The sequence below is a fragment of the Chenopodium album genome, chromosome 15 (assembly GCF_948465745.1).
Source record: "Chenopodium album chromosome 15, dcCheAlbu1.1, whole genome shotgun sequence".
Classification (NCBI taxonomy): domain Eukaryota; kingdom Viridiplantae; phylum Streptophyta; class Magnoliopsida; order Caryophyllales; family Amaranthaceae; genus Chenopodium; species Chenopodium album.
In genome coordinates, this window is record NC_137848.1 from 52,149,584 (window position 1) to 52,293,762 (window position 144,179).

Sequence of the window (144,179 nt, forward strand, 5' to 3'; positions counted from 1 at the left end):
ATATATAAATGATAGAGAATAAGATGATACTTTCTTCTTTTTTTCGTGTGTTTCATCTATTAGCAAAAATCCTTATTTATTACCTCCAAAATCAATGTAATTTCTTTAAAAAACAAATTTGAAAAAATAAATAAATAGTAATAAATCAGTTTCTAACGTGGGCATGATATGAGCCAGCAATGTCATGAGGCCGGTGCCCTTGTTTGAAGTTGACTATTATAATCATATTCTATGATTATTTATGATTCTATCAAGATATAAGCTAGCTATGATGAGCTACTCCCTCCGTTTTTAAATACTTGCTTTATTTCTACACTTTGTATTATTCATTTCTCATAGTTTGACTAATTTTTGTGATTTATACATAAGAAAAAATATAGTCTTGTGGGTACTTGTTGGAATCATATCAATGAATAGATTATTAATTTTCAATTGTTATAATTTATACTTATTAATAACCAAATATATTATTGATCAAAAATTAGCATCGGCATACGTGCCTAGGAAAAATAGAGCGAGTATTTAAAAACGGAGGGAGTAGTAATAATGGTTAAAACTCATGAGTACAGTTTTGAATTTTAAACCCATACGTCAAACCATTTAGATACAAGTAATAAAGTTAAAATTCGAGGGCGAAAGGGGATCATATGCTCAAGTTATTTATCAGAGAGAAAGAGATCAGATGGAGAGAGAGAGAGAGAGAGAGTACATGTGTGTGTGAAGGTGAAGGGTTTTTCTCATATATACACTGCTTCATTCACTAGTCCACTTATTATATAACCTAAAAGTAGAGATTGAATAAGGATCTAAAGATCTACTAATACCTTTTGACAAAACAAGGATCATCATATCACTAATCTACCACTTTCCTAAAATCTCTTTCTATAGGAAACAACTATAATAAATAAACTATATTACCGTTACCAAATACGTGTTTGGTTAGAAGATTTAGGTAAGGTAATGGTTTCCACCTATTCGAGTCGCTATAATAAATAAGCTATTATTGTTACCAAATACATAGGGAGTATAAAAGGCATCTTTACATGAAACTAAAGTAAAATAAGCACAATATTTTGGAACACCAAAAAAAAAAAAAAAATAAATAAATAATAACAAAAAAAGCGCTAGTGTGTGCAAAACCTAGTAGGGTCATTGAAGATGCTGACAAAACTGAAATCCTTGCAACACGGTTTATTGTTGCAAGATAGGCCTATTCCTGCGCATTCCGATGCAGCCACACCGGTGCCGAACACCATGACAAGTATGGCAATGGCCAGCAATAGCACAACTACATCAACAACATATTTCTTTGTATTCATCATCTTCCTTGTTAAAAAAAAAAAAAAAAAAAAAAAAAAAAGTTTTTGTTTGTTTTGTTTTGTTTTGTTTTGTGTTTGTGCTCTTTAATTAGTTCATATTTTAGTTATCTTTTATAATTAAACTTCAAAGTTGATGACCCTACTAAATGTTATGACGTTTCTGTTAATTAATAGCCACCAACTTTAATCTAATACGAATATCTATTAAATAAACTTATTTTAGAGTTTGATAATTAAAGAGAGGTAAAGAATGAGAATGACTTCTAACCATTGTATCTGTTGTAGTTAAAGGAAGTTATATACGTAATATATAGAATTTTGTTTTCATTGTAAGAAAAAAAGTATAAAAAGAGAGAAAATAGGGAAATATAAGGAGAAGTTTGATACTTAAGAAAAGGGAAATTCTCAATGGTGACCCTCAACTTTTGCTACGCATCAATGGTGACCTCTTTTTTTTTTTATTATACAAAATGACCCTAATCAAAAAATTTATCTCACTTATGACATTAATGAGTGTTATTTATTTTTAAAAAAACTAACTATGGTTAATTTTAAAAAAAAAAAGCTAAAAAGAAAAACCACCAACCCAGCCACCACCTCCACCTTCATCCCCAAGCCAGCAACATCTCTACCCACCGAACCCAAACAACAACCACCCCAAACCACCGAACTATCGCCTCCACCCTTTCCTCCACCAAAATACCCAAACCACCGATCCTCACAATCTCTCTCCTCTATCTCTAACCTTCGATTCTCGCAGCCATAGGCCGTGGGGTTGGTTTTTTGGTCGAGGAGGGGTGGTTGGTTTAGGGTTTGAGGTTTCGATTCAGGGCGGGGATCGGAGAAGGCATAAGGTAAAGAGAGATAGGGTAAAGGAGAGGGCAGAGAAGAAAGAGAGAGAGGGAGGATCGGTGGTCTGGGGTGGTCGTGGCTTGGGTTCAGCGATCAGGGGGTGGTTGGGGTTCTAAGTTCGGCGATTTGGGAGTGGTCGGGGTGTCGTGGTTTTGTGTTCGGTGATTTGGGGTGGTCGTGGTCGTGGTTTGGGTTCGGTGGTTTGGGGGTGGTCATGGTTTGGGGCAGTATGAGGGTGGTCGGGGTAGTCTTGCCGGGAAGGGAGATGGTGGCCGGCTGGTTGGGGCGGCTGGTTTTTGGTGGTTGGGTGAATTATTTTAGTTTTTTTTTTTAAAGTTTTTTTTTAATATAAATCTAACATAGTTAATTTTAATTAACTATTTAATAAAATAAGGTTATGAGTGAGATAAAAATCTTAACTAAGGTCATTTTGTATATTTAATTTTCAAGAGGATCACCATATGTGCGTAGCAGAAGTTGGGGGTCACCGTTGAAAATTTTCCTTAACAAAAATATATGATGCCTTCATTCACTAGTCCACTTAATAATCTAAAGATCCGCTAATACCTTTTGACAAAATTCATCAACTAGTTACATAATCAAGGATCATCATATCACTAATCTACCACTTCAACTTTAATTTATAAACCATTATCATTTCATATCCATTCTGTTTCTAATGTTCGTACCAAACGTTACCTAAATTATTTCCATATATGGAGTACAAGAAAAAACAGTCATATTGTGATATCTTGTTGAATCATTGTCTCGAGTTAATCGTATCAAGAAAATTAAGCATTTCTTTAATATCGCAACATATAGAATCCACCTCTTTCTCTATGTAACCCTTCCCTTTTTATTGTATTTTCCTTCATGTATTGTCTTTTAAGTCTTTCTTTTCACTTTTTAGGCTCTAGGGAGAATTATTGTGTTACTGTCATTTCAACGTTCACTTGTAATTCTTCACTAATACTATATAAAGCTCTATAGGGAGCGAATGGTTATTGAATCTAAGCTCCCTACCCCTTTGCCTTGCTTTAAGACTTGTGTTGTTGTTTAAGCCTTTATAGATATTGTGCTTGCCTTGTCTTGAAGCATCCCCCACCAAACTAAGAAACCTTCAAGAGACGCCTTTCCTCGTCGGTTCCGCTTGTGCCCGCTTTGAAGCATCGGCCGTCACAAGCCCTAATAACGGATAAAATGGCTTACATTCCCTACGGAAATTTTAAAAAATCATTGGAATAGAGGAAATAATTTTGATCATTTATTCTTAACACAACTAATTGATCATTTCTTTTTTTCTGTGGTGACTGGTGACGTGTTATTCATTATTTTTCTTATCCTTTAAGTGTTTTGTCTATAGATCATGTCCCTGTAGAAACTATAAAGAGAGAGATAAGAGATAAATATTTTTATCAATCTGATTATATTCAATTAGAAATTGAAAATACTAAGCCATATAAATAGACTTACATAATGCCACTAACAAACTATAAAATAGCAACTAACAAATTAAGTGGGTAAACATGGTCCCACGTTTTACACCACTAACTCAACAACTTAATAAAATCAACATAGCATTTTATTACTAATTGAAACTAATCGATATTCAACAATTCTTATCCTAAAATATAGGAAATACTTTGAATCAATCCAACATTTCCCCTTGATTCAAAGTCAAATACAATCCACTAAATTAAACTTTGTTACTGACTTTAACATTTCATATTGCAATGGACTTCAACTTGAATTTGACATATTTTGATCTCAACACGAATACTTAACCACACACTCGACTATGGAAGAACTTGCAATCTTCCTCTTCTAATTTCATAACATCTTTGCTAGACATTTTAATTTGTGATGCACATCTCATCACCTACACATAATTTGTTGATGCACATTATCACCAATACAATATCATCGGAGCATTTCTCTCCGCACAGCCAAACCTTGACATTTTTTTTATTGGCACTTCTCATCAATTTCTCGATCTTGTTGATGCACGTTATCATCAAACTTACATTCAATGGAGAACATTTCTCCATAAACTCTCTTTGACATTGTCCTTCAATTGACCATGCCACCTTTGCATCATACCAAAAATCTTTGGTATTATCTTGAAAACTGTCTCTGCGTTGATTACGACTTCCGCACTCGTAAAGATTATACGATCTTTACCTAAAAACAATTTTTCGCCTTCTTTTTTACTGGATTAAATCCCTTTTCATGGGCTAAAAGGGAACCCAACAACACAACAAACCAACCATTACATCCATGGTTAAACACAAATACGCTCACTTAAAAAAATTTCACTCATTTTTTTTAATTGCTGACAAACAATGAAATCAAGTTGCGTTGCTTGTTTTCATACTTAATTTTTTTTTTATTTAACACTCTCTTCTCTCTCTTTCTCTCTCTCTCTTTTTTTCATCTCTCTCATTCCCAGATCTAACCTGAAGCTCTGATACCATGTAGAAACTATAACGAGAGAGATATGAGATAAATATATTTATCAATCTGATTATATTCAATAAGAAATTGAAAATATTAAGCCATATAAATAGACTTACATAATGCCACTAACAAACTATAAAATAGCAACTAACAAATTAAGTGGGTAAACATGGTCCCACATTTTACACCACTAACTCAACAACTTAATAAATCAACATAGCATTCTACTATTAATTGGAACAAATCAATATTCAACAATCCTTATCCTAAAATATAGGAAATACTTTGAATCAATCCAACATTTATATAATCTCCAAATTAATGTCGTACATTACGTATATCTTTATTTAATAAAAATTAGTAAATAATGTCAACACATCTTCAAAAATTATAATTAGTGTCTAATTAATTAACTACGTGGGCGTGATCAGAGCTAGCAATATATATCATGAGCTGAGGTTGGCGTTGCCCTTCGTCTTTGAAGTTGCCTCTAATCATATTCAATGATTACTTAATTATTAATATAAAATACAATAAAAATTCAAGACTTTGCTATGAGGGTTATAGAATTAAGTGACTCCGTAATAAATAGTTCGTTATTTCATGGTTAAAGCACATAATTGATTTTCATACTATATAAATAAATAAATGATTAATAAATAAATAAATAAAATAAATAAATAAATTAAAAAAAAACCAGTGTTCCTGTTTTGGTTTACAAAAACTAGGTTGTAAACTCAATAAATGAAAAAATAAAGGCACACTTTGTTTGAATCAAACTAACACATGATAGAGATTATGATAGAGTACAAAACATATTCATGGATCTCAACCTTCAGATTAAACTTTTGGTTGAATTTCAAAATCGATTTATATACTCAATCATATCTCTAACAGATCACTATACTGGTAGTCTCATTTCAGGAGTACTACGTACATACACACGACCATGTACTCCTAAACTTTTTCTCAAAAAAAAAAAAATGTACTCCTAAACTCACTCGGATTATTTCTATTCTTTCTACTTTTGACTTAAGCAAACTCGATCATCAAAATCAACTTACGCTTTGTTTGGATAGCAAATAAGGATGGAAAAGATGAGAAGGAAAATAGGAGGAAGGGGAGGGGAAAGAAAGGGAGGGGGAGGTGAACTCCATTTTTCCTCCAAATCTCTCCTATTTTGGAGGGATTATGCTTATTAAAGAAAGAGGGAAAATGGATCCCTCCCTCTCCTTTCCCTTCCTTCCCTCAGTTTTTTACCCAAACAAGAAAGTGTGTTCCCCTTCCTTTCCCTTCCCTTCTTTTCCTTCCATTTTCTTCTATCCAAACAAAGTGTTAGGGATGCACAGAGATGAATTACACGGATCTATAGGCAGGTACCCCAATCCTCTTTGTCACACGAATAATCGGGGCAATAGGGAAAATCGGTACCTGATAGAGTATAAAACATATTCTTGGGCTTCAACCACGAGCTTAAGCTTTTGGTTGAGATGGTCCTCTAACATGGTATCAGAGCCAGCGTGACACAAAGGTCACGGGTTCGAATCTCATTCGCTCCTCCTTTAAAGTGGAATTAATTCGCATCAGGTATGGGTGGGCCTGTGTTGCATCCACATTTCAAGCCCAAAGGGCCTTTCATGTGAGGGGGAGTGATAGAGTATAAAACATATTTTTGGGCCTCAACCATGAGTTTAAGCTTTTGGTTGAGATGATCTTCTTACAATACCACAAGCCTCCCCGGCTCCTTGGCACGGTGCATCATCGCTTATACCTAAGCCTAAGTGCGTAAGCAACTGCCTTTTATCGGAATACAGGGCAGCCGCGTTAGTTGATACAACCATGATTATAATGCAGGCAACGATGAACAGGAGGGCCTCATTATTTTTCTTCATCTTCATCATATGTTAGCAATATTGCGGGTGATTTATTTTTATTTTTTTAGGAAATATTGTGGGTGATATAATTACTTGGATTTAATCTATTTATATAAGATTTTAAATTACGTAGAATTACAAAAGTATCCTTTATTAAATTAAACTAATAAAAGTCAACGCACCTATCACCCTTGTTCAACATGGAGATGAATTGGCAACGTCATGAGGTGCACTTCTATGAAGTTGGGTCTAATCACGTTGCGATTATATTTTATATGTACTGTTTAATTAACCAGGGTTTTTTTATTGCCCCGTTGAATGCGAGGGCTATAAATATATACTCCTTCGGCTCTTTTTTTATTAAAAAAAAATTAACATAAATCTTTTCTGAAAGTTCTCCTATTAGTCTTTCTAATTATCAATAAATCCCGCTTCACTGTACATTATCATACTTATATAAATCAGAAAAAACTAAGTTAAAATTAAGAAGAATTTGGAAAATAGCGTTAAAAGTAAAAAAGTGTTGGCTAAAAAAGTACTGATCAAGAAGTGTAACACGTGGACTTTAACATTTATAAAGGCACAATTTTGACTGTAAATATTTCTCATTATCTATGTGGAAAAGTTATAAAAAGTGGAGTAATATATTGAAAATAAATATATCAAGAATCAAGATGAATCTACCCAACTCCATCTGAATATATTTATGGTAAATTACAAATATATAATTGTTTTTTAAAAGGATTATAAGACATAAATGGTTGTGTTAGAGCAACTACAATGGTTGGCTAATTTATTTAATAGCTTGGCATGCCACATCATCTTTTTAAGCTACAACAATTCAAGCTATTTATTGCTCCAATGGTTAAACTAGTTGTAAATTAATTTATTTTTAAATTAATAATATTTTTTATCTAACAAATATTTGCCAAGCTAATTAGCTCTACAAAGCTAATTTTCTTGCCAAACCTAATCATCAAGATGTGCAACAATGGGGTGTAGTTACTAGCTTAAGATTTTTAATATTTTATTTTATTTTATTTTATTGACGGGAAAAAAATAAAATATTTTGACTTATATGAACAAATGAATACTCTGAAAAAATTTAGAACACGAAAATCGACTCCTTTTCTTTATTGATAACGAAAAGAAACAACACCACTTACAACGTACAATTTGCGTACAATAATGATAGTAGTAGTACCCTTCTAAATGACCGGGAAAGGTCTCATTATATATTTATTAGAGTACTAAGCTACTTGATCTCCCATTTACTAGGAGTAGTAAATTTATTTAGACATACAAATTTAATAAAACAGACAACAATGAAATTTGTACGCAGATCGATCAAATAGGTACAAGGAACTTGTAGATCGATCGAATTGGTACGTACTTATCTAGTTAAGTACGAAGCATTAAATTGATGTGAATTGGCATATACCCGAAAATGTGCCGCTGCAACTAAGGCCAGGGCAACATTGATTAAAAAGATTACAAGACTGGCCAGGTGATGGGCACGGCTCGCAAAAACCCGAAAACCAACCACTGCAACTTAATAGGTTTCCACAACACGACTTGTAGAGTTTTGCACAATCCTGACCAACATCTTGGCACGTAGCGGCCACTTCATGAGTGGCCGCCATCAGAATGATTGCAACAATAAGAAGCGGGAGAACATAAACCTGTCTCTTTGCCATTATCAATTTTATCTTATAGTCTATGTTGCTTAGCTAAATATACACTCTTAAATTTCTTTTTTTTGATAGATGTGTTCCAATCTATTTATTCACGGCCTTTTTATAGCCTTAAGATTAAGATTCCTTGTTAATTATATAATCAAAGTCCACTTTTCCACATGATATCCTACATTTTGGGGATGGAAAATGTTTCATTTAATTGAAACAAGATAACAATAATTATTTATATTTAAAAAGATTTTCAAATTCTATTTAATTTATTAAGTCCTAAATGAATATTCCGGCTACTTATAAGTTTTCCTTGGCAAACAGTATGCAATTCCGATGCAAAATTATTTGATTACCTGCATCATGACTTATATAATCAAATTAAAGCACAATATTTTGCATGTTTATTAATTTCATACATATATACGGAGTATTTGAAAATACTAGCAAGAATGAACTCCGATAAGGAAAACATAAGAAGCTAATCCACAACTCTAATTTCATACATTAATATCAATGTAAAATTTATTATGAGTACAACGTACAAAAGATAATTAAATATATTTAGATTTTGTCGATGGGAATTACTAATTATCCCTTTCTAGTGAGGGATATGGTAACGTTAATGAACACATTGTTTTCCAAGGCCATTGCATTTTGAATGAGCTCCTTGTATCTCTTGAAAATCTCTTCAATGATGGCTTCGCCGAAATGACTTGTGAGTAAGGGCTCAACCACAGATCTCATGCACTTATAAAAGTCGTAATGATCGGAATCCTTTGAAGAATACTTATAGCATTCGTTTGCTTCCCAACTAACATCACAAACATGAACTTGATCGAAACTAAAAGATCCTTCTTTCTCAACCAAATTGCTCAACTCTGCTGCTGATGGAGGGTATTGAGGGATGTTGTATGTAATTAACTTCTCTTCGTCTATTAAACCCTGCAAACATACGTACATTGTATAATTTTTTATCGAATAGTTCTAAATTCTTTGATTCGTAAGGAAGATTATCGTAGGCTTTAATTTGTCACATGACTTAACGTTAATTAATCGATCTATTGGTTATTATGTAGAAGTACATATACATTTGTTCATGTTAATTGTACACAATGCAACAAATTGCACTCCACCTTAGTCATTTTTCTAATGAATCTAATCAAAATTTAATCTTTACTTACAATTATCTCTATTATTTGGATAGAAAATTTAATTATGCTTGATAATCTTACTCTATACAAAGTAATTCTTGTTACAAGTGAATCACGTACCATTTACATTTATAATTTCATGCATCTATATATTTTAAATAATTCTATTATAGCATCATATATATAATTTCAATCAATCATTATTTTTTTTGTGCAATAATCACTTCTAATATATATGAGAGTATTTGCATTTTTATATATATACTTAAATTCGCTTATACACAATTACACGTAATTTTATTGCCATCACATTTAAAATATTATATCTTATATTATCAATTACTAGCATCATATATCAACTAATACGTTTATCATGTAAGGGAAAAAATAAAGAAAAGGTGTGTTATGAACACGTACCTCAAACACCATACTATTGAGAGCTGTAGCAAGAAGGTCATACATGTAGCATGATTCCTTGCTATATAGTTCTTCGGTTTTTCTTCCCAACATTGTTAGCACCATCATCCCTCCTACTATTACTTCTTCGGAACGATGCCTTAAAAACGTTGTAAAATCATTTTCAAATTGATCAGAGTAAGCTTTAACCACATTAGAGGGACTAGTCTTTGATATGTAAACATTTCCCTTGTTGTTCTCTATCCCTTTTGGTATCTGTTTCAAAATCATCAAACACCAAATAAAAACTTTGTCGGGCCAAATTGATTAAAATCCAAACTATCAACATCGTACACGTAACTAATTGATCTAGTTGGATTTGAATGCCTTGATTTCTATGGACTGAATATAGATCGACAACGCAATAAGAATGACATTAGACATGACTATGACAGTATGACCTTTTTTTTTTTTTTTTTTTTTTTTTTGACACGTTTTTTTATTTGTAATTATGATAAAACTTAGTCATATATATGTGTAGGATTTTGTTAAAATCGCCTTACTATATTTTTATAATATCAACATTTTATAATTTTTATTTGTTGTTAGTTATTATAGATATTCGTTGTTAAACTTGTGCTATGACAAAGTTAATAAAAGAAGCATGTCAACTAAAAAAGAATAGAGAAAGTATTTATCAAGGCATGATTGAATTGAACTAATACTTAATCGACCTAAAAGTAAGAGTGTGATTGAACATTGTGTATGACTTTTCTTTGAATTATAATAATGAGTTAACTTAATCTAAATGACCTGATTTCATTATGATATTTTCCGAATTATATTGAATTCAAATTTACAACAATTATTTTATGTTATATATGCTTTAAGAAATACAACCATATGTGACTTGAAATTAAAATTTCCATCTCATTATTAACATCATATTACAATTGGGAAGACTTTTCAATGGATAAAATAAAAATATAGCCATTGTAATTGTTTTCAATCTTGACCCTTCAAATTTTATGGATCAATCTAATCTGTCTATATATGTAGTTGTTTAATTTGAAATAAAAATATAGCAAAAAAAATGTTTGTTTTTCTTACTAAAAAATATATGGACAAAATTAAAGTGGTTAAAGCAATAATACAAGTGAAAAAAAAAAAAAGATAGATAGATAGAGACATCACCTTAGACAACCAATGGACACTATAGGAGGAGTGGACAAAATGCAGGTGGTTTGAAGGAAAAAGTCTACCATAGAAAGAGCCAGGTACACCACTCACAAAACAATGTCCAAATTCATCTCCCATTTTGTTCTTAAGCTTATCTTCAAAATTTCCCAATGACCTAAAGATTGTGTTAAAATCATTTCCTGGAAGATCATTCAAGTAGACTTGATACTCTTGAGGCTTGCTTCCGAGCTTTCGACGTGCCTTTTCGACGGTGTCTATAAGCTCGGTGATCAAACTCAAGGTATTCAGCTCGGCGGAGGAACAACCTAAGCCAGCTATGCACATTGTTTTTGGGAGATTCTTGCAATATGACTTCCTTATAGCTTGTTCTTTCAATGGTTTTGTTAATGTTAATACCTGCTTCTGCTGTATCAAAATTCAAATTCTTTATTAGTGAGCATTACCCCGGAAAATATGCTGGTTTGTCATCTCTAAAAACACATCTATACTTTATATTATATATTAAAAAGTGTTTCCAAAACAGAATATGTGTCACGTGTTACTTTTTAAAATGTTTTACTATCAAACAAGTATTAAGTTACAGGTCTTGTCATTATAGCTAACTATTCATTTATTGTGTTTTACTATCAAACAAAAATATAGTTAACTTGATAAGATAATAGTGCTTACATATATCTTTCACTCGAATATAATTAGTAACTAAACAAATATGAACTAGTATCTCTGAGCATTGTCTGCATCATACACTAGTTTTAGAATTTCAGTTAAAAACTTGAACTTGGCTAAAAAAAACTCAAAAGTTTATTTTGCCTGACTAGTCCAACAGACCAACTTTATGTTATGAATTCGGTCATGGAATTTAATGCTTAGGCATGGCCCAGCGACCCAGCCTTATTTTTCACCACATCTGTGAGGGGTGAGCATGGGACGGGTACTCGTACCGTTAGTACTAACGGTTCGGGTACCCGATAACCAAAATTCCTAAAAATAATATCCATAACCCGAACTGATAAGTTCGGGTATCTGGATTTTCAGATCGGTTATCAGGTACCCAATAAGATATCCAATAATGATAATTAAACTTAATTATGTAGTTATTATGATATAATTTACCACTAATTAACAACAATATCATATGATTTTGACCAAATTATTAATAATATTACTAATCATTGATATTATTAAGTAATTATGAAGTAAAGTAAGAGTTTAGATTTTTAAAAAAAATAGATTTAAGTAGGGAAATAAAGCAAAAAAATATTTATCGGATCGGACGGGTAACCATTAATTTTAAAATGATACCCAATATCATACCCGATAACAAATAATCAGAACGGGTACCCGAACCTTTATGGTTATCGGATCGGGTACCCTAATTTTCGGAATGGTTACGGATCGATTTTTTGGGTTTTTGATTTTTCGGGTAGTTTTGCTCAGCGCTATCTATGACAATTCAAAGAGAATTTTAACTTGCTTGGCTATTAGCACTTTAGCAGTGTATAGTCGTGAGGAAGTCTTTGAACCTCACCGTGTGAAATTTGTGAACCTCACACAACACAAAAATATGTAATTTTATGGTACTCATTTTTTTTTTTTTTTTTTTTTGAAATTGTTATAATTGTCATCTTTGAAATGATTATCATTATACTAATTTTTATTGCTTAATCATTACCATTGTAGGTTAATCATTAAAGACTACGGGTGCGTTCTATTAACCTAATTTGTACTTATCTGAACTTATCTGATCTTATCTAAACTTATTAGCTCTTATTAAAACTTATTTTAGTTATAAATTGAAATTGGGTAGCCCTGATTAACCCTTATCACAACTTATCTGAACTTATTAACCCTTATCTGAACTTATTTTTCCTGAAATAAGTGAAAATAAGGTGAAAAGAACAAGGTCTTATACTAGAAATTTAGAAGCTTGTAAAATACTTTGAATGTAAATGTATAATTATTTCGTGACATAACAATCACGTAGCCAGAAACTCCGTATGATACTATGTAAAGATTTAAAAATGCCTTTATGATCAGACATGCAACAAAAAGACTAGCTAACTACCTGAATGTACGACGTTTTTGCGTAGCTGGTATCATTAGTACCCTCGTTCATGCGAAAGACTTGCTTCAACTCAGTTGCCATAACCATTTTCTCTTTCTCTCCTCTTTTCCTTCCTTACTCTTACGTGACACTATGCCTCTTTTTAACGTGTTATAACCTTTGAATGAGCTATGCGAAAAAAAAAATGTGCTATAACCTTGTAAATGTGACCATTATTTATAGTAAAGGTTCTTCATTTTTTTTAGCCTTGGGACATAACTATTCAGTACCACAAAAAAAATTAATAAGATATGACAATATTTATTTGTGTTCCCATTTACAATAAGTAGATCATTTCTTATCATATATATGATATATGATAAAAGCTTATTCGAAATTTTACTTATGTTGATTTGCGATACATTTATAGTGAGGGTAATAGACTAGCAAACTAAGTTGCTTCTTTGGACTATTTTATGCAAGCACACCAAGATATCAATACATTCATAGATATATCGTAAATTTTTTATTTTTATTTTTTCCGACAAATTACGGCATATATAGTCTTAAGAGAAGACTATTCTAACTTCTTATTTACCTTTCCATTAAAGAAAAATGAGCATACAATTGTATGCGGTTTACTAATAACATGTACTTCGTATATACTAGCAACATTTAAGAGTAAAATTAATACTAGTAAATATTAAGATGAAATACTTCCTATGTTCTCTTATACTTGCAATACATGGTATTTGGGCACGTTTTTTGGGAGTTGATTAGAATAGGTAAGCAAGTAATGACTTTTTTTTTATTAATATAATTCTAACACCAAGTTAAGAATAGAGAAGGGTTAGATACAATGTATATAATTATTTTGATTAATTTGTTTATTTACATCACCTAATCTCTTCCTCAAATATATGTCATGAAGGTGTTTCGCGCAAATAAAAGAAAACTTGGGAAATACAAATTACATACAAAACAAAATGGAGTAACTCTCGAAAATAATTTCAGGATAGTTTTCCTCAAACCCCCATTGGGAACCACATGGTGTCCGGAACCCGCAACTAGCTTATATTAGGGTGCATATATCGCCCTTGAACTTCAACCCCGAGCCCATGTTGGGTCGTTTGTATGAGGCAAATAGATTCATATACAATCTAATAATAGAGCTGATCATAAGTAAGGCAAGGTTAATTAATTTGTTGGAACAAAATAGGGCCATATATTTTTTTTTTTTTTGAAAGAAAATAGGGCCATATAAGTTAGCGTGTCATAATGGTTTTAATTAATTTTGATTAATTGGTCCATTAAATCATTAATCCTTTTTTTTTTTTTGAAGAAATTAAATCATTAATCTTATCAAACTAACTTATTAAATAACGTGTTAAACAAGTGTATTTATATCTATTAAATACTCTCACCGTCCCTAAAAGTTCGATCCTTTTGGCCTAATTTTAGTCCTAAAATGATCAACCCATTTGCATTAAAATACCCACCAAATTACAATAATATTTGTGCAAAATTAGCTTCCCCATATAAAATTTTGTTTTTTCATATATTTTTAATACTTTCTCTCTCTACTTTTTAAGAAACCCCATGTAAATTTATCTTTCCAATATACTTTTATTTCCTTTTATTTAACTTTCTTAATACCCATGAAATCAACCCAAAAGGGTCGTTCTTTTCGAGACAGGGGGAGTATATAATAAAGTAAATTTAAAGAGGACATATTTATGTTGTATACACAGTGTATACAAGATGAGCTAAGAAAAAACTAAAGAAGAGGAAATTGACGTGCACAATTTGTAAAATCTAACCAATCCATTTTGTGTGTGGCTGACCACACTGTGTAGCCACTTATAGAAGAACAAATTAACCCCTATAACACTAATCAATTAACCTCTGTAATACTCACCTAGTAACCCCTATAACACTAAAGAAGTAAACCCTTTAACATTGGACAAAGCAGTGGCTGATCTTGGACAAAAAAATTAGGAGGGCCAATGTGAAAACTAACAAGTAAAAAGCTCAAGGATAACATCAATTAATACTAGTAATAACAATAACAACAACAATAAGGAGAACTAGGTAACGCAAAATAAAATAGGAATCGTTTGTAAAATGACCACGGAAGATGTTGAAAAATAGACCTCTTAAGTATCACCACATGTAAGTGTCCCGTATTGGTTTAAGAAGAGAGAGTTAATCACTTTATAAGCCTAATAAGGGGCTACATACTCCTCCTATAGCCATATGATTTTGGAATGAAACGTCCTTTGGACTTGTGAAGTCGACTCTATCTCTTGATTTACAATTGCGGCCCATACCCATATTTAACAGATAATTTCATCATTGTGACATATATAGTGGACATACTGGAGTACAATGCAACTAATTTAACCAAGGTCAGTACGTGCTTAATAATGCAACTAATTTAACTATTTGAGTAATCGTGTGAGAGAAGAAGAAAAAGTAGGAGAGGGGGAAAAACACGAGAGTGATAGTGTGAGAAAAGAAGAAAAAAATGACAGGTTCGAAAAGAAAGACGTTCCCATTGTATTGATATAGTTCGAAAAGAATGAGCTTCCTGCTTATTTGTTTATTAATGGATTCGAAAAGATTGACGTTCTCAACAGGGGGAATAAAAGAATATTAAAGCGAGAGTTCGTTTATGAAGAGTGATTAACTGCTTGATGATGACCTAATGCAAAAATTTATTTTATTGTCTAAGTTGATCGTTTAGATCTACAAGCTCCAGTTTGAGGGATGGTATTGAGATATAAATATATATTGTGATATGATATATTATGAGAATATTATCATATGAAATATTATTTTGAAAAGATATATGTGATCTACTGTGATAGATTTAGGAGAATTAAGATATTTAGGTATCATGCATTCTTAATAATGCAACTAATTTTAACCAAGTTCAATGTTTCCATTATTTGTATTTGCATGGTATCCAATGAACATCTTTGACTATAAATATTTTTGACTGTGTATAAGTGAAAATTACACAAAGTTGATATTTTTATAATTAATAAGGGGAATCTAATAAGATCCACCATACTAGTTTATGTCTATTATTGAATAAATCATAATATATAGTCAAAGTTATTTTATTTTGATCAAATAAATGTAAATGAGTTGAACTTTTAAAAACGGAGATAATATTTTTTTTTCCCTTATATATATATATATATATATATATATATATATAAACAATAGGAGATATAAAGTACGTCCAATAACATTAGAATTAATGCAATAACATGCATGTTGACCATAAAGTACGTGCAATAAGATGCATGTTGACCATGTCCCTTTTTATTAAAATTAATGTAGCAACCAAGTCATTTACTACGTATTAGCATGACAAACAAAAGAATTCCTCAGTTTGTAGGAATTTTAGGTATACGTACATAGTCATCACCTTTGTCCGCCCCTTCTTGTCAAGGATATAGTAACATTAGTTACGACAGTCTTCTCTTTGGCCAATAAGGCAAGAACAATTTCTTTAAATCTTCGGAATACCTCGTCGATGATTGCTTCCCCAAAATGGCTACTAATTAAGGTTTCAGCCACGGCTCTCATGCATGATGCTTGTAAATTCATAGCATCATCGCGATTTATATTGTCAATTGAGCAACCTATCTTATGATCATCATTCGAATCCCAACTAATCACTTTGAAAGTATAAGCTTCATTGAGAGCAAAAGATCCTTCCTTAGTCACCAAATACTCGAGTTCCGAGGGTGATGGTGTATAAATGGGGATGTTGAATGTGTTTAGCTTCTCTTCTTCTACGTAACCCTGCACAATATGTACATACACCCATCCTCCGTAATTACTAAATGTTATCGAGCTAACGATAACACTGCACATTTGTACTCATATGCATGTAAATAAAATTTAGGACTTTTTGTTAAAAATTACTTAATAAAGTCCAAATTTTGTATGAAACTACCTAATAAAAGGTAAAATGTTGTAAGAAAATACCTAACAAAATGTTAATTGTTGTAAAATACTACTTCCGCCAGAAATCCACCAATAACCCACCTCAAAACACCTCCAAAACCACCGCTTTCACCCCAAAACCAACACAACCTACTTGAAGTTGCCTTCACCAAGCCGAAACCACCCTCCAATCTCAAAACCACCACCTCTAACCCCAAAAATCAACATCCCGAATCACAAAATTAAACTACCCTCACCAACTTGGAATATCTTCTAACCACCCCAAAAATAACCTTACCACCTTGAAAAGCAACCTCTATGGTGGTTTTGGGGGTGTTTTTAGGTAGGTCAACGCCTTAACATTAGATTAACGGTGGAAATTCGGCCAAAGGTAGTACCTTACAACATTTTACCTTTTATAAGGTAGTTTCTTACAACATTTTTTTTATTAGGTGGTTTCTCACAAATTTTAGGTTGTATTAGGTAGTTTCTGATAAAAAAACCTTAAAATTTATTGCATGTTACAGTGAATAATTAAGCTACCTACAATAACACGTACTAATAGTTTTTTTTTTTTTTTATGTACTAAGGAGGACCCTGACCAGACCTCAAGCATCATGATTTTTTTGGTCCAGTATTTGCAGGCCAGTCACTTGGGAGTAGAGGGGATGGTAAGAGAATTCTTACCGCCAAATATCCTCACTTGGTAGGATTAATTCGAACCCCAAACCTCTAGAATCTAAGGTGAGAGTCTTATTAAGTGAGTCAACATTTTGTTGGTAACACGTGCAGACATACTAATAGTTATAATGTGTCTTTTGGACAATGTATCGTTATATATAATAATATACTACGTACTAACATAAGTTTTTTTTTTTTTTTTTTTTTTTTTTTTTTTTTTTTTTTTTTTTTTTTTTTTTAATTGGAAAGGTGAACAACACCTTGACAGGGGAGAATAAGGGAAATCCTCCCATGGTGAATTTGATGAGAATCGTATCCAGGTCTCTCACCTGGAATTTGAGAGACTTGGCCAACTGTGCCAAGCCTCCTTCTCACGAACTAATATATGTTAGAATACTATAGATGTACATCATCCACAATACATTTATATCTATCAATGCATGTGATATACCTCAGAAACCATATCATTTAGAACCTTAGCAAGATACTCCCACATGTAAGCAGAGTCCTTGCTATAACATGGGTCGTTGTTTTGTCTTCCTAATAAGGTTAGCACCATTTTTCCTCCAGCTACCACTTCCTTGGAACGACAACGTAGGAACATCGAAAAGTCCTTCGTAAATTGGTCATAGTAACTACTAATCACTTTTGCAGGGCTTGTTTTTGACATGTAAATGTTTCTCTTATTCTCTTCTATCCCTTCCGGTACCTGCAAATGACATCGAAGTTTGAGGCTGTAAATACAAGTATAGCAATCCAATCAAACAGTACACTTCTTTCTTCCCTTAGACATTGTGCATCATCTAATATGGCTTTGAAGGGGAGCACTTGATCCTCATTTTGCAAAAGATAATGAAATTCAAGGCTAATGTAATACGAAGTATATGTACTTTGTATTCTAATAGTTTTTGTTCTCCCATTTTTAAAAGTTGACTTCCTAAAAGACAAAACCAAACAATAGAAATTCTAGCTAGATAATTAGTAAGTTCTTAAGAAAATTAGACAAATTATATATTATTATTATTATGTTCTCTAAAGGTTTAAACAGAAAATGTTAATCATGATGATAAACGTACACTAAATAAATCAACAAAAAAATCCCACTTAATATGTCATTTTTGTAAATAAATTAATATTTACGGGTTTCACAATAAAGGAAAGTTGTTGATTTATTTACAAAAATGTCAATAGATAAACTTTATTTGTTTATCAGTGATAATAAACTTGTATTTTCCCAAGTCGGGTGGGGGGTGTGGGGTTGAATTTGTTGGCCTATATTACACGAAAACACTTGGGTGCACATTGCAGCACCAAGTTAAGCGAGGCCGAATGAAACCAAATTTATAATCATCTTTTCTTTTCTTTTTTTTTTTTAAACAAGTTTTATAATTATCTAGTGTATACTTCGTATATGATTGCACCAACTTTAACTTACTTATTATGCACAATAGTACATCACTACTATAGATTTCATACAACATAAATCAAAAGAATTTATAATAATAATATGTTATCGGTAATAAGTTGTTAAAAAAGACAAATCATGACCTGAGATAGCCAGTGAAGGCTAGTGGAGGAGTGCACAAAATGCAAGCTATTGGTAGGAAAAAGTCTACCATAGAAAGAGCCAGGAACACCATTAACAAAGCAATGTCCATAACCATCTCCCATTTCTTGCTTAAGCTTATCCTTAAAACTTGTTACCGACCTAAACACAGTGTTGTAGTCATTCCCTGGAAGATCATTCAAGCAAATATGGTACTCTTGAGGGCCGCCATGTCCGAGTTCTCGACGAGCCTTATCAACGGTTTCTATGAGCCCATAGACCACGCCGCTCAAGCAGTTTTGCTCGGAAGAAGAACATCCCAAGTCTGCTATGCATAAGGTTGTTGGATGTTCCATGCAATAGAACTCCCTTATGACATTTTCTCTCTTGGATTTTGACATTGATAGTATCTGCCTCTGCAAAAAGAAAAAACAAAAAAAAAAAATAAATAAATTTTGACATTGAAGGGTATTTTAATGCAAATAAGATGAACATTTTGAACTAAAATTCGGCTAAATAGGTTTTTTTTTTTTGGACAAAGGGAGTAATTAATATAAAATAATCACGGATACAAATAAAATGAGATTGAGGGAGTACTAGAATAGAGTACATAATAATAATAATAATGAGACGAAGGACAAAGGGAATAGTAAGTAAAAATAATGTCAAAGAAATTACCGCCGTGTAAGCGGTTCTTGAATAACTGTGTTCAGCAGTCCCTTCCTTCATGCAAAGCACTTGCACTATCTCAGTTTCCCTCACCATTTTCTTTGCCTCGATCTTTTTAATGTATGTGGTTAAACACGTACGTACCTTTACAAATGCAATGAATTAGCCTTGGAAATGAAGTCTATTTATAGTTGCCTTGGCTTGAGGATGGTTTTGCTTTTACTCCCTCCGTGTTTTAATAAGTGTTACATTTATCAAATTTGGCCGTGTTTTAATAAGTGTTACACTTTTTTATTTTGGCAAAAAGCTACATTATAATATTTTATCTCTCTCCTCTCATGGTCTCCACCCTAACCCACTACTACTTTTTTTTATTATATCTTTCCTCTCACATTCATTACTTTTCAATAAACTATTAACTCCATTATCTTATTTTTTACAATTTTTTAATACTCCAACTACTTACCTCTTATTTTATTTAAGTCAATATTTTTCAATACTTACCTCTTATTTTATTTAAGTCAATTAAATTGCCTAAAACTATGTGCCGGTCAAACTGTAATACTTAAAAAAAACACGGAGGTAGTAGTTATATACGGAGTAATACTCCCTCCATCTCAATTTTATTTTTTTTGAAAGAAACTCCCTTCATCTCATAATACAATATCTCTTTGAGTTTTTACGTAAAAATTAAGAAAGTTGTAAATTCTTTAAAACTAATGATTAAAAATACATATGTGCATGTGGGGTTAGGGAGAAATATAGAGAAAGAAAAAATAGTTGGAAATTATAAAAGAGATAAATAAAGAAAGTGTTGGAAATTGATGTTAAAAGTACAAAAAAATTAAAGAAAAGGAAAAAATATAACTCATTAAAAAGTGGGTAATAATTATAAAAACTACTCCCTCCATCCCTATTTGATAGTCACTTATTCCATTTTTTGTGCCCCAAAATGTTAGTCACATTTGTTTTTTTCAAGTACCATTAATATTATTTTTAACAAAATTCTCTCCAATTTACAAAAATATTTGTGTAAATTTAACTTTTCCATGTAAATTTTGCTTTCCCATGTAATTTAATTACTTTCTCTCTCCACTTTTTTGCATACCCAATGTAAATTTACTTTTTCAATGTACTTTTGCTACTTCTTATTCATGTTTATTAATTTCCGTGAAAATTGCCCAAAAGTGACTATCAAATAGAGACGGATGGAGTATAACTTTTAAATAAAAGGAAATATTATATTTTGGTTAAAAAAAATTTAAAAAAAAAAAGGTATTATATTAGGAGACAGAGGGAGCACATTGCTCAAGTTGTTATTTTAAATATGTTGCATATACGTATCTAATTTAGATACGCGTGTTTGAATTTTGTTTTTCTTCTTACTTACAGAGTATTCGATATTGATCTTGAAAGTGTCGATTGTTGAAAAAAGAATTTTAAAGATGACTTATTTGGAGTATCTTTTCCAGTAATGTGTCTCTCAAAACCTCGAAGTTAAGGTTGCTAAGCTATTTTGTATCAATATTTAAATTGTCTTATAAACGGCGCACACAAAAAAAAAAAAAAAAAAAAAAAAAAAAAAAAAAAAAAAAAAAAGGTACAATTAAACAGTCATTTTATACAACTTAACTATACTGTTTTTGCGAAAATAAAATGATACAAAGTAGGTAAGATGGGAGGAAATACAAGTTAATCTACTAGACCAACAAAAATTGTCAATGATAAGGGCATTTTAGGTTTTTTTTTTCTTTCATTTAGTATAGGACAATTTGGTAAAAGCGTAAGCATGATTAGGCAATATTGCCAAATCTTTATTGCCATTTTTCAGATGAATGACAAACTTACCACCATAAACACTAAGCCTCATGCCCTAACACAGCGACCACAATCATCACCACTATGACACCCCTGTTGTTGGCAATCACCAGCGAAAAGGCATCGATGGTGAGGACCATAAGAGTCCTTTTTTATTTTTTTAATTTATTTTATAAATGGATTGGATGACTATTTTCAAAATTTTCCAACAGAAATTGATGCTCCAAGAGTAGCATTAATGGAGGAGGATAGCACCCCTACCCTTCAGGGTTAATCATGTCCTTAATTTCACCTTTTTAATATAGGGATTTCGTTTAATTTGGCTGCCATGATGTCATCGGTAGAAGATGATGATTTCGGTGCATCGTCGGCATACGATGTCGGTGGAAAGAGGAGGTGATACAGATGGTGTCGACATTGTGGAATTGGTGGTGTCTGTGGAAGGAATTGGGAGGTGTCGGTGGAAGGAAGGTTGAAGCTTTAATGGAATATTAATGTCTAATTTGATGACTAAGCAGTGGCTAAGCATAGATTGACCAAATTTGTTGTTCTCATAGATCAACTGGGGCAGCCTCGGTAATTAAGATGGTATGACTTATATAAATGTATAGTAATACATGTTGGTCCCAACTTCTAAGTTCAAGCAATCAAGCCTTTGTATTTAAGGATTTTACGGTTGTCAAACCAACTTGAAAGATTTACTCAATCAAAGGCCTCCCAAATGATCCTTTCAATAATGAATGGCTGCCATTATGGTGTACATAACAAATTATTATTAAATGACATGTATCTTATATAGTTCATCATTCATATTGTTAGAGGACCAACTCAACCAAAAGCTTAAGCTGATGGTTGAGGCCCAGGAATATGTTTTATACTCTATCACTCCCCCTCACATGAAAGGCCCTTTGGGCTTGAAATATGGATGCAACACAGGCCCACCCATACCTGGTGCGAATTAATTCCACTTTAAAGGAGGGGTGGATGAGATTCGAACCCGTGACCTTTGTGTCACGCTGGCTCTGATACCATGTTAGAGACCAACTCAACCAAAAGCTTAAATTGATGGTTGAGGCCCAGGAATATGTTTTATACTCTATCACATATCAATATAAATTTAGTACTACCTCCGATTTTTTTTAGTTGTAACTTTGGAATATTTTATGTCTCACAACCTTCACTTACAATAACCTCTAGTAAAAAATAAAACTAAAAAGGACGAAAATAAATCCAAAAGATAAAATCACATTCAATTGATTGTTCAAAGCGGACAACACATCTTGGGTGTAGTAAAACTGCATATAAATATGTAGAGTTATGTAGTTTAATTTCACCAAAGCTACAACCCTAGCTTGTACCTTCATAATGATCACAATAGTAAGCTACTAACTCCCATTATTTAAAAATTGCCAGCAAGAACCTATTTAATTTTACACCGTACCATTGTGGATGCCTATACCTCTCGAGGTGTCGAGGATATCATTTAATTAGAACCACAAACATTTTTGTTGATAAGTGCTACATAATAAGTAGTGTCCCTTCTCAACTTGTTGAGTGATTAATTTATCATCATCAAATACACCAAAGAGTCATGTATGGCGGCCATATAACCGTAAAAACTTATGCAATAATTGTCAAAAAAATTAACCATGCTTTAATGTTGATTGGACTGCAAAACATAGACTAGGTGCGTACGCATTAGGTTAATTACAAGTGATATAATCTTGTCCCATAAGCCATACGATTATTCACTTCATACAAAGTCAACTAATGTTATGAATATAGCATTAAAGTGATACAGTTATCTCAAGACTCACAAGGCTCGCAAATTATAATAATAATGAATCTTCGAATTAAAGCGAATTAAAGAAATTACACGAATATTAAAAGGATATATCCCAACTCTCGCAAGAATTGAGAATTTCTTGTCAATTGCAGTTAACAAGATACACAAAAGTCGTAGTTTTGTATTTGGGTTAACTCCCTAAACCCATGAATACAAAAGTTCATCAAACAATACTTTTTTTTTTTTTAAATCATTAACTCTATTCAAAAATCATTATTGATATGCATCTACCCATATTTAAAGGGTGAAAATCGTATAAAATTAAGATAGAAAACTAATAATCATATCATAAAATAAGATAGAAAACTAAGAACCGTAATGCAAATTTTAAGGGTAACAATACATGATAGGGTATATCAATCGCTCTTAGCTTGTTGTTTTTTAAAAGAAAAAATTGAAATTAATAATCCCACATTTAACTCATCTTCTGAAAATAATCCCACTTTTGCGTATTCTAAATAATCCCACCTTTATACCTTATATTCTCAAAATGGGTCTTTTTACCTTTAACTTGTTTTACAGGTTTGATTTTTTTTTTTGGGAAATTCTACATAGTAACCCCAGGTGTTCACTTTTCCACACTATACCCCTTCCTTTTAAAAGTTCCACGATGTAACCTCAAGGTCTATTTATTGATTAAGCTGTAACCTTGTCGTTAACCCTCCGTTATATGTTGCCGTTAGTGGGGCCCACTTTACACCTATTTAATTTTTTTCTCTCGATTTTTGTGCTACAATAATGTTTCGTTAAAGGTTTTAGGGGTCATTTTATTTCTTATGGGTCCAAATTGAGCTCAGATTTTACAAAAAAATAACGTAAAAACCCCGTTTTGTGAATTCTTAGTATATGTAAACAGTGAATAATTAAAGTAGGATTGTAAAAAGCCGTACTTTTTCAGAGCTTTAACCAATTTCGCAAACCAACAACGGGGAGCTTGTTTCAAGTCATATAACGACTTTCACAAATGGCACACCAGAGTAGGATCAGAACTTTCAAAATCGGGAGGTAATTTCATGTATATTTTTTCTTGAAGGTCACCATGCAGAAAGACATTGTGAACATCCATCTGATGGAATTCCCAATTTTTACAAGCTGCAATTGCAAGGAATGCTTGAACTGTGGTCATTTTTGCAACTGGAGCAAACGTTTCACCATAATCAATACCTTCATGCAGATGATTCCCAAAAACAACTAAACGAAACTTGAGGCATTCTATATCACCATTAGACAAAAACTTCGTCTTGTACACCCATTGACTCCCTAGAGCCTTTTTAACGGGTGGAAGACGCTCAAGAGTCCAAGTCCCATTGTCTTCTGGAGCTTGTATTTCCCCCTTCATAGATCGACGCCAACCTCCATTCTTCATAGCTTCTTTGAATAATTTTGGGTCGTTTCAGATTGGATAATAATTATTAATTAATGACTTTAATTGAATTGTCTAATTAATGTTTAGGGTCTAGTACATAAATCGGAGTAACTTCCCACTTTGTTATACTGTATTATATTGGTATTATCTTTAATAATGTTATTTGATCATGAATTTATTATTATGCTTGATAATGATTTGTATATGCATAGTCTATTACTCCGTAATTGTAATAGATGCGAGAAAGATCAACGAAGAACAAACAATTAAGAACACAGAGATTAACTTTACATGACTCGCTAACTATGATTTAACCACTCGTTCACGTGCAATTCAGCTGGAGGAAGTTTTATTGATCTTGATAAGAGACCCTCGTGCTGGGTCATTAACGGGGTAAACACATTCAAGGCATATTCTATTAAAATCTCTTGTTATGATCGTGTTCGTGAATTAGAAACTATAAATAATTATGTTCGAGCTCCAGTAGTTTATATTGATTGTCTCAACTTATTTAGACCCCTAATAAGAAAATGGAGTTTGTTTGTGCTCTTATGGAGGCTATGTTTGATGTTTAGTTGCTAAATCAACGCTGCTACACCTTTTGGTAACTCCTCTATCATCAATTTTCTTTACATAGTAACTTTTTAATGTTTGAATTTAGGAATGGTGATTATTGCGGTGTTGGAGTTTAGAGTGAATAATTTTGATGAATGATTTTGATCATTTTAGAAATGTAACTAATTGATTATTGCTTAATCAATTAGTTACATTTCTAAAATGATTACTGCTGCTCTTGTCTCGTGAAGTAATTTTGGTGTAATTTTGATTTTCAAAAGGCAATTGATCGAATGATTACTGCTGCTCGTCTCTTGAAGTAATTAAGAGTGTATAATTTTGATTAGATAGTAATGATTAATTGGGTTTTGTTGGAAAGAATTTAAGTCCATAATTTTGATTTTGAGATGGCGTGTAAATACGTTTGTTCCCATAATTGTTTGTGCCCTTAATTGATTAAATGTTATACATAGCCCTTAGGGCTACATATAGCATTATCCTTTAATCACTACTATAAAAAAAGGGTTTAGTGAACAGTTTATAATAGGCTTTATAGAATGCTTTAGGACTGTTCTTCTGGTAAGCGATGTGTAAAGTATAGAAAACGGGTTAATTAGGCGTTTTATATACTAACAAATTTGTAGGAGTAGCTTATTTGTTTAGGTAGAAAAATTCAATAACCTACGCATGTATATATAGGCTGCTGAAAAGGTGGTTCGATGTACTTTGCTATACTGTATAAAGCGGGAAAATTTGGGGGAAAGGGGGGAATTAAGCCATTAAAGGGTCATGTGACCCTCACGTGACATGGTCAACACCGGAAAATAAAAGTCAAATGTGTTATTCCGGTGGGAGGTAATCAATTACAACATTTTATACTTTATAAGGTAGTTAATTACAACATTTTGTTTTTAGGGTAGTTTTTCGCAAAATTCGAAGTTTAAAAGTTAGTTTTTCACAAAAAAATCCTTAAATATATTTAGATTTTCTTGTTGGGAATTACTAATTATCCCTTTCTAGAGAGGGATGTGGTAACGTTGATGAACACATTGTTTTCTATGGCCATTGCATTTTGAATGAGCTCCTTGTATCTCTTGAAAATCTCTTCAATGATGGTTTCGCCGAAATGACTTGTGAGTAAGAGCTCAACCACAGATCTCATGCACTTATAAAAGTCATAATGATCGGAATCCTTTGATGAGTATTCATTTGCTTCCCAATTAACTTCACAAACATGAGCTTGGTCGAAACTAAAAGATCCTTCTTTCTCCACCAAATTGCTCAGCTCTGCTGCTGATGGAGGGTATTGAGGGATGTTGAATGTGTTTAACTTCTCTTCGTCGATAAAACCCTGCAAACATACGTTCATTGCATCAATTTTTTCTATCGAATAGCTCTAAATTAAATTCTTTGATTCGTTAGGAAGTGTCACATAACTTAACGTCAATTAATCGATCTATGTTATTGTGACAACAAATTGCTCCTTAGTCCTTTTTGTAATGCATCTAATCAATAATATTTACTCCTTATCTTTTACTTACTATTACCTCTAATTTGATCGAGAAAATTTTATGCTTGATAATCTCTAGCTATGCATTAGTATATATTACAAATGAATCACGTACCATTCACATTTTTACTTTTCATGCATCAATATAATTTAAAGAATTCGATTATATATATATACTAGTTCCGTTAAATGTTATGTGCAACTTTGGAATATTTTATTTTTCACAATAATACCCTAAAGTTATACATAACATTTAATGAAGGTAGTATATAATATCAATCAATTATTATCTTTTACGTGCAATAATCACTTCTAATATACTCGTATATGAGAGGATTTTGCAATTTTTTTCCCTTAAACTCGCTTACTTACTAAACGCTAGCGTTACAATTGAATCGCTAGTATATAGCTACACTTTATTGTCTAACTCATATTTAAAAGTAACATTCTACCGTATACTTCTTACATCAAATATTAGCATTATATAACAACGTAACTAATACGTTTATTATGCTAGGAAAAAAAAGGTGTATTATGAGTACCTCAAACACCATACTATTGAGAGCTGTAGCAAGAAGGTCATGCATGTAGCATGATTCCTTGCTATATCATTCATCAGTGTTCCTATCATTGTTAGTACCATCATCCCTCCTGCTACAACTTCTTCAGGTCGAGGCTTAAAAACGTTGTTAAATCATTTTCAAATTGATCAGAGTAAGCTTTAAGCACATTAGGGGGGCTAGTTCTTGATATGTAAACATCTCCCTTGTTGTTCTCATCTCATGTTTACTGATGACCTCATTCTCTTTGGAGAGGCATCCCAGCAAACCCTTACCTCTGTCATCAACACCCTTGACCAATTCTTCTCCCTGTCTGGCCAAAAAATGAATCCCTCAAAAAGCAAACTATACTTCTCCAAGAATGCAACCCAACCTATCATTGACCTCTTCTCCTCCTAGCTCAATGTCCCCCCCCCCAGCTCTAACTTGGGTACCTATTTAGGTTTCCCCCTATCTGACAAAAGACCTACAAAATCACAAGTCAACTATATTGCCAGGAATATGACTGCAAAACTTGCATCTTGGAAGGCAAAAACCTTATCCAAAGCTAGTAGGGCTATGCTCATTCAATCAACCTTAGCTAGCATTCCCATGTATGCTATGCAAGCTATCCACCTTCCTTTCGGTCTGCAAAAAACTTGACCAAATCTGTAACAATTTCTTTTGGGGGTCAGTTGATGATAAGAAAAAAAGCTCATATGATAGGATGAGATAACATCTGTACTCCTAAAACCATGGGGGGATTGGGCTTCAGGCTCTCTAAGCTACAAAACAAAGTGCAACTTGCAAAACTTTGCTGGAAAATGTGCTACTCAAACTCTTTAGCTGCTACCATCATAAAATCCAAATATTGTTCTAGATCAACCCTCAATTCCTTCAAATATGGGTCTCATATTTGGAAGGGGATGGAGAAGGGCTGGGAAATCTTCCAAAAATTCACAAAATGGTCAATTGGGAATGGTGAGCATTGTTTACTTTGGGACCAGGACTGGACTAGACATGGCCCTCTCAGAACCATTATACAGGACCCTCTCTTGCAAGGAGAGGAAGATAGAACTGTTAGCTCCATCATTACAAATGGCAGCTGGGACTTCCACAGCCTAAACATCACCCTTGCCCCTCATATTCAAGCCATTATCAAGGCTACTCCTGTCATTAGTCAAGGAGAAGACTCTCCCTACTGCTCTCTTTCACAGGGCAACTTCTTTGATGCTAAGGTAGCATACCACTCCCTCTGGCAATCCACTAGACCCATTAAAAACCCCCTCACCCCTTGGAATACAGTTTGGAACCTCTCCACCCAACCACACATAAAACTTTTCCTTTGGCAGACATTGTGGGATAGGTTACCTACGTGTCACAACCTGTTCATCAAACAGATTATCCCATCACAATTCTACTGTTTTTGTCCTGGTATTGTTGAGAATGGACTCCATGTCCTAAGAGAATGCCCAAGAGCCAGAGAAATCTGGGACATGGCTAACCCTCCCACTTCTTTTGACCAACCAGATCTTCAGACTTGGATCATTTATAACCTGAAGCAAAGCTCTGACCACTTCACCACCATTCCTTGGAACTTCTCCTTCTCTATCATTCTTCATAGAATTTGGCTGAGAAGAAATGACTGGGTTTTTAACAAAAAATCCAAACACCTGTAATACTGGTGGCCTGCCACCCTTAACTACATCAAACAGGCCCACCTGTTTCTACCAACCTCTCACCCTTCTCACCAAACCCAACATACTTCCCAACTGGGGAACTTGGACCTCCCAGTTGCACATCTCATTATCTCAATTGATGCATCCTTCACTGACACTTCCCTTTCCACAGCTTTGGCTTGTATCTGTAGGAACCAATCAGGAATTTGGGTACAGGGAATTATGGGCCATTGCCTTGCTCCAAACTCATATGTAGCTGAACTATATGCCATACTTGCTGCTTTACATTGGGCCAAGGATAACTCCTGGTCAAATTTCTGCATTTTATCTGAGTGCCAAAGGGTAATAACTAGCATCTGTGACACAAACTCTCCTCCTGATGAGCGATATTCATTGACTACTTGGTGCAGGGACCTAATGCAACTTTCAAAGAGCAACAAAGTGGTGAAAGTTCCAAGGCTTCTAGTGAAGGAAGCAGACTGCCACGCCAGGAAAGCCAAGTTGAATCTAACTCCTACCCAGCCTAGATGGAGGAGCCAAGGAAGCTGGATTTCAGAATTCTTTTGTTGTAACCCCCCCTAATCCTAGTAGTCCTATATTAGAGGAAAACTTTAGCTCTTTTGGCCAGAGATGGCAAAATAATTTGGGTGTTGTGTCACCACCGAATGTAATCTATGACTGACTAGTATTGTTGTAATCTTTTGCGTCCTCTGATGAAGGGGTTTACTAATTAAATTCTGATCCTTTTAACCAAAAAAAAAAAAAACACCAAATTAAACTTTGTCGGATCATATTGATAAAACTCCAAACTTTCAACATCATACACATGACTAGCTAAGCTAGTTTAATTTAATTGATCCAGTTGGATTTGAACGTCGTGATTCTATTGATATGATTAAACATAGACGTACTATACGATAACATTGACATTATTAGACACGACTATGATGGTATACGTTATTATTATTATTATTAATCTATGTTTTGTTTCCTACAAAAAAAAAAAAAAAAAAAAAAAAAAAAAAAAAAAAACGACTATGATGGTACAACTTTTTTTTTTTTAGTTGACATGTGTTGAATTTTGACACTATCTATAAACTCAAATTATTTGACTAGATTTTACGAATTATAGTTATGATAAAATATAGTTATGCATGAGAATTGTCTCACTCTATATTTTGTTAATATCAACATTTTGTAGTTGTATTTATTGATAATTATAGTTGTATTTATTGATAATTATAAATATTAATTGTTAAACTTGTACGTGGACATACGTGAGTAAAGAAGCATGTCAACTAAAACTGAATAAAGAAAGTATATCAAGGCATGATCGAATCGAACTAATACATACTTAACCTAAGAGTGTATGATTAAATATTGCGTATGACTTTTTAAAATTATAACAAGTTAACTTAATCTAAACGACCTGTTTTCATTATGAGACTTTCCGTACGTATTCAAATTCAACAATCATTCTATGTTATCCCATTAAGAAATAAAACCATAAATGTGACTTGAAAATTTCCATTTTATATTATCATCATTATACAATTATCTTAGGCACATATCATTATTGTGTGTAAGAAAGTGATTATACAAAGGAATGGACAAGGGTTTTTTACCCTTTCTTTTTATTTTGGAAAAAAGAAAATACAATACATATATATATGGACAAAATTAAAGTTTTTTTTATTTATTTATTTATTTTTAGTGACATCACCTGAGACAACCAATGGAGACTATATGAGGAGTGGACAAAATGAAGGTGGTTTGATGGAAAAAAGTCTAACATAGAAAGAGTCAGGTACACCACCCACAAAACAATGTCCAAATTCATCATCTCCCATTTTTTGCTTTAGCTTTTTTTCAAATTTTCCCCATGACTTAAAGATTGTGTTGAAATCATTCCCTGGAAGATCATTCAAGTAGACCTGATACTCTTGGGGCTCGTTCCCGAGCTTTCGACGGTGTCTATAAGCTCGGTGATCAAACTCAAGGTATTCAGCCCGGCGGAGGAACAACCCAAGTCAGCTATGCACATTGTTTTTGGGAGATTCTTGCAATATGACTTCCTTATAGCTTGTTCTTTCAATGGTTTTGTTAATGTTAATACCTGCTTCTGTTGCATCAAAATTCAAATTCATGATTAGGACTCCATTACCACGAAAATGTGATATCCCTAAAAACGCATTTTTAGTTCAAAACTTGAGTCTCAATCAAAAACCTTAATTAAAAGCATTTTTGGTCCGACAAGGCGACAAGTCTAACATTATTTACTCCTATATGTTATGGACTTGGTCATGGAATTTTATGCTTAGGCTTGGCCCGACCTTATTTTTTATCACCTCAATGAAAATTCAAAGATAATTATAACTTGCTTCGCCATTAGAACTCACTGTGTGAAATTTGTAAATCTCACGTGGTACCAAAAATAAATGTAATTTTTGTACCATGATATATTTGGTTCGTAGTTGTTTGGTACTGTGTCAAATTCTCGCCCTACTCGTATAGTCGTTCTCAATCTATCCAGCCAAAATAAACAAACTGTCTTGACTCTATTTTTCAAAGAAACCAAAAATAAAATTGTTGTATTAATTTTAGGTGCCATTTAAGCTATGTAGAGTACTTCTCTTCTTTGTTCTTTTTTAATTGTAGTAAGCGTTCTGAACTTTACGTGTATCAACACAAATTTTATGCCATCAATATCTTAAATATTTTTGTAAAAAAATATAAAATAATTTTTTTCTACCGAAAATAAAAAATGATTTGAAGCTATTTATTAAGTCAAATTTTATAAAATCACACCTAATTATTTTTTTCCTAATATACAAATTACAAAGGATAGTCAAAAGAATGTAGGTAAACAATGTAAAATCCCAAATATGTTGCAATATAAAAAATAAAAAAGGTGGAAGCATGTTGTAAGCAAAATTAAAATTAAATTACCATTGTAGAAGATTACATCTGAAAAATAAGGTGTAGCTTGAATCTTTACTATGACGCATAATTAATTATTTGTATAATATACAACTTATTAATCATTTAATTGTGTCAAAAAAAAAAATCATTTAATTAAGATACTAAGATAATGGATACAAAGCTTGATACTAAGATAATGGATACAAAGCTTTTTATGTATCATTATGCATGATCAAGGTCTTAATCCTTACTCTATTTTTTGTTTATATGCAAACTTTAAATTTTTCTTTGTTCAAAAGCTTTGATTTACTTTTTTTATTTATCAATACTAAATGCCATTTGCATGACATGTTGTAGGATTAATTAGTCACAATGTATATTTTATAGTACAACTTTTTAAAATTTTACTAATAGGCAATTTATGAAATTAATTTAAAGCATGGTCAAACACATGCATGTATCAGCTTGCGTGAAACTATTAGAGCTTGTTCACTTCAACTTAATTTCAGTCCAGTTCAGTTCAGTTATGCTCCAATCAGTTTAGCTTAGTTCAGTTCAATTCAATTCAGCTCCTAATTTCCTTCTCTCATAAAATATTCAGTTCAGTTCAGTTCAACTCCTAATTTCCTTCTCTCATAAAATATTCAGTTCAGTTCAACTCACTTCAATAAATGTAAACAGGCTCTTAGTGCCACTAAAAAAATTGACGAGAGACTAAATAACAATGAATTTACTTTTAAGTTTTGCTTTGAAATGCATACATAATTGCGTATTAGGTGTAACCCTCTCGATTGTGATGAAGTTTAATATTAAACCACTATAATTTAATACTTTAATCGTAACCTCGTAGGAGGACAACTACAAGTAAACCCCACATGCATCAAATTTACGTGTTTATGATTCAAATGATGAATTTTTTAGGGCAGTCATTCGTCATCCTCAAAATGACTATCAGTATACTAATTTTTTATTAGTTGATTTTTTATTTAATTTTTATGTCAAAATTAATTATAATTTTTTTTTCTTCTTATTTTTTATATTTTCATAATAAATTTATAGATTATATTTTAATTTCAATTATAATAAAAACTGAAATTAATTAGGAAAATTATTTTAAAAAATTAATTAAATAATTAATATTGACATTAAAAAATAAATTAAAATCAACTAATAAAGAATTAGTATAATGGTAGTTATTTTGAGAATGACTATCATAGGATCATCTTTCAAATGAAGGATTATCTTGTAAAATACTTTGTATGTAAAGTACAAGATGTAAATGTATAATTATTTCGTGACATACAATGACTTTACCAGGAATTCCATATGATACTATGTAATTATGTAATGATTTTAAAACGTGCTTATAATAGAACACGCTGTCACGTGCTGACTTATTTCCCCAAGTCCCCTTGCACGCGGTCCACTAGTCGACAGCACCCGTTAGTCTCCTAGTCAGGACTCCCCTTGTTTTGCTAGGCTAAGTGTGCTACGAATTTGGCTAAGTAGGATATTTAAGATGTTCACAAGAGATTTCCAAAGTATGCTTTGATTGCTTGAGAGAAAATGTAAGTGTGTTGGCTTGTGTTGGCTGATTTGTACAAATGAATGGGATGGCCTATTTATAGGCATCCAAGCTAACCCCTAAGTATCTAGAGAGTTCCTAACCTCCTCAAATGGAGGGTTCTAGACCACTACTCTCTACACTACTCTAGGATGTTCCCACCTCCAAAGGAACATAGATACAAGGAGGTTTCTACACCCTTCCTTAGCTAGAATGTCCAAGACCACCCTAGAACATTCTAGAACACTACAACTCTTATGTACATACAAGAAGACCCTAGAAACTTCTACTATGTACATGAAGACCCTTGAATATTCTAGAGACATCCCCTCTAGAATATTCCCTCTAAAGATTACTCTAGACAATCCCGGAACCTTCTAGAAGCTTCTCACGTATTCCGGGCTGCCCGCTGCCCAAACTCATACTTCGGGACCTCCGTTTGGAAAACCGTCACCTCCATGGTCTTCCTTGGCCCAAAATATGGTGGACCCCAAAATTTGAGCCCATTTGGAGCCCATTAGCCCGTCCAAATGGCCCATTATTGTGTTACTGTCAAGTGGGTGTTCACTAGGATTTTAAGCAAGGTACTATATAAAGCTCTATAGGGGGAGGTGCTTAGCTGAGCACCAAGGCAAGCCCCCTAGCCCCGATTGTTGCCTTGCTGCCTAGTGAGCCTCTTGACGCCCATCCTTGGTGTGGGAGACGACCCGTGACATTCTCCCCCACCCAATTTCTTGCCGACCTCGGCAAGATCGATCCTTGGAGTATGTGCCCGCGTCCCGGTCTAGCGCACCACTCGTCCCATTGATGCTTCCGCGCAACGCTGCTACATCCCTCCTTTGGACTCCACACTTGAGCCCCTCGTCCCATGCTTGAGACGCACCATGGTGCCTCACCCTTGGCACCGAGTTTCCGACCTTTCGTCGGACCGACCCTTGACGCTTACGGCCCAGCGCCCACCATGCCTTCATGGAAGCGAGCCTCGCTCCAGCTTCCTTGCCCCTTGCAAGCTTGATCTCGTGCTTGCACCCGTTGTGTGTGATGGTCATCACATCACGATCCAAATTGACGGGCGCGACACTATGCATGAACTCCATGCCTAGCACCATGTCCTCGTCATCCATGTCGACTACCAAGAAGTCGACCTTTCCCTTCCACTTCCCTAAGCGGATAGGGACTTTCCACGCTCTCCCATGCACCGGCGTGGCCTCGGCGTTGGTGGTCTTTAACTCGCCATCTGTCTTGGTGAACCTTATGCCTAGGTCCTTGGCTTCCTTCAAGCTCACAAGATTGTGTGATGCACCCGTGTCCAAGAGCATCCTAGCATAACCCCCGTTCACCTCACCATTGACAAATAAGAAGTCTCCTTGCTGCTTCGTGCTTGCCTCTTCATTTGTCGAGTGTGCCTCTCCCATGGGCACTTCTTCCTCGACTACCCCTGTATTTAGGAGTCGCATACGGGCTAGTGTAGCCTCCTTCGGTGCGGACTCCTCCCCAAAGTTGGCGATGACGGCACTCAATTTTTGTCGCTGTGGGCAAGTGCGAGCCATGTGCGGCCCTCCGCACAACCAACAAGAGAATGGCTTGCGAGACTTACCTTCCTCATTGCGACTATCCCCCTTGGACTGGGCCTTGTCCTTGCCATATGCGCCGTGCTTGACCCTTGATTGGAGTGATGCCTCCTCCCCCTCATGGTCGCTCTCCTCGACCGTCTTGCCCCTGTCGCGCCTCGACCCACTCGAAACTTCGACCAAGGACTCCGCCACAGCAATGCCTTCCGCAAGAGTCTTGACCCCACGTCTCCTTAACTCCTGCTCGGCCCACCTTTGTAAGCCATCCATGAAAAAGATAAGGCGAGTCTTCTCCTCCATGTCGGGGATCTCGAGCATGAGTGACGAGTATGCACTGATGTAGTCCCGAATCGACCCCGTTTGCCTCAGACCACGTAGCTTCTTCATAGCTAGCTCCTCGGCATTCTCCGGGTAGAATTGCCTCTTCAAGTCCTTCTTGAACTCGTCCCACGTTGCAATCGAACACAGCCCCTTCTTGATGTCCTCTTGTCGCCTTCTCCACCAAAGGATAGCATCGTCCGATAAATACATTGTGGCGGTGCAAATTTTGGAAGCATCGTCCTCCATATGCATGGCCTCAAAGTATCTCTCGACACTCCATAAGAAGTTGTCAAGAGCCTTGGGGTCACGCTTCCCCTCGAATCTTGGCGGCTCCGGAACCTTCACCCTTGGTCCCGACCCTTGTATGGCGCACCCGGCCACTGCCGCCCTACATAGAGCCACGTCGCCCTTGAGTGACTCTACTTGCTCCTTCATTGCTTGGAGCTGCCCCTGAAGGGTTTCTTGGAGTTTGGCCAACTCTCCCTTAAAGGCGTTGGCCACTTGCGAGACAAGCTCATGGGCCGCCTCCTTGGCTCCCGATGCCGCTGCCTCGGCCCCTACCTCCAAGACTTGGATGCGGCTATCGATCCCATCGATACCACGCACCAGATCCTTGGCAAGATTCTTCACCGTCTCGACGTCTTGACCCATTGTCGAGGTGATCCCCTTCATCCCCTCGACGTCGTCGGAGATAGCCCCAATGCTACCCTCCAACTTAGCAATACGACTATCCAACTTCGCAGTCGATTGCTTCTTCTTCTTTGTCGACTCATCGACAACCCCTGATTGACCAACACCCGACGCCATAGCACTTCGTCCACACAACAGCTAGCACCCAATGCAACAGACCGCCCCCACGATCGACGTTGCTCTGATACCACTTGTCACGTGCTGACTTATTTCCCCAAGTCCCCTTGCATGCGGTCCACTAGTCGACAGCACCCGTTAGTCTCCTAGTCAGGACTCCCCTTGTTTTGCTAGGCTAAGTGTGCTACGAATTTAGCTAAGTAGGATATTTAAGATGTTCACAAGAGATTTCCAAAGTATGCTTTGATTGCTTGAGAGAAAATGTAAGTGTGTTGGCTTGTGTTGGCTGATTTGTACAAATGAATGGGATGGCCTATTTATAGGCATCCAAGCTAACCCCTAAGTATCTAGAGAGTTCCTAACCTCCTCAAATGGAGGGTTCTAGACCACTACTCTCTACACTACTCTAGGATGTTCCCACCTCCAAAGGAACATAGATACAAGGAGGTTTCTACACCCTTCCTTAGCTAGAATGTCCAAGACCACCCTAGAACATTCTAGAACACTACAACTCTTATGTACATACAAGAAGACCCTAGAAACTTCTACTATGTACATGAAGACCCTTGAATATTCTAGAGACATCCCCTCTAGAATATTCCCTCAAAAGATTACTCTAGACAATCCCGGAACCTTCTAGAAGCTTCTCACGTATTCCGGGCTGCCCGCTGCCCAAACTCATACTTCGGGACCTCCGTTTGGAAAACCGTCACCTCCATGGTCTTCCTTGGCCCAAAATATGGTGGACCCCAAAATTTGAGCCCATTTGGAGCCCATTAGCCCGTCCAAATGGCCCATTATTGTGTTACTGTCAAGTGGGTGTTCACTAGGATTTTAAGCAAGGTACTATATAAAGCTCTATAGGGGGAGGTGCTTAGCTGAGCACCAAGGCAAGCCCCCTAGCCCCGATTGTTGCCTTGCTGCCTAGTGAGCCTCTTGACGCCCATCCTTGGTGTGGGAGACGACCCGTGACAACGCGCATAGATATGATAAAAAAAACATGATAAAATAAAACTAGCTAACTACCTGAATGTACGACATTTTTGCGTAGCTGGTATCATTAGTACCCTCGTTCATGCGAAATACTTGCTTCAACTCAGTTGCCATAACCATTCTCGCTCTCTTTCTCTTCTCTTTTTCTTCCTTACACTTAACTCTTAAGTGATTATATTAGTTGCTTTTTAAAGTGCCAAGAACTTTCACAAAACCTCTAAATGAGCTATACAAAAAATCATGTGCTATAACCTTGTAAATGTGATCATTATTTATAGTAAAGGTTCATTATTTTAGCCTTGGGACATAACTATTCAGTACCACACAAAAACAAAAACAAAAAAAAAAAAGATATGACGATGTTATTTGTGCTCCCATTTACCACATAATTTAGATCATTTATTATCATATGATAAAAGTTTTGTAGTTTTGTGCATGTGTGTGAAAAATTAAATTTTTTGTTGTTGGGAACGTCGTACTTATCTGAAAAATAAAACCAGGAATGTTTTAATACTTTTTAACAATTAAAACATGGCAACAGTATTCTTCAAAAAAAAAAAAAAAACATGGTAACAGTATAACAAGAGCTGTTAATTCGGGTAAACGGGTCGGGTTTGGGTTGGGTCAACTCGGGTCGGGTCAATTCGGATTAATGTTGTAACCTATGCGGGTCGGGTTCGGTCATGCTTGAGTCGGGTCACATCAAGTCATACATCTTATTGGGTTTGGGTCGGGTTACATTTGGGTCGGGTGAACAATAGGTCGGGTTTAATTTGGGTTTTCACGGGTTAAAACGGGTTAGGGTAATTCTCGAGTTCGAGTCGGGTTCGATTCAAGTCAATAATTTGCAGGTTAGAATCAAGTCGGGTCATTCTCGGGTTTGAGTCGAGTTCGGTTCAAGTCAATAATTTGCGTGTTATAATCAGGTCGGGTTATATTCAAGTCGGGTCATTCTTGGGTTCAAGTCGGGTTCGGTTCAAGTCGGGTTCGGTTCAAGTCAATAATTTGCAGGTTATAATCAAGTTGGGTCATTTCCAAGTCTGGTCATTCTCGGGTTCAAGTCGGGTTATGTTCAAGTCAATAATTTGCGGGTTACAATCAGGTCGGGTCATTTTCAAGTCGGGTCATATTCGGGTTCAACTAATTATAAATAGATAATTATCTTTTTTATCAAGCTAATTATTTCCTTTGACTATAATATATATGGCAACATACTAGGGAACTATAGTCTATAATTTAGGAAGATAATTATCTTCTTTGACCATACAACAAATATATACTATATTTAACTCTTAAATTTGGGGATGATGCTCCTTTCTTTTGCTGGCCTGGACCGACTTGGTCTCTCTGGACAAAATGCATTGATCAACAATAATAAGGTGGTCTAAATTGAATTTAAGGTGATTTGAAATCGGGTCAGGAACAATTTGGGTTGAATTTAAGTCGGGTCAATAACAAGTCGTGCTGATTTTGAGTTTGGTTAGTAACAAATCGGGTTGAATTTTTGGGTCGGGTTAGTAATAGGTCGGGTAAAATTTGGGTCAGGTCAATAACAAGTCGGGTTGAATTTGGGTCGGGTCAATAACAAGTCAGGTTGATTTCGGGTCGAGTTTATAACAGGTCGGGTTATGAACGGGTCGGGTTGAATTCAGGTCGGATTAGTAACAAGTCGGGTTAAATTCAGGTTTTGATGTGTTAAAATGGGTTTGGGTCAATTTCGATTCAAGTCGGGTTCGGTTCAGGTCAATAATTTACGGGTTATATTCGGGTCGGGTCTTCTCCAAGTCGGTTCATGTTCGGGTTCGGGTCTTACATACTCGGGTCTTGGGTTGGTTTCAGGTCGGGTTTGGGTCGCCATTTTTTCGGGTTCAGATGGGTCGGTTAATAATCGAGTTCGGGTCGGTATTTCGGATCGAGTCAGATTTTGACAGCTCTAAGTATAACAATCATTGTATTGTATGTAATTATTGAGGAGAGACACCAACTAAGAATAGGAAATTTAATGAAGGGTCGATACATGAGCGTACAATTGTACGCGGTTCACTATTAACATGTACTTTGTATATACTCCTTATTAGCAACATTTAACTATTTAAGAGTAAAATTAATAAATCTTTAGATAGAGTACGTACTTCTTCTGTTTTCTTATACTTGCAATATAATACATATGGTATTTGAGCAAGCTGTCAAAAGCTAACATGACACGACAACCTGATACGAACCTGACACGAAATAAACGAGTTTGATTCAAGAATTCTCAACCCGTTTAATAAACCGGGTCGACACGAACTCGACACAAAATTAAACGGGTTAGGTTTGAGTCAAAATTTTCTATCCGAAACCGACACGCATAACCCGATTACATAAATGGGTTGAACGACATCGTGTTAACTCGACACGCTTAACCAGTTTATTAAGTAATACAAAAAAATGATATTTTTTAATTCTAAACTTTTAGTTTTGTAAAAAAACACTGACGTCGTTCATAAATGTTGTTAAATTTTGGCGGTTTAATTTGGCGGAAAAATGAAAAATTTTAACTTTTCAACATTTGGAGGATTCTAGATACCTAGGCTTAGTGTCTTACCTTACATCTATTTAAGAGTTTCACCTATCTTCAGTTCATCAAATTCAAGCTATCTAGCTTCCACGGTTGTCATTTAAAGATTGAATTGGGACAATATAATTCTTATGTATGTTTTTGTTGTTAAAACCACTAGCTTTAAACTTTTGTAGTTGTTAAAACTAACTTTAAATTCTTGAATCTTTAATGGTGTATGTCTTTTTAATTTTTTGGTTGAATATTAATTAGTTTATTATTTAGTTATATGGGTAAAAGGTTACTCGGGCAACTCGTTTAATAAACGGGTTAGGTTTCGATCAAGGGTTTTCAACCCGTTTAATAAACGGGTTAGATTTGGGTCAAGGATTTTTCATCCCGTTTAACATTAACACTAACACGAATCCAACACGACACGACCCGTTTGACAGCCCTACCATTGGGCACTTTTTTTGGGAGTTGATTAGAATATGAAAGCAAGTGATGAATTTTTTATCAATATAATTCTAACACCAAACTGAATAGAGAAGGGTTAGGTACAATATTAATTATTTTTTGATTAATTTGTCCATTTACATTACCTAATCTCTTCCTCAAAGTGTATGCCATGAAGGTGTATCACAAATAGAAGAAAACTTAGGAAATACAAATTACATACAAAACAAAATTAAGATGGAGTAACTCTCGAAAATAATTTCAGGATACTTGTCCTCGAACCCCCATTGGAAACCACATTGTTCCCCGAACCTGCAACTAGCCCTTGAACTTCAACCCCGAGCCCATAATGGGTCGTTTGTATGAGGCAAATAGATTCAAGATACAATCTAATAGTAGAGCCGATCATAAGTAAGACAAGGTTAATTAATTAGTTGGAACAAAATAGGACCATATAAGTTTGCGTGTCATAATGGATTTAACTAATTTTTATTAATTGGTCCATCAAATCATTAATCTTTTCAAACTAATTAGTTAAATAAAGTGTTACACAAGTGTATATATATGTATCTATTAAAAATATAATAAAATAAATATAAAGAGGACATATTTATGTTGTATACGTAGTGTATATAAGATGAGACAAGATAAACTAAAGAAGAGGAAATTGACGTGCACATATACAAACAAACAAGTGATGAAAAGCTCAAGGATAACATCAAATAATACTAGTAATAACAATAACAACAACAATAAAGAGGAACTAGGTAACGCAAAATAAAATAGACCACGGAAGATCTCGTATAGCATAGCACGTTCATATAATGATACAATGTACCATGTAATAAGTATGTTACAAATGGTTCTTCAATCCTTCATGCTTTTCCTTTTGGGCGTAACATCCCAGTTAAAAAATATCGGTGGTCCGTCATCCTTCGAGACTCGAAAATTCAGCTTCATTGACGGCCACCATATCACAATAATGGCAACGGTAAGAAGGAGAACCTCAACAAATTTCTTTGTCTTCATCGTTGTATTTTTTCTGCTATAATAAGAAAATGACTTTTTTCTTTTAATTAATCGGAGCTCCTATACTATGGCTTGGTTTCCTTTTTATAACCCTACAAAATGCCAATATCCTATGCCCATTATTGTGACATAGTGGAGTACCATGCGTTCTTAATAATGCAACTAATTTAACCATTTGCATTACATTTATATTTTTTTTTCCTTGTATTTATAGGTAATTATAAGAAGAAAAAAAAAAATAGGGGATATAAATAACGTGCAATAACATGTTCACCACATCCTTTTTATTATATTAATGCAACAACCAAGTCAAATATTCAAAAGCACGAGTAAAAGAGCTCCTAAAAGTACACATATAACTATATAAGTCATTAACCTCGTCCCCTTCTTGTCAAGGAAATAGTAACATTAGTTACAATAGTCTCTTCTTTGGCCAATAAAGCAAGAACGCTTTTTCTATATCTTCGGAAAACCTCGTCAATAATTGCTTCCCCAAAATGACTACTGATTAAGGTTTCAGCCACGGCTCTCATACATGATGCTTGTAAATTCATAGTATCATCGCGACTTGTACTGTCAATCTTATGATCATCATTCGAATCCCAACTAACCACTTTGAAGGTATGAACGTCATTCAGAGCAAAAGATCCTTCCTTAGCCACTAGATACTCGAGTTCTGAGGGTGATGGTGTATAAATTGGAATGTTGAACGTGTTTAGTTTCTCTTCTTCTATGTAACCCTGGACAATATATATGTTATGTAAAATTAAAGGTGTCAAAAGCTAATCTGACCGACCCAACCCGATAAAAACCCGATTTAGATTTCAACTCGCATAGATATAATAATTTAGCATGACTCGAATTTAAAATCGACCCACCCTGACTCAATCGACCCAAACATCTGAATTGACACCTCTACGTAAAATTAATTGCATGATACCGATGAATAATTAAGCTACTATTACACGTACAAATAATTATATATCCTAATTAATTAATAATTGGTTAATATTTAAAAAAGAAGGGTGTAGATGTATATACCTCATAAACCATATCGCTGAGAACCTTAGCAAGATGGTCCCACATGTAAGCAGATTCCTTGCTATAACATGGATCATTGTTCTGTCTTCCTAATAAAGTTAGAACCATTTTTCCTCCAACTACCACTTCCTTGGAACGACAATGCAAGAACATCGAAAAGTCTTTTGTAAATTGGTCATAGTAACTATTAATCACTTTTGCAGGGCTTGTTTTTGACATGTAAATGTTTCTCTTATTCTCTTCTATCCCTTCCGGTACCTACAAATGATCAAACTTTCACGCCGTAAGTACAAGTGTAGCAATCAAATCAACACAAATCGAACACTTCCTTCATCTCTTAAAGGTTTTTTTTTTTTTTTAATCCAATATTGGGTGCATCCAATAACATATCAATATAAATACTTTCAAAGGAATTATGTTTGATAGAGTATATAAACCAATCATAAATTTCAACTAAGGGTTCAAATCTCATCCATCCTCCTTTTAAGTGGCCTAGAATTTCTTTCGTGCTGAGTATAATAGGCCCAAGCTGTATCCAAATTTTAAGCCAATTCAAACAAGCTCTCATGTTAAGGGGCGTATGTGGTAAATTATATAAATTGATTTTATAAGATCAGACTTCAACCATTAGCTTTAGTTTTGGGTTGAATTGTTCCTTTAACAATGTTTTGTACGTTCCTTCCCCCGCTCCCACCCCACCCCACCCCCCCCCCCCCCCACCCCCCCCAAAAAAAAAAAAAAAAAAAATTGACAAACTATTTAAAAAAGGATAAATCACCTGAGATAGCCAGTGAAGGCTAGTAGAAGAGTGCACAAAATGCAAGCTATTGGTAGGAAAAAGTCTACCATAGAAAGAGCCAGGAACACCATTAACAAAGCAATGTCCATAATCATCTCCCATTTCTTGCTTAAGCTTATCCTTAAAACTTGTTACCGACCTAAACACAGTGTTGTAGTCATTCCCTGGAAGATCATTCAAGCAAATATGGTACTCTTGAGGGCCGCCATGTCCGAGTTCTCGACGAGCCTTATCAACGGTTTCTATGAGCCCATAGACCACGCCGCTCAAGCAGTTTTGCTCGGAAGAAGAACATCCCAAGTCTGCTATGCATAAGGTTGTTGGATGTTCCATGCAATAGAACTCCCTTATGACATTTTCTCTCTTGGATTTTGACATTGATAGTATCTGCCTCTGCAAAAAGAAAAAACAAAAAAAATAAATAAATAAATAAAATAAATAAATAAATAAATACTATCACTAATTAGTAATTAGTGATACTTGGTAAAATTAAATGTACTAATATTATCATATGAACTAGAAATATGATGTGCGAGTATAACTCGGGCATTATTAGCCAAAATATTATTCAATGTGTTACAATCTTTGCATATGGAATAATAATTAAGACAGTGTGACAGTAAGATTATGCGGGTTCAAATATCATTCACCCTTCTCTTTGAAATGAAAATTAGTGTTGGGTATAATATGAGAAGACCTATATTGCAATCTCATTTCTAGTCCAAGCGCTCTGATGTGAAGGGTCGTGATAGAATATACAAAGTAAAATTTTGAGATTCAACCATTGGTTTAAGTTTTAGGTTGAGTTATAATTTTACTCACCAAATGATTGATGTAATAATGTTTTTCATTCATAAAATTCAATGACAATGGACCATTATTTAAAAAAAAAATAAAAAAAAAAATAAATTAATGTCATTTTACTTTATTCCAAAAATCCGAATTATAACAGATAATAATCGAATAATGGGGCAAGTAAAATGAGAATAATGAACGAGAATAGTAAGTACAAATAATGTAACATTATTCCTATCAAGATTATTTCAAAGAAATTACCGCCGTTAACGCGGTGTTCGAATAACTGTGTCCATCAATCCCCTCTTTCATGCGAAGCACCTGCATTATCTCAGCTTCCCTCACCATCCTCACGCTCTAGATCTTTTTAATGTTTATATTTCGTAGTTTTCTCGAGGATTTATATAGTTGCATTGAGGTATGTTTATCCTTTTTAGTCTATATATAAATATTCAATTTTTTTGTAATAAAAAAAATATCACTTCACCTTTTTTTTTTCCTTACCAATAATAAAGATAGTCAATTTGAATTGTTGTCAAATTAAACCAACTTGAAAGTTTACTTAATCAAATTTATTCAAACGTTGCTCCAATAATAATGATCCAATTCAATTTTGGACTACACGGAGTACGAAATACATGATAATTATAGTTATGTAACGAGTATGTATGGTGTATGACTGTACGATTGTATAATATCAATATTAAACTTAATTATTTCCCCAAAAAAAACATTAAACTTAATTCAATTAGATTGATTAAATAATGTATTCGATCCAAAAAATGGCATACATATGAGAGGTTGTTATATACACTTGGGTGTACGGTACACCCAAAGAAATTTGTTTGCTCATTTGACGATAAAATAAGCAATAATCATCGTCTCATCGAAATAAGCAGATAAAACCCTTAATTACACCGTACACCCGAATGTATATAACAATTTCTACATACATATAGGCCAAGGCCTATATAACTAGAAACAAAAAGACATGTTTTTGACAAGTACTTACATAATTAGTCTCCCTTCTCACCCTCTTGAGTGATTAATTCATCATAATCAAATACACAAAAGAGTCATTTACGGCGGCTAGTTAACCGTTGAAACTTCAGCAATAATGATTGTCAAAATATATGACCTTGTGCTTTATGTTTCATTAGATAACAAACATATAACAATCATGTCTCATAAGCTCTAAACAATGAAAATTTAGTAAAGTGAACATAATTTAATGGGGCAGAAAATTAACAAAAGGGACGAAGCTAAAGGAGTACAATTTTATTCTATGTACGGTTTTACAATAGTATTTCATTATTCGTTTATTAGAAACTGTACAAACAAAATCATTAAAAATAAAAAAATTAAAAAAAAGTACAATAAATATTGTAATTTACCATAAAATGAATATTAATGCCTAAATTTATAGTACAATTAATTAATGTGAGATGGAAGGAGATAACAAAAAAAAAATGAAATAATAATACTTTTTGATAATATCCTACTCCCTCCAAAGAACGACCCATTTGGCCTAATTTTAGTCCCAAAAATAATGACCCATTTGTTTTTCCCAACATCTATTAAAAACACTAAATTACCAATATATTCTCAAATATTTTTGTCATGTAGCTCCTTCTCCCTATTTTACCCTTGTATTTTTTCAGACCTTTGTGCCATCTCTCTAAGTATTAATTGCAAATTATTGTTGACTTGTGTTTTCCCATACATTTGTACTTGCAAATTAAGTTTCTTAATACCCGCGAAATCAACCCAAATGGGTCGTTCTTTCGGAGACGGAGGGAGTATATAGTATTTTATATTATTATGTAACATTTCTTATTCTTTACCACTATAATTTTTAATTTTATTTAAATTATTATTATTTGACAACATTCCCTAAATATAAGACCAAAACTTTTCCCTCAAATATAGTACTCCCTGCGTTTTTTTATAAACTAGAGTTGGGATTTTCCATTATTCAATATCATCATTGACTTAATTTTTTTTACCAATATATAATATATAAATATGATCATATAATTGTTGTTGGATTTGTCATAATGTCTACTTTTATAAAATAATTTTTTCACATCTTTTACTAACTTCTAATTAAAGATATATTTGGTCAACGTTGTGGCTCGGCAAATGTGCAAAATCCAACTCTAACTTATAAAAAAACTGAGGGAGTAGCAAACTAAAAAAAAAACAACAATTTTTTTGGCGGGAAAATTTTTTATAAGGTGATAACACATGTAATTAGAGAAAATTATGAGGGTTACTTTACTATATAAGTATAGATATGAGTATAACAATTGAATTCTAATAAATTCCATTAAAACGAATCAAACAAGATTCAACACAATTATGTTATATTTTACTCCGCATATGTTAAGAGTTTTGAAACGAAGGGGATAGCATAACTATGTTATATTTTACTCTGTCCACTTTTTTTTTTTCTTTCAATTTTTTTTAAGGCCAAAGTGATGCAAAACGGAGTTATGCGATAGCGAATGCTTTCACTTTATGATGAAACAAGATTCCTTCATTGGCTTTCGACTGATTAAAGAAAAACAATACATGGTATCCTACTGAGGAAGTAGAAATGGAGAAATAATGTCATGTATTTGTTGGTACATAACATGACAATTTGTAAATATTTTAAAAATTAACATTGGTATCACTGAGATGTGAAATATATCATTGTTATTACAATAGTACTGTAAATAGTTAAAATTACACTAAAGATTTTTACAATGATATACTTTTGAAGCTAATATATGTACCACTAAGTTGTGAAATTATGCCATTGAAATGTAATGGTATAATAGTAGTTGTAATAGTATTAAAATGACTATAGTGATACATAACTTTCCTCCCTTTAAAATGTCTCGTATCCTACTATCCTATCATACTGTTACAGCTGATGATAGCATTCATTGGGCTTAGAGAAAGAACTCTGCAATTCAAGTTTCCGCCGCAATCACTTCATGCGCTAGGATCTTCATGCACCCATTCATATCAAGGGATGACTGCTATTACACAGACACAGACTCTATCGTTCTTGTCAATCCTCTTCCAGATAACATAAAATCTTCCCATGTCTTAGGGTTGTTTAAATTAGAAGATAAAATCAAAGAAGGATTCTTTTTGGCGCTAAAAGCATATGGCTATATTTCAGAAGAAGACACAGATGTAATTAAGTTCAAAGAAGCTGCTAAACACCTGGTCGATCTTCCATATGGTTCAGAGAACAGCTCGCTAACCCTTCTCGTAGGATGCAAGTCAACATAAAATAACAATTCATGGTTGATTGGGACAGCCTGACTATTTATGTATACAATACTAAGTACAATATAAACTAGATTATTACAATGTATAAGTCTTATAAAATACTTATAAACAAGAATTTTACCTGTACAATGTAGGGCAGCGATGGATAACATCAATGTCGTGACGTGGTAGCAACAGGGCAGTGGCAGGACAAGAACAGTGCAAGACCAGGGCAGCAGCAGTACAGCGACATGACACGAACAGAACAAGATAATCAACAGTTTAGCTAAGCAACCATTTAAAGGGGAAACACTAATAAAAATTAACCAAAATAAGCTGGGGTGTAACCTTTGCAAGGGGCTGTAAAACAAACTAACACAGCCACGAGCGAATCAAATACAGTAGATAAGAGCATCCTTAAAACATTTGTATAAAATTCAGAATCATTGTTACCCGATTTGAGATTCGGTACAGGTTTTGCAACCTAATTTGTTAATTTTGAACATCCTTGACACAATTGTATAAATTTCATAAAAATATTTAATGTAATTTTTGTAGTTTGCACTTTGCAGTCAGCAGGGTGATTGGTGAATCTGTACAGAATCTAAATCCTACAAAAGATAACATAACTAAGACCCCCAAACTTAAAAGACTTCAGCAAGATGGGTGAATAAAGCTTAGTACAATCCAAAAATGCACTTTCAGATAACATCCTTCAACACAAATAGTTGATTTTCATGCAAAATGAGCCCTAAATTTCATGATCAAGAGCAAAACAACAAAACTTCACACACTATTACTCGGACTCTTCATCATACCTCAAGTACCTGTGTTGGACCCTCGACACTAGGACATGTGTATGACACTTGGACACTTATCTTAGTTCAAAATCACAGAATTTTTTCACAAAATGCCGAGTTAGACATTTAGACATGGGGTATCCAACAAGTCCGAGTAACTTAATTTCACAACACAAATTACCAAAAAATAAAAATAAAAAACGCCAATTAAGAATCAGCCTGCACTAAATAACTTGCACCTGCATTCATCCATTCGAACACACCTGCACTCGATCCCTCACAGTTGGCAGAGTCACACAAGACACACCAGTAATAGATCACTCACACAGGCACGAGATTACCTATGCTACTAGTTATAACACTTCTCATCAACTGATCAACACGCAATACACAGTATTTACTTCCAATATTTGGAAATTAAAAACCAGTTAAGAAAAAAGCTCACTACTAAAAATCTACAAAGCTAGCATTCAAAGAATGATCAATGTGACGTTTCAAAACCATGACAAACTTATTTTCATTTTGATAAATGACAATTATAGCAGCAAGCATAGATTCTTTCTGCAATTTGGCAGACAAAACTCGAAGAGCAGCTAATTAAGCCTACAACTGAACACATGTCAGAGCCAAAACATCAAAACACTTTGTTATGAAAGACTATCAAAGATGGAAACAGAAAATTACATAAAGAAGTCTGTTCTATTCTACAGACGCTCATTTTATTGCATACCAAATAACAACATGACCCTATATAAGATCATGGATACCAGCTGAATCTCAAGAGAGTAAACATAGAAATTTGGTACAGAAGGCAAAGTAGTTCAAACTTCAAAGACCGACACTAAACGCAATAGATGCATATGTCCCAAATGCGCTAAACAATCATACCCAAGCATATAAATTTTATACGTCTTTTACCTGCAATTTTAAACAATCAGTAATAGCACAACTAAACAAATCATATATTTCCAAGAATTCCATCTAAAAATTCATCACCAAGAACAAAGAAAGTGCGAGCAAGAGCCACATCTTAAAGTTCAAAGCCTTCAATGACTAGACCTTGACCTAAGAATATATACCACTATGGAGTGCAAATATGTTCAACTTTAACAATCAATGGGAACCAGAAATTGAACATTCGGAAGTTGAAACAAAGAAAATTACACTCGTCTAAGAGGACTTTTAAGTGTTTAGTGTGAGTGAAACAAGTCAAACAATAATACATATGCCATTAGGGTTCCAAAATTGAGGAATCATTTGGATTGGATTCATTAGCAGCATTAGTGCATTACAGGAAATCAGTCAATTCCTAGTTTTCATTGATTGTTACAAGCATCATTATAATCACAACTTGTTACATTACAAGACAAGATTTTTTAAACTTTTTGCCTGAATCACTCATTTCATATTCATCCTTAATATCAGTGTCATATATCTTTTATACCAGCAACTGAAAAGAGCTTCCTAGTTCATATATTCATAATTATGAAGCACTAATGCTTAATTTAAGAGTTCCATCCTACAAAAGACTTAACAGGGAATATGAACTACCAAAACCAATATGTCTGCGGATTAAAACCACAATGACTCCTCCATGAATCGTTAGTTGTAGATTGTATTTTCAGTACAAGCAATCCTATTTATAATAGAATTTAAAAAAAAAAAATTAAAAAAAAAAAAAAAATGCACACACAGATATACATACAGATCTGTTATTAGTGTAACAAATAATTAGTGGTTTGTACTCACATATACATTTAATTGCCTAACTTAACTTTTGACTTTTATCTAAGAATATAATAATCCCTCTTTAAAGTCAAATTTATATGCTTAAATAATATAACTAAATAATTAAGTATTCAGGTAGGAACCTAAATGACCAAACATAGAATGACCAGCAAAACCACATGATTTGATGCTCATATGATCGGACAATCACAGGCAATACATTCTATTTGAATATCCATATCCGTGTCTCATAGCAAAGGGTTCAAGAATGAAAATTGGTTTACTTTGTTTGGAAGAATAATTCATTAAATTGGACTCATAAATTTGAAGAATTAATGTTTTCTTGTTTCACCACATTACTTCTACCAGCAAGTTTTTCCCACTAGAACAAAAGGTTCTGATAAACTGGACAAAACTTGTCATCCGCACACTTATGCATTCAAACACAGCAATCATACAAGTCCCAACACAATACAAAACTACAGATAACCAACATCAAACTACCGATATACATAGCAAATTCTTCCGGCATATACAAAACCTATTGTTCGGTCCTTGTGGAAAACTATTCTCATTGAAGAAATAATATAAAGAGAAACAAATTTGTGCCTTGTAATTTGCAATAAATGAAAAAATAACACAAGGTAGTCATATTGCACTAAAGCAAAAGAAACTCCAGAGATAAAATTAGTTACAGTAGGGAAATGTTAATCACAAAGAACTGTGCTGAGACTCAAGGGAATTAAAGAGTGACAAAATTTCATCAATTTCTTTAAGTGATTGTTGGGTTGGTTTTAGTTAATAAGCCCAATTAACTGTTATAGACTGGATTCTACTGATTTAATTAAGCACAATTAATATTAATTTAAGGCTGAAAGCTTGAACATTTGATTGATTAAAGGTTGGATTACATAAGGATAGCCATAACTTGAGGTTATGAATCTCTCAGTAGCTTGAGGCTACAAATCTCCTAGCAACTTGAGGTTGCAACTCTCCAATTTTTCCTCACTAATTTCTGCCTACCCCCTAACTTACACATAGTAACTTACTTATACTAATGGTCAAGGTTCACCTTAAAGCTTACATGTGACTACTTAGCATAAATCGAAAAACAATAACATAAAAGAGGCAGATTGCCTTTCTTTCCTTCCCTTCTTCTTAATTAATTTTGTCTTCTACTTAATTGGAGTCTAGAGGCCTTGAAATGCTCCCTGCTTCTGCTACCCTTTGCTGTTGCTTGTTGACTTTCCTTCTAGCATAGACCCGAGTAGGTTGTGGCTGACCCGGATTACCAAATTACCCTTCTAAAGCTAGTTTATTACATTAACCAGGTAGATTAATTATGGTGTTGCCGAGGTCTTTTTATGCTCTTGATGATCATCAGTAGTTGCTTCACCATGTTTGGACTTGAATTGGGTATGATTTCTCATTTTTAACTGTTGATTACGATTTCTTATTCACAAACTATACGTCATTACAGTATTTTATTTTTGGGGAAGAGAAGTTTGCTTTATTTTTATTTTACTTTTTACATTGCAACTTCATGGGGAAGAACAAGTCACATGATCCACCATGCCCACACGTGATCCATCCGTCGACAACTCGGTTTAGGCCATGACTCTCTAGGTTTCCCTAACCAATTTCTGCCTACCCATTTATACTAAGGACTATTAATCCTAATAAACTAATATTACTAGAATACCTATACTACCCCTCCAGGTTAGTCTATTACATACCATACCAGAACAACTATAATATACAGCAAACCAAGAGAAGATTACTTAGTAGAGTAGTTGCTTTAAAATGAGAAATTATACTTCCAATGAGAAATTAGTTAGTGGGGCTGTTAATTGACGGTGGAGGATGAATATTATGTTTGCATTTATTGTTGGTAGGCGGTGGTTTATAGACGATTCAAGATAGGTCTTTGACTCTTAGTTCTTCCCTAACAAGTCTGATTTTACAAGAAATCAGAAATTATACTTCCATGTTCATACTCTAATTTTTTGAATTAAACATTAAGTCATTTACTGCTTACATTTTCTTCTTCAACTCTGATTTCCCCGTTGTTGACTTGTTGTCTTCATTAATCTGACGCCTCCTTTTACCCAAATCATATTGTCCCATTCTGAAATTTGTGCTATGATTTACTGAAACTATGTTGCAAGAATAAAGTCACTGTATTGGAGGGGTGATTTTCAAACTTAGAGGCATACGAAGGAGACAGACTATGATGGTTGAAATCAGAAATCAGAATAGAGTTTTTCAAACCCTTGTTAGTTGTTAGTCATTAACAATCGGCTGTGATATGCCGTGAACTCCAACTGGAGCTCCGTGTTCTGACGTGGCTGACCAGTCAGGCAATGTGTCCTAGTCAGTAGGTGGAATTTACAATGGCATCCTCAACTTAGTAGGGTAAAATATCAATAGTGACCCTAGATTAACAAGTTACAGCAATCAAGAAGATTAACTTGGATTTACCGCTACATTTCATTATTCATTCACAAGTTTCTTGAAAATAGAGTTGTTATGTCTTATTCAACCATAGACCAAGATTATTTAGTAGGACCTTGCCATGAAATGTGGATATCATGTTGGGTTCACTACTCACTAACACCATTCCCACTCATTTCTAACTTAGTCAATTATTAGTTTGTTGGTCAGTGGTCACTAACACCATTTCTGCTTATTTTTTTTGGGACCTATCTTGAGGGTTTGCTGGCATGCTGCTATATGAAAGAAGGTTATGAAGCGTGATTTTGATGTTCAAACAAACACCACTCTCCTACCCTCACTTCCTCCATTTCCCTTTTTTTTCTTTTCTTTCCACTATTCTTCCATTACTATCCTAGCCTTTCTAAATCTACTTTTAGCAGCTATAAATACTGTTTTTATTATAAACCGTAACATGTATCACAGGCTTCAAAGAAATTGAGGATTGTCCCACTATAAATTGACATAAACAACATAAGAACACAAACGGATTAGCAATTACCTATTTAGCAGCTCCAAAAAGTGGACAGAAAGGCCTTCAACTTTTCAACCAAAACTATTATCTCAGTACCACCCCAAGAATAGCTCTTTGTGTGATGGAAACCCTTCACCAGTACCAATCCAATTATAGGAACTCATACTTAGCTTATAACACATTTTTCTGAGCATTTCTAAAATATACCATGGTAAAATAAGGTCAAAGTTACTTCCTAAAAGCGTGTTTCACAGATATCTGCAGCTGTAAAATAGCAGCAATCCGCTCCACTACTCGCATTAAAGTCGAACCAAGTCCTCCTCCACTAGTGACTGCAGGTCATAAGATGCCCAAGATACCTACAATGGTAAAAATCCCTTACATTTAAATACATATAAATGAAAGCTAAGGAGGCACCAAGGCAATAAGAACTAATGAAAAAATTCATTACCCCTTAGTTGTTATGTGTTGTTACATGTCCCAAATTCTGATTGTTTCAGTCAGGTGAGGGGAGTTGCAAGTATAGAGTTATATCTTTCAATGAGAATTTGTAATCAACTCATATGTTGGGCCAAGCAAGCCATCAATCCGCTTCCAATACCAAAGGAGACATCAAATTTATAATTTTGTAAGATTCGGTGGTTGCAATTCACATGGACCATAATAGCAATTCAAATTTGTAATTTTTAAATGATTCTTCAATTCTAATACCAAATTCAATCCCTATTATGGTATGATTCCTAGTATGAACTTCATATCAAGGTCTAATTTGATAACTTATGAATTTCCAAATTAATCACAAGGTACTTGTGCCAAATTCAAACTAAATCTCTGTTATAATCTGGATTCTTAAGAGTTCATTTCAACAACTATAATGTACCTTCAAATGATAAACAAACAACCATGACAAATCCAAATCAGCAATTCAGTACCCAAAATCACGGACTTAACTAATCAAACACTAACAAAATTACAGATTATTTTAAAAAAAAAAATTACAGAAAATGATGAACACACTAACCTTGTACCAAAAAAACAGTTCACCAAAACCTGGCTTCACGAGTTCGAATCGACCAATGCCACCAATTTCAATCCGATTCATTCTATTTCGCCACCAGATTCAATCTTTTCTGTTACCGTCTTACCGGGATATAATTTTCCCAACTTAACAGTCAAATTCCTTAAATTAACCTTGACAATCTCTTTGGGGTATTTTTGTAATTACATGTGACTCACGCATGTCTCCCTCCTTTTGCTTTTAAATAGGTTAGATCCCGTGTCATGCACAGTGATCTATAATTATATACTTCTTACGGTTATTGAATATTGATTGAGAAGTATTATAAATTTATAATTATAAATTAGTTGAGGAATAATAAAAGCATGTGATATGTTGATTTGATATTTGCAATTTTTAATTGTAGTTTCTAATACACAACTAAAACAAAAGTAGGCAAAAAAATTTAGAAAGATTTGTGAAATCTTTTTATTTTAAATATAATACTGTAATTACTACGTGTTAATATGAAAAATATGTATAAAAAAATAATAAGTATTGTCTTTGTAAATAATTTGTTTCCTTAATTAATACGATGGAGTTTTTTTTTTTTTTTGAAAAAAAAATATATAATTAAGAACACACCACAAGATGACATGTGTCATTATTGGCGTGTTTTTTTAGTATAGACTACATAGATGAGGTCATGAGGCCAGTTCTTACAAAAAATATGCTCATCTATTTGCAATGTAGTTGTAAATGATTTTAAAACTTATTTTAAATCATTTTTTTTTTTTTCTAATTTATAGATAGTAGCATTTGTAGCAAGTACTTGTGGCCATTGCAGAAGTCGTGAATATAGAAGGGGAAAGGTCTTTAGGATCCAGGAATCTAATACCACACAGAGAATGGAGAAAATATATTGAGGGAAGTTGTTAGCAGCATAGTATATGATATTGGCAATTATAGTAATTCTAGGAAGTTTTTTTTTTTTTTTTTTTTTTTTTTTGACAAAGAGAACTTAATATATACATGAATTAGTTACGAAAGAATATATACAAAGCTAAAGTTTACTAGCTAACTATGAAATATATTAACAAAACAATTAATTGTTATAGATGATGATTGACCATGAATTAGTCGATCTTTATCGAGAGGTTGTGATTATAGACTTGAAATCAGAGAAATTTATAATGACATCATATTTTATTCCAGCGGAAAAATTTTTCTTGTAATGTTGCCACGTGGACAATATTAACATAAGCGATTGCTACTTTAATGTTATTTGCACGACGTCGCCTTCTAATACTTGTATCCCCCCATTGAATAATACTAGAATACCGTAGAAAATGACGTAGAAATAAATTAAACTTGGGTGTATTACCGCCACGTGAAAACGTTAGGTTAACTCAAACCAACGAAATCAGTAGCGGAACCAAAGCCAACTATTTTTTTTTAAGTTAAAACTTAACAAAAGTTGTTGAGTACAAACTTATAGTGAAACTTCAAAAGAAACCCTAAACTAGGTGATTAATCTCGAACTCCCGATGCAACATATAGGCTCCACCTGAAATCATGACAGCTTAATTACCATAATTGGTAAACAGAGCGAACTAATAACAAAAAATAAATAGGTATTAGCAAAAATGCTAAGTACATAAACAAACTAGACACATAAATACATTTTATTTAGTTAAACTTGCTTTGAAAACAATTGACTTGAATTAACCACGTTTTACAAACTTTCCATAAAACTATGAAAGTATCCATATTTAAATGGATATCAAATTAGTAATTATTTGCGAGAATATATTTCAATATAAATGAAAGTATTTAATCCAATTCCTCTATACTAAGTGTGCACACCCCAAACTAGTATCTTTATGTAGAAAGGCTATACTTGAGAAAAGGCTATAGATCATACAAAGTTCATACCTTACTTACTAATCTCGTGTAAAGGGAATAAAATCACATAAATGTCTTTAATAAGAAGACTTAAATAAATTCCAAAAAAAAACTTTCCCTATATAAACCTTCCAAATATACAATTTCCATACTAATAACCTTTCTAAATATAGATTTCCATAAATAAGTTTCTATATACCTTCATAAACATCTTTTAAATAAATAATCAAGATCCAAACTTCAATTATAAATCAACAAACTTTTATAATTCAAACATCATTCAAAACCCTTAAACATATTTACATGTCAAATTCATATTATTAAAGGATCTAGCTACATGTACCTTGACCTCCAAGAATTATTATCCTATCAAATACAATCACAAACGATCTCCTAAACAAATATTATAATTATGTTTGAAATAAACTTTAAAAATTAAAACTTTATAAAGTTATAACTTAGAAAACAAACATATATTCTAGAAAACTAACCATAGAAGAATCAAAGGAATAAGATTAAAAAAGATGAATTCGCATTAGAAAAAATAGGTAGAAATTGTCGAGGCTATAACTCCTTAAATATAACTCTGAATTGACTGATATTTGTACCTAACCTTAATTTTTTTTTTTTTTTTTTTTTTTTTTTTTTTTTTTTGAGAGGAATAGCTTTTTGTGAAACAATAAAATGGTAAAAAATAATCAAAAGTGCCCGGAAAATGACTTTAAATGTAACACCTCGATTTACTAACTAATAATAAATTTGAATTAAAGGAAAAATAAACAACCTTTAATAAAACTGCGAAAACATACCCTTAAATTAGAGGTATTATTACCGCCACCCTTGACAACATATTAAGTGTTAATGCTTAAAATAGTTATAGCTCAATAGACCAAGTGAGCTTCTTTTTTCTTTTCTTTTTTTTTTTTAGTCAGCTATTTATAATTATTGGTTTTTTTTTTTTTTTTGTTTAATTTAAAATTGACAACCCTTGAAAGTTGCAATATTTATGTGAAATCAATGGTTGTACAGTATTATTTAAAAAGAACCCTGTCAAAAAAAAAATATTTAAAAAGAACAGCTAAAGAATTAAAGATAATACGGAGTACTCCCTCCGTTTCACAATGATATTCCTGTTTAAAATCTTTGACTTTTAAAAAAGAAAAGAGAATCTTCTAAATTTCTCTAAATCTATAAGAACAAACATAGTCATGTGAGATCTAGTTTGATTAGTCTTGGTGAGTAGATTATTAATATCTAACTTTTATAATTTTTACTAATATAAAATTAAAGATATTTGTGATCAAAGATGGATAAAAACTTGAATCGATTTACATAAACAGGAACATATTTATGAGCATTATTTTTTGCAACTTTTCCTATTTAAAACAGGTTTACTCTGAATCCTTATAAGACCCCTTGTCCCGTTTATTTATTTGGCAGATCATATACCTTTCTCTCAGTTCTCCATTGAAAGCGCACTCAAAGCTCTCCATTGAAAGCGCACTCAAAGCTCTCCATTGAAGCGCAGTTCACATTCTCTGTTGATTCGCACGGCGCCTTCTAATACTTGTATCCCCCATTGAAGCTGCTTCTGATGTAAGTTGTTTGTTTTTGTTATCATCATATCAATTTCACAATATAGGGTTTTTCTTTAATCTAATCGAATTTAATTGTCAGTGCATCAAGTGTAGAGTTCGAAAATCTCAACTCTTGTTTCTAAATTCTAAGATTTTGAAACATCATAACCAAAAGAAAAGAAATTTATGAGCCTAATTTGATTATTGAATCAAATATCCCTAAAATTATGTATTTTTCTAGATAATTGGATTAGATTTGGTTGCTAATTCATTGCACAACCCTTTAATGTTAGGATTGAACTATGAATTGATCGAATTTGGTTGTTTATGTGTTGCAGAAAGCTTTCAATGATTGTACGGAGCCTCTCCTGCCCTGTCTCAGGCTCAGGGAAGGGCCTGAATTCCATCGCAATAGTAGCCAGGGCAACACGAGTGCATAAAGCCACAAGAATCCCCAACTGATGGGCACCATCTACACTCACTAGCCCTGGGGTCGAGTTCAGTTTGCGTGCAAACGGTTCCTTCACAACACTCTCTTCCCTTGCGCCAGCAATTAACATTAGGTCCTAAACAATTTAGAACACCCCCTACATCTCGGGATGCAACAACATCCTGAAGCATAATATTTGAAATTGGGAGTGAATGCTATCGCGGTCAGCTGCATTCGTAATCACCACCATCCCCACAATGATGATAAGGATAAACACCAAATTACAACTTCTAACACAATCCTTCATTTCCATCATTTTTGTGCTACTTTATTTTGATTTAATTTACTAGTTTGTAGATTATTGATGATTTAAAAAGAAGTGTGCGTCCCTTTTTATAGCCATATAATAACCATATTCACATAGTTTTACGTATGAATGCACCACCTAAAAGTATATGCAATTATGCATGCCTTTTCAGAGACTAATGACAATAATTTAATTTGCATTCACATGCATTATTTAGAAACCACAAATTTACCTGTCACAATTTGTGCATTCGTGTTTCACGTGTTTTGGTTTCAGTAACTAGTGACAGTGAGAACAATAATTTTATGACAATTTTACTGATATACTCCGTACTGTACTAGCTGAAGTTAATCTAATTATGCTTTCGTTAATCTAACTTCACTAAATTAATTTATCAACACCTTTTACATGACACTAATTGTAAGTCCATTTGGAGAACAAGGATGTTGATTAATCTTGTCTATTCAAGTTAAATTATATATATGTTTTTTACGGGGTTTAAGTTAAATTATATAATAGTACATATTTTAGTTGCTATTATTATTATTATTAATATTATATATCTATATGCTTTTTGGTTTTTTAAAAAAAATCTATTTGCTTTTTTCATACTTTTCATAGTCATCAATATCTTTAATTTTATATTATGTGTGAATATAGTTTTTCTCATTAATTTGTCTTAATTGATGATCAAATTTTAATTAGATGTCGTTAACCGAACGAGACATTTCAATAATTAAGTAGGTACATACAAAAACGAAAGGAACGTCATCTTAATTTTTCAAATATGATCAACATTTCTATTTTAAAGATAACTTGAATAAGGTCAAGACGATTAATAAATTATACTCCGCACTATATATTATTGTGTGACATTTTATTGTGATTTAGGTTTATATAGAACGAGTTTTATATTTGGAGACACATGTACACTTTAATCTATTAAAATATATAGATAAGAAAAAGAAAAAGAAAAAAAAATGTAGGCTAGTAATTATCACAAATTCACAAGATCAATAATATGCTTATTAGGTGATTTTTTTCATTGTTGGTTTATAGTTTTTTCTATATATAGTACTTGAGTTTCATAATTGATGCATAAAGCGAGCGTACGTAATGTATTGAATGCTTGCTTTGTCGTATGACTCGTAACTATTTGAAGAACTGTACATGCAATAAATCAATTATGTCCTATCTGCTGCTTTATATGGTAAATACTAAATACCATACGTTTAAATTAATGACTTTTTTGTACTTAAACTTAATTTGATGGTCATATATATTGATATTCTTATAGAAAATTAAACACTATCGAACTAAATCAAACACATTTTCACCTAGTGTAATCTTGCGTGATTGTTTTGTACGATTTGATGTACAATTTCTATTAACAACATGAACTTTATTTTGTACAATTTTGTTTTGTACGATTTGATGTACAATTTCTATTAACAACATGAACTTTATTTTGTACAAGTAATAATTGTACATACGTGATGTAAATTTTCTTGTAGATGTAGATGGTTATTATTCCAAAATGTAACTTGTCTTACTACATGTGTTCATAAATTTTTTGATAACCTAGTAGTATGAAGAAATAGATCGAGAAACCATTGTTCATTCTTGAAAGACATTAATTTCTTTCTCGACCACTTTTACTCCCTCTGATCTCTTTTACTATGTTTTTTTTTTTTTTTTTTTTTTTTTTTTCATTTTGACTTTTCTTGTCTTACAAAAAGATTTTATATGAAAAAATAAAAGGATCAAAGGGAGTCGTATGGTACTATGATGTGTGTATGTACCACAATGTCGTTTTGTGTTTGATCTAATTTTAGCAAAATAATTACTGCATGGCCTCTTGCGTTGTTACATGCTAAAAATAGCATTATACGTATATCATGATATGTTGTTTAGAATTTTGATCTCGATTCACTAGTTCAACTCTTCGACGTTACAACTATTTGCCAACCTAAAATATGCTTAACATTATCTAATCCTTTCATATTTCATACTCATCTAGCCAACTCAGTGTCTTGAATCATTAATACATCATCTATTACTTTGAAATCATCTATAAGTAATATTGTAATAACTCCATTATTTTTCAAGTTTTCAGCATCAAAACAATTAAATTGTTTGTGTTACTTAGGCTTATTTTATTGAAGCAAGCTTTGATGTCCAAGTTAAATTATTGCAAAATGGCCTCTAGAAGCACAACCTCAATCGCTCTCTTTCTTATATTGAACCTTGTTTTGTTTAGTTTTGCTTTCGCTACAGATGTGGCCCAATCTCTTAACTCTTGCCCCTCGGATGCCCTTGAGTTGAATGTGTGCGCAGATGTACTTGATATTGTTCACCTTCGCATTGGATCTTCTAAGAGGGATTCATGTTGTAGCATTGTGGGTAACCTAATTAGCCTTAATGCTTCTACTTGCCTTTGCACCACGGTTCATGCCAACGTCTTAGGTCTTGTTAACCTTGACCTCAATGTTGCTCTCAATGCTCTTATCAACTTTTGTGGTAGCGAGCTCCCTAATGGCTTCCATTGCCCTCCACTTCAGACGTAGATTACTCGTTCTTCTTAAATACTACATTAATACTTCGTATTTGTATTGTTATCCTTATTTTTTAGGAAAACATGTGAAAGGAACCATTTCCATACATGTTAACATGTATAGTCGTACACTCATACTTTCAATTAAGCTTTATAGGTCTTTTTGTTTTTGTCGTAAAATAACATCACATAGCTAAATTTTACGAGCATAATTGTTGGATCTACGAAGTAGTGAGTTAGCGATCACTTTTAATTAATAAATTACGCCCTCATTTTCACACATTATTTCACACATTATTGATCATTTATTATGATTTATACATCTGGAAAAAATAATTCAAGTTTAACCTCATTATATTATACGTAGTATTTTTATTTATATATATCTAAAGATGTTAATTGGTAAAGTTTTGAGTTAGGAAGCATGAGACTATTTATGTAATTATGTAGCAAACAGCAATACATACGTAGAATTTATAAAATAGAGGAACAGGAAATATTATCATAAAATAATTTAGAGAAAATAGAATTTCACTGAGAATCTGAGTTAATAAGCAAGCAATTATATATTCGTGGACAATGAAAAACAACTGGGCTTGTTTTTTGGCTTTAGGAATGGATTTTACTTTTTGAAATGTGTTGCATCTGAAAAGCCCAATATGGCCCAACATAAATTTGAGCAAAATTTTAACCGAATGTTTGGCCGTCCTCTCCTTATTGGCTCATCATAGACCACATTTTAATTTCGACCATATCACTGCTAAACTCGTAAGAGGTTAAGGTTATGTTTAATTCATCTTATTTCGGTTTAATATACTAATATACTACTTTGAGTTTGATTTACTTTATGCTAAGTAATAGAGCTATTTTGTCTTGAATTTATTTATGTGTATGAAATTATGTGGTAAAAAATTGCTTTGAACCTTTCATAAATATTATATTTTGTTGAAAATAAGTGAAAACAAGTTGAATCAAACAAGGCTAGTAATCAACCAATTATGTACCTTAGGTGCTCTCTTTTTCCTTGTTTATTATGAATTTATGAGTATATAAGTATTCATAGCTTAGCCCATAGAATCATATATGAAGCCTAATAGTTTTATGAATTGATTTAGGCTTTAATCTCTTTTACAAGTACCCTATAAAATAAATATGTCTAGATAAGATAAATTCAAACACTATCTCACGAGTGTGCATATGAAGATAGACATTCTTTTCATAAATTTAGCCATATTAATAGGTATTTTAGAATTATGTGAAGAAAATAACAAGGCGTTTTTAAAACGATCAACATACCATATTATAAGAGTGTTTGGTGATCCCTCCGTCCTAGAATATTTGGGATGTTGGACTTTTATTATCATAGTTTTTTTTTATTAATATAATAAAAACATATTTTATCATAAATTATGTCGTTAGACAAATATTAAATAAAGTTTCATAATATAATTTTTAAAATAATTTTAATTAATATTTAATTATATAAATAAAGTCAAAATAGTACATTGGCATGTGTGCAATATTGACTGTATTAGAAATTTTGGGATGGAGGGAATACTTTTTTTTTTTTTTTTTTTTTTTCGGTATGGAGAGTATCTGTTAGTAAAAAAACACTATTCCGTAAAAAGTTGCTCGAAATATTATTACCAACACTAATTGTTAAGCACTCAAACATCAATTATCTATTTTTACAACTAATAATTAATTAACATTTAATCTCACCACATCTACGATTACTCTCATAACTATGTTTTTTGCCTAAAGAAGCCCTATATGCACAAGTAACCAAAATAAATTTGGCCGACATCAAGGATTATTAATTCATAGGAGGCTTCCAAACAATTTGGTCCTACATGCTTTGTAGGAGATCACGTTTAAGTGAGTAGTGAGTCATTCATATTTCCTTCTTGGGAAGAAGATCGACATAAATATAGATCTTTTTTACAATAATTAATTTAAAGTCATTTTATAGTCTACAAATTGCACTACTAGATATTTTTATTAGGAAGAAGACATATAAAAATGTATGACATGGTCCCTAAAAATGAACCTTTACCCTTAAAATTATTTGAAACTTGTGCATTTTTATCAAACACACATACATATTAGCTATATATATTCCTTACAAAAATATAAATATTTTAAATATTTTTCGGTTCATTTAAGTTGTCGGGTTTTCAGTTTTAGCTGTATTCGATCACTTACTCCATTTGTTATTTACATTACTGGTAAAACATAATCACATCTCGTAAGTTTTCATAGGCAAAAGCTAATGAGTGCTCTGGGGTGTTAGATTAGAGAACTAAAAGTGAAAATATTAAAGTAAAATAGTAAACTTAATTATACCGATCAACGTGTAATTTTGATATGCATTCTAATTTCGAGTAATTTTTTTTTTAAAGAATTTTAATATTTACCTTCGTTTTTTTCGTTTTGACGTATTCCTTTTTAGGAAGTTTATTTTTAGTTGACACGAACGTTTTTTTAATAAGTTTTTTCTCTTAAATTTACTAGTATACCTCACTTATTTTATCATTCTATCTCATCCTTTTTAATATATGTGCCTAAATTAAACGTGTCAACTACGAGTAATTAAAAACGGAGAAATTACTATTTTAAATAATAATATAGTTATTAATTAGATCTTGCTAACGAGCTTCCCGATGCGTTAGATAAAGAATAATTATATTGGTTGAAATAGTATTAAGTTAGAAATGCATGACAAAATCACGCGTCATTTAGTGTAGTTAATGTTAATTTTACTATAATATTTTCACTTTTAATTCTCTTATCTAACGCCCCGAGGACACTCATTAGCTTTTGCCTTATTAATTATCTAACACTCAAACACTTATTAACAAAATTCATTTTCATAATATCAACTTTTTAAAATTAGAAATACGAACATTAATTTTTAAATTTCGTATTAGCACGTGTATACATGTACGTGTCAACTAAAATGGAACGAGGAATCAGGGATAAATCATACAAATATTATGTGATCTTGAGATTTGCTCTTCTCCGTCTTCCTTACGTCGTCGTCTTCTTCATCATCATTTTGTTGATATTAATAATAATTCAGTGATTTAAACTTCTCGTTTCTTCTGCTCACTCACTTACTCACTCACTCGGTCATTCACTCACTCACTCGGTCACTCACTCGGTCACTCACTCGGTCAGTGACTCAGTAATGGAGGTTGTAGGAGTGACACAATGTCTTCGTCATAGTAATTGTTTCCAAATTAATCAGCAAATTCAACGCCAATTTGCTACTTTCAATAACCCTAATTTCAGGTTTTTGAGGCCATTACACTTCAAGTTTCCTTCTTCATCAATTTCTCGTTCTCGAATTTGTTGCGGAGTTTCCTCTGTTCAAACTCGGTATGATTTTTTAGCTCAATTTTTGGTATAATTGATTGGAATTCGTTCAATTAATCATGTTTTCTTGTAAATTTGATTGATGAAGGTTGATAAAATTAGATAATGATTGTTGTTGTCTTGTTTTTTCACCCTTTGATTATGTTAAGCTGATTATGTGAAATTTTCATGGAAGATAGATTCTTGGTTCATGTAGCCGACCCCGTCTTTTTGGGATAAAGCATTGTTGAGTACAATATATATGAATACTTTATTGTGATAATAAAAAAAAATTGTTGGAATTTTGCCAACTTGGAATTATAAATTGTATTTTTCTTGTTATGGTATTATTTATGATTAATTTTGTGGAAATGGAATGAGTAAGCTATTGAGTATTGAGCAGTTAAATGAATTAGAAGTTGGAATTACAATGATGTCGATTTGGGTTTTTGAATAAAGCTTAATATATGTTAATCTTTTGATGAAAAGTTGTTTTATGTTGCTAATTTTGGTTTTGTTGCTGAAAAAAAAAAAAAAAAAATTTGTTTTTGCAATTTACGAGTAAAGACATATTTTTCTGTCTAAACTGTAGACTTTTGCTTATAAAAATGAAAAGAGACTTGTCATTTTGCTTTGTATAATTTGTATGTGTGAAGAATTTGGAGATACTTTGTACAAAGACTATTCTCTCATGCTAATGTCATGATTCCATATACACATTTTTCAAGCCCAAATATACCAGAGCTGTTCGTTAATCCTGGTCCCTTGAAAGCTTGTACATTGGCATTCATACCTAATTATCTATTGAAGTGATGCATTTGTTCCTTGTTGAGGAGATATAAGTATATATTTATTGGAATTATTTCAATGTGAGACTAGTATTCTGATAGTATCTTGCATAGTTCCATGTCTATAGTGTTGACTGACTGACTGTTGAGTAACTGAGTTGTTTTGGTATTGTGACTCTTAGCCTTTGGAAATGTGCATTTTGAAGTATCATGAATGTACATTAGTTTCAATATGAACATGAACCTTGTAGGCCATGGGGTGATGAAGGTACATTTAAAAATATCACATATATTCTGGTGGCTATCCTGCATTTGATGAAAGATTGAGAAAGGATTAGAGGTTCAGGCTGTCCATCATCTAAAATAGAAACTGAACTAGATCGATTTAAAAGCAATTTTCACTGTAGTATACTAGTATTAATTGGTTGACAGTTTTTGTGCTTTGAAACTCTAATATCAAGGACTAAAGTAAAGTTGTAATTCAATGTCAGAGTGGGTACTGGGTAGTATGCTTTACTTATCATCATTGCTCTTCCCCAATTCTTTTTTTTTTTTTTTTTTTTTTTTTTTTTTTTGTGAATAAAAAATGTGATATTAAGTTGATTGTAAATTGCCTGTGGTGGCAGAGAGGAGGAAGAGATGGAAAGCAAAACAAAGTCTAGACATGGAAAGGTACTGTTAAGGATCCTGCTTGAGCATCAAGTACAGTTTGGAGAGAGTGTTGTGATGTTGGGGTCAGCAAAAGAACTGGGATCATGGAAGAAACCAGTTACAATGGGTTGGACGGAGAATGGATGGGTTTCAGATTTTGAAATGAGAGGAGGGGACTCTGTGGAGTTCAAATTTGTTATAATGGGGAAGGATAAAAGTTTAACCTGGGAGTCTGGAGATAATCGTATACTTCAGATTCCCGAGAAAGGGAATTTTACATTAATTTGTCACTGGAACATGACATCAGAGACGCTGGAGCTCTTACCTGCTGAATCTGGGGACAGCCAAGACGTGATTGAGGATTTAGTTGATAATGGATCTGTTGTTAGTGACGTTGCTGCTACAGATTCAGAAGTTCAGACAAGTCCTTTTGTAGATCAGTGGCAAGGGAAGGCTGCCACGTTCATGCGGTCCAATGAGCATCACAATAATGAGAAAGACCGGAAGTGGGACACTTCTGGTCTTGAAGGTTTAGCTCTAAAATTGGTTCAAGACGACCAGAATGCGAGAAATTGGTGGCGGAAGGTACTATTAGTCAATGCTTCCAATTTCTATTCTACATAATCTGGTAGTCACTTGAAAAACTTTATTTCATCAAAAACTTACCCTGTAGTGTACAATGTCTTTTTGAGATGCACCTGGTCACATCCAAGTGTCCAAGTGACAAGTGTGATCCTTGTGCTGTGTGTAGTACAAAATCATAATTCACCAAGGTCCACGTGATGCATAATTACATTATATAAGGCGTACAGCAATATTCTTTGGTCTCATAGGACTAGCTTTGGAAAAGCAATGCAGTATTCAATACAAACTTTCAAAATTACCCTTTTTTAACAGTTTATGCAATATTTTAAAGAAGCTGATTTTATTCAATTGACCTTCTCACTTTTGGTTCATGTAGCCGACCCCACTTATGGGATTAAGGTTTTGATTGACTGATTGATTGATTGACCTTCTCATTTTCTATATCTATGGGCTACAACCTAAAAAGCCTTTATTTTTTAATGGAGGAATTATTGCCTTTAGATATATTGGAGGCTTCGTCATGGGTTATGTAGTGAAGTTTAGGGCTACTCCTATTCCTCCCTTTAACATAAATGGCCCTTGATCTGTCTTCCCAAAAGAATTGGAACCTGTGAAAATCTGAGTGCCTGGTAAATGAGTGCCTAAAGGGATTGATGGCATAGGCCTACAGCTGCATAGTCCTGTGTTACCCGTCTGCTGTCTGTAGGATAAGTTTTTATCTTGGCTATCTAAGAGTTTTGTCTTGCTCATATGAACTATAAAAATCTTATGTACAATTCCTTTTGTGAGCAAACTTAAGTGTAATAAATCTCCAGAAACCCAATCTATCACATCAGAGCAATATTGATGTAGGAAACTGATGCAACTGATTTGGTTTGCAGCAATGAAATTTACTAATATTGCATTGTTTGTGTATGCAAGCTTGAAGTAGTTCGTGAGCTTATAGCTGAAAATTTGGATAATAATGATCGCTTGGAGGCTCTTACTCTTTCTGCTATCTATCTTAAGGTTCGTCACATTATTGTTTTGGCTAGTATCATATTGTTCAATTCCACCCTATAGAACTTAAAATCAAATTTAATCTGTCTCATGCAGTGGATAAACATTGGACAAATCCCTTGCTTTGAAGATGGAGGTCATCATCGACCAAATAGGCATGCCGAGATTTCAAGGCTCATTTTTCGTGAGCTGGAAAGAATTTACTGCAGGAAAGATACCACCCCTGAGGTAGTAATGTATTCTTATGTTCAAGTGTTGAAAGACTTTCTTTTCTCTCACCTTTATTTCATCCTATTATGTTTTAATCTTCTTACCTGTGATATTTATCATATCTTCAAGCATCAACAGATAGCTTCCAACTAATTATGTACCTACCTTGTTCAGAAATCCAGATGCAGCACATTTGCAAATTGTGAATGTAGGAAGCTAGTTTGCTTCTGTCAAGTCTTAATAATATGAATTTTCTAACAAAATTATAGGTTTCAAACTGTCTATCGTTTATAGCCATTTCTTTCCTAAAAGAAAATTTTATTCTTTTATTTTCATTAAATTAGTTTTGGGTGTTATTTAGTGCACACTAGGTAATATTGCTTCCGTTGTTTTTTTTTTTTTATTTTTAATTCCACCCACCTTCCATTTTCATCCATTCTCTTAAGCTCTATCCACTTTCACTTTATTCCCCTTAAGTAACGTTATTTTCTTTTTGCCCTCCCTTGGCCCATTACGTGGGACCTATGCAAACTCATTATGTACACCTTAGTACTTCTGGTCAAACATTTTGAAAGTAAGGGTGAGAAGAACAATCCGATGCTTTTTCATTCATCTTCCATTTTTAGCTCCTCTAGCATTGTTATCTGTTTAGCTTGTTCCTCATGTGTTAGGTGAGCTGATGAGAATTGCAATTTAGTGCAATGCAGCAAGACACTATTAGACTTTGGTTTTGTGGGGAAGTAAGTGGTAGTAGCTTGATGCCCAATCTTAATGTGCGGAGCCTTGATTCTGGTGACCTAATTTACCTAGGAGTCAGACCTGATGCATATATCATAAAAGGGAGTTTCTGGGTGTCTGAGATGCTATACTCGTCTCACATCGACTATGTGAGTGTGTTTCGTCATAAGACTCATACTATGATAACCAAGTCACCTGGACTTTCCTTTTGGGCATTAATGAGCTAAAATCCTTAGGACTTAATTTGAGTTGAGTTAACGTGTATTTTTCCTTAACAGAGTCAGGAATATTATCACAGAACTCTGCTATAGAAGCAATGCTTCAGGTCATCGTGGCTCTCACCAACTGGGAAAAAGGGGAAAAAAAAAAGGGGATAGAAGATACTCATCTGATCTCTGCATCTTCAACATGTGGTTTACTGCTACACAGAAAGACCTTTGAACATATATTTTTTTCCAAGGAAGCAACAAGGGTTATATCTGTGTGGCTTTATACATGAATCCCCGACTAATTAAAGTAACTGAGTTGTTGGAAAGCCGGAAGCGTTAAAATAAAATAAAATTAATACATCAGTTGTTTTATCTGTTTGTCATGATTGTCTCATCCCTTCTGAATTCTGATAACCTTATGTTTTCTTAACTATGTGCCGGGCCTTGATGACAAGTGTTCTTTAGCCTTTCTAAATGTGTCACTGATGTATTTTTCATTGCCTTGTGTTATTGTGCAGGAGATGCTTGTTATTCGCAAGATTCACCCCTCCTTGCCATCCTTTAAAGCTGAATTCACTGCATCTGTTCCTCTGACTCGAATTAGAGATATTGCTCATCGTAATGATATCCCTCATGATCTTAAGGTTCTACTTTGTTCTATAAGATAATGATCTTGCTTGTGGTTGTTAATTGGGTCCTTATCTAATTATCATCTTTTTATTTTATTATCAGCAAGAAATCAAGCATACTATACAAAACAAGCTCCACAGATGTGCTGGCCCTGAGGATTTGGTGGCTACAGAAGCTATGATGGCAAGAATTACCAAAAACCCTGGGGAGTATAATGATGCATTTGTGGAGCAATTTAAAAATTTTCTTCATGAATTGAAGGATTTTTTCAATGCTGGAAGGTGCTAGACCCTACCTTTCTTTGTATTTCATAATTATTAATGTCTAATCTGGCATCAGAATTTTGTATTTGCATGCATTTACTTACTCTTATATAATATTTATTTACTCAACCATCTGGCTCTGTCACAGTGCTGATTTCATTATGTTTGGGGGGAAGCCCTAAATATCAAGAGTGGTCTGTCATCACTTCACATGACTATGAATCTATAAAATAAACCTCACACACACACATAACTGTCCAAAATGGAGCAGTAACTTTGGTTTGTCGGGCCCATTTGGCAGGAGAGATTCGTAGTCCTGCTGTATCCTTTCCTAAGTTTCCTTGTATTGAAGTTAACAGAAACTAAGAGGTAGAAGCCCACAAGTTAGTTGCTACTTGCTAGTGACTAAAGTTAGGAATAACTATTGGGGTTTATCTCTATTTGTTTTGTTGATCCTTCACCCAAAAAAAATAATTATAAAGATATCCTGTATCTGATGAGAAGAAATCCATTTTTTATTAGCTGCTTCTTTACATTTTCTTGAGGAATGCATGCTTTTGTGAATGTGAACCTGCTATATGACTACCATATGTAAACTGATAACTATTTGAAATTGATTGTGCTCAGATGTGTGCATTCACTGCTCAAAACTTGCATCCTTCAAATTTCTAAAGTTTCCTAACACATCCTTCCCTGTTTTTCCAGCCTTGTTGAACAGCTGGAATCAATCATGGATTCCTTGGATGAAAAAGGATTGTCTGCTCTTACTGTATTTTTGCAGCAGAAGAAGGTACAGATTTTCTTAAAAAATCTTTATTTATGTACTATGATACTAGGGTATTATTAAATTCTCGAATTCAGCATGCAATTGTAATTTTTCCTTGAATATTGCTTTTATCTTTCTGAATGACTCCCCCTTCCCGGGGGAAGCTTGTGCACTTATGGTTTGTGCTTTTATTGGCATTAGCTCTATGAGTGAATAATTGTATTTTTATATCTATTCTTTGTATGACCTTTTGGTTCTTCCTCAACTATTGATCATAAGTGATCTGAATACTTGGTTTTTAAGTTACCTCTCCTTTATACTTTACTGATAATAGTGAATTAGTGATAATAATTCTAGCTCTTGATTTTTTAGACTATGATAATGATATGTGAATGAGTTATGAGGTCATACAATTTGTGCATGTAATAAACTCCTAATTGTATGGGACGTTTTGTCATTTTATGTCATGCGCACAAATGTGTGTATGACTCTATGATTATAACTCTTGTATTAGAAGACCATATTATCATGAATAACATCAGAAGTCTTTTATAAGGTAATTGTTGAGTGATACATGGAAGAATAAAATTTGGTGCATCTTTTCGTCCTACTTTTAGAAAATTCAAAAAAAACTTAATTTTTTATATTTGGAGGTGTTTTCAAAGCTGTGTTTAGGATATATTGTCAACCTTTGCGCAAACTTATCTAGAAATCTAGAATGACGAGTTTAAGAATTAAACATCTCAGTTTTTTGCTTTAAGTTTTTTTTTTCAAAATTCCCTTAGATCTTGGTTATAAAAGAATGTGTTTCCCCTTTTCAGAGCTTGGATGATTTAAACGGGTCAAATGAAGCTGTAGATAAACTATTGAAGCCAATGCAGTCTCTAAATTCACTAAGGGAAGTACTGATGAAGGGTCTTCAAAGCGGCCTTCGGAATGATGCATCTGATGCAGCTATTGCAATGCGTCAAAAGGTATAATTTGAATTTAAAAAAAAAAAAAAATCATCTTCACTTTTTAAGCCATAGATATGATCTCATGGTTCATCTTTTTTATAATTATTACCGTTGCAGTGGCGTCTTTGCGAGATTGGCCTTGAGGATTATTCTTTTGTTCTTCTAAGCAGGTAGCTTCTCTTTCTAGTTTGGGTTTTTGTTAGTACTATTTTTATTATAATTGCAATCCATAGATATGATCTCCGAAAACACTGTGCCCCACCCCCCAAGAGATTGATGATACCAGCGCAACAGATGAGTATAATTCTTAAGTTTCAAAATTTTCTGTCGTCTTTTGAACAAGTAGGTGGAAAGAGAGAGCATATTGAGGGATAAACATACAATTACTTTCTGATTGATGCATATTGCATACTACTACCATGCATTTGATTGTGACAGTGACATAATCTACCTTAATTGCTACTTTTATTTTTCTGTTTTTGAAGGATTTAACTTTGATATTGATAAATGAGCAGTAAATTACCAAAAAAATCATTAATTATATGGCATTATCTATGAGAAAAATATTGGCAGTTTTCTAATCCTGGCAAAGGTCTGAGATTGTGAAGTAGTATGTTGGAGCCTTGGGGAAGAATCCTAGGCTGAGAGTCTCTGGAAATTTCAGAAGTAAAATTTGAGGGAGAAGAAGAGGAATTCGATGATTGGCTGTATCAGAAATGTAATTAAATCATTATTCATTACTAAAGGGAATTACAACCCTAGTCCTCCAAGTGGCTCCACACTCCCAATTACTAGCTACAGTAAAATAAATTAATATTCACTCACTATTTTCTGCCTGTTTTCTTTCCAACAGAACTCCCCTATTTTTAACATATTCTGACTTCCTCACCTCTAACTAACTCTTTTTTCTTCCCCAAGATTTTTTCTAACCTAAATTGCAATACCAAAAATGCTCCTTTCCCCTAGGCTAGTCTAATACATCGTATTTGTAGCTTAATTTGTTACAGTACCTCACTGACTCCCATCTCTTCTTATAGATTTCTCAATGCACTAGATTCTTTGGGAGGTGCAAATTGGCTTGCTGAAAGTGTGGAGTCAAAAAATGTTACTTCATGGAATGAACCACTTGACGCCCTTGCTATTGGAATTCGTCAGCTGGGACTATCAGGCTGGAAGTCAGAGGAATGTATTGCAATTGGGAACGAACTCTTTGCGTGGAAGGATAAAGGTCTTCCTGAAAGTGAAGGTGTGGTTCTAAGTTTATTTTTCTGTTTTTTGTTAAGTGAATCATGAGATTCATGTTTATCATATTGGAATGACGTGTTTCTATGAACATTCTAAAGGAAAGGAAGAAAATAAGAGAATTTGGGCTCTAAGGCTTAAAGCTACTCTTGATAGATCACGAAGGCTGACTGAAGAATACTCCGATTCTCTACTTGAGATATTCCCGCAAAAAGTTCAGGTGGAGTGATTTTATTGCACCTTTTGGCATGGCTAGCCTTGGATTTTATTGTTCTTTAACAATTGGGCTACAAATCTTACAATTTATTGCCCCTCCTTTTCCTATTTTCTTTATTTTCTCTGTTCAGTTTGAAGTGGTCGATTGATGCATGCATTTGTTACTCTTGCGCATATATATATATATATATATATATTTTTTTTAAAAAAAGCGTTTGGAGTCTGGATTCTGGAACATCACTGTCATCATGAAAATATTGACAATAACACTTCAATATGAATTGTTATGTGTAGTTTGTTTGAAGATTCTGATCTAATGTGACAATGTTTGAGTTTGACAGATGCTAGGAAAAGCTTTAGGAATTGCTGAGAATAGTGTTAGGACTTACACAGAGGCTGAGATTCGTGCAGGGTAAGAACTTATAACAAGCATTAGAAAACGAAAACCTTGGCAGATAGTACCAGTTTGTTGACTTAGGTGCAAGTTTCAGTTATAAATATTTTACTAACTTTCAGTTCAATGTTATCCCAGTGTGATTTTTCAGGTCTCTAAAATCTGTACCATTCTTCTGAAAGGTGTCAGACTTTTGCTAGCATCACAAGGTTGGGATGTTATTGTTCCAGGAACTGCTTATGGAACAATTGTTCAGGTGCTGTCAATTGAACTTCTTTAGCATTAATATATTGTTCAGAGTTTGTCAATTGAAATTTGATAGTCTCTGTCACTAAAAATTGGGAGCATCTTACCCACCATTGATTTTTTTGATTCTGAACCATTCTTTTCTTTTCCTTTCTTCTTGAGTTTGTTTCTGACAAATTGATATATGCTGTGGCTCTTTGATAATTTTCTTCCGTTGTACCTTTCCTATGGAGCTTCACCTCTATAGATCACTCTATACAATTAATGCCGTTGCCATGTCAAATCGAATAAGTATGATTGTCTATTGCCAGCTGTTATTTTGCTGTACAATTGACCTGGTTGATTGCAAGTTAAAACTGCTGACCAACTTAACCATGCCTGATTTGGTTATTGATATCAGATAAAATTAATGTTGATGTTGTGTTTGAATTCAGCTTGTTGATCTTGTAGCATAAACTGCACTGGTAATTAGCTTTTTCTGCTATCTTATTTCATTAATTGACTAATTGTGGATCTTTTTGTGTTGGCTTTTGTTCAAATTAGGTTGATAGTATTACACCTGGGTCACTACCTTCATCTGTAACAGGGCCTGTTATTCTTGTTGTTCGCAAAGCTGATGGAGATGAAGAGGTATGAAGTCCTAGAAATTTGTAGCACATATTGAAGGGCTAAATTGAATGTGTAACATGTGAGGTGTTTGGCAGGTGACAGCTGCTGGGACTAATATAGCTGGTGTCATACTCCTGCAAGAGCTTCCCCATTTATCCCATCTTGGTGTCCGAGCACGACAAGTGAGTTGCAATGTACTTCTGATCAAATTTTATTTCTCGTTTAAGGTCGAGAACTGGGAGTAACAACATAAATATTCCTGTACAGGAAAAGGTTGCCTTTGTCACCTGCGAAGATGATGAATCAGCTTCGTATTTCAAGAAGCTTAGTGGACAATATGTCAGGTAATTTTCTCTGAATCTTGCCACTGAACAAATTATTTATTTCCTTTATTTGAATGCAATATCAGAATATCCCCACTGTTCAAATTTTAATTTGCTTTGTGAAAACCTTGGGTTCTCTTTATCTTGTATTTCTCTGATCCGTATTCCTGAGGGCCCTTGTAATTCATTCCAGGCTGGAAGCATCCTCAGGAGGGGTTGATATACAACCATGTTCTCCTGGTGAAACAAATAATGATCCTATCATAGACATTCCTCCAAGTCATGATCCATCTACAGCAGGGCTTGTTGAGTCTGATGATTCTTCCTCCTCTCTGAGCATAGATCCACAGCTAAGCGAGGTCTAATCTAGTACCTTCTTTTTTTGTGTCTCCGTCCCTATTCCCTAAGCTTTGAGTGATGAAATTGCAGTTTTGTTTGTTACTAAGTTGATAAAATGCAGAAAATTTTGGTTCAGGTGATTCCAGACGCCATTCTGCTTTTTGTTGATAAGTGCAAAAAATTTTTGGTTCAGGTAATTCCCTCCGAAGTTGTTACTCTGCTTGCTGACTCAGAGCCACGTACTTGTGGGGCAAAAGCTGCTGCTTGTGGACGCTTGTCTTCTCTGTCGGAAGCCTCTATTAAAGGTGTATTTTGTTTCTTCTTTTACCTTTTCCTGGATTGAAGAATAATAATCATTCATCCGGGACTGGAGCAATAAATTTTACCCTTACTTATAATAACATCTGCATTTTCTTCTGTTATTGTAGTTTACAATGAGCTTGGAGTTCCAGCCTCATTTAAGGCCCCTACAGGAGCAGTTATCCCATTTGGTTCTATGGAATTGGCATTAGAGGCTAACCAGTCTTTGGAAGCATTCAGGTCCTACATAGAACAGATAGAAACTGCAGAGGTTGCAGATGGAGCCCTTGACAATCTGTGTTCTAAACTTCAAGAACTGATATGTTCCATACAGCCCTCTAAGGACGTCATTCAAAATATAGCAGAAATGTTTCCGAGCACTGCTTGTTTAATTGTACGGTCAAGTGCTAATGTAGAAGACTTGGCAGGAATGTCAGCAGCTGGGCTCTATGAATCTATTCCAAATGTCAGTCCATCAAACCCTACTGTCTTTGGCAGTGCTGTCAGTAGGGTTTGGGCTTCACTATACACTCGTCGAGCAGTTCTTAGTCGGAGGGCTGCACGGGTACCCCAAAAGAAGGCCCAAATGGCAGTTTTGGTGCAAGAAATGCTTTCTCCAGATTTGTCATTTGTACTTCACACCCTCTCTCCAACAGACAATGACAGAAATGTTGTCGAAGCTGAGATTGCTCCTGGTCTTGGTGAAACATTGGCATCAGGCACCAGAGGTACACCATGGCGTCTATCTTCTGGAAAATTTGACGGATCTGTGAAGACATTGGCTTTTGCAAACTTCAGTGAAGAGATGCTAGTGGGCAGAGCAGGACCTGCTGACGGCAAAGTTATTCGTTTGACTGTAGATTACAGCAAGAAACCACTGACTGTTGATACTGTTTTCAGAAAGCAGCTTGGTCAGCGACTCTGTGCTGTTGGGTTTTTCCTGGAGAGGAAATTCGGTTGCCCTCAGGATGTTGAAGGATGCTTGGTTGGCAATGATGTTTACATCGTTCAAACACGCCCTCAACCTCTCTAAGCTGTTCATATCTACTCATGGTATTGGATTAATTATTATTATCATATTGTTACTTATTTTACATATATTAGGATTGGTACATCTTCATAAAGCCCCTTCCACTCAGCTAGTGAATCTTTAAACTTCAGAAACTCAAATAAGAGAATAGAAGTTTTGTGTGATAATAAAATTGTCTATTCTATTCCTTATTCTCTAACTTTTGGAGTAAACTGCTCTTTTCTTCTTCTTGTTGTTCTTCTTCTTCTTCTTCTTTTTTTTTTTTTTTTTTTTTTCAAATTATATTTTATTTATTCTTTAACCATTTTTTTGAACTTTAGGGTAGGGTGACTGCCAGTGGGTCCAGAGTCTACAGTCCAGGCTGTTGAATACCCAGAAACATGCTTATTGTCTAATTAATTTCCCAATTCTGAGGGTCTGGACCCTTGGTTATAATTCCTCCCGGAAACCTTGTCTAACTTGCTTAGTGATTCTTCCTGGCCACCATGGGTCCATGGTTGAACAAATAATTTCTAATGATGTACTGGTACTAAGACATGAATTTCGACGGAGTGATCAATTAGCAAAATTAAGCTGTGGCGAAAGTTGTGGTACTTAAGTTGAAGCATCATCCTATAGGGGATGTTGTAACTTGTAAGGCAGACCTCCTATGTTCTTACTGCTTTGGCTAATGGCTACAAGTGCTACACCCTCGTATGGAGCTTAATCTTCCATGGAAGCGATAATCACAATAAACCTTAGCGAGGAAAGGGATTAGATATACGCATCTTTACTCCTGCGTTGCTATAAAGAGAAGTTGTTTCCAATAAACCTTTCATTTAGAATGAGCAATTTGCCTTCAACTTGACAAAAAATATGTACATGGAATTCATTGAGTCATTATTGATTAAGTTCATAATAATAGCCCAATTCAAACTAAATTATAGTCAATCATGAAACAACCAGATTTAAATTAATACTTGCTTTTTTATTTGAACATCATAGTTTACAAGAAGAATGAGACAGACAATACTAATTGAGAGAAAATCTATGATATCATTCTGATAAAAATCCTCCCTAACAAATGCATATTTAATCCAATTAGCACAGTAATCATTGTCTAATTGCAGCTTAAGAAAAGCAAAATGCACTCAATTCAATGCATTTTAAAGTATACATAAAACCCTCAACCACTTCTATGGAATATTTAGCCAAAAAAATGTAAGATTTCCTAATCCATAAATCTGCAAGATAATTAGAGGTTACTGTATATAATAAGCTAATAAATATTCCTGAAGTGCTTTGCATTATATGAAAAAGTTAATGAGGAAATGGACCCCCATTTAAATTTTATTTAATATGAGGTTTTTCATCATCATTAGGGTCACTTAGTCACTGGTAACCTGTCATTAATCAATTACCATAATCACTAGGGAATATGTACTGGATTTAGTTCTTGGGATTGCTACCTAACTTTTCATTTTTTCTGCAGCATTAGTGTAACTCATTTGCATCCGTACTCTTGATTTGTTGCCTTTTTTTTCAATTTTAAGATACTCAAAATGGTTAACATGTTAATCACCTAAAGACACTAATCTATCGAATCGACAAAAATATAACTTGAACATGAGAAGGGCTTCGAATATTAGAAAAACTTTTGGCGTTTTAATTATTTTATTGAGTGTTAGGTGACTAACAGTTAGCCATTTAGCCTTACTCTTTTAACACTCCTTTTTCGGTATAAAATGCTCCGATACAATCCTTTGTTATTCAAGTAACAAAATGGTTGAAGTGACACAAACGCCCTTCATTAAATGGCTACAATATTCTTCATTATAAGGGTGAAAGTCAAGTTAGTCTTTAATTCTTTTGCGGAAAATGATGTGGTACCATTGTTAGTTGTCTAACAGTTACACGAATAGAGAAAATTTATACACATATCCTATGTTACTTGCTTTTGCTGCTTGCCTTTAATACAAAGCTACCATATTTCACAACTTTTGAACCCACATGCCATATGGTTTCATCATGATCATAACTTGCACAATTAAATAAATAATTCTTGAATGCCTTAAATACAGGACAATTTCAACCTCACAGCACAACACAGAGCAAAAACCCTGTATTTCTGTTTAAGTGTTAGTTTTCAAAAGTATAATGTCTGCTGTTGTAGGAACTATTTCTCCCTCCCAAAATTCTGGGATTATTCTCTCTGCTAACATGAAGAAGGAAGTAGAGAAAAAACCTGATAAGATCATGGAGAGCTTAGGCTGCGAGTTGAATGAAAACACAGACATTTGCAAGGATTTGATCAAAGAAATCAGCAAAAAGACTGATCATACTGAAGAAAACTCTGAAGTCAAGCGCGATGATGATGCCTGTTTGAAGTCTGAAAATTTTAAGAACGACGAGCAGCTTGAGAAGGATGATAAGGTCTAGCTCCTTCTCCTTGTCTTCCTTGAATTAGTAATTTAGTAGTCACGTTTCTTAAAATAGTAATGGTTTATGATTCGATTTTCTAATATGTTACTTCTGTGCTGCTATACTGAAGGATGATGAAAGCTTAAGCAATCAGAAGCAACAACTTCTTGGGAGCATTGACCTTACAGCAGTAGAAGGTAATAAACAAATTTAGCTAATTCTTGTAATCTTCCTATCATTATTCCAAATTGTTCTGAAATTTTCGAAACCTGATATGCTGAACTTAACTGAATCACTTAACATATCTGATCTTTTCCGAACTTGTCTAAATTTCTGAAATCAGTAACAAGGAACAACATGACTAGTCCTGCAGAAAAACTTGACACTTTATGTTATAATAATCTTGTTCCTAGTAACTAAAATGAGTATTTTTCTGACTTTTGAAATTGATTATTTTTTCTTCTCTTTGTTACATGAACTAGCAGAGAACAAAACACCAGAAGTTCAGATACTGAGCCTATCAGTTCTTTCCCCTGGTCGAGCCGATGTAGTGTTGCCAATCCCATTTCCATCAACAACTTCTAAGGCAACACTTTTCACCCTCAAGGAAGGAAGCAAATACCGCATCAAATTCCTGTTTACCGTGACCAAAAATGTTGTTAAAAATCTTGCATACACATACATGGTCTGGAAGTCTGGAATTAGAGGTAAAATAGGATAAGGAGTTTATACATAAATTTTTTAAATATTGTGCTGTTATTTTTGGTTGTATGTGTTAAATTTTTTTTATGTGAATTTTGCAGTGCACCAAACAAAGAAATTGGTAGGCACATTTAGCCCAAGACAAGAACAATATACCTTTGAGTTAGAAGAAGGAACAACACCTTCTGGGTTCTTTGCAAGGGGTCCTTTTCTTGTTCGATCTAAGGTAAGTTTGTTCCTAGACTTGACAAAACTGACGTGTACCTGAAACAAAATTATACGTCTATACCCAAAACTAGAAACCAAATTAAAGTTTGATTAAAAGTAATTAACACCAATATTGGTTGGTTTTTCATTTATCTAGGCTTGACTATGATTTAACCTAAAATTTCCATTAATAAACCGAACTATATTGATCCAAACGACTTATTTGTCACCTGTGGAAAAAAAATAGCGGGATCATTGATGACACAATATGGTCATGATTTTGTTTATTCAAAGGGGTATATAATTTTTAATTTGATTTATTTTACCTAATTTTGGTGTTTATATTTGCAGTTTGTGGATGATGATGGCAATTGTTACTTGGATACCACATACTACTTTGACATCAGAAAGGACTGGGGAGCAAGAGAGAAATGCTAGATTAATCCTAATTTTCTTTGTAATTTTTATAACTTGTATCTTGCCTTAATTTTCAAGGAAAAATTATAAAAAAATTTAGCTTTATTTCTCCATTAATTATTATTATAAACTTTCCTCTAAAGTCTATTTCATGGTCCAATTAAAACCTATGAATTTGGATTAATTTATGACAAAAAAGATCAACATTTTGCCCATATAAATAGGAGTATATCTCATAATTAATTAACAGCAGTAATCATTTTTACATCCATAAAAGTGGCTACTTTGGCTTTATAATCATGAAGAGAGCATGAGATTGGAACCCTTAGCAATAATTTAGAATACAATTAACTAGCTTTTTCAAGCCTGATATGGTCTACCAAAGAAAAATATGTTAAAAAATAATTATTAGCATATAGTAATTCAAACTCCTGCAACTTCTTTTTTCACTTTGTAGATCATTATTTCAATAGTAATTATTCACAATTCAACATTTCAATAATTCATTTCATTGAATCCTTTTTGTTTGTTTTGGACGAGCTACATAAGTTTACATTTAAGTGCCAACGAAGGTCAAACATACATAGCTTAAATATTACATCCTCTTTTAAAAAAATAAATAAATAAATTGCAACATAGGAAAGTTGCACAAAGATGACCTATATATAGTGAATCATTGTTCAAATAAAGTAATGTTGCAATGAATCTGTAACTTTACGTTGCGATTAAAAGAGAACGGACAAAGTATATACAGTATAACTTTAGAAGTATAGTACTTAAAAAACAAAGCTATAAGTTAGCACAGTTAATTTGGTGATTTGGCAGAGGATACCAACAAAAGGTTGTTCGTACTTTTGTTATTTTCCTTTGTATCACATTATTACAAGCTCTCATAATAATTAATGAGTTAAATGAAACCAAAACCTAATTTTCCCACAACCAAAAAAATTAATAATTACGCTATTTCTATCTTTATCTCGTCATTAATCTGAGTTTGAGTATCTTAAAAGAAATCTAATAATCAAAATCAAAGTCAATATTATTAAAAGTAAGGTGACAGTTTTTCTCGAGAAACATATCCATTAAATCGATCTAAAATCAACGCAAAATAGCACATCATTTTGGCTAACTCTACAACTCTAGTTAGTGTCCAAGTTCATTTTTTTAAGTAGATAGCTAGCTAAAGTAATCAAAATGGCTTCTTAGCTTCCTCTTGATCAAGACTATGCTATCAAATTACAATGATGTTCATCCATAAGCATGCAAACAACAAATCACGCATCAATACATCATCATCATCATATTCATAAAGCATGCAAACATATATACATAACTCAAAAGTTTATAATTATGTTATGTATGTTTACTATTTGAGCATGCATTAGCATGCCAAAATATTTGTCAATATCACTTGAAAAATATTCTATCTTTTTATACATGACTTAATATAAAAACAAATGTCAATATCACCAAATCTTTTACCTTTCTAGAGCCCTGGATCTCTTTTTTCTTTTTTGACCAAAACCCCACTTGAATTATTCTGATTTTTATTGTTTATAAAATCACAATATTATACTATATTTATTTTAAATTTTCAGATTTTCTTCAATTGTTTATATTTATAAAAGTTGAGGTTTAAAATTGTTATCAATTATTACTTGATTGATGTACAACTGGAAAATTACTCATTCTCAAAAAGTGAGGTGTAATTAATAATAAGCTGTATGAAAATCACAATGGACCTAGCATTGAGCATGCATACAACAATAAATCATACGGTATAATATAGTGGACTTGACATAATAAAGAGGAAAAAAAGAGAATTTGAGCTATTGTTAATACAGAGTAAGAAATTGAACTAAAAGTTTCTTCTAAGAAAGAACGAGAACTAATTCACTTACTCGGCGTGTAATATTGAATCTTGAAGAATTTAAGCAAAATACTTTTTTTTTTAAAGGAAGTAATACTATATAATTTTAGGTCAGTTTAAAATGAACACCATCTGAATTAGTTATTAATGATTTTAAGTCCGAAAAATCTTTCTCAAAACTTTAAAAAACCACACAAGTTCTAATCCAATTTATAAAACTTAGTTGACTTTTGATAAAAAAAATAAATAAATAAATAAATAAATAAATAAAATTCAATACATCTTACATAGTGTACTAGCACTAGAGATAACATAGCGCATGACAAATATAAAAGTAGTTATATGAATAACACACTTATCATATTTTATATCCCCGTGAAGATTATTGTAAGAATACTGCATCAATTGCACCATGTCCCTATTTCTAATTTTTGGTAGGATGCACAAGTCACACGTTTCCATAAGGTTGCACTTCTAAATGAAAGTGCTTCAAATCTGGTTATATAAGAAAATTCTAATTTTTGCAAGAAAGTACACTTGCTTCAAAGGACTCAATTTCTTGCCCTACAATTAGCTCTATTTTTGCACTTTCACCAAATTGTCACCCAAATTGAGCATATTGCTTCTTTTCAAAGAGTACAATACATGTATTTTATCATGGCAACAACCTGTTATCTCATTGCTCCAAGCCTCCAACCAAAAAAAAACACGAAAGATAAACCTGAAATTTGTAGCAAAATAGAGGTCTACTCTTCTCGCTATAAAATAACAAGGGTTTCTACGAAACAAAAAAATCATCACTTCTAAGTTTTATCTGTACAATGTATCTTACACTCCGTAGTACTATTTCCCTCACACGGTCACTTTCACAAAGAGACCCTCAGACATCAAAATAATGGACTCAATTGACATATATATACAGTAAAATTTACAGATCACTTGTATAATCAATTAACGCAAACTTTACATGCAAACCTATTTTACCTCCGTCTGTCACGAGCTTGGCAGCTGTGACCAACCAGTGTCCTGGAGCATCATGGGGACCACGCAACACCTCAGAAGTATCGACAAATCTAAGCAGCTTCTCGCAGTTGACTGGAACAGGAGGACCATTTGGGTAAACACCAGAGTTCAGTGCAGCCGGTAACTTTTTAGGCGGGCTGTTGTTTTGCTTTGGAGTAAAGGTGAAAGTTGTGCTCAAAGTCATGAGGATACTTGACTTGTGAGATGCTTGTGGGGCAGCAGCCCATTCAGTTCTTCTGATTGTGCAGTTAGGCAGGTGGCTGAAGAGCAACCGAAGGTGAAGAGCTGTTTTTGGCCACCTCCCTTTTGTAAGGAGTTGAGCCCCAGTAACAATGAAAACCCCTGTTGTTTTACCCTGCAGCCAGTTCGGGTCATGCTTCACTATGGATGTGCAGACTCTTGAGAATCTCTTCCATCTGACGCGTTCTAAAAACTGACCTTCAGGATCAAAATCATCAGAACCTCGCCACTGGCCATGATCATGAGTTGAAGCAAATGTCATAGAATTAGGCAGCGTTGTCAAATGCTGTGCATGGATGGCTAGTTGATTGCAGTGCTTCCCTTCCAAGTAAAGGCGTAGACCAACTATTGGTTTCAAACTACTCATGACCTAAAACCATGGAGCAAAAACACAACGGGGATGAAACAACATAATTTTGAAAAACAAATGGCAAAAAATTCATGTCAGATGAAAACTGTGCCAAAGGAGGTGGGTGAATCAGTTGAAATCACCCCGGACCTCAAGACATTCTGCCCGGTGTGAAATCCTCATTACTTCATCCATAAGGGTGGATTATACATGCTGGGGATTTCTTGAGAAGGGGACCCAATATGGAGCTAAAAACCCCATCCTCAACAAAAATATGTAAACTATGCCAACAAGAAAATGGGGAGTACCTTAGTGGAATTAACATGAATCTTTGGACCAAATAAGCTGAATTGAAGGAGAGATGAGGAGGGCGCTATTCTTTGATGCTGGAGAGGAAGCTCGTTGTACATAGGTGCCCATTGTCTAGGGACTTGGAATTCCAAAAAGTATTGCAGATCATCTGGAGAAGGTTTGTCTGAAGAGAGGAAAATTATAATTCAGACAAATAAAAAAAGGTAACCAACAGGTTAATAAATTCAGTAAATAACTAAATAGCACAAGAATGCAGAGCAGAGTTATGGTGTCAAAAAAAATCTCCTAAAGAAGATTGTTGTTCAATTGTTCAGTAACAACTGAAGGATTGAACTAAATCACAGCTTGATCGAATTGCACATTGAACATAAGTTTTTAGATGTAAGGTGAATACTTACATCTTAAATACAAATTAATTGCATGGCTAAGATAACCGCTGCCTGGGATTCCGGTAAGGAGTGAAGTAATAGGCACAAACTTGAAGAGAATTGCATCAGGGTGGCTAGGCACTGTCTGGAGCCATTGGGAGTGACTATGCAGAAACACATTTCCACCTCTTCTTGATCGTATAACAGAGAGTCCCTGAACAAATTAACGCAAAAATATATAATTGCTATGTAAGAGTAATAACATGGGAGCTTAACGATCAAGATTTTAGTTAAACACTTACATCCTTGTTTGATGTTTCTACAACACTAGTCAACTGTATTATATTTGACTGCAGGATCCGACTGAAGACCTCCGGAGCCTGTATGAAAAGGGAAATACATATAATATTTACAAAAACGTAACTTTTTCAAGCAAGAAAAAAACCAATAGGCATTTTACTCAGATCTCTAACCTTTTGTTGTCCTTCTCTAGATTTTCGCTGTAAAAGTGGTTCTTTTCCATCTGAAAAAAGAGCGTCTCCAAGATCTTCTAGATGCGCTCTGAGTTCAGCAGGAGGAATTTCTGAGGTAGGGGCCTGTCTGACACAAATTAAATCTTGACCTCCAACAGCCAAGCCCACAATTATATGTGTACCGTACTTGTGAATAAACCTGCCTAACAAGTGAGATCAGCAACTGACGCAAGCAAACTAAACAAACACAAAAGAATAATACCGCACAGCCTAGGGAGTTAAAAAAAATTTGTTATTTTAACTGTGATAGTGTATGCATATAACACAACATAGTTGGAAAGGATTAGGACTAAGAAAGATCTATCACAAGATTCACAACAAGCAAGGCTGACTTAATGCTCAAAACTAGGGTGTGAGGGTGTGTACTGCCTTGAATCAGAAAGACGAGTGGCCTTTTTTAATAGAACTAATAGAATCTGTTATAACTTATAAGCTCACTTCACACACTCTAAACAATCAAGTGGAGGGCCAAAAGCAAGCAAATATACATAGGTAAATGGTGATTTCTATTCCAATACAATTCTTATTAAAAGTAAAGAAAAAGGTTGAATACTTGGATAATTGGATTATAAGTTTTCTGTGTTGAATGTAACATGTTCACAAATAAGCTATCTCCACCTCCATGGGTGAGACGTTGGGTTTGCCCCGATAACCTACGCTGAATAACAGATTCTTACAGCACTATCCATTTTGCAAATTTCGATGTGTTACACACATATAAGAAACACCTTGTAATTTAGTATAGATCTTGCCATTGAAAGTTCCAAAGATGGTCTACATGCAACTTTACCCTGAAGTATATCCACATTGCTAATTCACTAGCTAATTAGAGTAACTGCAAAGGAGAAGCTACCTTGATAATGATGCAGGATCCCAATGTGATGGAACAGATTTCTTTACTTTGTCATGGAGAACAATGGCAGATGCCATTAAGTGCATGTGGTACAAAGCAACAAAGTAACCATCAAATGCAAGATGTTTGCTATCTGTAGCATCATTTAACCAGGCTCCACTAAAATTAAAAATAGCGTTGAAATAGCCAGATGGAACTTTTCCTTGTACAGATGATCTTTGATTGAGTAACTCTGACATCTGCAAAGATATAATGCTAATTGTTAACCCATTGCTTCAGATAATACATACCATCAGAATCAACAAAAAAATCAATGACAGCTTGGCAGGCCATATAAATAAAAGAGTACAATATATTGAGTTGGTCAATGCAGATGCAACAATTACACAATATAAATTTTCTTTAACAGAATAAGCCAATTGCATTGAAGACTTGCACTCAATCTTAAAAAACAAAAGAATATGCCACCTCGAAGAAGCATTTCTTTTTCAGCAGCACCATACTATCTCAACTAGGAATAGTAGTACAAGATCTCTCCAAAACCTATTTTTAATCTAGTGACCAAGCTCCATACAGCCAACACCTAAGACATAATTCCAATATACATGAACTATAATCATCTATATTTTCTACCATCGCCATTTACTTTTAACAACTGTCTTAACTCTTAACAGATGCATTTAGAATACTTCCATATTTAGTCCAAGGTAAAATGTAACAAGTTCCCACATTAGCTTATCAAAACAAGAAAACCATGCCCCCACTTGAAATCTTTCAGAGATGAACTTCATCTCATTCTACACGGAGGTAATTCGTCCATTTGGTGATTAATTAGTATGGAAACTAAAATAAGGTGTCAAAGCTCAACAGCTCTCCAATGCTCAACTGGGGATGCATCGGTGCAATGTTAAGATTGAACCTTAAGTAGCTCATTAGTGCTGGAAAAGGAAGTGAACTTTATGGATGATATTTGACTTTGCACACAAATCACTATAATTTCAAATTTTGCTTCTCTTTTAGTCATTATATGATTTCCAGCCCATTAAAAAGCTAGAGATATCAATAGCTAATTAACCAAATACCACAGTAAAGAGTCAACTAAGCCCCGCCGAATAAGGTAGAGAGTCCTGTTCACATATATGTGTCATTTTAGCAATCCAATGGAAAATTAATGAAAGAACTCCAATTTTATCCTGTAGTACCAAAGAATGACCCATTATAGAATGAAAGCTTTTACACTTTTACTGTACTTAACACAGATTCAGTTGAGGTAATTTAGTCATCTTTGAACAATCTGCTTAACTTAAGAAGTCTACACTTACTAAATTACCATAAAAGTCACTCTTTTTATGAACAACGAAGGCGGTATCCATCTATCAATCTTCCAAGTTCCAACTAATAATACGGAGTGCATAAATAGCTAGCTTAATACTCCCTCCGTCCCAAAACAAGTACGCCTATTGGCTTTACGTACAATCCTATGCTAATATTACGCGCCTTGTTTGGATTTTAATGCAAGATTTTGACTAAATTTCATTGCCTCTAAATATCATCTTTCAACCTCATTGATCTTATACTCTCTCCGTCCCAAAACAAGTACGCCTATTGTCTTAGCGTACAATCCTTTGCTATTACGCGTCTTGTTTGGTAGTTATTTTAAAACTTTGACTAACTTTCATTGCCCCTAAATATCATCTTTCAACCTCATTGATCTTTTTCAGCATTAATGAAAATTCAAGATATTTTAGTCGATTTTAAATTATTAATTAGCCTCCTCAATTCACGCGTATAACTCTAAACAACACCTATTTAAGGACAAAGAGAGTGGTTACTCTCTAAATTCAATTAATTAATATCTCAACAACTATCTTTTAGCAATTAAAATTCAGTTAAATTTGTACAACAAATGTAATCAACTCAATCTCACCTTTTTTTTATACACCTAATTATATTTATTTTTGCAATATATACCGTTAAATTATATTACTAGAAAAAATAAAGATATTAATTTTCTTCAATAAAATGGTTCCTTAATCTATACTCCATATCATAACTTCATCCGACCTCGGATCAAATCCCGTCTACATCAGTACCCTTCGTAACACTCTAAACCAAAAGAGTAATCAAGCACCAATTTCAAATTTTCAACAATTACAATTGTAAAGTCAATAAAAACCAAAAATAGTAAAAAATTTAAAAAAATGAAAATAAAAATCAACCTGATTAAATTGAAGAACATCAGACTTAAACCGCAATTGTTCGCCTTTATCGCAACGAATATCAACAGAAACGCCAGGAATCGAAACGTTTCCACCAGGAATAACAACGTTTCTTTTATGAGCTTCATCCAAAACAACAAGCCTCTCTTTTTTCGCAAATTTCAACCTGAAATCGGAAGTTAGATCAAACCCTAACCCTAATGATTCCACTGCTCGTATTTCTATCGGCTTATTTTCTCTCTCCTCCCCCCAATCCTCCATTTTTTTGGGTTCTTCGATCGAAAAAAAATTCAAATTCAACTGCAAATATATGTATCAAAATCAACAGAAATCGCTTAATCAATGATTTCAATTGCGACTAGCAAAATTTGAATTTTGAAAAGTCAAGAAATTGGGTGATTGAACTCGCCAATTTGGACTAGCAGCCTTTTTTCTTGTTGTTATGATAGTTTTGAATGAAGAAATAATAAGGAATGTTTTTTTTTGGAAGGAAGGAAGAATGTGAGAGTGTAAAGGAGAAACCAAAAAAAATGGAAAGTCTAAATACAAGTATTGAAATTCAAGTTGGGTGGGGCCCACTTTTAGATTGTTGACTCTTACTTTGCTTACTCAGTCAACTTTTTTTAGGATAGTCTTTTGTACTTCTTGTAATGAGTTTGTCACAGTAATTTTACTTTTTACACTAGCGCATGTTGAGTACGCGTTTTGAATATGTTTTATGTGAAATGTGTGTTGTAATCTTGTAAGGGCTTGTTCACTTAAGCTTAATTTTAGTTTAGTTCAGCTCAGTTCAGCTCATTTTCTAATTTTCTTCTTTCATAAACAATTCAATTCAGTTCAGTTCAGTTCAATCCAGTTCATTTCAGCTCAGTTCAGTTTTAATTCAGCTTTGTTTAGTAAATATGAATAGGTCCTAAGTATGAATTTTTTTTTAATATGTTATCTATATACAGTTTTGATATGGTAAGATATGTTATCTAGACTTCAGAGTGTGGTACGTTTAGGCATATAAAATACAAACATCATAATATGAAGTATATGGTAATACAGTCGACTGGATTCCCATTAAATATTGGGTAGTGCAATTAACTAAGGGTCTGTTCTCATTTACCAAACTGAGATGAACTGAACTGAACTAAGCAACTGAACTCAATTGTTTATGAGGGAAGGAGATTAGGAACTGAACTGAACAGAACTGAATTGTTTATGAGAGAATGAGATTAGGAATTGAACTGAACTGAACTGAGCTGAACTAAACTGAACTGAAATTAAGTTGAAGAGAATGGACCCTAAATTATTTAGTCATTCAAAGATGTTTGCAATTACAATTTTAGAAATGAAATAGGATCAAAGATAGAATTATCAGCATGAATACATCGCACAGTTATTGTTTTTTTTTCGAAAGTACTGTGCAAGTGTTGTTTGATAAATCTTATACTTTCTCCGTTCTTTTATTATTGCACCACTTCTCTTTTTAGGAAGTTTCACAAATATTGCACCATTTCCTCTTTAGGAAAAAAATTATTTGTGTTCACAGTACAAATACCCAACATACCCTTACTTTTTCACACTGACTTTTAGTTTATCAATATGACACATGAGCAATTTTATATTTTTACCTTTTTCTCTCTTACTTTTTTCCACTACCAAAATATTTATACCCAACCCCTATGATGCAGTAATAAAAAAACGGAGGAAATATATAAAGTAGAAAAAATTGAACTTTAAAGCTAATGATTCATCTAAAATATTGTAGAGCGCGTATAATAATGTGTGGCGTGTGTATATAATAATACATACTCATAAATAACACTCCTATAACCCTATAGTCTAGTCCAGAGCTGGGCATGGGCCGGGTCAGCACGCGGGCGGCCCGGGCACGGCACGAGGATGGCCCGGCACGGCACGGCCCGACGGCAGGCCCGGCCCGGCACGATGGCACGCCCCTCGTGCCTCGTGCGGGCTGCGGTGAAAAAAAACCCAAAAGTGGCCCGGCACGGCACGAGCCCGGCCAATAGCCCGTGGCACGGCCCGCAGGCACGGCCCGCGGGCTAACGGCTATAAACTGGCGCTGCTCTTGTTTTTTCCCTCCAACGGCCATAAACGGCTATAAACGGCTATAAACGGCTCTATTTTCACCTATAAATACCACCCTCAACTTCCAATTCTTTCCACAACTCAATACTCATCTTCTCATCTCATTCTCTTACTCTCTTACTCTCTTATTCTCATATATTATAATTTATAAATTATAATCTCTTAATATTTCTTAATCTCTTATTCTATTATAAATTTTACATTTTTAATATTATTAGTCTACTACCAAAAAAAAAATAAAAAATTGTTATATTTACATTCGGGAAATTATAATTTCGGGAAATTATAAATTCGAGAAATTATAAATTTGGGAAAGCATTGAAGCGTCATTGTAAGATCTAACTCAACTTTATTTTAATTTGTTATTGTTATTGTTATTGTTATTATTATTGTTATTATTATTATTATTATTACTATTATTATTATTATTATTGTTGTATACTTGGAACTACTTAATTACATAAAAACTACTTTCTATTTTAATTGTGGGTTATTTGGATTGTTGAAATCTGTCTAAGGTGGGATTTGGGCTCTGGACAACGTCGATCCTAACCATAACCTACCTGGGATCTCATTGATTTAGATAATCTACTATTATTATAATTATTTTTGAAAATTTATTAACTTACTAATTAAGTAATAATTAAGAAAAAAAACTTACTTATACTTGTTAATTGTTATAATTTGTTATAATTTGTTACTTTGTTAGTGTTATAAACTTATAATTGTTAATTTGTTATAATTGTTAATATTGTTGTTAATTATTATTTATTAGTTAATAATCTTAATTAATCATGGCATCAAACCCGAACCAATCCTCCTCTAAAAAAGCCAAATCTAAACGACCATTGGAAGGCTCTTCTATGCCCCCCCTACAATGCAAATCCCTACTATGCAAATCCCTACAATGGCCAATCCCACCCACCCCGGGTTTTCTACCGGTTTTCCCACCGGATTAGATCAACAAGGGACATTCCAACCATGGCAAAGCACCCAATCTCCACCTTATTATGCCTCCGCACATGATATGCCTTTTGAATTTAACTATCAAACAAGTCAAGCAAGCAACACACAACCTGCCGGCTCTAGTGACCCATCCGTCCAAAATACTATTCCCCCATCTGATAACCCATTCATTGAATGGTACACCGAAGAAGAAATGACCCTTTTGAAAAACCGAAAGAGTAAATGTTGGCAATATTTCTTGTTAAGTAAAGATGGTGAAAAAGCCAAGTGTAAAACTTGTGGTAATATTTATTCGGCTCCAGCCAAAGGCGGTACGGGGCACCTAAACCGACACAGTGAAAAATGTGGTGCCCCTAGTACTGACCCAACTCAACCAAAAATTTCTCAATTCCATCCTTATGGCTTCACTTACAATTATGAGAGGGATAGGGATGAACTTGGGAGAATGATAGTCCAAGCCGAACAACCTTTTCTTTTTGCTGAAAGTGATCCGTTTAACAATTACATTAAACGAGCACTACAACCCCAACACAAAAAAATCTCCCGAAAAACCGTTAAAACAGCTGCCATGAAAACTTACTTAGAATACAAAATGAAATTAATTGAAGAACTTAAAACTCTTACTTCAAGAGTTTCTATAACTTCTGATGCATGGGATGGTGGTTATGGTTTACATTATTTGTGTGTTACTTGTCATTGGGTTGATAGTGAATGGTTATTGCAAAAACGTATTATTTATTTCAAATTGCTTGAATACCCCCATACGGCCTTTAATATTTCTAATTGTATTATGAGTGCTCTTGATGAATATTGTCTTAGGGACAAAATCATGTCCATGACGTTTGATAATGCAACATCCATGACAGCTAGTGCTAATCTAATTAAACCAAACTTGTATAATGTCATAATGGATGGAGATGCATTACATATTAGATGCATTTGTCATGTTTTAAACTTGTGTGTTAAGGATGGACAAGAAGCAATTGGTCCATACTATTCCAAAATTCGAAATGCTGTTTTGTCTATTATGTCTTCTAGCAGTAGGTATCAGGAATGGAGGCGATATCTTAAGCAAAATAAGATAAAGCCTATTAGAATTAAAACGGATTGTCCAACTAGGTGGAACTCCACCTATGACATGTTGAGTCAGGCACTTTCGTATAGAGTTCCATTTTCATTGTTTTACAATAATAAGTATCCACAATTCATGATAGCAGACTCCGATTGGGATAATTGTGAAAAATATATGCAATTTTTACAATTATTATATAGTATGACTCACTGTTTTTCTTCTGTTTATGTTCCTTGCATTCATTCTTTCCTTCAAAATGCATGTTTATTTGCTCAACTTCTTTATGAACATCGATCACAACAAGATTACAATGATTATGTTCCACAAATGGAGGCTAAATGACGTAAATATTACACTAAGCTTCCTATGGTTTATATGTTTGCTTCTATTTTAGATCCTAGATCAAAGTATGATGGCACATTTATGCTAATTGATATTTACTATGAATGCATGCAACTCGGTGATGGTGTCGAACAATATAAAAATCATGTGAAAGATAAATTTTTTGAGTTATATAGAGTTTATGAATCTAAATATGGAACCGTCACTCATTTTGCCCCTTCTCAAACATCCAAAAGCGTAAGTAAAACGGGCAAAAGTTTGGCGGCCCAAGCTGCTAACATGTTATCTAAGTTTTCAGGTAGTGGATCATCATCAAGGCGAACACAAAGCGATGTTTCGGAGTTGCAAATGTACTTAAACTACGACTTCATGAAAGGCTTGGACGAAGATTCGAGGTTGGGGATGGACATCCTAGATTGGTGGAAATCCCAAAGCACAAAGCATCCAATTTTGGCGGCAATGGCACGTGATATTTTCAGCATCCAAGCCTCCTCCGTTGCCTCGGAACGAGCTTTTAGTGCTTCGGGAAGGGTTCTAGACGATAGAAGAACAAGTTTGAAGCCCGAAACACTAGAAATGTGTGTTTGCTTGAAGGATTGGATGGATGCCCAAGAACGCATCCAAGATCGTACTTTTACGGCCAACGACAACATCGATGGTTCCGATCGTTCTGGTTCAACTAGCTCCTCCGCATTAGCTAGTGAACATGAAGCCGAAGATGAAGACGAAGAAGATAATGAAGACCTTGATTGAAGATTACCAACAACTCGAGAATTAATATTAATTAGCGAAAATTCTAGTATTTCCTATGTACTCTATTAATTAGTGAAAATGTTAGTATTTCCTATGTTGGCTATGTACTCTATTAACATTAGCCGTATAATAAAATAACAAAATAAGTTATTCATCAATTATTGTTAGTTGTACACTTGTACTTCATATTATCTTTTACTTAATAAATTTTTATGAATGAATTTTTTCAACTTTTAATTTTATGGAATATGTTATATTGTTATTTAATTTTTGTCTAATACTTATATAGTTATATGAATAATATGATATATAGTAAATTATGAATGAACAATAAATATTAATATAATTTAAACAATATTTAATATAACTTAACTCCATAAAAAATTTAATAATTATTCAATTCAAATATTAAATTGTATAATTATTCAATTCAATTTTTTCTTTCATAAAAAAAATTCAAGTTTTTTTAAAATTTTTTTTAATTTTTTTTTTTTAAAAAAAAAAAGAAAAAAGGGTAAGCCGTGGGCCGGCACGGCCCGCCTCCACCGTGGGCCGGCATGGTGGCCGGCACGACGGGCGGCCCGGCACGGCACGACCGGCACGGTGGGCCGTGCCGTGCCGTGGACAGGGAAACCTTGAAGGCCGGCACGGCACGGCACGACCCGCCTCCACCGTGGGCCGGCACGGCCCGGCACGACACTGTTCATGGCCCGCCTAGGCACGGCCCACGGCAGGCCCGGCACGGCCCATGCCCACCACTAGTCTAGTCTATTAGTCCACAAAAAATAGATTTTAATGTTAAAACTTACAACCGTAGTATCCTAACACGATCGTGAATATATTATTACTTCTATATCTTTCCTTAAAGTAACTACTTCCACATCTATAACATAAATACTTTACAACTAAAGCTAAAACCACACTCAACTTTTTAAAAAGCCAAGACTCGAAGAGCACAAATGACATACTAATTAGACCATAAATTGGTAAACTAATATATAATGATGGTGAAATTTGATGATTAATTAAATTAAATTGAGCTAAGTAATAAGAGAAAGTGTGTATTTGGTGTTGAAATTGAATACCAACTGCTCACCTAACCCAAGTAGCTGGTTTACTTGGAAGTCTTTCGGTTTCCCATTGACTAATAGCTTTAAATGGGCCACCATTCAAGTGTACTCAAATAACTCAACCCAACATTATATTGGACTTGTACTTTTCAATTGTCATTGCCTTAAAATTAGGGGAAATTTCTTATGACTTTCCCTACATGTTATGGTGCATCTCATGGACTTTTCTATCTTCATTTAGTCAATTGTGTGCATTGCCTGCATTGAAGGCAATTTTTTTTTTTAACTTTACATTGTGTGTGACGAGTGGCGAGTAATAATGTGAATGACGATTATTATCAATCTTATTAGGGTTGTGTATATTATTAATTTATTGAATTTACCTTTTTAACATAGCGTGAATGTCAAATTGTCAATTGATCAATCACATTGAATTTTGTATTTTCTTTGTATAACAGTGTAAAAATCAAATTATTACAATCAATTTAGAAAGGGGAATATTTCTAACAAGTAGCACACAATAGTTATAGTTGTAATAGTGGAATAAAAGGATCAAATCATCGTCAATTCAATTAGAATGATCATTACTATTATAGGATTGAGTAAGAGTGAAGGGTTGGATTAAGATTTGGGTCATTGGGCAAATTAATGCAATTTCCTAGTCAGCAAGGCAAGACCGTCAAACAAAGACCTTTTGATAATTGGAATCTTAGAAATATCTCCATTTTTCACATGAGTTGTAACTTCTAACTTTCCAAGTGTTAATTAACATAAAATATATATATATTCCATAAGTCCACTGGATGTTAGAAGTGTAAATTTTTCAAAAAGCACATGTAATGATGTAAGTGTCCAACATTGAAAAAAAAGAGAGAGTTAATTATTGTAAGGCTAAAGGCTACTCCTCCTATTGTCATATAATTTTGGGATGAAACCTCTTAAAACTTATAAAGTGAACGTGTGCTCTCTTTATTGGTGACGAATGTAGCCCAGACTCGTGTTTAACAGAAGATCACCAATGCCCCTATGATAGAGGCATGACCCCTGCTATTTTATTTATTAATCAAATCCAAAAAAAATCAATTGTTTTATTTATTACAATGAATATAAAAAAAAATAATTGTATCACGAAGTAGTGGTTAAATAGTTATATTTTTAACAAAAAAAATAAAGGTTTTAAGACTTTGCCTCTAGTACATTTTTATTTATCAATACTTTGCCATTGATACTCCAAATTTTTTGTAACTATCTTTCCTTATATGGTATTAGTTTTAAAATGTCATGTGCAAAGTGTTTCTATGAGAATTTCCTAGTTGACAATTACCAAGCCCAATCAAATAGCAAAGGCTTTGGGCTTGGTAATAACAAAATATATGTTTTCCCAAATAGCTTGGGCCTACTTGGCCATTGAGATTAAGAGAGTAGTACATTTGTTAAGTGTGTCAATGACACACTTTAAAGTTCGTTTTTTCTAATACGATTTAGCTCAAATTATTTTTTTTTTTTTTTTTTTCTGATCTGAACTTATTTTCCTAGCTTCTTAGGTGACTGATATTGAAATAGAACCGTGAGAAAAGGATGAAAAGAACTCTCATCGGAAGGATAATAGATTAATAGAACATAAAACCGTAAGCTCTCAACTATTGATCATATTAGATAAGCAAAAATAACGTGAACTAAATAAACCTTTTATCAATCGGGGAGGGAATCCTGTGTGAATTCAGTGAACTTTTATCGAGTTCTCCTTCGTTTACTCCGTAATAATTTTAAACTACTCCGTATATCTCTATAACAAAGAAAAAAAAATAGTGCAGCGAACACGTACTCTCCTCTACCGTCGTAAACATCTGCGCCGTCGCTCTTTCTACCGTCAATTGTGAGGTTAGCTTTGATAATTGTATCATTCATCCTGTATATTGTGATTATGTTCCTAAATTAAATCAAAATTTGGTTTATTTTATGGTTTTTATTCAATATCTTTAATCGGATGCTTTACTTGATCGCGCATATAGAGATTGATATGATTGTGCCTTTTCAAGTAGGTTAATTCCACAAAATGTTATACCCTTTTGTGATAATCTAATTGAGAATTTGAGATCATATAAGGTGCAAGTTGAGTCATCCATACCTATGCATAGGAGTTCATGTTATGTAGGGTAAATCTCATATCATCTGTAATCAAGTGATTTTAAATAGCTGGCAATTTCCTTCTTTAACTCAACAATTATTATGTGTCTGGGCTGTTAAAATTTGGTGTATTCGAATGCAGGTAGTTTATCTGCACCCAGTATGCTACTCAAGGAAAATCAGAATAGGGCTTCAGTGGTTCTAAATTTGGAAGATGAGGATGACATAGTTGAAAATGATTTTGTTTTTGTTACAGTAGGAAATGAGAATGAAGTTAAGAAAGCTGCTGGGGAGTCGTGTCTATTACCTGATTTTGTGGTTTCTGATATCGTTGAACTCAGGAATGAATTAGAAGTTTCAGAACTCAAGACTGAAAATGTGGAAGATAAACAAGTTAGTTCTGCTGATGAGAAGATACCCATGGTTTCACCGGAGAATCAGGATAAAGTTCCAGCAGTTCAACAATTGGAAAATGAGAATGAAGGTTGTTTTTTCTTAAAACAATATTACTTGATGGTAAAGGTTGTGAATGCAAATTGATGTTTATGATTGGTTAGTATCTTTTTAATGTCATCGATCGTTGCTTTATTTGTGAAGAATCTTTTGAAGGTTAGGAAGTTATATAGTTGTGTAGATTGAGGGAGGTAATTCAAGTTAGCTTTATAAAGGAGAATGCTTGTGCACTAAATATGAACACAATAGAATTTTGAAATGGCTAAAAGTGGTTTTCGCTTTGACAGATGATCATATAGTTCACTTTGTTTTCTTTTACAACGAACTCCTGCTATGAGCTCATGTAGCAGCCACTCTCAGTTTAGGATGATTGGCTGGTGGCTTTCTTTTTGCTCTTATATGTGTGTATATAAACATGCTAGCTTCAGTTAGTTTATCTTTAGTTACTGTGGCTTTATATTTTTTTGTTAAAATTTAGTGATTTTAAATGCAGGTAGTTTATCTGCATCAAGTTCCTATGTCGACGAAAAGGTTATAATTGCAATTCGAAAAGCTTTTCCTGATTTTTCAGCCTTTAGGAGAATTGTTGTGACAGGGGATCTTATATTAGTTCCCCGTATAAGATAGAAGTTTGTTTTTGGCTGCCCTGGGGGTTCATATGATCTTGTTCCAGACGGTACCATCCTGAAAGGTATAGTCGCCACTGGTTTTCGGCGTTCACAGTTTTTTCCAAAAAAACTGCCGCTATGAGATGATGATATTGATGTGCACTATCTAGTGCCTCCCAAACTGACGGCTGATAATTTTGAAATAATTGCTAAAGGATATTTCTATTTCCGTGATTCCAAATTGAATTCAAAAGATTTGTATTTGGAATTTCAGAAAAAGTTGATAAAGAAATTAGGTAAATACTCTGTGAAGTATTTTGGAACCCTTTTTGAAACCAGAGTTTCAACAGAAGGGGATCTTACTGAAATGATATCAGGTGATCTTTTCTAATTAAATTATCATTTTATTAATAGCTTTCTTTGCTCCATTGTCTATTTGTCTGTATCTATCTCTCCCTATTACACGAACTTATTACCCATACTTGGTTGCAGGTTTGTCTCAGGAGAAGCCACCCACTATTGTTCTCAAGGGTGTGCCTTGTGAATGGTTTGCTGACCATCAATCTATGGAGAATCTTCGAGCTTTTATTCAACTCTTGGGAGACTCAGGTGTCACTGCTATTATTTTGACTTTGAATTATTTTATTTTCCACATTATTTGCTACCAATATACCCATTCCTATGTTTTACACAATTTTTTTCTTAATTTATAAATGAAGGAACCTTGATGTTGATGACAAGAATGTCTCCATCCAATTTGAGGACTTTGAGGAGTGTTCCAAAGCATTAAAAAAGTTGTGTTATTATTCTTTGATGATGAAAAAGGTATATTGTTGAACCTTTCTTGTTGCAATTCAATTGCTTAGCCCCATTCCTAATTATTGATATTAAGCATCTGCTAATTTTGCTAGGTTTTCTGGCTTTCTTTTAGCACCACTTTATATTGTTTATATAGACCATGAAGTTGTTGACGTAACTGTTGTCAATCTATTTCTACTCTACTATATAGTATTAGTTGCAAACACATTTTAACTCTTTGTTCAACTCTGAATGCCAAATTACACAACTAAGTACATACATTGATTTGAAAAAGAACAAAAAGTAAAAACGAAAAACACAAATTCACTGCCTTGGAGTTTGTTAAATTTAAAGTTCTTACACTTTATATATCATTTACCATCCAATCCCTCTCTATGGTATCTAATGAATTAATGATTACATGTGGGGTACCAGATACAATAATCTAGTGTTTAAACCTTTGAGTTACGAAATTGACTTTTAAATCATTTCAAATACCTTTTTTTTGTTGATTTCCATCAGTTTGGAATAACATTCTTGATTTATTTTAATGTGTAGAATAATGAATCAAGGATGGCTGATTATGAATTGACATTTGAAGGACTTACCGGATTCTAGCATCTCCTAAAAAATGTTTGCTGACAGCAATCCTTTAAAGAAGGATGATTCTATACCAATGTGCAAGGAATTTTTCAAGGGGCTAATGGTTCAAATGACACAACTTCAGAAGGAGTTAAATTATGTGAAAGCTAAGATGGAGGCATATGATGGTTCTCTGCTGCATTAACCTTTTGCCTTTTTGTGAGTATTGTCTATGTATATTGCTTAACTGTGTATATTATTCCCCGTAGCGATCTTTCAAGGTATAGGACATGAATGCTTTGAAGATTCGATAGACAAATTGAGGATTGGTTAAAGTTTTTGGAAACTGTTAAGATGGAGGCATCTCCTGCAGTCCTGCTGCTTAATATCATTAAGGGCCTGTTCTCTTTACATTATTTTCAGTTCAGTTCAGTTCCAATAAGTTCAGTTCTTATCTTAATTTCCTTCTCTCATAAAATATTCAGTTCAGTTCAGCTCTAATAAGTAAAGTTCATTTCAGCTCAGCTCAGCTCAGTCAATCAGAACAAGCCCTAAGCAATTATGATGCAACTATTTATTCTATTTTAGAATTTTTCCTTCTATTAACGAAATGTTGTTGATGTTTATATCCTAATCTTATTTACACATGGTCTGCTTGCATTAAAATAATCGTCGCATAAATGTCATTTATTAAAATAATCCAACTTAAGATGAACAATATTTTCCTAAAAAAAAAAAAAAGATGAGCAGTACTTGAAACTATTCCTCTCGTAAAACTTTTAAACGGTGCAGATGAGGATTCGAACCCCCGTCACACGGGGGAAGATGGGAGAGACTAATCATCCCTCCATCTTTACATCCTCTAACGATGCACAATCCTTGACGTAGGTGTTATGAATCAAAACCCATAAGGATAAATCTTGATCCTAAAATACAAGTAACTGATAGATAATACGACCGATCACCGTTGAGAGAACAAAGCTCACCAAATTGCAAATGAACGTAGACATTCATTATTTCCTTTTAATAAATAATTGGGTACTTAGATGGAGTTTGGGTTGACCCACAACGGGTTTAGGGTGCAGTGTTTGGGTCGGGTAATGACTTTTAAATTGACAAACCAAATCAAATCGTGTTTAGCTTAAATCAAATTTGGGTTCGAGTATGGTTGGGTACAAATCGAATTTGGGTCAACGGTTGTATAACCGAATTTGTATTTTTAAGGATAAAAATACAAGTTATCTCTCCAAAATAATAACTAGGAGGAGGTGGTATAAGGGTTGAGGACAAAATAAAGGAGGTAAATTTCTTACTTATCCTAATATAATTCTCAATTCATATGAAACGAAGAACCACCTCTTTTTTATCCTTATCCCACTTATTAATTCTCAAAACTTATCCCACCCTTTTATCCTCCCTATTCCTATCCCTCGTACCTTTAATTTATTCCTCCTACACTTTTCCACAAATCTACTCTTAATTTAATTTTGTTAGTTTTATTCTTCCGTTAATTTCTACTACCTCGTTTAAAACTTTATTAATTAATTAATCAGAGATAAAGATACGAACAACCAAAAATCACCCCACCATGGTAAAACCAGCTTTCCTGAAAGAATTCGACAGCAAATTGATAAAAGGTATACCGTCAATTTATAATTTTTTTCATGATGATTATGTTGTTTTATAAAGTTAATTAGTATGGATTTATTGAAATTTGATGTGCTGGTTGTTTGTTAGAAATTGATTTTGTTAATGTCATGTTGAAAAATTAGGTTTTGCATGTCATAGTTGTTCTCATGTTTAAAAAATTAAGTTTTGAATGTCATAGTTGTTTTTGATAATTTTCTGGGATTATTTATTAGTGTAAATTTTATTGTGCTTTATGTTTGCTGATTTTGTTAAATAAGAAGAGTAGGACATTGATTTTGTTAGAATGTGAATGCAAATTGATGTTTATGATTGGTTAGAATCTTTTTTATTTGTGAAGAATCTTATGAAGTTTAGGAAGTCATATAGTTGTGTAGATTGAGGGAGGTATTCAAGTTAGCTTTATAAGGGAGAATGCTTGTGCACGGAAGTCTGAATATCCATGTTGCTGGTTCTTGCAGTTCAAATGTTTATAAACATGAATACCTGATTTTTGTAGAGATGACCAAGTAATAGATAAGGGATATGGATAGAGATGACCAAGTAATAGATAAGGGATCCATATGATTGTACCTATTCATATAGGTTAATTAATTCCACAAAAAGTCGGTATTCTTTGTGATATTCGGATTGAGAAGTTGAGATCATCCATACCATACCTTGTGCATAAGATGATAGGAGTTCAAGTCATTTAGGTTAAATCTCATCTCATCTCATCTATATTAAAGTGATTTTCTAAAATTATTATGTGGCTTTATATCTTGGTGTTTTCAAATGCAGGTAATTTATCTGGACCCAATATGCTGCCCAAGGAAAATCAGGATAAGGTTCCAACTGTTGAAAAATTAGGAAGTGAAGATGACATAGAATCTGGTTTTGTTATAGTAGGAAATGAGAATGAGAATGAGAAGGTTATTCAGCTGGGTGATGAACAAGCCTCTATTGAACACAAAGCTCAAAGTAATGATCTCTTTTATTTGCATATGTTGTATTATTGCTGGTTTCTTTATGGGGTTTTCTTGATATAATATTACTTGTTTATGGTAAAGTATATATGTGAATGCAAATTGATGTTTTTAATGTCATCGTTGCTTTTTTAATGTCATCGTTTCTTATGAAGTTTAGGAAGTCATAGTTGTGTAGATTGAGGGAGGTATTCAAGTTAGCTTTATAAAGGAGAATGCTTGTGCACTGAAGTCTAAATATAAACACAACAGCTCATATCCATGTTGCTGGTACTTGCAGTTCAAATGATCATGAATACCTGATTTTTGAAATGGCTGATAGATGTTTTCGCTTTGACAAATGATCATAAAGTTCACCTTTTTTTTTCTTTTATAACTGGCGATTTCCTTCTTTCACTCAAAAATTACTCTGGCTCGATCTATATATTGTTGTTAATATTTGGTGTTTTTAAATGCAGATAATTTATCTCCATCTTTTATGCTGCCTAAGGAAAATCATGATAAGGTTCTTGCAATTGAGAATGCATTCCCCAAATATTTGGATTTTGCAAGAATTATCATGAAAGGTGATTTAATGCTGGTTCCCACAATCAAGTTAAAGTTTGTTTTTGGCTGCCCAGGGGCATACAATCTTTTTCCTACTGGATGGATTCTGAAAGATTTGATTGCCACAGGTTTTCGTGAATCTAAGTTTTTTTCAAAACATGTACCTTTGTCAGATGAGGACATTGATGTTAGTTATTTAGTTCCTCTCAAAGTCATTCATGACTTTGAAATTATTGCTGAAGGATATTTTAATTTTCGAGGTTCTAAATTAAACTCGGAAGAGATATATTTAGAATTTAAAAAAAAATTACTTGAGAAATTAGGTGTTTATCCAATGAAATATTTTGGGACCCTTTTTGAAGTTGGAATCGCGGTGCAAGACGATTTGAGTGAAATGATATCAGGTACTTTTTTTAATTAAATACTTTGGATTGCTTTACTTTAATTAATTTCATTTTCCTATTACACAAAGAACTTAATACCCGTGTTTACTAGCTTGCAGTTTTGTCTCAAGAGAAGCCACCCACTATTGTTCTTAAGGGTGTGCCTTGTGAGTGGTTTGCTGACCATCACTCAATGGAGAATCTTCGAGCTCTGTTTCATACTTTTGGGAGACTCAGGTATTTGAGCAATTTTGACTTTATATTCTTTTATTTTATACATTATTTGCTGCCAATATACCCCTTCCTATGTTGAATTTCTCGTGTTAACATGAATCACACTTGTCTTATTCACTAAATTCTTGAAATTTATGATTATCTTTTTTTTTTTTTTGGTGTTTTACACATTTTTTTTCCCCTTAATTTATTATTGAAGGAATCTTGATATTGATGACAATAATGTCTCCATCCAATTTGAGGATCCCGAGGAGTGTTCCAAAGCAGTAAAAAAATTGTGTTCTTGTTCTTTGAAAAAGGTATATTCTTAACCTTTCTAATTGCTATATAATTGCTTAGCTCAAAATATAGGGTAATTTTTTTTATTTTTACACAAACCGGAAGCACAAATTTTATTAAGGCATCAAGTTTGCAATATCGTTACAAATGACCCCTTGTAATTCAAGAGGGTACTCTTTAAGCCAAACTCGAAACTCATTAAAATTGCAACTTAACTTAGCTAAACAATGTGCTACTTCATTACCCGATCTCCTAATGAAAGAGAAAGACACCCTTCGACAATCTCTCGAAAGCCTCTAAATATCCTTTACCAACTTGCCAAACTCGTTTGGAAGAGTAATGCCCTTGTTCATATGGTGAAATAGCTTGATGTTGTCCGTTTCTAGCACAAAATATCTGAATCCTGCTTCAATTGCAACCTTGAAGCTCTGCCTCATTGCAAATGCTTCGACCACATCAACCTCAAAGTTACCCTGAGCACACTCGCAGCAAGCCAGCACTACATCTCACACACTGTCACGCAAGATATCCCCACTCCCAATCATTACTTCATACACTTTATCATTTGCCATCCACTCCCTCTCTATGCTTGAGTTTCGTCAATTGTTTAAAAGGAATCTCCCCTCTGCCCTGTGAAATAGTTGAATCTTGGAGCCTGCATGAGTTATGAAATTTTGAGACTTTTGAATTATTTAAGTACTTTTGTTTGTGATTTTCATCGGTTTGGAATAACCTTCTTGATTTTAATGTGTAGAGTAATGATTCAAGGATGGTTGATTTTAATCTGACATTGAAGGACTTGCCTGATTCTACCATCTTCCAAGAAATGTTGACCACCAACAACAATGCTTCTTTGAAGAAGGATGATTCTATGCCAGTTAGCAAGGAAACTTTCAAAGGGCAAGACATGAATGCTTTGATGGCTCGAATGACAGAAATTGAGAAGGAGTTGAAGTATTTAAAAGCTAAGATAGAGACATCTTCTGCTTGTTAATCTGACTAAGCTGGTTAATCTCACTAAGTTGAAGTATTCTCTGTGTTGTGATCAATATCTACCCTACCTTTTATGCTACCCTTGTAACTTGGTTTGTTGTGCATGCTCCTAGATTTATGATTACTGTTTTTGTTTTTCTAATCCGTTTATTCTTGGAACTGTGAGTAGTAGAGTATGTTTCTTGTGATGCAACAAATGTCTCATGTTGAGGAATGCGATCATTGTAGTCATCTTTAGTTTCTTTTGGGGGCAGCAACGATGGACTTTAAAGGAAGATTTAGCGTGAAAAGAGAAGTGTTGTAATTATAAAAAAAAATAGAGGAAGTAAAATGTAGTAGGGTGGGTCAATAAAAAAATGTTGTAGGGTGGGAATTTTTTTATTTTTTTCAAGTAAGATGAAGGTTTGTAGATCTGAGTAAAAGGATCAAGACAACAAATTTTAGCAATCTGATAAGTTAACAAAACAGCTACTAGTACATTTTACATAACACTTTTATTGACTATTGCGCTGCTACTACATTCTATTGTTAAAATTGCTAAACGTTGTTGGATACGTAATATAAATTAAGGGTAATAAAGGCTATGTATAAGCATTAAATATACTCTTGAAAATTGTATAAAATTAAAAATTTATGATAAAATACGCGTAAATTGGTATAATTAGTGTGTTTTTGTCATGATTTTCTAAATTTAAACAATTTTCTAGAGTATATTTAATGTTTATATGTAGCTCTATCCCCTATGGGCTATGTATAGCATTTTCCATAAATTAAAACTAGTTTTTGGGCCCAGGCGATGCCCCGGGTTTTACATGAAACTAACTGATCATTAATATACATTACTCCCTCCGTCCCTATTTGATAGTCACTTATTTCATTTTTGGTGCCCCAAAATATTAGTCACATTTGCTTTTTTCAAGTACTATTAATATTAATTTTTTACCAAAATTCTCTCCAATTTGCAAAAATATTTGTGCAAATTTAACTTTTCCATTTAAATTTTGCTTTCCCATGTATTTTAATTACTTTCTTTCTACTTTTTTGCATACCCAATGTAAATTTACTTTTTCAATGTACTTTTGCTACTTCTTATTCATGTTTATTAATTCCCGTGAAAATTGCCCAAAAGTGACTATCAAATAGGGACGGAGGGAGTATAATTTATGATATTATTCTTGTAATTAAATTTGTTATTTATATTATCATTTGCTACATATTAATATTTTGTATTCAAAAGATTACATAAAGAATCACATAGCTTGGTGGTAACTGGTAAGACATTGAATTCTAGAATTAGAAGTTGCGAGTTCAAATCTAGTGGAGAATTTTTTTTTATAATTATTATGTGTGCATGACATGCAATAAATATCAATGGAAGGGAAAGCCATGTGGCGTAATGAGTACTTGAATGGATGACGTGACGTAGTGAGGGGAGCTTACGTGACACGATGACGTTAGAAACGCCTTTTAATAGATTAGTATAGCTATATATAAATTAAGTTATTGAGAATCATGGAGTAGATACTAATAATTAAAATTTAATCGGTTTTTTCACCAAATGCCCTTGACCTTTTTAAAAATTCACCAAATACCCTCAAGTTTTTCAAAATTCACCAAATACCACCGACGTTTGTTAATATTCACACCGTGACCTCAAAATACCCTTGAAGTTAAAGTTTCGTTAGCAATAAAATTTAATTCACCAAATACCCTAACTTTGTTAAATAATAACACAAAATACCCTTATTTTTGAAAGTACAACGTCTATTTTAAAAATTAAGGAAACTAGACGTTAGTTTTGATTCTCACCTTTTTTTTCTTCATAAATACTCGATACATAGCATCGCTCTTATTTGCTTAACCACAAATTTTTAACACCATGAGTTATCAATCTAGCCAACCAAAGATGGATGCGAACTTAATATGATTTAGATTGATAACTCATGGTGTTAAAAATTTGTTAATAAGCAAATAAGAGGATGTTATGTATCAAGTATTTATGCAAAAAAAGGGTGAGAATCAAATCTAACGTCTAGTTTCCTTAAATTTCAAACTACACGCTATACCTCAAAAAAATAAGGGTATTTTGTGTAATTATTTAACAAAGTTAGGGCATTTGGAGAATAAAATTTAATTACTAAGGGAACTTTAACGTCAGGGGTATTTTGAGGTCACGGTGTGAATATTTCTTTATTTTAATTAATTTTATTTTAGTTTTTTTTTGCCCTTTGTATCTTTATCTCTGTTTTATCTTGCTACTCAAAGTGGCTTTTACCTCTTTCAAAGAGGTATGAATGACACTAGGGACTTTTTAAGTTTCTTGAAAGTTGATGCTTCATGCTTATATGGAATTTAATTAGTTTCATCTTAGTTTTCTTAACTCTTTGTGTGTATCTATCTCTTCCTATTACACAACGAACTTATTACCCGTGTTTATATTACTTGCTTGCAGTTTTGCTTTAGGAGAAGCCACCCATTATTATTCTCAAGGGTTTGCCTTGTGAATGGTTTGCTGACCATCAATCAATAGAGAATCTTCAAACTCTTTTTCGTACTCTTGGAAGACTCAGGTGTCACAGCTATTTTGATTTTAAATTCTTTTATTTTATACGAAGTACATTATTTGCTGTCAATGTACCCATTCCTATGTTGAATTTCTTGTGTTAATATGAATCACATTTGGCTTTTATTAAATTCTCGAGATTTATGAATATCTTGCTCTGTTGTTTTACACATTTTTTTTCCTTACTTTATAATTGAAGGAACCTTGATGTTGATGACAACAATGTCTCCATCCAATTTGAGGACTTTGAGGAGTGTTCCAAAGCATTAAAAAAGCTGTGTTCTTGTTCTTTGATAATTCTTTGTTCCACATTTTCACTTAGCTTATACACGATACATCAGAATCGAGCAACTCTGAATGCCAAATGGCACAACTAAATGCATAAAATTAGTAAAATCAAAGAATACCCAGCTCTCACAATAATGTGTGGTGTTAAACTGTTAAAACCTTTTAGTTGGTATATGCTTGAATCTTGTTAATTGTTTTGGAGGAATATTCCCTCTCCCCTCGGGAATTATTTCAAATACTTTTGTTAGTGATTTCCATCGGTTTGAAATAACATTCTTGATTTTAATGTGTAGAATATTGAATCAAGGTTGGTTGACTATGATTTGACATTGAAGGACTTGCCAAATTCGAGCATCTCCTTGAAAAAGTTCACCAACAACGGTGCTTCTTTAAAAAAGGATGAATCTGTGTCAATGAGCAAGGAAACTTCCAAGGGACAAGAGGATATCCATGCTCGAATGATACAAATTGAGGAGGAGTTGAAGTATTTGAAAGCCAAGATAGAGGCATCTCCTACTGGTTAATCTCACTAAGTTGTTATGATGAAACTATTTATTTTGCATTATCCTTTTGTCTTTTTTTAACAGAATGTTGTTCATATATATTGTTCCACGGTGCTGTGTATATTGTTCCTTATACCGATCTTTCAAGGTGTAGCACATACATGCTTTGATAATTCGAATGACACTAATTGAGGAGGGGTTCATGTTTTCGAAAGCTAAGTAAGATGGAGGCATCTCGATCCAGTGGTTATTATCACTAAGAAAATGTGATGAAACTATTTATTTGCTTTAGTGTTTTGCCTATTGTGAACAGAATGTAGTCTATGTTTATATGCTACATTGCTACATGAACTTTTTTAAATACATCATATATCCATGATTTTACAAAAATACACCAATACACTATATACCCTTAATGATTACAAGATGAGTGAATATTAGTTAATTATGCTACAAAACCAACCCAAATCCCTTCCCCTACCACTAAACCACTTTCTCCCTTTCCCAACCTCTAAAACCACCCCGAATCTCCAACATCATGTCCGTACTATTGATTTTGGGTGTGGGGAAAGGAGGTATAGAGTGTTTTGTGGGTAGGGTAAGGGAGAGTAGTAACGTAGTTGGTTATCGGTTGTAGGGGGAAGGAATATTGATAGTTTCGAGGCATAATTAGCCTTAAAGTTTAATAAAGCTAATATTTGTTAGTCATTAAGGGTAACTGGTGCATATTTGAGAAAATTCGAGGTGTATGGTGTATTTGAAAAGTTAAAAGAGTATATGGTGAATAAACAAAAAAACTTGGGAGTATATGAATTAATAACCGATTAGTTTTTATTAACAAAATAAAATCTAAAAATATATTTGACAAATTTTGGTCAAAATAAAGGATTACGAAAGCTATGTGAATATAAATGACGAAAAAATTATTAAAATTATGTTAAGAATGTTTTTTTATAGCTAAATATTTTGGAAATTTTAGAAAATAACACCACAAAAAAACCCAAATTTTGATTATAACACCACAACTTTTAAAATTTTTATTATAACACCACAAAAAAACCAAAAAATTGAATTTCACCACCACTTACTAACGCCATCCAAAAAACCGTTAGTGGACCCCACATTGTATACGTGTCAGTTATACATTGGATAAAAAACAAAAAAAAAGCAAAAAAAAAAAAAAAAAAAGAAAAACCTTAAAATCCAAACTCACCCACCGCACTACCCAGCCACCGACGCCGGTTCCACCTGCCCCCACCGCACTACCCAGCCACCGGCGCCAGTTCCCCCAGCCGACCACCCTCGATTGACCACCTGAACGACGCACCAACCTAACCCCTAAAACGCCGCACCTAGCTCAACCTAGCCCCGATTCAATCGATTTCTGGAAACAGTTTAGGGTTCAGGTGAGGGTGGTTTATGGGTTTTGTGGGTTGGAGTTTCGACGACAACTCTGGGTAGGGGATAAGGGGAGAGGATTTCGGCGACGGTAGCTGGTGGTGAATGTAGGAGTTCGTCGGCGTTTCGGGTTTGGTGGTAGGATTTCAGCGGCGTGAGTGGTTTTCGGGGAGGGGGAAGGCAAAATTCGGCGGCGTGAGATGGTTTCGCCGATTTCGGTGGGGGAGATGGATGCCGGCGACATGGATTATGGTGTCAGTGGCTGAGGCAAGGTGGCGCCAGTGGTGGAGCTAGCTGGTTTAAGGGATTTTCTTTTTTTTATTAATTTAATTTTTAAAACCTATAGATTATTGACACGTGTCAAATTATGGGCCCCACTAACGGATTCCATCCAAGAATCCGTTAAGTGGTGGTGAAATCAAACTTGTGAGTTTTTTTTATGGTGTTATAATAAAAGTTATTTTTTTTGTGGTGTTACAATCAAAATTTGGGTTTTTTTGTGGTGTTATTTTCTAAAATTTCCAAATATTTTTGTGTTAAAGATATGTCATTTTTTTTTGTTTAAGTAATTATACTTTATAAGTTTACGGAAATTTGTTTTTTTAATAGGATTTATTCAAGAAAAAAAAAATCTTAGGATACACTAAGAATTGACAGGGTCCGAATCCTCTATCCCACTCTTATGTCCTATTCCATGTCCCATTCTTTTTTATTGGTCCACGTCACTTTAAATATCAATATTAGTATTAAAAAAATTTAATAGCAAATTAAATTAAATAAATTTTACATAATTTATATTCTAGTCCTTATCTACTTTTTTCTCCTTTATACAATTACGTTTAATTCAATCTCATCATTTTTTTTCTTTATACTACTTCCATAACTCTAGAAGAATCCTATTTTTTTTTAAGTTACCTCAATTTATTCTTTCTCTAATTAATCCATAAATATTAAAACACTACAATCTATACTTCTATACTTATATACTAAAGTAATCACCGGAGGGTCACTTGGCATGATTTTGTGAAAAAATTTCCCTCCAAAATGCTTTACTTTTTTTTTTTAAAGTGTTACAAAAGTCATTTAATTTTGATTAACTATGTTTCAATTAACTATTATTCTTAATAAATCATACTTTATAAATCCGTGCATTGCACGGGGCCAAAAACTAGTTCAATTTAATGCACGAGAAGTATTGACGAGCGATTTTGACAATTTACCATACGATGTATGAATTATTTTTTAGTTGAGTTTAATTCTTATTGAATTACGTATCTATGAAATACTACATGCATATGTTATGTTTGTTTTTGGTCATTAGGGAAGCTATTAGAGTATATATTGATAATTACTATTAGTATAGGCCATAACATTATCAAAATAATACTGCGTATATAGTTGCTTAGGTTTTGGATAATTGTATTTTTATTGATAATTACTATTAGTATAGGCCATAACATTGTCAAAATTATACTACGTAATTCTTGCTTAGGTAGTATAAAGAAAAAAAATGATGAGATTGAATTAAACGTAATTGTATAAAGGAGAAAAAAAAAATAGATAAGGACTAGAATATAAATTATGTAAAATTTATTTAATTTAATTTTGTATTAATTTTTTTTAATATTAATATTGATATTTGAAGTAACGTGGACCAATCAAAAAGAATGGGACATAAAAATGGGATAGAAGATTCGGACCCGAAATGACATGTGTCAACGTTAGTGTGTCTTTTAGTATATAGTTATTGATTGATACATATTAAAGTATCAAAAATAAAATTTATACACTTAATAAACCAATTTGACAAAAAAAAACATTAGGTTAAATAAATATTTGTACTACTAATATCATATAAGTAGATATTTATCAATGAACTAACTGAATTTATATGTAAAATAATAATTATTTATCTTTTTGGTCTTTTTTTAAAAATGGTCAACATGTCCTATAAGTAGATATTATATGAATTTTTTTAGAAATGGTTTTTGGAGGGAAAAATACTACAGAAAATAATATGTGCCATTCTAGTTTAGTGTTTATTTTAGTGTGTTGTTATATATTGATATTTTTTATATTCTCTCTCCTTATCACTTATACTCACTTTTGCTTCATACGTAAGATTTTTTTTATTCTTTAATCAACCACACTTCCATGATATTTTACTACTTTATATTATTATTCCTCCTTAAACTACACGCATAAAAAAATGGAGCAAGTAATAAATCACGGAGGGAGTACACTATATACCTAAAGCTGTTTATATCCTTCTATGGAGCTGTTTATTGCTCCCAATAGTTGTTTATATCTAATCCGAGTATGGAGCTGTGTTATATAGCCTTTAGGAGGAATTGGAAGTTATGAAAGTTTTTTTTTTTTGAAGAAAGGAAAGTTATGAAAGTTGATTATATGTATGTATTCTCTTTGTCATATTAGAGAAACATCAACTTAAGATGGACAATACTTGAAATTTTCTCTTTACCATAAAACTTTGAACGATGCACAATACTACTCCTTGAAACTGAAAGTCTGGAAGAAATCAAGTCTAAAAATCTCACAAAATAAATTACGAGTACAAAAGAATGTTGCTGTTAGGTGCATATATAAATATATTAATATATACTTGTAAGTTGTAACAAATAAAATATGAAAAAATTGAAGGTCCCATAGAAATTAAAAGTGGTCACTACCTCTAAATACGCACTGATCGAGGGCACATGCATGGTCTGTTAGTTTAGTCTTGACTCTTGACTCTTGAGTGTTTACATGTGCTTCTTATTGCCATAAGGTTGCCTTGCTACTCCCTTTGTTTTTATTTAAGTGTTTTATTTTAATTAAATGTGTTTGTCGATTGATATAGAATCCTGATCAATAATATTCTTATAAGTAAAGATTGATGTATGTGAAACTTTAATCAATAATATCTTTATAAGTAAAAAAATAATAATAGAATATGAGACGGCCTAGTCTCACTCTTTCAAAAGAAAAATAGTTATTAAATATTAATTTATTCAACAATTACCCACAAAACTTATATGCATGATTACTGATCGATCGATAAGGAGGGTGTTATGGTGCTCAAATATTTTATAATTTTCATTCACTTTCTATCTGAACACATACTCTATGTGGAACTGTGGACTATGTCTCTATTATTTAAAAAAAAAAAAGAAATAAAGAAAGAAAACATTGTATGGCCACCTTTCTAGTTTTAACATGTATGAACTCTAATTCAAGAGGAGGGTCCTCTCATTATCCAACTACAAAAGATTTACAAAAAAAAAACCTCAATTAATATAAATGCTCCTTCAATTATATATCCTTGGCACATACCTCCCCCTTCTCCTACAAACAAAGTTATAAATCATAAATGATCCACAATCTTAGAACTTCATTTTTATCACTAACAATTAAATAAACTCCCTATCCTTATTATTATTGCTAATATTCCTCCCTTCATCATCAAAAAAATCAAAAAATATAATAAAATGCCATCCATTTATTCAATTCCATTCAAAAAACTCCAAAATCCATCTTCCTTAATTTCACTCCTACGTAACACAAACCCTAATTATGAAACTTCATCCAAAAAATCAACCTCTAAACCCTCTTCTTCTAAAGGCGGTCTTTTAAAGATGTTCAAGTTGTTCCCACTCCTTACATCCGGGTGTAAGGTGGTGGCACTACTCGCGAAGTCCCACCACCTTCGCCGTCCCATGATAACCGATCATGCAACCATCATCACCCTCTTTGGCACGAGGCGAGGTCGTATAACCCTAGCCATCCAAGAAAACCCTCATAGCATACCATTTTTTATGATTGAGTTACCTATCCTTAGTTCAACTTTTTACAAGGAAATGTCGTGTGACATTTTAAGGGTTGCCCTAGAAAGTGAGACTAAAACACACAAAAAAAAAGTAATGGAAGAATTTGTTTGGGCTATTTATTGTAATGGTAGGAAAGTAGGGTACTCCATTAGAAGGACTCAAATGTCCGACGATGAAGTCCATGTTATGCAAATGCTTCACGGTGTGTCCATGGGTGCCGGAGTTTTACCTCCTTCACCTAATGATCATCAACAACGTCGTAGTCGTGATCATCGTAACGATGGTGGTGATGAGAAGGTTGAGAAAGATGATGGTGATCAATTTACTTATTTGAGAGCAAGATTTGATAGGGTTGTAGGGTCTAAGGATTCTGAGGCATTGTATATGATTAATCCTGATTATTCTGAAGGGCCTGAGTTAAGTATTTTCTTTGTAAGAGGTTCATTTAAGTAGATTTTTTGTGTTGATATAATGTTTGTATTTAATTATAACAAATCATATTAATGTAATATTTTAATTATTTTTCAAGATAAGTTCGTTGATAGAGAGAAAAGGTGCAAATCTACACGAATGTTACAATATTGCTATTGAAAAACTGCAAGGATTTTATTGTTTTTTATTATTATTTTTTTTTAATTTTTTTTATTTTATGTCCACTAAAAACAAATTGTAAATTATTAGGAAGTAAATTCAACATGTGAAATTGGATGAAGGTCTAATCGCTTATTTTAAGTCCCTAACGAACTTAGTAAACAATTTGTCCTAACTTAGGATGCAGTAGGCAAAACCTTTAGTTCCAAGCCATGTTTTGTTTATTGTACTTGTCATAACTATTGAGTACATACCATGCACGAAGTATATGTTTCTTGTCTTGTGAAAAAAGGCGAATAATTATACTACGTATTTAATAGCCGACATATCATACACGTATATTATTCATTTATTCATATGTCTATTTTAAAAGACTTTATATCAATTTTTGTCTATATCTTTATCTTTAATAGCTTAATACTAATTTATTATCGATTAGATCTATATATTTACATCGTATTTTAAAATTTGCCAATAAGTGAGCTTATAAAAATTATATTTCACTTTGAATTTTGGGATCGATTGGAAAAATTGAAAGATGGAAAATTTCTAATTGCTTACTTCTTTTGTAACTTTCCAAGCTTTCGATAATCAATTTGAGCGATGTACAGCAAGTAGGGTTGGAAGAGAATAGACCATGGAGGACCCACACACAACTAACACCTAATTAGTAATTACTTATATAGTGTATTGAAAATACGAACATTTTGTTTTAAGTGATTCAATGATAGTAGTTTCACACAGAAAATACAGTACATAACCTTTAAGTAAAAAGAATTTAAAACTTACTTTAATGAGTAAAAAAAAAATGGCAACTACTCCTTTTTTTTGGTTAAAAATAAACAAAATTGTCACATATTCACTGTCTTATTTATCCCTTATTATATAAACTAGGGAATGTATGACTTTTAAGTGTAGAGAGAATCGTGTGACCAAATGATCAAATGATGTAGATATAATTTATTTGGATCAAATTAAAGATAGACGATGATGAGCCGATGAAATCATTTAACGAGTCATGACATGCAAATTAAGATAGCAATAACCAAGCAATTGGATTATATATGTATGCTTGTGATGAAAATAATTGATGGGAAAAGTTCGGTCATAATTATGTCTTAACTAAAAATATAAGGGTATATAGTGTGTATGTGCTTAATAATTGGTTTAGGTGTGGTTTGAGTCAGCTCAGATCATCAAAAGAAAAAAGTTAAGTGAGCCAGAAAATTTGGTAAGAGGCCAAATCAATATACCTTTCTCTATCGATCAATAAGGGCTGGCTTTTAGAAGGGATGACATGTTTATGACTGTTGATTAGGGCAATGCAAGATTGATAAATTACCTAATTAAAGAGACAAATTATTATAATAATTTATGATGGGTTTTGTTACTCTTTATTTATTTATTTTTTGACTAAATGTATTTGAAAGAAACATATGTAATTTTTTTTTTTTTTTTTTTTTTTATAGATTTTGTATTCTGGCCCTAACTAAATGATTGGTTTAGGGCGAATAAGTAGCATACATTAGAAGTGAGATAAGCGTTATATGATTTATTTTGTTTAAATATAGCTAGAATGTTGACGATAATTTATAATCTAGAATTCTAGAGCTTACAATTATTATAACCAATACAACTAGACTCGAGAAGATTCATCTTATGGTGTTATGTCATAGCTTGTTCTTGAGAAAAATTTAAATTTTTTTTTTTAATTTTATTGTTAAATCATTTTAATAATAGATAAAACAAGCAAAAATTTCAATGATTAGCTTACATTTATTAAAACAACAAAGAACATGGTTCGTATGGGAGCTAGATTCGTGTCACATAATTGGTTGAAAAAGCATAGATATACCTTGAGTAAGCACTATTTAATTTCTCATTTCAAGTTCATTGTTTCCCTAAGGGTTCCACCAACTTTTTCATTTGTTTCTTCGTTCCTTTTTCTTTATTCAGTGGGTTGTCGTTTTCAAAGAAAAATAAAAAGGGTTAGATGATTCATGTAAATAAGGTGCATAGTATGTGTTTAGAATGATTAAAACTAACAAATGAACTCAGTGTATGTTTTAAATTAACTTTAATTTGATTTGTAAACCTATACCTCTAACCATAAAGTTAAGGTTACAATAATAATTAAACTCAAGAAGGAGATAGCTCAGCTCATACCAAGCCTTGGACCTGCCAAATTAAAGAAAAGTACTTATTCTTGAACAAAATCAAGCACACGGTATTAAGAGTCAAGTTTCACACAAATATCATCGAAATTTTCATTCCTAATTCCAAACTCATACCGTCTTATCTTATAGATTAGTATAAGCGAATTTCAAACTGCTTTTCAAGAATAAGTGATGATCAAACATGGGGCCTTACTTAGAATAAGTGGTAATGTCAAGATAAGATCATATGAACAAGCATAAGTATATAATAAAGGTATACATGCATATGAAGTGGGAAAGGAAGAAATAATGAAATTGAAAGGTCCTTAAAAAAAGATGAGATTAAAAGTGAACTGTTAATGTTGGGGAATTGCATGTGCTTCTCTGATCATCACATTGCACATCAACATCTCTTTGCTTTTTTTACACTTTACAATCCCATCATCTCTAAACCAAAACAAGAAAATGTATGTTACTTCTTTGCATTTAGACTTGAGCTGAGAGTGATTTTGATGGAGGTCATTGTACCTTTTGGTATATATGGGCCATGACCAACTAATAAGTTGTGGTAGGAGTGTAGGACTTGTATTTTAAGTTGTGGTTCCTTTTATATGAATGTGTTTATCGTAGTTTCGGACATATGTATATTTGGGCAACGCGTCTATAAGTGTAGGAATGTATTAATATAGGTAGACTAGGGAGCTGAGTAGAACATAATGATTTAGTTTCTTTACTGTAAAAAAAAAATTGATTATATGGATTTGATGTTCGTAGTTGAAGGGTTTTCATTTGGAAAATTGGAAACTAATAATCCCACCTTTGCCTTTTTTACTCAAAATAATCCCACATTTTCGAAATCCCAAAACAATCCCATTCGAAATCCCAAAATAATCTCACCTTATACCCCCATCTTCTTAAAACAAGCCTTTTACCAGTTTGTGAAATTGGTAACTTGTTTTAGAAAATGCTTTATACCCTCACTCTAGAAAACGCCTCCCCTGCGCCGGTTCATTTTGATTTGGTTTATTGTTGAGAGATTGGGAGGTGGATTAGGGAATGGGGAGGGTCCACGGCTAGGATGGTTGATGAGCGACGGCCCGGTGAGATTAAGCTGGGCGGTGGAGGTGCTGATGGGGGGAAGGGCTGGTGTTTAGGGTTATCCTTTTTTATTAAAAAAAAATTAATTTTAATTTTTTTAACTTTGGAAAAATACACTTTAATAATCCCAACTATGGGCGATTTACCTACAATAATCTCAACTAACGTTTATTCTACAATAATCCTAACTATGCCCTGAGTTTTCTTCCAGCAGTCCCAAAAATTGGTTACCTGTAGAAATGGTAAACTTTTTTTTTTTGGTTTTTTAAATGCCACATGTCACCACATGACTGGCTTAATTTAAAAAAAAAAGAAAAAAGAAAACTAAGCCCATTAGCCTAGCCCGCCACGCGCCACCCCCTCCTCCCTTCAGCCACGACAACCACCCCTTCATTCCCCAATCCGACCACCGGGAGATCGACTATCCCGAACCCCAGCCCCATAGCTAACATCCGACCACCGCCTTCGATCTCGCGGATTCAGGCCTTGACGAATTGAAAGCAACGGTGTCGTGAGGAGCAGTTTCCGGCGAGGTGTCGCGGATGTAAGCCTCCTCCGGGCGATTTGGTGCGATTTGGGGCTGCTGCTGGTGGTTTCACAGGCAAGGGTTTCGAGGGTGCGGCTGGTCGTGGGTGCTGCTGGTGTGATTTAGGTGGCGTTTTAGGGTTGGGCGGCAGGAGGTGGTGTATTGGCCGGTTTCACGCGCAAGGGTTTCACGGGAAAAGGTTTCGGGGGTGTAGCTGGTGCGATTTAGGTGTTTCGGGGGTGCGGCTGGTCGTGGGAGTTGTTTCCAGCTTGGGTGGCTGGAGAAGGTGGTGTTTTAGGGTTGGGCGGCAGGAGGTGGAGGTGGTGGTTAGGGCTGGAGGTGGTGGTTGGGCGACAGGAGGTGGAGGTGGAGGTGGAGGCGGTGGTTAGGGTTGGCTACCAGAATTTTTTTTTGGTTTTCTTTTTTTTTTTTTAATTTTTTTTGGAACCACTCACACGCTGACACGTGTGAAACAACCTACAATAATAGGTTGTTGACTTTTGTTGACCGATTTGGGACTGCTGGAGGAAAACTGACCTAATAGTTAGGATTATTGTAGAATAAACGTTAGTTGGGATTATTGTAGGTAAATCGCCCATAGTTGGGATTATTAAAGTGTATTTTTCCTTTAACGTTTTACTTTATTTTTCTAGACCAATAGAAATGCGACACATGTAATTAAATTTTGTTTTAAAAAAAAAATTAACCTGCTTATCAGGTTACTAGTCATCCGGGACTAATAGTGGCAAACTGACCCCATAGTTAGGATTATTAAAAAATAAACCTTAATTGGGATTATTAGAAGTAAATCGCTCATAGTTGGGATTATTAAAATGTATTTTTTTTTAATATTAGGCCAATCATGTGCTGACATGCGGCTTTTAAAAAATAATAATTTATCCTCTTTTTGGGACCAATGGAGGCCAAGTCAGGAGATAGTTAGGATTATTAAAAAATAAACCTTAGTTGGGATTATTAGAAATAAATCGGCAATAATTGGGATTATTAATGTGTATTTTTCCTATTTTTAAATGGAGCTTCAAAATTTTTTGAACTTATATAATTCAAAAGGGGATATTATTTACGTTGATTGATATTATTAATGTTTCAATATTGTGTAATACTTTTACTTTTTAATTCATATTTAGTCTGTAAGTCTACATACATCCTCCGTTCATTTACAATGCAATATGGTGGTAATTACACTTCTCAATTCACAATTTAAGTCTTTTTAAAGAAATTTTATAATTATATAATATAAACCTCTGGTTTTTATTTTGTAAGGAAATTAACTTTTCGGAATGGGAGAGAAAAAGCTAGAATATGAAATACATTTTTTTCACTTACCATGAAACCTACCTTGAATTTCATAAATTTTTGCAAAAAAGATGCAAGTGCTCCCCTTCATAGCCATATATATCCAATTATCCACCCATGCATACAACTAGTATTTTCCTAGAAATAAAAATTAGATGGGGTCTGGTTTTAATTTTTAGTATTGATTTCAGCCTTTGTATTTTGAATATCGGATAATCAATATCCAAATCCGCATTCGATATCCGCTTTTTCGGATCGGTTATCCTATTTGAAATAAAAATTGGATCAGATATCCAAAAAATTGGATCAGTTGTGGATCGAATTTTCGGATTCTTGGATAGTTTTGTACAAAACTAGGTAGGCGGAAGCAAACTCGAAAGGAGGCTCTATTCCGGAGAGGATCTCTGTTCCTAACCGAAAACCTTTCTTTCATACTTTACGGGCTTATTGGCAGCAAATAATGTATTAAATAAACGGGATTTTCATCAAATACCTCTGAGTAATTTGCTTATTCACCATATACCCATAAAACTTTCCAAACCATATACTCCCGAGTTTAACATTAATGTCACCAAATGCCCAAATGACTAACGGGCGTCAACTCCGTTACTTATTAAGGGTTATATGTGCCACGTGGCAATTTCTACTTGTTTTCTTTAAATTTTGGAATTAATTAAAAAAAGTATAAAGTTCTTTTTAAAAAATAACCATTACCGCTTAGCCAAGCCACCTCCGGCCTCGCCCCCACAACCCCTTTCCCCCACGTCACCACCACCGCCTACAGAAATCACCTCTTCCCTTAGCGTCAGCTGACCCTTCCCCCGGCCCCCTTAGGTCGCAGCGTTGCCCCTCCCCCCTCCCCTTAATCCACCATACCCCCACCCTGACCTCCTACGAAACCTGGTTATGAAGCTTCTCAAATCAATTATAAAGGAGAAAATCCTATGGATTTTGCTATTTTCTCTTTGCCTGAGTTTGCTCACGCTGCTATAGGTTCACTTCAGGTGTTCGATTTTTGTTAATTTGACATTAGATTATTGTTTTTGAATTGTTAAAATTGTTTGATTTGCTTATATTGATTTGCTCCGGTGTATGTAGAATATGGTTTTCAATGCAGATTCAAAGTCAGATCAGTTTTGCACACAGAGATGGCAAAGAAAAATTTGTTTGTAAAGAGAGATTTGTGGTTTTGAAATTTTTTTATATTTTTTTATTTAGTCTGTTTTGTTGTAATGGTTAGTCAATGTTGATGTTGATTATAAGTGATGAGGGGAAACATAGGGAGTTTACATATTAGGATCAACGTTGGTTGTGTTAAATTTGGGAAATACCTTCTCATCTTAACTTATAATTTTTATTCATAGTAGTGACATAACAAGCTTTTTTAGGAAATAAATATGCCTGCATGAGTTTTTTTTTTAACTTCAGAAATTAATGGCCAAATATGATGTTTAGGATAGCCTTATTTAACTATAAATCTTCTTTGCTAGATAGAAGCTGCTCTTGCAATATCTTTCTCTGAATATGAGTTGTGTACATACCACATTGTGATTAGGGATTTAAGTGTTCTCGGTTGGGTAGTTGTGTTTTTTGTGTAGCATTTTCTTCCCTAATTTCAATGCGGAGCTCCAGGTTTTTTTTTATTTAAAAGTAATTTTTGGGGTACTGTATACTAATGGTGGTGAACTATTCAGCTATTTGCACCATAATTTTTATTGCAGTATATGTTCAGAGTATGGGTTTTTGTTTTTTTATTAGTAGATTTTTAATGCCATTATAAATTAGCAGGTAAATGTTTTACTTACTGTCAACCAATTCTCGAAATTCCCTCAGTCTCATTTATGCCCTTCAGGAAAGCAACTTTGTTTCTACTTGGAGTTGTATTCTTCTGCTGGAGGGTAAATCCTAAACTACTAAATCTATTTATGGATTTGTGCTCTGTTATTTTCAACAATAGTGCAATTTGTGAGTTGGGGGTGTTGTGGTTAAAAAACTCACTGGAAAAACATGGAAGAGATCTTAGAAGCTTCGGACAGAGCTATGGTTGATATGGTTGACAGAGGAGATTTGGGCTCACATATGTATAGCATAGATTATCAGTCGGAACACTTGGAAGTAAAATGGTTGCTATTTAATGAAACGTTGTATGCTGAAATTCTAGAATAGTGGATTATGAATATTGCTCCATCGAAAATTGTTTCAACGGTGGAGAGAAAGCTCGGGAATCAACTTTTACTCATGTCCAATACATTAGCTGAGACTGAGCAACGAAAGTACCGTAGAGGATGAGCTAAGAGTAATTAGGTTCGTGCGTATTGCTTTTGGTCTTGCTTTGATTATATTGTTGCGATGACTTGGAATTTGGGAGTTGGGATAAAAGAGAAATTTTGATATAATGTCCTTGTATGGGTGTAATACTTGAATTGGGTGGCAAAATCCACATTTAGGAAAGTGCTTGGTGTTACCATGCTGTAAATTAGGGAGTATATCACAAATTACTTAATTGAGTATATTGCCTTAGTTCATCATTTGGTGCCAAAATACTACAGTTTAAATTGTGTTGTGATATTGATGGAGCTTGGGCTTAAGACATGAAAAACTTTTGTATACACCCGGTTTACACTAATATTAGTGTACATCAAGCAATATAAGGGTAACTTTTAGTTAATTTTAGGGTAACTTTTTGCCTTTTTTTTTTGGGCAACTTTAAACATAATACAATTTTTATACAAATAGACAACAAGAAAAGTTTTATAAAGGTAATTAATTACATTCAATCACTAATAATTGATTTTAGTCATTTAAAATGTGATTTTTTACTAATAAAGCGTAGATAATATTATTTGTATTGGGTTACTTTTATTCATTTCAGGGGTAATTTTTTATCACTTTAAGCTATCTTTATAATGGATGTACAATAATGATTGTACACCCGATTTTTTAAAAAGTTTGTGTTCATTTATTTTAAATTTTGATTGAATTGTAGGAAGATATAGGGTTATTCTAAAGGTAGATTATTAACTTTTAGTCAAGGTAAAACTTAATTTTCATTAGTTCTTGTTATATTTAAATATATCATTGTATTATATTTTAGCCAAAAAAAATTTGAATATACCAAAACCGATGAGGGAAAAGTTGGTTTTTTTTAAAAAAAAAATCATCTTAACTTTTATGTTTCAAAATATGATATTGATTAGGAAAATTATTTTGAGCTTAAAACATTATATGGTTAATCACTTACTCTTAATTCGCTATTGTATGTGGTGCTATCAACTTGTGTTAGGCCCTGTTCACTTCACCTTATTTTTGTTGAACTGAAATTATTTTACTGAAATAAAATTATATTTGCTAAGCTTAAATTATTTTTACTGAACTTAAATTAATTTTACTGAATTGAAATTATTTTTGTTGAACTGAAATTATTTTTTTACTGATTTTTTTATTATATTTCTTCTTTAAGAAAACTAATTTTTACTGAACTGAAATTATTTTTACTGAACTGAAATTATTTTTACTTAATAGTATTTTTTTAAGACGAAGTGAACAAGACCTTATTGCGTATAAAACTCCTTACAAATGGACTAATATGGGATATCTATCCACAATATAACACCCCGTATCATACAATCATATTAAAGCCGTAAACCCAGTATTTTAAAAAAAAAAACATTTGTATTCCACATACACATTCTGACAAACCGATTTTTCTGTTCCACGTTCACATTAAGGCAAACCCATTTCAAAAGTGAATTTGCTTACACAATGCATATTATAATTAGTTAGTAATTGAATAAATGAATTAAAAATTCAATCCTTTTTTTTTGTGACAAAAATCAATCCTTTTTATCAACAGTACGTTCACTAATTAACTTACAATTTTTCAAACGTCGAACAAAAAGCGTACTCATTAGCCAAAAAGAAGTCACAACTTTCGATCATGTGTACAGTAGCTACAATACGTCGCTTCGCGCGTGTGAAGCAACCCTAGTGAAGGAAAAAGTATAAACAGCTAACAAGTTAGAAACCCGTTGCCCAAAAAAGTAAAAAAAAGAAAAGCAAATTAGATATATAACAGGAAGGGGTTGATGAGGAATGAAAAAATATCGGCACTGTTATATTTCATATGGTGTTAGATATCTAACTGCTAGATCTCTAGCTCAACTACATACAACAAAATAAATATTCTTATACAGAAGCTCATAAACAAAGGGGATATTATTTACGTTGATTGATATTATTAATGTTCAATATTGTGTAATACTTTTACTTTTTAATTCATATTTAGTCTGTAAGTCTACATACATCCTCCGTTCATTTACAATGCAATATGGTGGTAATTACATTTCTCAATTCACAATTTAAGCCTTTTTTTTTAGAAATTTTATAATTATATAATTTAAACCTCTGGTTTTTATTTTTTAAGGAAATTAACTTTTCGGAATAGGAGAGCAAAAGCTAGAATATGAAATACATTTTTTTCACTTACCTTGAAACCTACCTTGAATTTCATAAATTTTTGCAAAACGGATGCAAGTGCTCCCCTTCATAGCCCATATATATCCAATTATCCACCCATGCATACAACTTGTCTTTTCCTAGAAATAAAATTAGATGGGGGTCTGGTTTAAATTTTTATTTTTGATTTTAGCCTTTGTATTTTGGATATCGGATAATCAATATCCAAATCCGTATTCGATATCCGCTTTTTTCAGATCGGTTATCCTATTCGAAATAAAAATCGGATCGTATACCCAAAAATTCGGATCAGTTGTGGATCGAATTTTCGGATTCTTGGATAGTTTTGTACATGCCTAGGTAGGCGAAGGCAAACTGACAGGCTAAAGTCGTATCACCTAATCAAAAGTATTACTTAAGTCCTCTAACTAAAGTAGATAGGGAAGTAGGGTCGAATCCACAGGGAAACTGGTCTTTCTATTCCTAATTAATTATTATAATCTAAATTATTAAATAACCAATTTATTTTTGTGAAAGGAATTAAACTAAGAAGATAAAGATTAGGGAAAAATCAATAATAAGGAAGCCTAGGGTCACAGGTTCACCAATAATTAATATTCCGGGATAAAACATAACAATCGATAATTAATATTGCACATATAACATGATTAACAGGCTCTCGCAATTTATTAATCAACATAGATCTAACAGACTTTCGCAATTTACTAGATCTAAGTTCCTATTGAAAATAGCCTTTAATATCAAATTAACATTTGCTCGATTCATCAATTCAATATTGCTAAACTTCTACAAGTAAATTACATTGCTCGATTCATAATCTAGTTGTAGAGCATTAAAACAATTCAACAAGAAATTATCATGCAATATCAATAATCAATAATTACAAATTATCCCTTCATATTAATTATGGATCCCCATAAACCCTAGAATTAAACTACTCGCACATAATTAAAACTAAACTAAACAAAGCAATTAAACAGAGCATGATAGAAAAAAGAGATTAAATTACTAAAAAGAATAGAGAAGAAATTGTTACCTAATTTAAGGGAAACAAAGGATGGAATTAAACCAAGAGTTGTAGAGAGAGAAACAAGAGAGAAAATAATACTAAGAGTTTAAGAGGAGAGAGAGAGAAAAGTTAAAGAGAAAGAAAGAAAGAGTAAAGAGAGAATAAGAGAGAGAGTGGTCGAAAGACCCTGAACTTATTTAACAAAAGCATACTTATACTAAGCTAGAAAAATCCTAAGCTAAAACAAATAATCCGACGCTTAGATTTCCTCCAGAAACACGCGCCCAATCGGGCGCGCCTTTTTCTTCGTCTTCATAATCTGGGCACTCACCCGATCGGGCCCGCCTTTTCTTTGTCGTGGCTACCTTTTCTTTATTTCTTTGGGCTTCAACTCATAAGAGGCTCAAACCTTGTCTTCCTTGGTCCATAGTTCGGACCAAATCCACGAACCAAGCCCTTAATCACCGATACGATCGGTCTTGGGCTACAAAGACGGTCGTGCTCCTCCAATGTCCGTAGTCGCTCCATGAAAACCCGGGAAAATGCTCTAAAAGTGCAATTTCCTACAAAACTCAACCAAAACTACGAAAACACTAGAAAAACACCAATTAGTAATAAAAGTGGTTCTAAAGAGCCAAAAACACTACTAATTATGACCAAGAGACAGGAGTAAAATACTATATAAATTAGACATATCAAAAACCCGAAAGGAGGCTCTATTCCTGGAGAGGATCTTTGTTCCTAACCGGAAACTTTCTTTCATACTTTACGGGCTATACATAACTTTCGGGTCAGGGTTGTTGTTCTCGGGAACCGATGCTGATGATTTTTGGGTATATTTGCAGCAAATAATGTATAAAATAAACGGGTTTTTCATCAAATACCTCTGAGTAATTCACTTATTCACTATATACCCATAAAATTTTCCAAATTCACCATATACTCCCGAGTTTAACATCAATGTCACCAAATGCCCAAATGACTAACGGGCGTCAACTCCGTTAGTTATTAAGGTTTATATGTGCCACGTGGCAATTTCTAATTGTTTTCTTTAAATTATAGAATTAATTTAAAAAGTTTAAATTTTTTTTTTAAAAAAAAACACTACCCCTTAGCCAAGCCACCTTCGACCCCGCCCCCACAACCCCCTTCCCCCACGTCACCACCACTGCCTACCAAAAATCACCTCTTCCATCCCTTAGCGCCAGCGGACCCTTCCCCCCCTTATGTCACAGCGTCGCCCCACCCCCCTCCCCCCTCCCTTTAATCCACCATACCCCCACCCTGACCTCTTACGAAACCCCCATAAAAAACCCAAACTCCATCCATGAAACCTCCAAACCTTCATGAGTCTAGTAGAGACCCTGCCAAGCTTGGGTTTTGAGGGTTGTTAGAGCTCTGAGCTCAAGGCTAAATCTGATTAAGCTCGAGCCGAGCCTACTGTCCGGGCCTTTTTTTCGGAAGGCTGGTGGGTTGGCTTAACGTTTACAATATGTTCCATAGAGTTGCCATGAGCCCATGACATATTGCTTGATAATTTTGTATTTACAACATTCTTCAATAATTCCATGGAGGCGCATATGATTTTGAAAATTGTTTGACTTAGCATGTGATAGTTATTTTAGTTTTAATGAATTAGTCTATTGTAGACATGGCTTTAATTTTAGCTATATAATCATTAATTATTTTCTTATAATGTTACTGCATTAATACCATATTACCATGCTAAAAGGATTTATCAGTTGTGCCTTCTTTAACTAATCAAATCAAGAGTACCATAACTTTAGAATACATTATTCTTGTCTCCCGAAACCATGCTAAATGTCAACTTAACCATGGGTTATGTGTGATTTTGTTGCTTAACTGTGCCTTGCCATCGGATATGACTAGTTCAAGACTCATCAATATATGGTATTACCTTTTATCTTCTGTTATAATATGCTTTGTAACGTTACTTGCTATGCTGCTACTATTTCTTGCAGGCACTTGAAGCACCTAGAGAACCTCGCCACCCCAAAACACATTGGGATCATGTTTTGGAGGAGATGATCTGGTTATCAAAGGTCAGCAGCTGTGTTTGTGTGTTGTAATTGCTTTTGTTTTGAAGTGTTCTTCTTTGCAAATTTAGAGATAGTGTGTCAAGCCAACCCAAATTTTTATTTTTTTAAAAACCGTTATGGCAGGACTTTGAAGCAGAGAGGAAATGGAAGTTAGCACAGGCAAAAAAAGTAGCTTTACGAGCAAGCAGGGGCATGCTGGATCCGGTTACAAGAGAAGAAAAGAGAATGAAGGTATAGCTCATCAACTTTCTATTTAGTTGACAAAAGATTTTAGTACACATGCACAAGCACGAATGTAAATTGTTTGATTATATTTGTTGTTGCATGTTATTAAGTGAAACAATTCACTCTACTACCTTATGCCAATTAAGACAATCCTTGCTGTTGGCGCATTCTGTTGTACATACCTGTTAACAGTCTTAAATTATCGTCTTTCTTGATTTTCTCTCTTATGCTGGTCATTGTTAATGAAACAGGAAGAAGAGCAGCGAATGAGAAAAGTTGCACTCAATATATCGAAGGATGTCAAAAAATTCTGGACTAAAATTGAGAAGCTGGCAAGTTTAAAAATATGTTGAATTGGTATTTTCTCTTAAGACAGCTGCCTTGATGTATGAAGCTCTCTAACTTTACACCTGCTCTGAAAATCACTTGTACAGGTGCACTATAAGCATCAGTTAGAGCTTGATTGTAAAAAGAAGGCGGCGCTTGATAAGCAGTTGGAGTATCTCTTAGATCAAACTGAAAGGTGGTCTCGAAATGACCTTTGCATGACCTTTATTGTCTTTTTTGGTCTCCATATGTAAAGATTATATGGTGTTACAGTTGAGCATTTGGAATGATGAGGAATGAACAACTTGGTGGAATTCACAGGTATTCAACTATGCTGGCAGAGAATCTCTTGGGCACGTCAAACACCTGTCCTTCAGGACAGACATCAGTTCAGGAGAATACTAGTTGCTCTCAGCAGAAAGAGAATGATGAAAAACCAGTGGATGAAGGATCTATGGAATTGCTTGCTGGTATGTAGATTCTTCGATGTAGTTGACTTGTATCATCTTATATTCCTTTGGCTGAGTGAAACCGGCAACTTACATTAGTTGATTTTGTTCTTTGTTCCAATCTTGTTGGTTTGAATATTTGCTCAATATATGTTGTCCGTATTAACAAAATGGGAAACATGTATTCATCTAAGGGACACAGTTACATTAGTATTGTGCTAGTTGTCCAGGAAAGTTCTATGTTTTAAAAGTCAAACGATGGAGCTGAAAGGGAGATGGGAGTTTGCAGGCTGGCTGAATTTGCAAGGGATTAGGGGTTAGAGTGCCAACCAATAGGCTTGTGGAAATGGATCAGGAATTATAGGACTGATTTCTCTCCCAGAAATAAATTTACATCAAATTGTGTTTGTCCAGGAAAGCTCATGTATGTTTTTATGACTCAGAAGATCGAGCTGAACAATAGACAGAAGTTGCAGGCTGGATATATTAGCAAGAGTTTACGGGTGGGAGTATTGACCAATCTTATGGAACTGGAGCAGGAAGTATAAGAATCCTCTCCCATAAATAAACAAAAAAAGGGAAAGATTGAAAAAGAGATTGAATGACTATCTTGTTTAAATTCTGATTTTAATTTGCTTTGAATAATGTGAAAAATATACTATGCCATACAAAAGACCAAGTACCCAGCAGTCCAGGAGAAGTAGAGTATAAGGAACTCTAGATGTACGCAGCCTTGTCCAGTTGCCCCTATGATGTAAGAAGTCATGTGAAATGGGGCTTTTGGAGTCTGAAGATAGCTGCATCTTTTGCGTGTCTTCTGATTGACTTTTGAGTGTTCGGGTAGTTTTTGTTAAAGTTTAGAGCAGATGCTTAATGTTTGTTTGCATTTTTTCTGCTGCTTTCTTTTACCTTATTTGCTTGTTTCATGAAGCTTTTCTGATGTGTTCTGCACTGTCCAGGCGGATGACGAGTTTATCATTGCCACTGGAGAAGAGAAGGTATGGCTCTATGTAACATTGCTGATGTGTGACAGTAAGATGTTGTAAGCTGGTCCATGTCTACTTCACATTTTGCTTTGTCAATTCATCATATGCTATTTAGTTTTATGTTGGAATCTTCGCGATTGAACATGATTTATCTTGCACCGTCTTCATATCAACAAAAGTTGTTTACAATTAATATAGAGAACTATATTCCAATGCTCTTTCACTGCTCTCATAATGTACTTCATTTCTAAGTCCCTATTTCAGCCTTCTTCTTTTTTTTTCTCATTAAATGAATTTTGGCTCTAATTCAGTCTTTTGATTTGCATACATGAAAAACAATCTGGACTGGTTCTGGCCTGATTGGTTCTAGTCTATCAATGAATGAATGAGTAAATCTTTGGTTGTTATTTTCCTGGTAGAACCTTTTAGACAAGTTTTGATTTTTCTTGAAGTTGATGCTTCAACCATAGAGCTTGTTGCTGTTTCCATGAATTGTGGTGAAAGGTCAGTGATGCAGCATCATATGAATTATCTAGATTACTAGATTTGTTTTAAACTTTTTTGATTGTTGCAAGAGAGAATGGAATGGAAAGAGTCTATGTTAGGAAAGAAAAGGGAGTGTTTTTTGAATTAGGGTAGTTGAAAATTTAATTAGTATTTAGTAGCTGAAATTACCAAATTACCAATTTCATGAGGAAATAAACTAAATAGATGAGTTAAGAGCTATAACCATCTATTTGCAATCATTATAATTGCCAAGGATTTGACTACTCCTGCTTACAAAGTTAGAAGTAAAGGTAGGCTAGGATTTGCATAACCATAAGATGATGATTAGGGAGGATTTTGTGGTACATTTGAAAAGGAAGAACTTAAAGGTTCTTTAGGTCGCAATCCTCCTTGCCAATGTCCTTTATTTGAGCCTTTTGTATAGCCAAATCAAGGTATTAGGTTCTGGGCGATATTGATGTTTCTTGACTTGTACCTAATTACTTCTTGATAGACAGATAGTTCAAGGGAATGAGTTTTCTAAGTTGTTAACTTTCCTTCTGTAAATGGGTGACACCATGCTGCTGTGTGCTTTTTGATAAATGTTTGATTGGGGGTGGAGGAGATGATAATTTGTTGGAGAAATTCACTTCTACCTTTTCCTTTGGAGACTAGAGAAGAAAAAAAGGGGGTGGGGGTGGGGGTGGGGGTGGGGTACAGCCGGTAGAGGGAGGAGGTGTATGTTTTTTTTATTAGAGGGGGTGGGGGTGCGGTACAGCCGGCAGAGGGAGAAGGAGGTGTGTGTGATTTTTTATTCGAGAGGGGTGGAATCGACTTGCTTCAATTTTAATTCGTAAAATGCAGTGGTTCTTTTTATCTTATATTACTGTTCTTAAGTTTGATGGGAGTTATGGAATTCTCTCTTAATTAAGTTGTTATTACTGTTTATATATGGGTGTCAGCTGTATATGGGTTTAGTGTTATTCAAATAGGATTACCCTGTCCTTTTGTGATCTGTGACTATGCTTATTGATCTAATCTTAAGCTTTTTGGATCGACCTAAATGGCTTCATCCAGTTTTATGAGGAGGCTTGTCTACGTATGGCAGGAGTAAAGGACTGCTATATAAGTGGAGTAGTGTGGTGCGAATAGAGAAAAATGGATGTGCTATAATTTATCCAATAACTCACCTATATTAAAGCCACTGCCCACTGCCTTAAATAACTTCAGGTGATGAACAATATCATTAAATCATCAATGTAGCATAGTGTTCATGTATTGTTATGGACCTTATGGTTCATCTTACTTGAAAGATTTAGGGAGTTACATGTGAAGGGGTAAATGTTCCTAGCGTAGTTACTAGGGAATAAGTATTCTTTCTGGTGGATTTGGAGTTGATCATATTTATCCATTCTAAGTATTTTCCCATTTATAATGTCCAGTGAAGGTTATCATAGATTCACATGTCCTCTCTGGATGTGGTAATTGGATAGTGGGGGGAGAGAGGAATAAGATAGGTAGACAGATCTGACATCCTCTCACCTGTAGGTTCTCCAGCTGCCACCACCCTAAAGTTTGCAGATCACCTCCATAACATTCTTCAAGCTGTCTTTGCTTATTGTCCATGGTGATTGCCTGCATCTCTGACCTCTTATTTTATGTCGAAAATAGATCTGAGTGATTAGATCTAATAGAAGCCCTATTTTAGGGTGAGGGAAAGGAAGAGGAAGTGAGGTGGTTACCACTTACCAGTGTCTTACAGACAATGAGCCTTATGTTGGTGTTGGAAAATGACCTGAGATATTAAGATGATGTTATCTATGGTTGAAATTGTGGCAAGGAAGGGATGGCAAGGAGATACTTGGGTTTTGAGAGAGGGGGGGGGGGGGGGGGGGGGGGGGGGGGGGGGTTAGAATACTTAGAAAATTTTGATTACCCTTACATGTGGAGGAGTAGATTACTTGTTCATTTGTTCAATTTATTACCCTCAATTGGTCAATCCACCCTTAAATATTTCCAGAATCGTTACTCTTTGATTATTTTGCTCCTCTATCCCTTGATCAAGGTACCCCTTTAGTCTCTGACATAGCTTGTCTATTTAATATGAAGGGTTTTATTTTATTTTATTTATTTATTTTTATTTTTCAGTTGTGATGTCTTATGACATATCCCTCAAAAGATCTCACTTCCAAATCTATGCTCTTGTCCTGGTTGCCGCGGGTTGAAAATAACCCAAGATATTATGCAATTCTTACTGCTTCTACGTGGCTAGAAACTGATTTGTATTGCTAGGATGATGAGACAACCTTGGTCGAGGAGGAGGAGTTGGCAAAAGCAGAGCTTAAAACGCCTGAAGATGAGGTATGCACCATTGAATGCAAGCTTAGATTTTTTTTGTAATTGTTGTCTATTTAGGAAGCTTTTGTATATTAATGTTTTCTTGGTGTGTGTTGGTGTTGGGCAGATTGCATTGTTGCAGAAAGAAAGCGAGATTTCATTGGAAGAATTGCTTGCAAGATATAAAATGGTTGGTTACATATCCTATATGTTTTTCACACTCCAATGGCATGGTAAACATGTTATATTTATCTTTGAATCATTGTGCTTCGTCTATCAGGATTCGTCTGAGGCGGGCTCTGCTGATGGTGAGTTAGATTATTGTTCTGCTCACTCTGACATAGAGAGTCATCCAGCTGAGGAAGTGTCTGACAAGGAAGCCCAAGATATATATGTAGCTGCAGATGACTCTGGGGAGATTAAATCAATTTCACCTATCCCTGATGAAGAAGCTGTTGCTGGTCCTGTGATGTATTCTGAAGAGGAGAGTCAAAGAGAAGCTAGGATTGCTGATGCAGCCGCTGCTGCCAGGTCTGCACAACCAACAGGAAATACTTTCTCCACGACTAGTGTATGGACAAAGTTCCCCTTTCTTATTAAATACCCTCTTCGTGTGTATCAGCATATTGGGCTTGACTGGTTTGTTACCATGTATGAGAAAAGACTTAATGGTATTCTTGCTGATGAGATGGGTCTAGGAAAGACAATTATAACTATTGCATTGCTTGCCCACCTGGCTTGTGAGAAGGGAATATGGGGGCCTCATCTCATTGTGGTACCAACCAGTGTCATGCTTAACTGGGAAACTGAGTTTATGAAGTGGTGCCCTGCATTTAAGATCTTAACTTACTTTGGGAGTGCAAAAGAACGCAAATATAAGAGGCAAGGTTGGATGAAACCCAACTCATTCCATGTGTGCATCACTACTTACAGACTTGTTATCCAAGATTCAAAAATTTTCAAACGAAAGAAGTGGAAGTATTTGATTTTAGACGAGGCTCATTTGGTGAAGAATTGGAAATCTCAGCGTTGGCAAACTCTCTTAAACTTCAATTCAAAGCGACGCATCTTGAGTCTCGGTTTTGAGTATGATGGGGAGGAAGGAGAAGAGAATGTTAACAATAGTAGTAACCATTTAAAGAATGATGGTGATGAATATTTAGCATATGAAGAGGTTGAGGCTAATGGATCGGAGTTGAGAAAGAAGAAGAAGCATTATACGAAGTGTTTGCAATGGAAATCACATTGACGGCTACTAACCGCTATTTTAACTGATTTCCCCCCCCCCCCCCCCCCGATTTTTCTCTTTAAAACAGCTCTCCCAACTTCAATTCACATTTCCTTCACCAAATTCCACTATAATTGGAGTAAATAGGTAGAATTTGGGGTTTTATGAAATTAAGGTTCATGCTTCAATTGACTTGGGGATTTTCTTGAATTAGGGTTTTTTTTTTTTAAATTAGGGTTCTTACTTCAATTAAATTGGGGGTTGCTATGAAATAAGAGTTCCTTCCTCTTTCCCCTTTGCTTGAAGTGTTTCCGTTGAGTGCGGCTCCTTCCTCTGCCTCCCATGGTGGTTTAAGGTAAGAAGGAGGAGAGAGAAAGTGAAGCAGGAAAATGGAGAAGAAAGGTTTTGCGGTGATGCAGCGGAAAATGGAAATGGAGGTAGGCTCACAGACGGAAAACCCACCGGAATTTTGAAAAAGGTGGAAATCTGAGTAATTTTTTAATTTAAGGGGTGGTAAAATAAAATAAAAAAATTAACAGGTGGTAATTTCAAAATAGGTCTACTATTTAGGTGGTAACTAGTATAGTACCCGTGCAATTGCACATTTTTAAAAGCGCTAAGTATCTACAAAATCAATTATGGTTAGCTTAGTGCATAATAGTGAAATACTTAAACATTAATTTGTTATTCATTACAATAAAGTGTACCCAATTTTATCACAGTATCGCATATCGTAAATTTAATTCAATGTTGAAAAAACAAAGTTTAAAAATCGATATAATTTTCTTATGAACATTGGACAAATTTCTAAATGATTTTTTTGTCTTCTTAAAATAAACTTCTATAAAGTAAAAAAATTCAAATAATTAATAATGTGAATTTTATAAAATATTTATTTAAATAATATATTTTATATTTTACTATACTTAATTAGCCATATCCGTATGGTATGTGGTAATGATTGATGGTAATAGAAATAAATGTGTAAGAAACCAAACCACCAAAGACCAATGTCAATGGATCAGTAATGTGCATAAGCTGCACTTGCTATCCAATAAATGGTGCTTAATTTGACAACTTTAATTGTATGACATCTGCATTCAAACACTTGCGTCCTCATATCTTCTTTTTTTTTTTTTTTTTTTTTTTGGGGGGGGGGGGTGTTTGGGGGATAGGACTATAGGAGGATCAGAGGTGTAGAGGAATTTCCATGCAGATGTATAACATAGGAAATGCCTATGAAGATAACCAAACATTAACAATTTGAAAACATTCTACAATTTACATAAATTCGGATTAGTTTTCTTATGAAGCCGAGGCTCCTTTCGTCCGTATCTAGCAAAAACGTTTGCAAGTGTAGGCTTCTCCGGTACTCCACGACGGTGGTGGTCTGCTCCACCGCTAACCACTGTTCGTGTAGACTCCCTGCGTTCACCGGTCGGAATTGGTTCAACATTCAGTTCTTAAGGTCCTCCCACCCAATCCCGGGGCGGCGCCGGTTTTCCCATTGATAATGGCGCAAAGCATCCCCCTCCGCTGCTACCATGGCTTCCTGCAACTTCTCAGTCTCCAATAACTTGTAAAATTGAAAAAATTGTTCTCCCCAGAGAATCCAACCATCGAGGTCGGAAACGTCGAACGCCGGTAACTCCAACTTCCTATACCTCCGGCTTCCTCGACCCTCGTGGTTGAAATTCCGAAACGCCCCACAAGTCCCGGGTTCCCAGTTACCGAAGCTAAGGCCATTAAAACCACCCGGGACACGTTGAAACCACCCAATGGCAGCGGCTGGTTACTTCCCCTTCGGTCGTCATCAGTTGCTTGTCCAGGTAATTTAGGGTGGCGAAAACCCCTTGTATTTCGTCAAAGAACTTGTCTTGATAGCTCGTCATAAGGGCGTTCTGTTGGTTTTGCTCTTGGCGGAAACGGTCTACTCGGCCTTCTAGCATCTGCCGCACCTCATCAATGGCGGTTCGATTCTTGCTTGCCTCTTCCTCTAAACTTTTCATCAGCACCTGTGAAAGGAATTCTCCCCATCTCCGACCTTGTCAACAATTTCTTCTACTCGTTCTTCGAGTGCGGCCACTCGTTCCGGGATCACCGTCTAACGGCATCGGCGCCATGGCTGATAACGACTGCAACGGACTAGCGTGTCTACTTGAGATAAAGATAGAAAATAGACGGAAGGTTGTGATTGTATTAGCTTAAAGCTTGCGTTAAACGAACATGGCTTTAGACCATGACTCTCCAATGTCAATACAATAATTTCCTGGATGCCCTTCTCTACTCTAGACCACTTCTACTTATCCCCTTCCCTATCTCATTTCTCCTTCCTATCCCTCAACCTCCCACCTTCTTGCTCCCTCTTCCTCCCCTCCCTCTATTTAGTAATCCTAATCCTAATTGCCCCCCCCCCCATTTATCTTCTTTAGTAAGCTCTTTTTACAAATCTAGGAAATATGCAAATAAAATACAGAAAATAGCTAAATTTGGATGTATTGCATAAATTTGTTACTTGTTCTTATTAGATCAAACTCTTAACAAAATGACTTATATATGTATTTTCTCTCTCTTTCTTAAACAGGATGGCATCGGCATTACGTTCAATGACCCGAAACTTTGAGTTCGTACAGACTCAAGTTAAGGGTCATTTGTTTATGAAGTCGCAACAAATATCCGACGGCATAAAAAAAAAGCCCATAAGAGGTGTTCTGTGGGGAAAAACATCAAATGACGTTGATTTGATTTTACCTCCTAAGGATGACTTCGTCATCCATAATCTCCTGCCAAACCCTCATCCAAAAAACACAAACCCACCCAATAATTACAACCCGGTAAGTTTGATTTTTAAGTTTTAAATTTACCTAAACTAAAATGGTTCACTTAATATTTTTATTGATTTTATGCAGAGTATCATGACGGGGTCGATGAGATCAGAGCTGCTGACTAGGATGATGTGCCTCGACCGACCCACCGAGCAGGAGACTGAAGCTTTCTGGGGTGAGAGATACACCAAACACGGGACATATACCGTGTTTCAGGATGTTTTCCCCCAGCTTCAATGGTTCGACGCGTGTCTCCTACTACACCGTCGATATGACTTGGGGACAGCTGTGCGTGGTATAGGTAATTATTCTAATTCCCTTAAATTGTTTTTAGTTTTCTTTCTTTTTTCAGTAATCTTTTGTTTATTTCAATGATATTGGGTTCATGTGGGAACAGAGGATAAAGGGTTTTAAACTTGAAAAGAAATTGTTTATAATAGGGAATCCCTATTAATTTTTGGTGCTAATTGTTCAATGTATTTTGGAAGGCAAATAATAGACTAGAGTGATTGTAATTGTTTTGTCATCTCTAACAATTACAAATTAGAATGCAAATTATATCATAACAGAGATAAGATATGATTGAATTTTGGGGTTGATTATGTTTTTTTTCTTGATTATATGAGAAGAAATGCATAATCACCCTTAATTGAAGGTGTTTCAAGAAATTTATTTATGGCGGATCCAATGAGTCCTCTTTCAATTATGTTTTTAGTTTCCTTTCTTTTTTCTCTCCCCACTAGCTTGCCAAAGGCTTACTATGTTTTATGTTTGTGTGCTCTATTGATTGTTTGTCCTCAAAAGGAGGCCTGGAGAGAAAAGGAAATAACACTGAATTTCGTCAGGGGTTACCTTGTTAGTTTCATAGGGGTTATCAAACAAAACAAAGACCGATTGAATTCGAACATAATCCTTTATTGCATGTAGAATTAATATGAGACCAAAACCACCAAAACAAAAATGAAGACCAAAAGTACAGCCAATTACCTTACTCCATGGACCTGTCTTTGATGTTGATTGAGCTTGAAAGTTAGCCTGCATATACCACACCACAAAAACTGTAAGTATATCACTCTATAAATGCAAAAAAGTTGTAAACGTTCTGCAACACTACAAGAGGTGAGAGTACCTCGTCAAACTTCTCAAAATTCTGCGTGTCTAGCTCATCAATGACCTCAGGGAGGAAAGTAGTTTCCATTTGGTATATTCTTTCCCAAACAATACCATCAAACCATGGATGAACCTATAATTTATAGAGATATAGAAGAAAGGATTAGCTTCTTATATTTTAGAAACTATTTATATCTCTTGAAGAACCAAGAATTGACAGACCATACAACACCTTTATTTCATTAGCATCATTTGACCCAAGTCTCTAATTAACATTACACAACAGTAATCTTTCGCTTCTGATAGAGTGTAGAAGGAGAACCTATAAACCACCTCTTGCATATTCAATCTATTACTCCATATTCAATCTACTATTAGATGCTTATATGAAATGACAACCTAATTGTTAATTTTCATCTTACAGTTGCAGCTTACCAGCTACCAACATACCAATTTCTAGGCCACCAATGGAAGGTTATTGATGCAATGCTCTTCAAGAATGATTTGGATGCATTGCTAAGGGCTGATGTGAGGCTCAAATACAGGAAATGTGAACTGAAAGGAAGACAGTACCTCAATGAGAGCCTGTGCACACGAATCTCGATCCAACTCTTCCCGACGATCCTCTTCACAAACTTAAACTTCCACCAAGCATTGATTTACTAATTTGAGAAGAAAGTTGAAATAGATGTATCTGGATTTATAGCATAACTTTCGAGGAAGTAGCTTAGCTTATCAGTTTGTTTTGATAGTTTGTTTTGATAGTTTGTTTATAGTTGTTTTGATAGTTTGTTTGCTGCCGTAAAAAGAACAAAACAAATTTGTCTCGATATCTTTCTTCTACATATTTGATCTCTATGTTTTTGACAAGAAATAAAAAAAAATGAAACACAACACACTGGAAAGTCAAAGTTTCAAAAACAGACTGAAACTGTAGGGCATAAGTGGTGAAAATATTGTGTGCGTTTTTTATGGTCAAAGGCAAGGAACTTGTCGAGCAAGAGAAGGAAAGAAGAGCAATTTTGCTTCATATTAAAACACCTATACTTTGAGATCATGACTTTAACCTATCTTGTTAGCCTAAATCCATATCAAGAGCACATTAAAAGGATTGTTCAATCTAACATCATGTAGGCTGAATCTATGTGCCTTCAGTAACTCAATTAGCACAACTGCTATACAGCACGACATGCACTAATAGAAAAAAGTCTCTCTCTCTTCTTCCATCATCCGTTCATCCCCCTCTGACCAAAAGACAGTCACTAGTATATACATTATAAAGTCTCACAGTCACCCTCCGGAAGGTCTAAGGCGCAAAAGGAATGTCCTGCATGGACATGTCAAGCTTTTCAACGGTTTTCAAAAGGATTGTATTCCAACCCAAAGTATGCACATCCATCACAAGTGGAGCAAGGTATATCCACGGTCAGAGTAACATAGATCTACCCAACAATCAACAAGCTTAATTGTGCCACAGCATATAAAATAGTATCAATTTCAAACATATTGAGACTGCGCATTAAAGATCAAGCTCATACACAAAACCCTGGAAAATACACTAAAAGCACAAGCATATTTAAAGCAATGAAGAAGCATGAGAAGACACGGATCAAGAACATATCTTGACGCCCAAAATGTCCTGCCGTCCTACTCTATGCAAATATACCTCACAGTCAGGCTCCGTCCTAGCACATGTTTCACTGGAAGACCATAGTTAAACACCAAGTTGACCTACATGATGAATTAAAAAACAATCTTACATCACATGGTGCGTTAAGGACTACACAATATAAGATATATAAAACACCACCCACCTGTGACTGGTCAAAGCCTCTAGCAAGAAAATCAGTTGATATAAGCACTTTAGTCAACCCATCTTTGAACTCTTTCACTATTTTATCTATGTCGTCATGAGTAAGAGCACCTTGAATGGTAGTTATTCCATAACCCAAATCCACAAGCGCCTTATGAAGATAGCTAGCACTGTTTCTTGTGTGTAGAAATATAATGGTCTGGCCAACTCTGATATTTTCTCTTGGACAACTTGAACTTTTTCCAGCTCACCTGGGCAACGAATCTTATACTACTTCACTGACTGCAATGATAGCTCTTCCTTCTTGACAAAAAGCTGATTGTAATCTTGAATTATCCTCGTAACAAAATTCTTCACCCTTTCACTAAAGGTGGCAGAAAATAGCAACACCTGAAGAAAAAACAGAATTGAGGAGAAAAATAGTCAACACACAGATACATACTATCACATTATCACAGCATGGAAGGCAGAACAAACAGCCCTCGATTAGAGGTGTCAAAGAGCCGAGCTGAGCCAAGTATTAGCCTACTTAAGCTAGGTTTGATGAAAAAATTCTCAGAGCTCAACCGAGCTTAATTGAACTTTTAAATTGCTTGATTGAGCTTGGCTCGTTTGAGTCTTTTATTGTTCAAGATTGTCACAAGTAGCTCATTTACAGAGCTCGAGCCGAGCTAGATCAAAATAAACAAGTTTTTAATAAGATAAACGACCAAGATCGTATTCGAAAGAATGAAGGATATGACCTTATTAAGTCCAGAGTCAATAATACAATTTAGGATTATTGGGAAAGTAAGGAAAAGTAAACATAAACAGTTTATGTAAAAAGGTAAATAACTTTAGTATACTTCATGCTAACCTCCGTATCTCAATTCTTGCTACACTCTTTAAAAACTACTTTGACCAATATAAATGAATAGCCTAAAATAGTCAAATGATGCAATAATTGAGAAACGGAGGTTAGCATTTTAATTGTTTTTCATTTTTTCTACCCTTACTTTTAGGATTTTCTATATATAATATGTATATTGGGTAATTTTGTGATATTTACCATAAAGTATAATTCCTACACTAAAATAAAATAATGGCCATTAATTTTTTACTTTTTTTTATTTAAGCTTCAATGAGACTAAAACGATAAACAAACAGAACAAGTTTATAAACGAACACTAACAAGTTGTTCACAAGCCTAAATGAGTCCAACACATAGTTGTTTGAATTAGGCTTGTTTATTAATCGAGCCTAAAATTTTAGTTCAAGCTCGTCTGTTTACTAAGCAAACGAGATTTGACCCAAGCATTCACTGGGCTTGTTCACAAGTGGATCAGCTCATTGACATCCCCCCTAGAATCAATATATTTATGAAAAAAGTCAACTAAGTCAAACAGACCACATGCAATATACAGCCCATGCAGAACAGAAAACTGAAAGGCAGAACTCTGGCATAGTTAGCTAATCTAGGAAATATAAGTTAAACAAAGGTGAGTACCCATTTCACAAATAAAAAATAAAAAAAAAAACAAAAAGTGAGTTATCGTTGACGTCAACTTCTAACACCAGTTAAAATCAGTTTACAAAGTGAAAATTAGTTTAAAGCAGTTTCAATCAATAAACTAAGAAACTGTATAAAATTGTAAAAAATCAGTTTTAATTACTCAAAAAATTTAGGGAAATTCTCAATGGTAGCTATGTAGTTTTGCTCATTCTCAATAGTAACAAAATATTTGACAAAGTCTCACAAATAGCATTACTTTTTATAAGTTTCCCTAACATAGCAATATTTTTACAATTAGCAATTAATTAGCTTAATTTAACAATAATTAACAAAAAAAATAAAAACAAAAAAAAAGACCACGTACTCCTCAACGAAATCCCACCCATTTACCCCTAAAACCAGATCCCTCACTGAAATTTCACCCAGCCACCTCTAAAACCACACTCCTCACCAAAATCCCACCCAGCCACCCACTGAAACCATACCCACACTGAAATCCCCCACCCTTTACTGATATCCCCACCCAGAAATCCCCAATACCCATCCTATAACCCCGAAATGAAAGCACCAGAAGATGGAAAGACGGTACGGAGGGCGAAATTTGGGGCTGCCAGTGAAAGGGAATTGAAGCGGCAGGCTGGTGGGATTTCGGTTGGGGGTCTGGTTTCGGTGCTGTGTGGGATTCCGGCGAGGGGTTGGGTTGGTTCACGGAGTTCAGGCGCGTCAGTGGTGTGATTTTTGGGGGTGGGGATGGGTTTCGGTGTCTACCCGGCGGCATGGAGGTGGTTGAAGGGAGGGTTCTGTATTTTTTTTTTTTGAAATAATCTAATTGTTGTTAATTATTGTTTAATTAAGTTAATTAGTTGTTAATTGTAAAAATATTGTCATACTAGAGAATCTTATAAAAAGTAATGCTATTTGAGAGAATTTGACAAATATTTTGTTACCATTGAGAATGAGCAAAACTACATGGCTACCATTGAGAATTTCCCAAAAATTTATTCAATAGAAATTAAGTGAAGAGAAAAGGCAAGCAAATTATGGCTTGCAGAATTCATCCACCCCACTTCTCCCCTTACACATTTCTCTGCTTGTGCAGCAATCGTAATTTTATAATCTTGAACAGACCATGCTTTCATTAACTTGTAACTACATCACCCGCAAAATTAAAAGTATAGAAAACATCAGAATGAAGCCAATACCAAATTATTATTAACAAACCTGGCATCTAGGAGCACTTTTCTTGATGTCATTCATAATTCTAAGAGAATCATCCCTGAAAAAGCAGCAAACATCATTTATCACCACAAGGTTAAAGCATGCAGGTAGGTTACATACATCTTGAGGTCTCAGCAAAAAAACATTCACTTGCATACATCAGATGATCCAATATAAACTGGAAATTTATCAACAAAAATGGAGTCTGTAGCTCGGAGTTCATTAGAGGAGCATCTCTAGTAACCAAACTTGTCCTATTTAATGATTTTTTTTTCGACGAAACTACACATATGACAGGTTTAAATTGTCAATATCTTATTTATCAATTATCAAATTAAAAAAAAAAAAAAAAAAAAAAAAAAAAAAAAAAGAGTTCGGTTAAACTAGAAAATTTGATTTTAAACTCAGGCTTTTGATTCAGTGGAAGAACTAATATTGGGTCACCTTTGAAATTCTCTCCTCCTATTAATTCAGATACCGTGTGTACTACAAACATAATTATCAGAACTCATTATGACAAAAAAATTACAGAAAGAGTATCTGATTTACCTCAGCTACATGTGATCAGCTTCATCGAATACCAGGATCTTCATTCATATAAGATAGAGACGATTTTCTCATTGAAATCTACTTTTTAATTGTCCAAATTTTCCCATCTTCTTCAGCACTTCCAAGTTCTGTTGTCCAACCATTTTCATCAAAAGAAAAAATACAATAAGCTTCTCTCTGTTGCTAATAAATTAGTTGAATTAAAGCTAATTCTGAGATCTGAAAAAAATAAACAACACAAACCTTGGATCTGATCTGATGGATGGATTCATTCAATAACGCCTGAGACAAGATTGGGAAGGGGGAGAAATCTGGGGAGAGTTACCAAAACTTTCACGGCCGACGGTGGCGGCGGTGGAGGCGGTGGAGTTTCTGGAGACGAGAGAATTGGAATAAAGGTTTCTTTCCTACTTTCTCTCTCTTCTCTCCTCCCTCATAAGATATACTAAAACTACTCAAACTGCTTTGAGTTCCTGACAACATTTTTTTGACCTTCTAAGTTTTTGTGAGGAATTGATTCACCGACCCCCGCCAACGGTGAATCAAAATTCCTGTACTTATTTGCTTCTAATATCCACCTTAATCATCATCATCATTTTACCTTAATCATCACCATCACCTTCATTTTCAACCATCACCATCATGGTCGCCATCCACCTTAATCACCTCCATCACCATAATGTCTCCATCTTCATCACCTCATCATCATCAATAGCACCCTTTATTTTCTCCAATACTCCAATCATGAAACTTACTCCAAATATCATTATAAAAATCAAAACTTTCTCCAAAAATCATAAAATAAAAATTTTCTCCAAAATTCATGAAGCTTACTCCAAATCATCGTATAAATCAAAACTTCTTCCAAAAATCATAAAAATCCTCAAAAAATAATAAAAATCAAAACTTCCTCAAAAAATCATAAAAATCAAAACTTTCTGCAAATACCTTGATAAAAATCGAAACTTTGAGACAACCAATTGAAGTTAACATCCAAATTCAATTTTATAATTTTGGTTGTAAAGCTTCAAACTTTGATTTAATTAAGTGGGTATGTAATATATTGTGAGATTAATAAAGAAAGAAATACAATTTGTGGGTGGAAATTTAGGATATTTTTTTTTGAGTGGTGACTGTAGCGGTGGAGGGGAGGGATGAGGAGAGAGATGTTGAGATTTTCAGATGCAGGGAGTAGGGTGAGGGAGGAGTGAGAGAGAGAAAGGGAGAGGATATAAAGGAGGGTGATTTGGGGTTAATTACAGAAAGAGTATCTGATTTACCTCAGCTAACATGTGATCAGCTTCATCGAATACCAGGATCTTCATTCATATAAGATAGAGACGATTTTCTCATTGAAATCCACTTTTTAATTGTCCAAATTTTCCCATCTTCTTCAGTACTTCCAAGTTCTGTCGTCCAACCATTTTCATCAAAAGAAAAGATACAATAAGCTTCTCTCTGTTGCTAATAAATTAGTTGAAATAAAGCTAATCGACAGCAAAATCCAATTTTTCTGAGATCTGAAAAAAATAAACAACACAAACCTTGGATCTGATCTGATGGATGGATTCGTTCAATAACGCCTGAGAAAAGATTGGGAAGGGGGAGAAATCTGGGGAGAGTTACCGAAACTTTCACGGCCGACGGTGGTGGTGGTGGCGGCGGTGGAGTTTCTGGAGACGAGAGAATCGGAATAAAGGTTTCTTTCCTACTTTCTCTCTCCTCTCTCCTCTCTCCTCTACTCTTGACTAAACTACTTTGAGTTCCTTTTTTTTTTGACTAAAACCTTTTAATCATCACTCTCTTTTTTTTTAATCTATGGTTACGTATTCTTTTTATGACGTTTTATTTTATTGGTTACGGCTATATTTGGCAAAACTAGCGGTAGAGGGTAGCGGGTAGCTGTTGAGTAGCAGGTAGCTGTTAAGTAGTGTGTAGCGATGTTTGGTTACGGCTATTCATAGTATAAGTGTTTGGTAAAACTAGCGATTGGATTGTGTAACAACAATAAAATTTATTAATTAAATTATTAATTTATCATAATAAATAAAAGTCATAATAATAATAATAATAACAACAACAATAATAATAATAATATGAAAAATTACATAAGTACTAGTAAAAAAAGAATACATTTGTCCTCATCATAAAAAATAATAAAAATATAAAAAAAACAATTCCATAAAAGAAAATACTAGTGTTTCTTATAATAATCGACGTCTCTCATCTCTCGCCTTCCATAAAGCAGCTGCTATTTGTCACGAATGATTTTCATTTCAGTACAACTTTCTGTGCAATTTTGACCTTGAGATGTAACACGAACATCAGGAAGCTCACATGAAGGTATAAAATTAGGATAATCCTCTAACACTCGAAAAAGGGGATCTTCTGGAGAATTTATTCGGATATTGTTATGTAGTGCAAATGTTGCAACCACAATCCGTATTTGTGTCTCAATGCTAAATTGTGGCATACTTCTTAATATCTTCCACCTTTGCTTCAAAACTCCGAAACATCTCTCAATGCAACTTCGAAGAGATGAGTGCCAACGATTAAAAGTTTCACGCTCATTTTTTGGAGGCTCGTATTCAAATTGTGACTTATGATATCTTGTCTTCGGATATGGTACAAGATAACCTTTTCGATATGGATACCCTTTGTCAGCCAAATAATACTTACCTATCACGATATAAAGATAAATAATATTAACATAAACCACCTAATTAATTACCTAAAGATAATATATAATATAATTTCAAAGAATTTATGCACATCTTCAGGCGGTTTTGTAATCCCCCGTATTTTTAAATATGTTATAAATGAAACTAAATTTTATTTATAATATTGATGTGTATTTTTCCGTAATTTAATTTCAAAATATTCAAATTATTAAATTGGATTGAAAATTATTTTAATTTGGTACAAATTATTTTATGAACCTTCATTATATAATCTATTTCAATACAACTAAAGCTTAGTCCATTTCATTCATTTGGCCCATTAATTTTATGAGGCCTAATCTTTCTACTTACCCTACAACATTCTCTCCTATAAATACCCTAATAATCCCCAAAATTTTGCCACCCAAAAGGTTAGTTCTATTTTTCTTTCTCCTTTATTTTATTTTATTTCATTTTCCTTTCCCCCCTTCTTCCTCTCCTTCTTTTCCCCTTATTCTATTTCTATTTGCATAATTATATAAGTACTGTTTTGGGTTTTGATTTAATTGTTTGAAATTGACATAATTAGTATCAAATCTATATTTTGATGGTAAAAGGTTATAATTTCAGATTATATATATGTTTTAATTTTTAGATCTCCGTTCGTTAATATTAATCCCGTTTTAATCCCGACCAGGTTCTGAATTCATCCGATTTTGATAAAAAAGTAGTGTTTTCCATGTGGAAACAACGTTTTAAGAAAGACTCACTACCTTTGGTAGTGAACACCACCCTCTCGTGGCCAAATTCAGCCTCTAAATATGATTTTTGGGCAGTTTTTGATTTTTAACGAAGTTTTTTTTTTATGCTTTAAATTTATCCTTGAGTTTAAAGGGTAGAGATAATTTAATGTTTCTTTGGATAATTAAAGTATTAAGATGTATTTTGATGAAGTTTTAAAGGGTTTTTGATTGGTTTAAAATACTAAAATTTTATTTAAAGTAGTATAATTGTGATTTTAATAAAAGGGTGTGATTACCCATTAAAAAGGGAGATTATTAGGGGTTTTAAAATAATTTTCAGATTTTTATTAGACTTTAAACTTGCTGTAATTTCATGTATAAGAGTGTATTTTAAGGTTTTTATGAAGGAAATATAAAGAACTATATATAAGCCTTTAATTTTAACTAAAGGAAAGGTTTTAAAGTGTTGTTTGATTGGATTTTGAAGGTTTTAAAGTAAGTTAGTATTGCTGTAAATTTGATTGCTTGGGTATTGATTGAGATCTTATTGTTTGGTTTAGGAGAGGACTTTATTGAAGGTGATTTCTAGTTAGTAAAGTGGCATACCAATTTGTTTATTCAAGGTACGTACAAGTTACGAAACCTTGCTTTTAGGTGCATGTTTAAGGACGGATCAAGAACTTAGTATCATGTATAGGGATGACTGGGTTAAATTGTTTGGTTATACATTGTGAATTTCATATGATGTGCACTATTTTACATTGCAAGTATTATTTGTGCTCTAATTATGCAAGGTGTGCTTAGAGGCAAGGGTATGTGATTGATGTAAAGATTAATTTATTACTCATTCATGATTATGCAAACAGGATGAGTAAAGGAAGAATTCAAGTCTTATAAGACGAGGTTTAGGTTTTGGGGTGCCTTATGCACTCAAGGTGTTAATACACCGAGGTAGTAAAAGAATAAATAATAAATGTTGCTTATCACTAATAAATCAAGAATTGGAATTGGAAAGTTGTTTTACTTGTTGAATTGATTATGAATTGATTGTGTTGTTTGCATTTGAGTTATCACCAAGTCTAAACCTGTAAATCACGTAAAGTGCAAGATGGATGAGCAATAAAACTCTGGATTGGT

General features: G+C 33.9%; 9 protein-coding genes, 3 long non-coding RNA genes and 2 pseudogenes across 16 annotated transcripts; 7 read left to right on the forward strand and 7 right to left on the reverse strand.

Annotated features, from left to right (window-relative positions):
* Nucleotides 1-8,773: 8,773 nt before the first annotated feature.
* On the reverse strand, nucleotides 8,774-13,089 carry LOC145581420 (S-adenosyl-L-methionine:benzoic acid/salicylic acid carboxyl methyltransferase 1-like). The gene is made up of 4 exons (XM_081638429.1): nucleotides 13,003-13,089; nucleotides 10,932-11,342; nucleotides 9,759-10,013; nucleotides 8,774-9,132 (listed from the first exon to the last, which is right to left on the reverse strand). Exons 1-4 carry the CDS (start codon nucleotides 13,087-13,089, stop codon nucleotides 8,779-8,781), a joined length of 1,107 nt encoding a protein of 368 aa, XP_081494555.1. The 3' UTR covers nucleotides 8,774-8,778.
* Nucleotides 13,090-16,416: 3,327 nt separating this feature from the next.
* On the reverse strand, nucleotides 16,417-19,971 carry LOC145581421 (S-adenosyl-L-methionine:benzoic acid/salicylic acid carboxyl methyltransferase 3-like). The gene is made up of 4 exons (XM_081638430.1): nucleotides 19,850-19,971; nucleotides 19,174-19,587; nucleotides 18,077-18,334; nucleotides 16,417-16,800 (listed from the first exon to the last, which is right to left on the reverse strand). Exons 1-4 carry the CDS (start codon nucleotides 19,934-19,936, stop codon nucleotides 16,417-16,419), a joined length of 1,143 nt encoding a protein of 380 aa, XP_081494556.1. The 5' UTR covers nucleotides 19,937-19,971.
* Nucleotides 19,972-26,431: 6,460 nt separating this feature from the next.
* Nucleotides 26,432-37,552, reverse strand: LOC145582560 (S-adenosyl-L-methionine:benzoic acid/salicylic acid carboxyl methyltransferase 1-like; annotated as a pseudogene).
* A 4,174-nt stretch (nucleotides 37,553-41,726) lies between these two features.
* LOC145581423 (S-adenosyl-L-methionine:benzoic acid/salicylic acid carboxyl methyltransferase 1-like) lies at nucleotides 41,727-44,392 on the reverse strand. The gene is made up of 4 exons (XM_081638431.1): nucleotides 44,252-44,392; nucleotides 43,175-43,588; nucleotides 42,397-42,654; nucleotides 41,727-42,095 (listed from the first exon to the last, which is right to left on the reverse strand). Exons 1-4 carry the CDS (start codon nucleotides 44,336-44,338, stop codon nucleotides 41,727-41,729), a joined length of 1,128 nt encoding a protein of 375 aa, XP_081494557.1. The 5' UTR covers nucleotides 44,339-44,392.
* Nucleotides 44,393-46,758: 2,366 nt separating this feature from the next.
* LOC145582561 (uncharacterized) lies at nucleotides 46,759-53,892 on the reverse strand. 2 transcript variants are annotated; one of them, XR_014099904.1, is made up of 4 exons: nucleotides 53,775-53,891; nucleotides 53,205-53,344; nucleotides 52,781-53,112; nucleotides 46,759-47,399 (listed from the first exon to the last, which is right to left on the reverse strand). It is a non-coding gene; the product is annotated as an uncharacterized LOC145582561 (long non-coding RNA). The 2 variants fall into 2 exon arrangements; XR_014099903.1 differs by lacking the exon at nucleotides 53,205-53,344 and having other exon boundaries at nucleotides 53,775-53,892.
* Nucleotides 53,893-60,167: 6,275 nt separating this feature from the next.
* LOC145581424 (14 kDa proline-rich protein DC2.15 pseudogene) lies at nucleotides 60,168-60,536 on the forward strand (annotated as a pseudogene).
* Nucleotides 60,537-63,551: 3,015 nt separating this feature from the next.
* Nucleotides 63,552-75,565, forward strand: LOC145583364 (phosphoglucan, water dikinase, chloroplastic-like). 2 transcript variants are annotated; one of them, XM_081640599.1, is made up of 19 exons: nucleotides 63,552-63,904; nucleotides 65,295-65,904; nucleotides 66,826-66,912; nucleotides 67,000-67,131; nucleotides 68,579-68,704; nucleotides 68,793-68,971; nucleotides 69,659-69,743; nucleotides 70,541-70,693; nucleotides 70,793-70,845; nucleotides 71,713-71,921; nucleotides 72,019-72,137; nucleotides 72,475-72,545; nucleotides 72,666-72,783; nucleotides 73,317-73,403; nucleotides 73,478-73,564; nucleotides 73,650-73,726; nucleotides 73,899-74,064; nucleotides 74,181-74,349; nucleotides 74,473-75,565. In XM_081640599.1, the coding sequence occupies exons 1-19, from the start codon at nucleotides 63,714-63,716 to the stop codon at nucleotides 75,375-75,377; spliced, it is 3,624 nt and encodes a 1,207-aa protein (XP_081496725.1). In that variant the 5' UTR covers nucleotides 63,552-63,713; the 3' UTR covers nucleotides 75,378-75,565. The 2 variants fall into 2 exon arrangements, with proteins under 2 accessions (XP_081496725.1, XP_081496726.1); XM_081640600.1 differs by having other exon boundaries at nucleotides 74,238-74,349.
* Nucleotides 75,566-77,322: 1,757 nt separating this feature from the next.
* LOC145582562 (rho GDP-dissociation inhibitor 1-like) lies at nucleotides 77,323-79,205 on the forward strand. 2 transcript variants are annotated; one of them, XM_081639546.1, is made up of 5 exons: nucleotides 77,323-77,786; nucleotides 77,905-77,971; nucleotides 78,257-78,481; nucleotides 78,578-78,702; nucleotides 79,035-79,205. In XM_081639546.1, the coding sequence occupies exons 1-5, from the start codon at nucleotides 77,511-77,513 to the stop codon at nucleotides 79,119-79,121; spliced, it is 780 nt and encodes a 259-aa protein (XP_081495672.1). In that variant the 5' UTR covers nucleotides 77,323-77,510; the 3' UTR covers nucleotides 79,122-79,205. The 2 variants fall into 2 exon arrangements, with proteins under 2 accessions (XP_081495672.1, XP_081495673.1); XM_081639547.1 differs by having other exon boundaries at nucleotides 78,260-78,481.
* Nucleotides 79,206-81,745: 2,540 nt separating this feature from the next.
* LOC145582563 (MACPF domain-containing protein At1g14780-like) lies at nucleotides 81,746-87,361 on the reverse strand. Its single transcript, XM_081639548.1, has 7 exons — nucleotides 86,868-87,361; nucleotides 84,649-84,887; nucleotides 83,736-83,934; nucleotides 83,565-83,642; nucleotides 83,293-83,476; nucleotides 82,891-83,057; nucleotides 81,746-82,603 (listed from the first exon to the last, which is right to left on the reverse strand). The coding sequence occupies exons 1-7, from the start codon at nucleotides 87,126-87,128 to the stop codon at nucleotides 81,899-81,901; spliced, it is 1,833 nt and encodes a 610-aa protein (XP_081495674.1). The 5' UTR covers nucleotides 87,129-87,361; the 3' UTR covers nucleotides 81,746-81,898.
* Nucleotides 87,362-99,323: 11,962 nt separating this feature from the next.
* On the forward strand, nucleotides 99,324-101,314 carry LOC145581425 (uncharacterized). The gene is made up of 3 exons (XM_081638432.1): nucleotides 99,324-99,372; nucleotides 100,163-100,342; nucleotides 100,806-101,314. Exons 1-3 carry the CDS (start codon nucleotides 99,324-99,326, stop codon nucleotides 101,312-101,314), a joined length of 738 nt encoding a protein of 245 aa, XP_081494558.1.
* An 85-nt stretch (nucleotides 101,315-101,399) lies between these two features.
* LOC145582565 (uncharacterized) lies at nucleotides 101,400-102,628 on the forward strand. Its single transcript, XR_014099905.1, has 3 exons — nucleotides 101,400-101,513; nucleotides 101,710-101,809; nucleotides 102,544-102,628. It is a non-coding gene; the product is annotated as an uncharacterized LOC145582565 (long non-coding RNA).
* Nucleotides 102,629-110,831: 8,203 nt separating this feature from the next.
* Nucleotides 110,832-111,914, forward strand: LOC145582566 (protein MIZU-KUSSEI 1-like). Its single transcript, XM_081639549.1, has one exon. The coding sequence runs from the start codon at nucleotides 111,023-111,025 to the stop codon at nucleotides 111,812-111,814; it is 792 nt and encodes a 263-aa protein (XP_081495675.1). The 5' UTR covers nucleotides 110,832-111,022; the 3' UTR covers nucleotides 111,815-111,914.
* Nucleotides 111,915-122,509: 10,595 nt separating this feature from the next.
* Nucleotides 122,510-141,315, reverse strand: LOC145582568 (uncharacterized). 2 transcript variants are annotated; one of them, XM_081639550.1, is made up of 9 exons: nucleotides 141,184-141,315; nucleotides 139,883-141,048; nucleotides 139,640-139,767; nucleotides 139,094-139,148; nucleotides 136,382-136,770; nucleotides 136,234-136,298; nucleotides 134,587-134,700; nucleotides 134,445-134,492; nucleotides 122,510-123,116 (listed from the first exon to the last, which is right to left on the reverse strand). In XM_081639550.1, the coding sequence occupies exons 7-9, from the start codon at nucleotides 134,653-134,655 to the stop codon at nucleotides 122,922-122,924; spliced, it is 312 nt and encodes a 103-aa protein (XP_081495676.1). In that variant the 5' UTR covers nucleotides 134,656-134,700; nucleotides 136,234-136,298; nucleotides 136,382-136,770; nucleotides 139,094-139,148; nucleotides 139,640-139,767; nucleotides 139,883-141,048; nucleotides 141,184-141,315; the 3' UTR covers nucleotides 122,510-122,921. The 2 variants fall into 2 exon arrangements, 1 of the variants encoding a protein (XP_081495676.1); XR_014099907.1 differs by lacking the exons at nucleotides 122,510-123,116; nucleotides 134,445-134,492; nucleotides 134,587-134,700 and having other exon boundaries at nucleotides 136,011-136,298.
* On the forward strand, nucleotides 124,520-125,150 carry LOC145582567 (uncharacterized). Its single transcript, XR_014099906.1, has 3 exons — nucleotides 124,520-124,597; nucleotides 124,718-124,825; nucleotides 125,071-125,150. It is a non-coding gene; the product is annotated as an uncharacterized LOC145582567 (long non-coding RNA).
* Nucleotides 141,316-144,179: the final 2,864 nt, after the last annotated feature.

Coding starts and splice junctions, on each gene's coding strand:
- LOC145582562 (XM_081639546.1), top strand. CDS start 77,511: ATGTCTGCTGTTGTAGGAACTATTTCTCCCTCCCAAAATTCTGGGATT. Junction 77,787..77,904: donor AGCTTGAGAAGGATGATAAG/GTCTAGCTCCTT, acceptor GCTATACTGAAG/GATGATGAAAGCTTAAGCAA. Junction 77,972..78,256: donor TGACCTTACAGCAGTAGAAG/GTAATAAACAAA, acceptor TACATGAACTAG/CAGAGAACAAAACACCAGAA.
- LOC145581425 (XM_081638432.1), top strand. CDS start 99,324: ATGGTAAAACCAGCTTTCCTGAAAGAATTCGACAGCAAATTGATAAAA. Junction 99,373..100,162: donor CGACAGCAAATTGATAAAAG/GTATACCGTCAA, acceptor TTTCAAATGCAG/GTAATTTATCTGGACCCAAT. Junction 100,343..100,805: donor TATTGAACACAAAGCTCAAA/GTAATGATCTCT, acceptor TTTTAAATGCAG/ATAATTTATCTCCATCTTTT.
- LOC145582566 (XM_081639549.1), top strand. CDS start 111,023: ATGCCATCCATTTATTCAATTCCATTCAAAAAACTCCAAAATCCATCT.
- LOC145583364 (XM_081640599.1), top strand. CDS start 63,714: ATGGAGGTTGTAGGAGTGACACAATGTCTTCGTCATAGTAATTGTTTC. Junction 66,913..66,999: donor TTTCTGCTATCTATCTTAAG/GTTCGTCACATT, acceptor TGTCTCATGCAG/TGGATAAACATTGGACAAAT. Junction 68,972..69,658: donor GATTTTTTCAATGCTGGAAG/GTGCTAGACCCT, acceptor CTGTTTTTCCAG/CCTTGTTGAACAGCTGGAAT.
- LOC145581420 (XM_081638429.1), bottom strand. CDS start 13,089: ATGGTTATGGCAACTGAGTTGAAGCAAGTCTTTCGCATGAACGAGGGT. Junction 11,343..13,002: donor CAAAAACGTCGTACATTCAG/GTAGTTAGCTAG, acceptor ATTTTGATACAG/CAGAAGCAGGTATTAACATT. Junction 10,014..10,931: donor GTGTCCATTGGTTGTCTAAG/GTGATGTCTCTA, acceptor ATTTTGAAACAG/ATACCAAAAGGGATAGAGAA.
- LOC145581423 (XM_081638431.1), bottom strand. CDS start 44,338: ATGGTGAGGGAAGCTGAGATAATGCAGGTGCTTCGCATGAAAGAGGGG. Junction 42,655..43,174: donor GCCTTCACTGGCTATCTCAG/GTGATTTATCCT, acceptor GATCATTTGTAG/GTACCGGAAGGGATAGAAGA. Junction 42,096..42,396: donor TCAGCGATATGGTTTATGAG/GTATATACATCT, acceptor TATATTGTCCAG/GGTTACATAGAAGAAGAGAA.
- LOC145582568 (XM_081639550.1), bottom strand. CDS start 134,655: ATGGAAACTACTTTCCTCCCTGAGGTCATTGATGAGCTAGACACGCAG. Junction 134,493..134,586: donor ATTTTGAGAAGTTTGACGAG/GTACTCTCACCT, acceptor TGGTATATGCAG/GCTAACTTTCAAGCTCAATC. Junction 123,117..134,444: donor AGACAGGTCCATGGAGTAAG/GTAATTGGCTGT, acceptor GTGTTTTCGTAG/TTTTGGTTGAGTTTTGTAGG.
- LOC145581421 (XM_081638430.1), bottom strand. CDS start 19,936: ATGGTGAGGGAAACTGAGATAGTGCAAGTGCTTTGCATGAAGGAAGGG. Junction 19,588..19,849: donor CAAGAACCGCTTACACGGCG/GTAATTTCTTTG, acceptor TTCTTTTTGCAG/AGGCAGATACTATCAATGTC. Junction 16,801..18,076: donor TAAATGATATGGTTTCTGAG/GTATATCACATG, acceptor CATATTGTGCAG/GGTTACGTAGAAGAAGAGAA.
- LOC145582563 (XM_081639548.1), bottom strand. CDS start 87,128: ATGGAGGATTGGGGGGAGGAGAGAGAAAATAAGCCGATAGAAATACGA. Junction 84,888..86,867: donor ATGTTCTTCAATTTAATCAG/GTTGATTTTTAT, acceptor ATATCTTTGCAG/ATGTCAGAGTTACTCAATCA. Junction 83,477..83,564: donor TAGAAACATCAAACAAGGAT/GTAAGTGTTTAA, acceptor TAATTTGTTCAG/GGACTCTCTGTTATACGATC.